The sequence below is a fragment of the Martes martes genome (assembly GCF_963455335.1).
Source record: "Martes martes genome assembly, chromosome: X".
Classification (NCBI taxonomy): domain Eukaryota; kingdom Metazoa; phylum Chordata; class Mammalia; order Carnivora; family Mustelidae; genus Martes; species Martes martes.
In genome coordinates this window covers 77,513,400-77,637,880 of record NC_137897.1, presented here as the reverse complement: position 1 = coordinate 77,637,880, position 124,481 = coordinate 77,513,400, and the positions used below count along the sequence as shown (strand labels likewise).

The 124,481-nt window shown below is 38.0% G+C and overlaps 1 protein-coding gene across 3 annotated transcripts; it reads left to right on the top strand.

Annotated features, from left to right (window-relative positions):
* The first annotated feature begins 72,400 nt into the window (after window positions 1-72,400).
* On the top strand, window positions 72,401-122,849 carry ZMAT1 (zinc finger matrin-type 1). 3 transcript variants are annotated; one of them, XM_080795825.1, is made up of 7 exons: window positions 72,401-72,527; window positions 88,559-88,665; window positions 108,728-108,829; window positions 108,907-109,081; window positions 110,782-110,850; window positions 118,965-119,064; window positions 120,319-122,849. In XM_080795825.1, the coding sequence occupies exons 2-7, from the start codon at window positions 88,561-88,563 to the stop codon at window positions 121,637-121,639; spliced, it is 1,872 nt and encodes a 623-aa protein (XP_080651951.1). In that variant the 5' UTR covers window positions 72,401-72,527; window positions 88,559-88,560; the 3' UTR covers window positions 121,640-122,849. The 3 variants fall into 3 exon arrangements, with proteins under 3 accessions (XP_080651951.1, XP_080651952.1, XP_080651953.1); XM_080795826.1 differs by lacking the exon at window positions 108,728-108,829; XM_080795827.1 differs by lacking the exons at window positions 72,401-72,527; window positions 88,559-88,665; window positions 108,728-108,829; window positions 108,907-109,081; window positions 110,782-110,850 and adding an exon at window positions 113,600-113,988.
* The last annotated feature ends 1,632 nt before the right edge of the window (window positions 122,850-124,481 follow it).

The following is a 124,481-nucleotide window of genomic DNA, read 5'->3' as shown; positions in this document are numbered from 1 at the left end:
ATAAAACACATAATGGCAAAATCACTGGAGGAATTGAAATACTCAGCTAGTGAAATATTTAAATATTGTAAGTATTGGAGGGGTGCCTGGGTGGCTCAGTGGGTTAACGCTGCTGCCTTCGGCTCAGGTCATGATCCCAGCGTCGTGGGATTGAGCCCTGCATCGGGCTCTCTGCTCAGCAGGAAGCCTGCTTCCTCCCTTCTCTCTCTGCCTGCCTCTCTGCCTACTTGTGATCTGTCTGTCAAATAAATAAATAAAATCTTTAAAAAAAATATTGTAAGTATTGGAATATCGAAAATATTCACTTAATGCAAAATAAAACAATAAAGGAGGAAAAGAAGAACAAAAAGACATGAAACATAAATCAAAAGTAAATTAGTAGACATGAATCCTACCATATTAATAATAACGTTAAATGTGAATGGATTAAGCAATCCATGTAATCCAATCAAAAGGAAAAGATTGTCAGAGTGGATAAAAAACACAATCGAATGATATGCTGCATATAGGAAACACAATTGAAATTTAAAAATACAAATGAATGAATATAAGTGGGTGGATAAAGATTTACTATGAAAATGACAACCTTAAGAAAGTTGAAGTTACTAGAGATAAAGTGGGGCATTTTATAATGACAAAAGGTCAATATAAGATGTAAAAATGATAAACATATGTGCACCAAACAGCAGAGTCCTACAATATGTTTTCATAAGTAGAATAACGGTTCCCCAAAGATGCCCTCATCCTAAAATCCAAAACCTGTGAATATGTTACCTGATGTGGCAAAATGGACATTTTAGATGTGATCAGTTAAGGATTCTGAGATGGGAAGATTATCCTGGATTATCCAGATGTGTCCAATGTAATCAAAAGTGTTCTTATGAAAGAAAGGAGGAAAGTCAGAAAAGGAAGTGTGACTACAGAAGCAGAGGCTGGAATAATGTGCCCACAAGCTAAGGAATGGGGACAGCCCCTAGAAGGTGGAAAAGGCAAGAAACAGATTTTTTCCTACAGTCTTCAGAAAGGAGAAAATCCCTATCAACCACCTTGATTTTAACCCACTGAAACTGATTTCAGTCATCTGACCTCCAAAACCATAAGATGGTAAACATGTGTTATGTAAGCCACTAAAAGTGTGGTAATTTTTTATAGCAGCAGGAGGAAATTAAACTCAAATGAAGTAAAAATTGGCAAAAATGGGAGAAGAAATAGATAATTATATGGTAATAGTTGGAGACTTCAATACTCCATTTTCCATAACAAATAGAAAACTAGGCTTAAGATCAACAAGGAAATGGAGAACTTGAACACAAGGATCCAAATATGTCAGAAGATATATATGTAAACCTGCTGGGTCCAAATAGCCCACAATTCAATAGAAAAAGTAGGCATTTTCCCCTCATCCCAACTCCATCAGACAACTCATTCTGTAATATTCTATATCACAAAAATCGGTCATAATGTACATTAGTGTGTTTGTTTCCCTTTTAACATTCTCAAATGCTAAGGCAAAGTAATATTGAGGTCAAAATAAAGATCTCTCTTAAAGAAGAGATGGAATGGGAAGAAAGCAAACATTTGTTACCAGTCTGTATGTTTCAGGTATTCTGTCAGGATATTCTTTTACAGATTATAACAGTGAGGCTCAGATAGATTACTTACATGTGCCAGGGTCACAAAAAAAAAGCTTGTTTCAAAGCCCTTCGTTTGGAACCAGGTATTCTACCTCTTCTTTAGACGGACTATGTAGAGCAAGAGGAACTCCCACACAACTGGTTGCATTGTGACCTAGTACTTCAATCTTACAGAGCAATGTGGTTATGTCTAGCAGATTGTACCTATCTGGTGATGCTTCAAATGGACCCATAAATACATATGCAATGGACCCATAAATATATATGCAGAACCCTTGGCAGATGTGTCCAGGGAGACCTGCAGAAGAAAGGCCTTTGCCCCACTCTTTCTTTTTTTTTTAATTTTTTAAAAAGATTTTATTTATTTATTTATTCATCAGAGAGAGAGAGAGAGAGAGAGAGAGAGAGCACACAAGCAGGCAGAGTCGGAGAGAGAAGCAGGCTCCCTGCTGAGCAAGGAGCCCGGATGCGGGACTTGATCCCAGGACTTCGGGGTCATGACCTGAGCCGAAGGCAGAGGCTTAACCGACTGAGCCACCCAGGTGTCCCTGCCCCAGTCTTTCAATAGCACAAATCCGAAAACAATCCAAATGTCTATGAACAGATTTTTCTGGATTAATAGAGCGGGGTACAATTTTACAGTGTATTACAATATACCAGTGAAAGTGACACAGAAATTAGAATGTAGACAAATCTCAACAACAGAATGTGTGGAGAAAACTTCAAGTTACACAATGACACCTAGGTAAACTTCTGGAAATATACTGGTAAAGTTCATTTGTTAACCTGACTATGGGGGATACAATTCATTTTTATATGTTTGGGATAGTTAATAAATTATAATGAAAACTTTTAGGATTTGTATTTATTATAATAAATTTAATCCACACATATCTTTACAAATGTTTAAAGCAGACTAAGGTACTGAGATAAAAACATAAATCAATGATCTATAATCATTAAAAAATATCTGCAGATGTTTTGCTGTAAGCCCTTCTGTTATTCTTATGTATGCTTATATGCAAATGAACTATATACACATTACATATGTACTTTATATGACTATTATTATATATATGTTGTTTTGTGTGTGTGTGTATATATATACACATAGTTTAGTATTTTTTTCTTCTGTAACATAAAATCACATAGTATGAGGGAAAAAATCTAATTTTACAGAGAACAGGTTACAGTTCATCTGGCCCTATTTTTCAACAATAAATCTGATGGAAAACGACATCATATACATGCACATATATGGGCAATACAGTAAATCAACGCATATTATGCTTCTTGTTGATTATTGGAAAGTCTAATAATAACAATATTGGTTAAATAAGTGAGTCTTTACTGATGATTTACAAAGTATCAGGTACCATACTGATTCTTTTCCAAGTATTATCTCATTTAATCTTCACTACAGGTATATGGGGGTGAGTACCATATTGATCCCCGTTTTAGAAATGCTGATATGGGAGCTTGGAACAAAAGGAGTTCTTGCAAAATATGCCTAATGATGCCTAGGTTCAAATTCCAGTTTATTAGCCTCAAAATCTATACCCTGATTATAGGGTTTTATTGAATATGACTCCGTGTGAGGGCAGAAGCCGGCACAGGAGGAGCAACTCATCCAAAGTCCTTTGGCCAGTGATGGGTACACTTGGGGCTTTGGGGACTATGGTATTCTGACTCCAATCTTCTTTCCAGCAGACACTCTATTAAGTGTTGTTCCCCCTGAATGTCTCTTCTATCTAGAGTTCAATGAAAATCTGCTTTTCTCACATTCAACCTACAAGGTACAGAGACCAGGTAAGACACTTAACATGAGATCCATTTTCTTAACGTGCCTAAAAGACTTTTTTAAAGAAAGAAACAAGGAAAGAATTGCACATGGGATGTAAAAAAGGGGAGGCATAATAATTTTACTCCATTATCTCAACTCAATCGGGGAATACATCTTAAAACACAGAAATGGCACCAAAGCTAATACGTTGTATGAAAGTGTGTGTGTTTGACTTTTAGTCAAACTACATTCTAGTTGCTACATTCTAGCACTACATTCTAGTTGCTATCTATGACATCTATGCTTTTTGTTTGGGGTCAAAGTCGTCTCTTTAATGAGAAGGAGGCTGGTTGGGGAAAGGACAGGCACTAAGTCCTATTATATAGTGCTCAGACTTTCTAGAATTTAATTTACTCTTTTTACAATATATCCATGAAGAAGATAACATCATCTCCATTTTACAGATGATGAGACTCAAACTCTGAAAGGTTCATACTCTCCAAGGTCAAACATCTGTGGGTGACTAGAATGAGTCTCAATCTCTTGCCTACTTCACAGAATACTCAAAAGCCACAGTTTTATGAATGGGAAGTCATCAGAGAAGAAGAAAAACCATGAGAGACTCTTAACTCTAGGAAACAAACTGAGGGTTGCTGGAGGGAAGATGGATGGGAGGATGGGGTAACTGGGTGATGGGCATTAAGGAGGGTGTGTGATGTGATGAGCACTGGGTGTTATAGGCAACTGATAAATTACTGAACACTACATCGGAACTAAGTATGTACTATATGTTGGCTGATTGAATTTAAATTTTAAAAAAGGAGCCACAGTTTTAGACAATGAGCATTCTGGCTTGAGGACTATTAACTTTAAATACCACCTTGGTAATGAAAATGACAGTGGAGAGGAATCTTGTCATTTGGAAACATATCTAGGGCCAAGGGATTGTCTGGTTCCCAAGAAATTTTAGGGTTCAGGCACAAACAGAGGTGATGTTCTTTCCTTAAATAAAACTAGAAGAGACAAAAAAGTCACAGGGCTTCTTTAAGCAAATGTATTTTACATTTCATCTGCCTTAATCTTAACTGTTAGCCACACTACCTATGATTATTCCCATTATTCAGATCCAATTATAGGAGTAAATTTAAGTGTGTTAATCCAGCAACTGCACTACTAGGTATTTACCCAAATAATGCAAAAATACTAATTAAAAGAATAAATGCATCTGAAGTTTATAGGAGCATTATCTACAATAACCAAATTATGGAAACAACCCATCAGTGTCCATAGACTGATAAATGGATAAAGAAGATGTGGTATCTATACAATGGAATAATATTCAGTCATAAAAAAAATGAAGTCTTGCCATTTGCATCGACATGGATGGAACTAGAGAGTGTTATGTTAAGTGAAATAAGTCAATCAGAGAAGGAAAAACACCATATGGGGCGTCTGGGTGGCTCAGTGGGTTAAGCCTCTGCCTTCAGCTCAGGTCATGATCTCAGCATCCTGGGATCAAGCCCCGTATTGGTCTTTCTGCTCAGCAGGGTGCCTGCTTCCCCCTCTCTCTCTGCCTGCCTCTCTGCCTGATTGTGATCTCTCTCTGTCTGTGTCAAATAAATAAATAAAATCTTTTAAAAAAAGAAAAACACCATATGATTTCACTCATATGTGGAATTTTTTAAAAAGATTTTGCTTATTTATTTGACAGAGAGAGAGAGTGAGACCACAAGAAAGGGAATACAAGCAGGGGGAGTGGGAGAGAGAAAAGCAGCCTCCCTTGATGTGGGGCTCAATCCTAGGACGCTGAGATCATGTCCTGAGTCAAAGGCAAATGCTTAATGACTGAACCACCCAGAGTCCCCCACTCATATGTGGAATTTAAGAAACTCAAATGAGCAAAGGGACAAAAGAAGAGAGAGAGAAGCAAATGAAGAAACAGACTCTTAACTATAGAGAACAAGATGATGGTTACCAGAGGGGAGGAAGGTGGGGACATGGGTGAAATAGTCGATGGGGATTAGGGAGTGTACTTGTGGTGACCACTGGGTATTGTATGGAAGTGTTGAATCACTATATTGTGCACCTGAAACTAATATTATGCTATATGTTAACTAACTGGAATTTTTTTTTAAGTAAATCAAGGAAACAGCCCCATAAATGCCAGTGCACTAGTTAAGCTTGGAATTGCTCTAAAGCTTTTCCATTGTGTTCTGAAGCTGTCAGAGCTCTGAATGCTCTAATCTCCCTGGGCAATTGATGATGGTTAGGGTATTGCTTAATTTCTATTACAATGATCTGTATTGCTTTAAAATCAACAACAACAACAAAAAATTAAAACACCTCTGTTTGGTAAAATAAGGAACAGTTGGCTGAGAGTCCAAGAGAAAATGTCTGTAAACAATGTAGAGCTAATATCCATAGTTTATGAAGCATGCTTACTATTAAGCAGAGAGAGGCAACTGGATGATATCAACAGATTATTTGTGCAAAGAATAATCAATAGTTATACCTAGCAAATAACTGCAAGTATTCCAAAACGCATTAGCTAATAAAATACAAATTAAAATCCTAAGAAAAATATGCATGAATACATATTCATGTATATGTAAATACAATATGTATAGGTAAATACAAATTACATTAACATTTACAGAGAAAGGAGAGTACATGTACAGAGACAAGGAGAGACACTGGAGAAAAACATACCAGTCTACAGACAACAGACAACTTTAGATCAGGAGTGGAGACCAGGCAGGTGGGGGATACAGGATAATTTTATTTTATAAATATACACTCCCATATGGTTTTAAATAGTGTAATTAGGAAAGTCATTGAAATAAAAATTCAAAATAAAAAATAAAATGCTTTAAAGAGATGTACTCATGAAGTTATTGCTTCAGAAATATATTGAAAATAAATTTTATGAAGAAGCAAATTTAACAAATTTATCTGAAAACAGGTATTTATGTGTGATTATTTATCTGAGTCTGTTTCTATGGTAGAAATTTATCAGTGAATGTGTGTGTGTGTGTGTGTGTACGTTTCTATGTCTTAAACTCTTTCATTTCAAATACTGTCATGCTCACACATGCCACTTTCTCATTAGAGCTACACTTCATGTCTGATTTCAAAACATTTGGGGTACCTGGGTGGCACAGTCAGTTAAGTGTCTGAATTTTGGTTTCTGCTCAAGTGGTGATTTTAGGATCATGGGATTCCTCAGCATGGATGGAGTCTGCTTAGGATTCTCTCTCCCTCTCCTCTACCCCTCCCCCTCTGCACTCACTCGCTCACTCTCTAAAATAAATAAACCTTGAAAAAATAAAACATCTTAGAAAGTCATGGATTTAAAAAGATTACTGCCAATGAGTGAAAAATTCCAGAAAGTTCTGCTAATTTCATCAAGAACAGACCGTTCTCTCACTTCCACACCCCTTGATAGACTGAGACTTTCAGAGCTGCAATTCTGGCTCTGACTGCCAGGCATATAGGCTCCATTTTCTACATGTTTTTCCCCCAGTGAAAAGGAATAATATTTAGAAAGAGAAAAAATGATTGCTCTGAACCCCAAAATTTCAAACAGTATTTGTAGTAGTTTCCAAATCTTTTTTTTTTTAAGTTTAAATATTTTTGAGCAAGTTTTGACATGTTACTTTCTCTGATAGGATCTTACTCCTAGATAGAGTTGGATATAGAGGGAAGGATGAGGCAACTTTTGGAATGCTTTGATTATTACTGACCTTCAAGAGCAGGAAGAAGTTTTAGACACATTGTCCTCTATACCTTTGCTTAGTCATATATCAAAGTGGGAGATTTCCTGACTTGTTTTGTGCCTGTCTTATCTCTAGAAGGCTGCCTTCTCCTGTTACTTTTCTCATTGTACACTGTGTCAGAACCGTCACCCTCAAAGTGACATAGAGTTTCTTTTTAATATACCACTTGTTCTAGTCTTGAAGCTCAGGGTACAGACAAACACATAGATGAGCGTAAGTGAGAATAGTAGGGCCTGGGTGTCTGGTTGAGGAGACATTAAGATAGTGACCATGGCCAAGCTCATTTCCAGCCACTCACAGACTCACTACATCACAATGTCCAGTGTTCATCTTTTATCAGGGAAGAGTTTCCTTTGCTAAGGGTAAGCAGCAGGGGAGGGATGTTCTGAAAATCATCCCACCATCCCAAGGTTTTAATACCTGTTCTATAGCCAATAAAAGTTAATCATGCCTTAGACGTGAGTGCATGTTTATAATTAGATTCCCATTGCATCCATCTGAAATCAATGATTTTCAATAAAAAGGGGCTTTCTTCAAGTTGGAGCTTCAAGCTTCAAGCTTGAAGCTTCAAGCTTCAAAGGACCATTGTAAACCATCTCTGTTGCCAGAATAAAATTCTCACCTATTAAGGTACTCACCTTATAACAAGATACCAGTGAGATCTCTATTTTCTGGGTATATTCATCAGACTCCTAAGAGCTGTTTCCTAAAATGTTGCAACACAGAGAGACCCCAGTTTAATGCCCAGGATAGAGAGCAGGGTTGTGTTTGGATGCCCCTAAGGGACCTGGCTCTGGGTTTACAGAGAAAAAGCACTTAGAACCCCTAAAGATGCTACCGTTTGACTCTGGAACAAATGTATTCAGTGACTATAAGTTAAGGATGCTCAAATCCTGCTTCCTTGCAGGCTGCTACGTGAAGATGTGGATGTTCACCTCCAGACTGAGCCCAGTAGTCATGTCCATTTATTCACGACCACATGTTGGGTAGCTGGTGTATGTCAGGCAGGAAGACAATTCTGGCAATAGGTCTGAGGATCAGCCAGCCCCTACTGCTGTGTCTCAACATTTAAGGAGCCACTGAAGTCCCACTACATGCTGTATTCTTTGGGCAGGTTTTCTCATTTACCCCTGGACACATGAATAGTTAAAATGTTAAAATATGCCAAAACCACAAGAAGTAATAAGATGCAAATATAAATCCTGAGAAGTCATATTAAGTGGAAAAGACAAGATACAAAAGGAGATGAGTAATGTGATTCCTTTTGTGGAAAAAACCCTGTGTGTGCGCAGGTACCTATGCCCTTGTACCCCTCACCTACAAAGACACATCTTGAAAGGAGGTACCATTCTATGACAATAGACCCCTTTGTGTCAGGGGGTAGGAAACCATTGGAAAAGACAAGAGAGACAGGATAATTTCGATTTATAAATATATTTTGTATATTGTTTGAAATGTATTTAGGAAGAAAGCATTTTCATAAAATTTGAACAGAAAATACTTGTTAAGAGACTGGCAAAGGTAATATGAACATATGTTCATTACTTTGGGAAAGCAGTCACTGTATACAATTTCATATGGAAACAAAATAGATTTAAAAATTGAATCAACAGCACATCTGTGTGTGTGTGTGTGTGTGTGTGTGTGTGTGTGTGTGTTTCTGGGTCTTCTCTAGTTCAATCACCTCAAACACACAATCACAAGTACAGTTTTCTCTTCAGTTCAGGCCAAAGCTGGACAGTCAATCTCAGGTTTAGACATCATAGAAAATAGCGGACACAGAGGGACTGCTCACAATAGGTGCAGAATTCCAGAAAGTTCTGGCTGAAACCACTAAGCCAAGATCACAACTTCCATCCTTCCTTCCTCATGAGCCCTTCCATTGATCTCAGCCTCTCAGAGCTGCAATCCTGGATTGGCCACAAGGTGGCATCATCCCCATTTTTCTTTTCTAGGGGAAAGGCTTCCAAATGTTATGAAACGGTTTATTTACTGTGATACTAATTCTGTTTGGAAAGTTCATATGTATGTTAAAGCAGTTCCGTTTGCTATCCACCCCAAGTCTACATCGCGTTCATTGATGTATATAGTCCCTCATCATTGTAGATTGACTTGTCCACCCTATCTTCCCAGATAACACAGCGTTCACCCTCCATTACCCTCACCCCTGTACAGGCTTCCCAGATCTTCTCCCCACCCCTGTCCAGGACACAAGACACAGCTGCCCAGACCCTGCTGCAACACCCCATTCTTTCTCAGTCACCTCCTGCCTGCCTTGTGCTACCTTTTCCCTTCCTTCTGCTGACTGCTAAGGCATGCTACTGCCGTTGGTGTTTCATCATCGACAGACTCCAGAATATATGGTTTTACAATCTTCTTTTACACCTATAGGTTTTTCAGGTAGAACTAGAATCATTCTGTACATAGTTTCAAAGGCTAGGTTTTAAAGGAGGGTATTGTAGGGTTTTGCTCCTTGAACGAACTTTGTAGAGAAGTGTGATGACGAAGATACATTGATGCCACCTCATAACAGAAGCCTGAACTGTAGCCTGAATATCACGGAAATATAAGATAGGAGGGGAGGGGCTGTGGCTAAAATTCAGTCAACAGTTTCCTGGAAGTCTGGGTGGAAGGGGTGGGGGGATCATTGACAGTGTACAGGGATATTGATAGCTTCCAGACAGAAAGTTCAACCTCTTACTCTGCTGAAGAGAAAGCGGTATGTGATAACCAAAAGATCATTTTTATTTTTATCTTTAGACCTATGGGTAAAAAGTTAGAGACCAGGACACGCCTGGGTGGCTCAGTTGGTTAAGTGTCCGACTCCTGATTTCAGCTCAGGTAATGATCTCAGGGGGTGTATGATCAAGCCTGGGCTTGTATGATCAAGCATGGGGCTCCTGCTCCATGTAGAGTCCTCTGGAGATTCTCTCTCCCTCTCCCTCTGACGCTCCCCCTACTTGGGCGCTCGCTCGCGCTCTCTCTCTCTCTCTGTCTCTCTCCAAAAATAAATAAATAAAAACTTTTAAAAATAGAGACCAATATAAGCAAAAATAGATACATACCACTTATGGTATTTGTTAAGCTACACTTGCACTTATTATGACCATATTTTCATGTAAACACATTGTTAAAGTACATTTTTATGATAAAGTTTTAAGTCACAACAAAATTTCAGGGGTTTTTTTTCCACCATCTACAAGAATTTATTAAGTACCCCTTCACATATGCCATTTTATAGAATGAACCCTTTGTATGTAATATCAAATATTTGGCAGGAGTGAGAGGAAGGAGATAGGCAAGATCCTCAGAACTAATCATTCAATTGAATACATTCAGTGTATATTTTCAATATGAAGTTTCCTAACAACATACCTTCTTTATATTCATAAAGATATATTTTTTGCTATTGAAAAATAACTGACAATTAATGGATGAAGAAGATGTGATAGACAGATAGATTACTCAACCATAAAGAAAGAATGAGATCTTGCCATTTGCAGCAATATGGATGGGCCTCCAGGGTACTCTACTAAGTAAAATGTCAGACAAAGAAAGATAAATACCATATGAATTCACTTATATGTGGAATTTAATAAACAAAACAAATGAACAAACAAAAATAAAAACCCATACAGACTCTCAAATACAGAGAACAAACCGGTGGTTGCCAGAGGAGAAGTGGATGAGGGGTGGATAGGTGAAATAGATAAAAGGGATCAAGTGGTACATACTTCCAGTTATAAAATAAATAGATCATGGAGAAGAAAAGTACAGCATAGGGAATATAGTCAGCAATACTGTAATAATATTGTGTGGTGATAGATGGTAACTATACTTATTGTGGTGAGCACTGAGTAAAATATAGAATTGTCAAATCAATGTTATATATCAGTTTCCTTTTTTTACATTGATGTAGTGGTTCATGATTATGAATGCTGCCAAATTTATTTCATTAGTACCACAGTGATGAAAATTTAGTTCCTTTACCATATTTTCTATTGCAGACAATAATACATCTTTCCTTACTATGTCTTCACATGGTGGTAGGGACAAGGGAGTTCTCTAGGGTCCCTTTTATAAGGGTACTAATTCCATTCAGAGGGCAACACCTTCATGACCTAATCACCTGCCAAATGTTCCACCTCTTAATATCATAACATTGGGTTTTTAATATGTGATTTGGGAGTGGGGATGGTGTACAGACATTCAGTCTATAGCTGAAGAATTAATATATTACCTTTGTTTTGACAACATAATTTCCCAAATTGCTCAGCTTCAAAGAACTTACAGAAAGCAAGGAAAACACAAGGTGAAATTGGAATATTTTGTTGTATTCTATATTTATGTATAATTTACGTTTAAATAAACTTCATGATTTGATTAGGGGTAGACTCAAATATTTGTGATATAAAAATGAAATGAACAGTTGTTTAACTGCACAAACTAGTAATCTTACACTTAAAAAAATCTAGAAGTAGGCAATCCAGGGATGTTCCATTGGTTCCATAAAGTGGTAAGTGATCCAGGCTTCCTGCATTCACTATTGGGAGACAATTTTTCATGACATTTCTACATGTCTGTGAGAGTTTTTATCTAGAAACAAATTTTTAAGGATGTTTCTAGAGAAAACAGCCTTGAGTGATAAAATAATGTCTCTCCTCAGATCAGAGGGCAGATTTGATTCCTGGACAAGGTAATAAAGATAATGCCTCTTCACTGGGCAACAATTGGTCACAATTCTTGGTCACAATTGCCACGGTCTTTGTATAAAATTGGGGTGTTGTTAAGCTCGGTATTCCTTAGCTGTGACACAGATCTATTGAATATGCAGTATCAACCTGGATGCTCTGCATTATCCCCATCGGACTTAGTGGACAGGAGAAAACAATGCAAACAGAAGGTCATGTTACATGCTGTGCCAGAAGTAATAAACTGTCTGAATTCATTTAGATGGTTGTCTTGTCTCTTTACCTAGTCTACTAAAGTGTGTCCAGCTAGTGTAGCAGATTCAATAGTCCCTGTTGTGTATGAATTGCTTGATGACTTGAAACTGACAACACTGTCACACATGATGTATGGTCCTCATTCTCATGGCTGAAGTGAACTCATCTAACCATAAAGATGGAGAAAAGGCAGAAGAAGCAATGGCATATGCTAGCAAGGGACTGTCCTGGAGTTGCTTAGAAAGAATGCTTCTGCTTACACCCAATAATCCTTACATACTAAGCTCCTAAAAGTAGTTATCTCTGGGAAGTGAGGATCTACATTTTATATTCTCTATATAAGTTTAGATTACTACAGCATACACGTTGAGTATTACCTTCATATCCTTCAAAATCATTGGAGTTATACCCTTTCAAATATTAAGAAAACTTGAGGGAAGGTAAATGGCATCATTGTAAATATGGCTTTCCAAAGCTCTTTTCAAATATACACTACTTTGCTGTGTGTGGCAACATGATTAAAAATGGAAATTCCACATTCATCTCAAGTTTTTCACTCCTAAACTAGAATTACATAAGGAAACACTAAAGAGGGCAAAAGTGGAAGTCCGCAGTAACCTCAGTCCTGGCCTTTGGGAGTTAAGATTGTGTGGAGAAGGAGGGAAAGTAGCAGAGTCCTTCCATTGGAGGAGAAGTTGCAGGAACTGATCAGGACCTAGGGACTGGAATCAAAGTTCCCACGCCATTCTGTTTCCTCCTATCCTTCTCTTCCTCCAATGAGAACTTTCTCTTTTGTTTCAGCTATTACGTCTTAATTTCCTTCAAGAAACAAGGATCACTTTCCTGGCAATTCTTAAATCTCCATATTAAGAAACACAAATACAAACAAGCAAGCAAACAAAAATAAGGTTTCTTCTCAGTCCCTGGGGTGGAAAATCTCATGAAAGACCTTACTGGTTCACTTGTTTCATATACCTATTCTTCTGAGGAATCACCGTGGCTGGCATTAGGAAAGGTCAAGTGTTTATTGGCTGAGCCTCTGGAGAACACACCACTCTAACTGGTCCACTACGGCATTCTTCCCCCATACTATAAATCGGGAAACATTTGCCAATCAGGAATAGCATTTTAAAATATTTTATTTATTTATTTGACACAGAGAGATCACAAGTAGGCAGAGAGGCAGGCAGAGAGAGAGGGGGAAAGCAGGCTCCCCGCAGAGCAGAGAGCCCGATGCGAGGCTGGATCCCAGGACCCTGAGATCATGACCTGAGTGGAAGGCAGAGGCTTAACCCACTGAGCGACCCAGGTGCCCCAGGAATAGCATTTTTAAAAAAGGAAACACAATAGGAGAGAAAAAAATAACAGAATACAAAGTAATAAATTAGAAGATTAATCTTGTTCATCGCTCAAAGTTCATGCTACTTCAGTATTTTGTTTAGCTATTTTGTGCATATGTGTTTCCCTGTGTTGCCTAGGTCTGTTTAAAATATATTTCTTAATGCTAGTAGTGGTAAATAAAATCTTTGAAAAACTCTGAAGCTGAAATCCGTAAAACTTAGGTGCTGTAGGCAGGGGTCCTTTCAAAGAACTCTTGCTGGAGGTCAGCTTCAACTACTTTGCTAATAGCCTTTTGCTCTCTCATTGGTTGCTGCCAGTAGGAGAACTATCCAATCAGAGTTGAGCTGGCAATGTCTCATTTAAACCAATCCCCTATGTTTTTAACCCAATCAGTCTTTGGGTTAACCCAATGCCTCTTTGAATATTGTCTTATTATTCCAGAGCCCATCCTCCTTTTTTCCAAGGCAGTCTCAGGCCCAGTTTATTGTGCCATAGGACTTCACAAAACACAAGACTAGGCCAAATCCAAAAGAAGAACCATAAGAAGCTTTTGATCTTGATGAAGTCCCAAAAGTTCATTTTTGCTTTTGTTTCCTTTGCCTTTGGAGACATGTCTTGAAAGAAGTTGCTGTGGCCGATATCAAAGAGCTTACTGCCTATGTTCTCCTTGAGGATTCTGATGGATTCCTGTCTCATGTTGTGGTCTTTTACCCATTTCGAGTTTATCTTTGTGTACGGTGTAAGAGAATGGTCGAGTTTCATTCTTCTACATACAGCTGTCCAGTTTTCCCAGCACCATTTATTGAAGAGACTGTCTTTTTTCCACTGGATATTTTTTCCTGTTTTGTCGAAGATTATTTGACCATAGAGTTGAGGGTCCATATCTGGGCTCTCTACTCTGTTCCACTGGTCTATGTGTCTGTTTTTATGCCAGTACCATGCTGTCTTGGTGATCACAGCTTTATAGTAAAGCTTGAAATCAGGTAACGTGATGCCGCCAGTTTTATTTTTGTTTTTCAACATTTCCTTAGCAATCCGGGGTCTCTTCTGATTCCATACAAATTTTAGGATTATTTGCTCCAGCTCTCAAGAAATTAAAAGTAGAGCTTCCCTATGACCTTGCAATTGAACTACTGAGTATTTACCCCAAAGATACAGATGGAGTGAAAAGAAGGGCCATCTGTACCCCAATGTTTATAGCAGCAATGGCCACGGTCGCCAAACTGTGGAAAGAACCAAGATGCCCTTCAACGGACGAATGGATAGGGAAGATGTGGTCCATATACACTATGGAGTATTATGCCTCCATCAGAAAGGATGAATATCCAACTTTTGTAGCAACATGGATGGGACTGGAAGAGATTATGCTGAGTGAAATAAGTCAAGCAGAGAGAGTCAATTATCATATGGTTTCACTTATTGTGGAGCATAACAAATAACACGGAGGACATCGGGAGATGGAGAGGAGAAGGGATTTGAGGGAAATTGGAAGGGGAGGTCAATCATGAAAGACTATGGACTCTGAAAAACAACCTGAGGTTTTTGAAGGGGCGGGAGGTGGGAGGTTGGGGGAACCAGGTCGTGGGTATTAGGGAGGACACATATTGCATGGAGCACTGGGTGTGGTGCAAAAACAATGAATACTGTTATGCTGAAAATAAAAAACGATTAAAAAAAAAGAAGAAGAACCATAAGAGAAAAAGATGTAGTGTAAGAGTTGTGGTAACTTTGTCTACAAGTTTCAAGGAGTGGTACCCCAACACAGAAAACTTTTCTAAGACTATGTGCTTGGAGAATGCTTTGAACACATTGAGCCTGTGACCATTAATAAGAAATGCTGAACAAATGTCCTCCTGGAAGGGCTGGACACACGTGAACCTGCTGTTGCCAGGGAACTGGCTCAAATCACCACTTCTGAGAGCACTGGGCCTACATCAAGATCCTAATAACCCTAAAGGTAGGATAAGGACCTGTTCGCAGAAACAGAAGGCGATTATCTTCATAGCCACTAAAAGTGAGGTGTGGTTAATTAATGTGCTTTAGTCCATTTTGAAATTCTGTCTGTTGTTCTTTTTGGGATTGCCTTGCTTGTGAATAATTCACTTGTTCCCTAGCTTGTCATTTTTTCCAATTTTTATTTAAATTGAGGGGAGCCTGGGTGGCTCAGTGGGTTAAAGCCTCTGCCTTCGGCTCAGGTCATGGTCTCAGGGTCCTGGGATCAAGCCCCACATTGGGGTCTCTGCTCAGCGGGGAGCCTACTTCCTCCTCTCTCTCTGCCTGCTTCTCTGCCTACTTGTGATCTCTGTCTGTCAAATAAGTAAATAAAATCTTTTTAAAAAATTCAAGTTAGGTGGGGCACCTAGGTGGCTCAGTGGTTTAAGCCTCTGCCTGCAGCTCAGGTCATGATCTCAGGGTCCTGGAATCAAGGGAGCCTGCTCCCACCCCGTGCCTGCCTCTCTGCCTACTTGTAATCTCTCTCTCTGTCAAATAAATAAATAAAATCTTAAAAGCAAAACAATAAAAAAGAAATAAATTCAAGTTAGGTGACATACAGTGGAATATTAGTTTTGGGGGTAGAATTCAGTGATTCAACCCTTCCATACAACAACCAGTGTTCATCAGCCCAAGTGCTATCCTTAATATCCATCATCTGTTTAACCTATTCCCCTGCCACCTCCCCTCCAACAGCCCTCGATTTGTTCTCTATTGTTAAGAGTCTGTTTCCTGGTCTACCTCTCCTTTTTACCTCTGTGTTCATCTGTTTTGTTTCTTAAATTCCACATATGAGTGAAATCATATGGTATTTTTCTTTCTCTGACTGAGTTATTTCACTTTACATAATACTCTCTATCTCCATCCACATCACTGAGCATGACAAGATTTCATTCTTTTTTATGGCTAAGTAATATTCCATTTTATATATATATCACTTCTTTTTCCATCTATCAGTTGATGGATATTTGGGTTCTTTCCATAATTTAGCCATTGTTAATAATGTTGCTATAAACTTCAGGGTGCATGTGCCCCTTCAAATCAGTATTTTTGTATCCTTTGAGTAAATACCTCATAGTATAATTGCTGGATCATAGGGTAGTTCTATTTTTAACTTTTTGAGGAACCTCCATACTGTTTTCCAGAGTGGTTCCACCAGTTTGCATTTCCACCAACAGTATAAGAGGGTTCCTCTTTCTCTGTATTCTCACCAAAATCTGTTGTTTCTTGTGTCGTTAATTTTAACTAATCTGGCTAGTGTGAGGTGATATCTTATTGTAGTTTTAATTTGCATTTCCTTGATGATCAGTGATATGGAGCATCTTTTCATGTGTCTGTTGGCCATGTGGATATCTTCTCTGTAACAAATTCTATGCATGTCTTCTGCCCATTTTTAACTGAATTATTCATTTCTTGGGGTGTTGAGTTTCATAAGCTCTTTATATATATTTGGATACCAACCCTTTATCAGATATGTCATTCCAAAAAGCTTCTCCCATTCCATAGGTTGTCTTTTAGTTTTGCAGATTTTTTCCTTCTCTGTGCAGAAGCTTGTCATTTTAACATAAAACATTTTATTCCTTGAATAATGCATATTTTCTGTATAAATTTGCCTAGTTTTTTCTTGTTTTTTTGTTGAAGTTTGCATATGCTTACATCATATGTATGTTTTACCACATCGTATGTATGTTTTAAAACTTTAGAAAAGTTTTAATTTTTCTAAACTATGAACCAACCAAGACTTGCTTCAGTAATGTAGAATTGAGAATCATTTTTTATGTCTGCAAGTATTTTTTATTCTTTACAGTAATGAAGATAATTTGCATTAAGATCTAAAACTGCCCCTTGCTCTGATTGATCATTGAAATTTCCTCTACTTGTACCCAAAATTTCCTTTATGCTTACTGTTACTTTTACTACACAGAGAGAGATAGACAAACAGACACACACACACACACACACACACACACAGAGTTAATGCTCCATGGAAATTTTTACATGAATTGAATTAAATTCATTAAATAATTCAGGGGCAATTTTATTTTTTTCAGTTCTGAGTTTTTCTCCCCCGAGAAACATGTCCATTTTTTCAAATCTTTTATATCCCTTTCTAGACTTTAATGTTTTCAAGATTACACATTTTGCTCCACAATTTTCATCTGAATTCTATGTAAAGTTTAAGTTGTTGAATTCTGTGAAGTAGTGCTTTATTGGCTTGCAGCTGTTACTTCTGCTTTTCTTTTTTCCAGGGTTTTCTAGGCATGCAATTGATCCAGCTTGAGAATGCTATTTTGTGTTATCATTTCTGTGGTTCCCTTTCTTGCCTTGATACATTGTCTAATATTTCAGGATAATCACAGTATTGTTGGGTACGAGGGCTTCCTTTGTTCCTAATGTCAGGGACACTATGTATAATCATTAATGCTGGTATTGTTCTTTCTTTTTAGAACTGTTAGATTGAGTTAGAGAATTATTGTAAAACTTTCAGCTACCTAAAGGTATTTAATTAACATAAAGTATTGAACATTAGCAAATATATTTTTCACATATGCTGAGATGAACATGTTTTTCTTTTGATTGATTAAATGTTGAGTTTTCTTGGGGCGCCTGGGTGACTCAGTGGCTTAGGTGACCAACTCTGGATTTCAGTTCAGGTCATGATTGCAGAGTCCTGGGATAGATCCCTACATTGGGCTCCAGCTTAGCATGAAGTCTGCTTGAGATTCTCTTTCTTTCTCCCCTCTCCCTCTGCTCCTCCCCCACAGTTCACTCTCTCTCTTTCTATCTCTAAAATAAATAAATAAATCTTTAAAAAAGAAAATAATAATAATAAATGTTGCGTTTTCTTTAAATTCTTAGAAAGAATCACACTAAAGCCATTGCTAAGTACCTCAACCATCAACAGAATCCAAAAAACATGTTAAAAACCAAAATAAGTTTCTTTTTTTTAAGGTCCAAAGGTCAAAATTTAATTGAGTTTTAAGAAATGGTTGCATAATAAATCTTCTGTAAGAATTTCCCTGAGGCTAATTTCTTCAGAGTTCCCCGTTATGTCCAGAGTGGAAAATTATTGCTCTGCAGAGAACACATCTAATCATCAGATTTCATGTGCAGTGATTCCACATTCTGATAAAATCTAAGCTCTTTTTTTAAAGTTTCTAAAATAAGTGCTGCAGTCAATAAGGATGTTTTCCTTTGTGATTTACTGCCTATGAATCGCCTAACCAAAAACCAATTTTGTATATAAAATCTTTTTTTTTTCAGTGTAACAGTATTCATTGTTTTTGCACCACACCCAGTCCTCCATGCAATCCGTGCCCTCCCTAATACCCACCTCCCCCCTGGTTCCCCCAACCTCCCACCTCCCCCCACCCCTTCAAAACCCTCAGGTTGTTTTTCAGAGTCCATAGTCTCTCATGGTTCACCTCCCCTTCCAATTTCCCTCAACTCCCTTCTTCTCTCCATCTACCCTTGTCCTCTATATTATTTGTTATGCTCCACAAATAAGTGAAACCATATGATAATTGACTCTCTCTGCTTGACTTATTTCACTCAGCATAATCTCTTCCAGTCCTGTCCATGTTGCTACAAAAGTTGGGTATTCGTCCTTTCTGATGGAGGCATAATACTCCATAGTGTATATGGACCACATCTTCCCTATCCATTCGTCCGTTGAAGGGCATCTTGGTTCTTTCCACAGTCTGGCGACCGTGGCCATTGCTGCTATAAACATTGGTTACCTGATTTCAAGCTTTACTACAAAGCTGTGATCACCAAGACAGCATGGTACTGGCATAAAAACAGACACATAGACCAGTGGAACAGAGTAGAGAGCCCAGATATGGACCCTCAACTCTATGGTCAAATAATCTTCGACAAAACAGGAAAAAATATCCAGTGGAAAAAAGACAGTCTCTTCAATAAATGGTGCTGGGAAAACTGGACAGCTATATGTAGAAGAATGAAACTCAAACATTCTCTTACACCGTACACAAAGATAAACTCGAAGTGGATAAAAGACCTCAACATGAGACAGGAATCCATCAGAATCCTCAAGGAGAACATAGGCAGTAAGCTCTTTGATATCAGCCACAGCAACTTCTTTCAAGATATGTCTCCAAAGGCGAAGGAAACAAAAGCGAAAATGTATATAGAATCTTTGTCATTTCTATTTCTTGTGCTTGTATCTTCACATTTGTAAGCATAAGCTTAACATCCTTATGAACTAGATTTAATTTTAATTATGTCTATGGTCTAGAAGTTTACCAAGATGGATTTTATACTTGCTTAGGGGCTAGAGTCAAACATGGACTTTTCCTCCAAGCTTTACTTCATCAACCTCTAAAGGAGCATCACCTGTGAAACTGCAGCATTGTTATAAAATCTCCTGGGGATTACCATATAGATACAAATTGCAAATGGCTGAAAGGAAGGATGACCTTCATAGGCAATCTTATAAGTACCCACAACTTACCCATGTAGGTGTGTCATTTGTGATATTCTTTAAAAAATAAGCTCAATGTCTTGGGGTGTATGGGTGGCTGAGTTGAGCGTCTGACTCTTGGTTTCAGCTCAGGTCATGATCTCAAGGGTCATGGGATCAAGACCTTCATCAGGCTCCATGCTCATCAGGGAGTCTGCTTAAGGATTCTTTCCCTCAGTCTCTCCCCCATTCTAAAATAAATAAATAAGTCTTAAAAAATAACCTCAGTGTCTTCAGGACTGAGTCTGCATTTTTGAGAGGAGAACTAGGCTGTCACACTACTGGAATATAAGAAAGCCTGAGAATGCAAACAGCTGAGGACTTTGGAAAGTAGAGCATGGGACCATTGGGAGCATGGGAGTTTTGGCTTTATCTACAGCCATCTGTAGACTGCAAAAAGAAATTCTTCCCATAGTCCAACCAACTTCACTCAGGACCAAATTGTAGGATTTGAGTCATAAATTTCAATAGTAATGAGGTGTTCCTTTGTGTGTCACAGATGAATGATTTATTGAGGACAGGGTAATATATGTGCAGTCTTGAGTTTCTGCCCTCTTTCTCTAAGAGATTCTTATGTTACATAAGAAATGAAAGTATGAGAGTCACATTTCTGGCTAGATCTCATTGGTGCTTCCCTAAAACTGGACAGATACCTGCCCCTACACCCAAATCCAACACACAGACAGGGTTGTAGCCACTGCATTCTTATTTGGGCTGTAACATTCCATATCTGGCCATGCCACTGCCCCCTTTATGCAAACACCCTCATCACCCTTCTGAACTCATTACCTCCTCAGACTTCAACATTCTGCCCTCAGTCATCTCTACTTGTTCCCATGACCCACATGGCCAACTAATCTACTCATTTTCTCTAATTTATAATTTAAAAAATTATTTTGAAATAGTGTATTCATAAGAAGTTGCAAAAATAGTACAGAGAAGTACTGTGTACACTTCCCCCAGTTTCTTCCAATGATAACATCTAACTAAATTAGTACAATATCAAAACTGAGAAACTAACATCAGTATAATCAATGGAATTTAATTAGATTATCACCACTTTTACATGCAATAATTTGTATTCGTGTAACAACCACTGCAATCAAGATACAGAACTATTCTATCACTGCAAAGTTCTCCTATGCTACCTCTTTATAGTCACACTTATTTCCCTATTCCCTTAGCAACCATTAACTTGTTCTCCATCACAATAACTTTTTCATTTCCAGAGTCTTATTCAAATTCAATCATACAGTATGGAACTTTTTTAAAAAACTGAGATAAAGTTTATAGAACATAAAACCAACCACTTTAAAGTAGCATTGAGAACATTCATAGTGTTGTGCAATCATCACCTATATCTTGTACCAAAATTATTTTCACATCTCAAAAAGAAACCACATAACCAATGAGAAGTCACTCCCTATGGTAAGTGCAGGGATTTCAGGGTTAATCAAGGAAGACAGGACCATGAGAGGCAATAATGCATAAGCTTTATTTGGGTAATACTTGGATATCGTTGCATGAAAGAGAAGTCCCTCCCAGCAAAATGCCATTCAGGGACAGAGACCTGCATGAGGCCACCACTGAGAAGGGGAATATGGAAAAGAAACTCTCATGAGAAAGGAGGAAATCAGAGAGGAGGCTTACAAGTCTAGGTATTATCACTCTGCAGCAAGATGGGAAGTTTGTGGGTCAGAGAACTCTGAAAGGCTGCAGCAATTTGAAGTCTTTTTATTCCTACAGGGTTTATGTTACCTGTGGTTATATGTTGGGTACAGTTTTGTGGAATATGTAAAATTAATATATCTAAATGACTGAAAATACATTTTGAATATATTTAAAATGATAAAATGTATGCAAATTTGAGTTTGGCTCCAGTGGGATTTGTAATAATGGCCCTAGTCTGCTGTGAAGAAGTAAACAAGATGGAGTCCATTTTAGGCTAATACACAGAGGCCATCTCTGGCCCATCTATATAATACTCCCCATGCCTCTCCCACCAACCTAGGACAATTACTAGTCTGTTTTCTCTTTATATGGATTTATCTATTCTGGATGTTTCACGTAAATGGAATCATATAATCTATGACCTTTGTGACTGGTTTCTTTCACTGAGCTTAATGTTTTTTCAGATTTTTTCACTTTGTAGTATGTATCAGTATTGCATTCCTTTTTATGTTCAAATAATATTCCATTTTGGGATATATTACATTCTATGTACCCATTCATCAGTTGATGGACTATAGGGTTATTTACATTTTGAGGCTATTATGAATACTGCTGCTATGAGCATTCACAGGCAAATATTTGTTTGAATACCTGTTTTCAATTTTGGGAGGGTAACATACTTACTTTTGGAATTTGGGGGTCAAAAGGTAGTTATGCATTTAACTATTTGAGAAACCATCACACTATTTTCTACAGTGGCTGCATCATTTTATATTCCCACCAGCAACTTTCTAGGGTTCCAACTTCTCCACAATCTGGCCAACATGTGTTATTGTCTGTATTTTTAATTTTTTAATTGTTTTTAAATTTTGAAATTTATTTATGCATTATTTGAGAGAGGGAGAGAGGCAGAGGGAGAAGAAGAGAGAATCTCCAGCAGACTCCTTGCTGAGCATGGAGTTTGTCCTGGGGCTCAATCCCATAACCCTGAGATCACAACCTGAGCAGAAATCAAGAGTCAGATGTTCAACAAACTAAGCCACACAGGTGCCCCGGTATTTTTTTATTATAAACATTCAACTAGGTGGGAAGTGTTATCTCACTGTGGCTTTGATTTGCATATTCACAATGACTAAAGATGTTGAGCATCTTTTCATGTGCCTGTTGGTCATTTGTGTATCTTCTTTGGACTAATGTCCACTCAAGTCCCTTGCCCATTTTTTAACTGGGTTGTTTGTCTTGTGTTGTTGAGTTTATATATTCTGACCCTTATCAGATATACAGTTTTCAAGTGTTTTCTTCCATTCTATATGATGTGTTTTCACTCTTTTGATAGTGACACTTATGCATAAAATATTTTAATTTTCATGAAGTCCAGTTTTTTCTTGTTGGTTTTTGTGCCTTTGCTATTATTTCTAATCTGGTATTCTATTTCTCATTATTTCAAAGATGTACAAATGGCCAACAGACACATGAAATGATGCTCAACATCTTTAGTCATTATGACTTGCTTCTTGAAGTAGGCCTGTATTGCTAGAGATTTCCCCTCTAAAACCACTTTTCCTGTATCCTAAATGTTTGAATCACTGTGTTTTCATTTTCATTTGTTTCCATTCAGATAATTTTTTTAACTTCTTCTTTGAGTTTGTGGTTGACCCATTCATTGTTTAGTAGCATGTTATTTAACTTCCATGTGTTTGTGGCCTTTCCAGATTTTTTATTGTGGTTGATTTCTAGTTTCATAGCATTGTGGTCAGAAAACATGCATGATATGACTTTGATCTTTTTTAATTTGTTGAGACTTGTTTTGTGACAAGTGATCTATCCTGGAGACTGTTCCATGTGGACTTGAAAATAATGTGTATTCTGCTGTTTTAGAATGGAATGTTCAGTATATGTCTGTTAAATCAATCTGCTCCAGTGTGTTATTCAAAGTCACCATGCTTCCCGAATTTCTATTTGGATGATCTGTCCCATGATGTAACTCAGATGGTAATGTCCCCCCTACTATTATTGTATTACTATCAATTACTTCCTTTACATTTGTTATTAGCTGCTTTATGTATTTGGATGCTCCCATGTCGGGTACATAAATATTTACTATTGTTAAAACTTCTTGTTGGATTTTTCCCTTTATGATTATATAGCGCTCTTCTTTATCTCTTGTTACATTTCCCTACTATTACTGTATTTCTACGAATTATTTCCATTATGTTTGTTATAAACTGTTTGGACTCCTTCAGCTCTTGTTTATCTGGTAATATCTTAATTTGTCCTGTATTTTTTAAGGGAAACTTTGCTGGGCATAGAATTCCTGGTTCACTTTTTTTTTTTTCTTTCAGCCCTTTAAAAATGTCCTCCCATTGACTTCTGGCAACATGATTTCTGATATGAAATTGGCTGTTAATCTTATTCAGTAGCCAATATCTATAAGAAGTCCCTTCCATCTTACTGCTTTCAAGATTCTTTGTCTTTTGACAGTTAGACTTTAATGTATCTCTGTGTGAATATCTTTGGATTTTTTTTCCTTAGGGTTTATTCAGGTTCTTAGCAATGTAAATTCGTATCATTCATCAAATTTGGAAAGGCTTCCAGCCACTATTCTTTCAATTATCCTCTCTTCCCCCATCTCTCATCTCCCTCAAATTCTCATGTGTGTGCTTAATGGTGTCCCATAGGCCTCTTCTGCTCTGCTCATTTTTTTCTTTCCTTTCTTCTCCTGCTCATAAACCTGGATAATTTCAAATGCCGTATCTTCAAGCTTGCTGATTCTCTCTTCTGCCTGAAGAACCAATGAGCCAATCTAGCATTTTTTTTTCATTTCAATCTTATTATTCAGCTCCAAATTCATACTTGACTCCTTGTTAAAGTTTCTGTCTTCTTCTTCTTCTTCTTCTTATTATTATTATTATTATTATTATTACTATTTTCTGTCTTATTGATATTCCCTTTTGGTGAGGTATTTGGTTCCTGACTTATTTGCGTGCGTACGTGTGTGTGTGTGTGTGTGTGTTTCAGTTTTTTTACTTAAATTTTAGTTAGTTAATATATAGTGTAATATTCCTTTCAGGAGCAAAATTCAGTGATTCCTCACTTACAGGTAACATCCAGTGCTTAACACAAGTGACTTCCTTAATACCCGTCACTCATTTAGTCAATACTGCCACCCACCTCCGCTCCAGCAGCCCTCAGTTTGTTCTGATAGTTAAGAGTTTCTTCTGATTTGCCTCCCTCTTTTTTTCCCTTTCCCTTATGTTCATGTTTTGTTTCTTAAATTCCACATATGAGTGACATCATATGGTATTTGCCTTTCACAGACTGACTTATTTCACTTATCATAATACACTGTAGCTCCATACATGTCATTGCAAATGCCAAGATTTCATTATTTTCCATGACTGTAATATTCCACTGTATATATTTACAACTTCTTTATACATTCATCTGTTGAAAGACATCTGGACTTTTTCCATATTGTCCTATTGTGGACATTGTTGCTATAAACATTGAGGTGCATGTGTCCCTTCAAATCACTGTTTGTATCCTTTGGGTAAATACCTAGTAGTGTAATTGCTGGGTCATAGGGTAGCTCTATTTTTAACTTTTTGACAAACCTCCATACTGCTTTCCAGAGTGTGTACACCAGTCTGCATTCCCAGCAACAATGTAAGAGGGTTTCCCTTTCTCTGCATCCTTGCCAACATCTGTTGTCTCCTGATATATTAATTTTAGCCATTATGACTGGTGTGAGGTGGTATCTCATTATGATTTTGATGTGTAGTCCCTTGATGCTAAGTGATGTTGAACATTTTGTCATATATCTGTTAACCATTTGTTTGTCTTCTTTGGAGAAATGTCTGTTCATGTCTTCTGCCCATTTCTTGACCGGAATTTTTTGGGTTGTGCTTTTTTGTTTTTGTTTTTGTTTCTTGGTGTTCAGTTTGATACATTCTTATAGATTTTGGAAACTAGCTCTTTATTGGATAAGACATTTGCAAATATCTTCTCCCGATATGGAGATTGCCTTTTAGTTTTGTTGACTGCTTCCTTTGCTCTGCAAAAGCTTTTTATCTTGGGGTGCCTGGGTGGCTCAGTGGGTTAAAACCTCTGCCTTCGGCTCAGGTCATGATCCCGGGATCCTGGGATCGAGCCCCACATTGGGCTCTCTGCTCAGCAGAGAACCTGCTTCCTCCTCTCTCTCTGCCTGCCTCTCTGCCTACTTGTGATCTCTGTCTGTCAAATAAATAAATAAAATCATTTTTTAAAAAAAGCTTTTTATCTTGATGAAATCTCTATAGTTCACTTTCCTTTCATTCTTCTGGCCTTTGGAGGCCTGTCTGGCAAGAACTTGCCATGGGCTAGGTCATAGAGGTTGATGCCTCTGTTTTCCTCTAGGGTTTTGATGGATTCTGTCTCACATTTAAGTCTTTCATCCATTTTGAGTTGATTTTTGTGTATAGTGTAAGAAAGTGGTCTAGTTTCATTTTTCTGCATGAGGGTGTCCAATTTTCCCATCATCATTTGTGGAAAAGACTTTTTTCCATTGAATATTCTTTCCTGCCTTGTTGAAGATTCATTGACCGTATAGTTAAGGATCCATTTCCAGGATCTCTATTCTGTTCCATTGTTCTATATGTCTGTTTTTGTGCCAGTACCATACTGTCTTGATGATTACAACTTTGTAATACAGCCTGAAGTCCGACATTGCAATGCCACCAGGTCTTTTTCAACATTACTTTGGATATTTGGGGTCTTTTGTGGCTCCATACAAATTGAAGAATAGTTTGCTCCAGCTCTGTGATAAATGTTGATGGTGTTTTTATACAGATTGCATTGAATTTGTAGATTGCTTTGGGTAACATAGACATTTTAACAATACTTGTTCTTCCAATCCATGAGCATGGAATATTTTTCCATTTCTTTGTGTCTTCCTCAATTTCTTTCATAAGTGTTCTATACTTTTCAGAGTACAAATCCTTTACCTCTTTGGTTACATTTGATACTAGGTATCTTATGATTTTTGGTGCAACTGTAAAGGGGATTGATTCCTTGATTTCTCTTTCTTCTGCCTCACTGTTAGTATATAGAAATGTAACTGACTCCTGTACATTGATTTTATATCCTGCAACTTTGCTGAATTCCTGTATGAGTTCTAGCAATTTTGAGATTGAGTCTTTTGGGTTTTCTACATAAAGTCTCATGTTGTTTGCAAAGACTGAAAGTTTGATTTCTTCCTTCCCCTTTTGGATTTTTTTATTTAATTTCTTTTCAGTGTTACAGAATTCATTGTTTATGCACCACACCCAGTGCTCCATGCAATACATGCCCTCCATAATACCCACCACCAGGCTCCCCCAACCTCCCACCGCCCACCCCTTCAAAAACTTCAGATTGTTTTTCAGAGTCCATAGTCTCTCATGGTTCATCTCCCCCTCCAATTTCCCTCAACTCCCTTCTCTCCATCTCCCCATGTCCTCAGTGTTATTTGTTATGCTCCACAAATAAGTGAAACGATATGATAATTGACTCTTCCTGCTTGACTTATTTCACTCAGCATAATCTCTTCCAGTCTCATCCATGTTGATACAAAAGTTGGGTACTCATCCTTTCTGATGCAGGCATAATACTCCATAGTGTATATGGACCACATCTTCTTTATCCATTCGTCCATTGAAGGGCATCTTGGTTCTTTCCACAGTCTGGCGACCGTGGCCATTGCTGCTATAAACATTGGGGTACAGATGGCCCTTCTTTTCACTCCATCTGTATCTTTGGGGTAAATACCCAGTAGTGCAATTGCAGGGTCATAGGGAAGCTCTATTTTTAATTTCTTGAGGAATCTCCACACTGTTCTCCAAAGTGGCTGCACCAACTTGCATTCCCACCAACAGTGTAAGAGGGTTCCCCTTTCTCCACATCCTCTCTAGCACACGTTGTTTCCTGTCTTGCTAATTTTGGCCATTCTAACTGGTGTAAGGTGGTATCTCAATATGGTTTTAATTTGAATCTCCCTGATGGCTAGTGATGATGAACACTTTTTCATGTGTCTGGTAGCCATTTGTATGTCTTCATTGGAGAAGTGTCTGTTCATGTCTTCTGTCCATTTTTTGACATGGTTATCTGTTTTGCGTGTGTTGAGTTTGAGGAGTTCTTTATAGATCCTGGATATCAGCCTTTTGTCTGTACTGTCATTTGCAAATATCTTCTCCCATTCTGTGGGTTGTCTCTTTGTTTTGTTGACTGTTTCCTTTGCTGTGCAGAAGCTTTTGATCTTGATGAAGTCCCAGAAGTTCATTTTCGCTTTTGTTTCCTTTGCCTTTGGAGACATACCTTGAAAGAAGTTGCTGTGGCCGATATTGAAGAGGTTACTGCCTATGTTCTCCTCTAGGATTCTGATGGATTCTTAGATAAAAGACCTAAACGTGAGGTCTTTTATCCATTTCGAGTTTATCTTTGGGTACGCTGTAAGAGAATGGTCTAGTTACATTCTTCTACATATAGCTGTCCAATTTTCCCAGCACCATTTATTGAAGAGACTGTCTTTTTTCCACTGGATTTTTTTTCCTGCTTTATCGAAGATTAGTTGACCATAGAGTTGAGGATCCATATCTGGGCTCTCTACTCTGTTCCACTGGTCTATGTGTCTGTTTTTATGCCAGTACCATGCTGTCTTGGTGATCAGAGCTTTGTAGTAAAGCTTGAAATCAGGTAACATGATGCCCCCAGTTTTGTTTTTCTTTTTCAACATTTCCTTAGCAATTCGGGGTCTTTTCTGATTCCATGCAAATTTTAGGATTATTTGCTCCAGGTCTTTGAAAAATACCGGTGGAATTTGATCAGAATGGCATTAAAAGTATAGATTGCTCTAGGCAGTATAGACATTTTAACAATGTTTATTCTTCTGATCCATGAGCATGGAATGGTCTTGCATCTTTTTGTGTCTTCTTCGATTTCTTTCATGAGTGTTCTGTATTTCCTCAAGTACAGATCCTTTACCTCTTTGGTTAGGTTTATTCCCAGGTATCTTATGGTTCTTGGTACTATAGTAAATGGAATCGATTCTCTAATTTCCCTTTCTGTATGTTCATTGTTAGGGCATAAGAAAGCAACTGATTTCTGTACATTGACTTTGTATCCTGCCACATTACTGAATTGCTGTATGAGTTCTAGTAGTTTGAGGGTGGAGTCTTTTGGGTTTTCCATATAAAGTATCATGTCATCTGTGAAGAGAGAGAGTTCGACTTCTTCATTGCCAATTTGGATACCTTTTATTTCTCTTTGTTGTCTGATTGCTGTTGCTAGGACTTCTAATACTATGTTGAACAAGAGTGGTGAGAGTGGGCATCCTTGTAGTGTTCCTGATCTCAACGGGAAGGCTGTCAGCTTTTTCCCATTGAGGATGATATTTGCTGTGGGTTTTTCGTAGATAGATTTTATGAAGTTGAGGAATGTTCCCTCTATCCCTATACTTTGAAGCGTTTTAATCAGAAACGGATGCTGGATTTTGTCCAATGCTTTTTCTGCATCAATTGAGAGGACCATGTGGTTCTCTCTTCTTTTATTGATTTGCTCTATCACAGTGGTTGATTTGCAAAGGTTGAACCATCCTTGCAACCTAGGGATGATTCCCACCTGGTCATGGTGGATAATCTTTTTAATGTGCTGTTGGATCTTATTTGCTAGGATCTTGTTGAGAATCTTAGCATCCATATTCATCAGGGATATTGGACTGAAATTCTCCTTTTTGGTGTGGTCTTTGCCTGGTTTGGGGATCAGGGTAATGCTGGCTTCATAAAAAGAGTCTGGAAGTTTTCCTTCTGCTTCAATTTTTTTGAAACAGCTTCAGGAGAATAGGTGTTATTTCTTCTTTGAAAGTGGTAGAATTCCGCAGGGAATCCATCAGGTCCTGAGCTCTTGTTCTTTGGGAGGTTTTTGATCACTGCTTCAATCTCGTTACTAGATATTGGTCTATTCAGGTTGTCAATTTCTTCCTGGTTCAATTTTGGGAGTTTATAGTTTTCCAGGAATGCATCCATTTCATCTAGGTTGCCTAACTTATTAGCATATAACTGTTGATAATAACTTCTGATGATTGTTTCTATTTCCTTGGTGTTAGTTGTGATCTCTCCCTTTTCATTCATAATTGTATTAATTCGGGCCTTCTCTCTTTTCTTTTGGATTAGTTTGGCCAATGGTTTATTGCTTTTATTGATTCTTTCAAAAAACCAGCTTCTAGTTTCATTGATGGATTCTACTGTATCTCTAGTTTCTATCTCATTGATCTCTGCTCTAATCTTGATTATTTCTCTTCTTGTGTGTGAAGTTGGCTTAATTTGTTTTTGATTCTCCAGTTCTTTAAGGTGTAGAGACAGCTGGTGTATTCTGGATTTTTCAATTTTTTTGAGGGAGGCTTGGATGACTATGTATTTCCCCCATAGGACCACCTTTGCTGTATCCCATAGGTTTTGGACCGAAGTGTCTTCATTCTCATTGGTTTCCACGAATTCTTTAGGTTCTTCTTTGATCTCCTGGTTTATCCAAGCATTCTTAAGCAAGGTGGTCTTTAGCTTCCAGGTGTTTGAGTTCCTTCCGAACTTTTCCTTGTGATTGAGCTCCAGTTTCAAAGCATTGTGATCTGAAAATATGCAGGGAATAATCTCAATCTTTTGGTATAAGTTGAGCCCTGATTTGTGACCCAGTATGTGGTCTATTTGGAGAAGGTTCCATGTGCACTTGAGAAGAATGAGTATTCTGTTGTTTTAGGGTGGAATGTTCCATATATATCTATGAGGTCCATCTGGTCCAATGTGTCATTCAATGCTCTTGTTTCTTTATTGATTTTCTGCTTGGATGACCTATTACTAAGAGTGGCATGTTAAGATCTCCTACTATTAATGTATTCATATCAATATGACTCTTTATCTTGATTAACAGTTTTCTTATGTAATTGGCTGCTCCCATATTGGGGGCATAAATATTTACAATTGTTAGATCTTCTTTGTAGATAGTCTCTTTAAGAATGATGTAGTGTCCTTCTTTGTCTCTGACTATAGTCTTTAGTTTAAAATCTAATTTATCTGATATGAGAATTACTACCCCAGCCTTCTTTTGAGGCCCATTGGCATGAAAGATGCTTCTCCATCCCTTCACTTTCAGTCTGGGTATATCTTTAGGTTCAAAATGGGTCTCTTGTAGACAACATATGGATGGGTCCTGTCGTTTTATCCAATCTGCAACCCTGTGTTGTTAAATGGGTGCATTTAGGCCATTCACATTGAGAGTGATTATTGAGAGATACATTTTTATTGACATCGTGTTACCTGTGAAGTCTTTGTTTCCATAGATTGTCTCCATATTTTTCTCTTCAATGATATTCTTATATCAATGTTATATCAATTCTTATATCAATTCTTGTATCAATGATTTTTCCTCTTTTATGAACCCCCCTTAATATTTCCTGCAGTGTCAGCTTGGTGGTCGCATACTATTTTAAGCCTTGCCAGTCTTGGAAGTTCTTTATCTCTCCATCCATTTTGAATGCCAGTCTTGCTGGATAAAGTATTCTTGGCTGCATCTTCTTCTTATTTAGTTCCCTGAATACATCTTGCCACCCCTTTCTGGCTTGCCAGGTTTCTGTGGACAGATCTGATGTTATTCTGACGGGCTTTCCTCTGTACGTAAGGAATTTTTTTATCCTAGCTGCTTTCAAGAGCTCCTGTCTGCAATTATGAATCATAATTGTCTACAATTATGTCTACAATTACTGTCTATCAGCTGTCTTGAGTCTTGAGGTCTTTCTAGATTCTATAATCTTGGGGGGAGACCGTTCTGTTTCTAGTACACAAATGCTGGTTCCATTCGCAAGATTGGGAAAATTTTCATGGAGAATTTGTTCAACTATATCTTCTAGCCTTCTTTCTTTCTCCTCCCACTCAGGGATTCCAATAATTCTGATGTTGGAATCTTTCATGGTGTCATTTATTTCCCTAATTCTGTTTTCGTGGCTTCTAAGCTGTTTGTTCCAGGCTTCCTCCTGATCCTTTTTCTCTATCTGTTTGTCCTCCAGATCACTAATTCTATCTTCTGTCTCAGTTACCCTAGCTTTTAGAGAATTTAGATTAGATTGGAACTCATTGAGAACATTGTGAACATCATCCCTGGCGGCTTTCACTTCTGCCCTAATCAATTCTATTTTGTCATCCGTAGCTTTCTACAACCTAGCTATTGCCTCAATAATTGTTAGCCTGAATTCCCTTTCTGACGTATTGTCTATGTCCATAGCCATTAGCTCTGTTGCAGAGGCCCAGCCTCTGAATTTTTCTTCTGTTGGGCATTCCTCCTCCTAGTCATTTTGGTGAGAGATGGCTGAACGGATGTAGCTGAATGTATCAACTGTGGTGCAGGCAAGGTTCACCCTGGAATGCTTCTGAGCAATCAAGAGTCCCCACCCAAAAGAAAGAAAAAAAGAAAGAAAAAAAAAGAGAGAGAGAGAGACAGGAAAAAAAAGATAAAATAGAAGAGAAGGCCTAGCCCAAATGGGCCCCAAGGTAAGATTTATGAAGTATACAAACAAAAACAGACAAACAAAAGGACTGATGAAAGTAGATGACAAGAGAAAAAAAATGAATACATAAGAACAGAACAAAACAAAAAGAACCTCGTCAAAAAGAATCCCAAGTATAAGATTTATATACTACCAGGACAAAAACAAATACACAGAAACACTGGCAGAAGAAAAAGATGGAAGAGTGGTTATAAATTCTCAGTGTGGGCAAAGAAATTTATTTTGATTCTTCCTGGATGTATCTTGATATCTTTGTTAAAGGACTCAACTTTCCTAAGATAAAGGGGGATTAAAAGCTGGTTTACCTATAGGAGTAGCATTGATTGGGGAAAGGGGATTACCTTGAAGTTTAACTCTATATGAATATTAAAAAATAAATATAAAAAAATGAATAAACTAAACTAAAATAAAATAAAATTTAAAAAATTAAAAAATAGAAAAGCAAAAGAAAAACACAGGTATATGTATCAAAAAGTTCAGGTTAAATGTTTATTATGGAATTTGATGTGCTGGACAGGTTAAAAATTATCTATAAAAAAATGAACCAAAATAGTGGGAATGAATTAAAAATAAAAGTTGTATCTATGAAGTAGTGGCGGTGGTTCTCTTGTCTTTTTTTTTTTTTTTTAGTTAGTTTTCTGGGGGAGGGGCCTGCTGCATGGTTTTTCAGGCACTGTTCCCTGAGTTAAGTCCTCCTGACCCCATCAAGGGGGTGGGCTCTGAGGAAACCGGTTTTTCAGGCTTTTGTTCTCTGGAGGTTTTTTTGTTTGTTCATTTGTTTTCTCTCACCTTGGCAGCTTTTGATGTTTTCTGGAGGTTTAGAGGAAAGCAAATTGCCCCCAGACCTCCCTCTCAGAGCAAAGCCTCAGTCTGTTACCCTCTGGGTGCTGCAGAGCACATAAATTCCCCCTCGGCCCCTGGCAGAGCACGTTCCCAGTCACAGTCTCTGGGGTCACAGGAACTCCCGCTTGTACCCAAAACCATGATAGCTGCGGCTGTCTAAGCAGCTCCAGACCACCAGAGAGGTTCCAAGCAGTGATAGCACACTGAGATTTTCCCGCTGGCCCAGGCTGGGAGTGCTCAGACTCTCCGGGTGCATGCTCCTCCCTCAGGGGAGGGTGTGGGGTGCGACTCAGACTCTGGTAGCATGGCGCACGCAGAGAGTAGAAAGGGCTGTGGTTCTGCCGGCTGGCGAGGCTCCCTGCCCCTCATGGGAGCTGCCACCCAGATGCTCTCAGGTGCACTGGCGGCTCAGGGACCAAGACCTGGCTTCTTCACTGCACTCCCTCTGGCTCAGCACCAGGGGTGGCTGTCCTGGGTCCGGGGACTTAAGCCCCTGTCCCTAACCACCCTGATACCCACAATTTCCCCCCCACGATCCTTTGCTCTTTTTGAGTGCTTTCAACCAGACTCCAAGTTAATGCTGGTCCCCAGACACAGGGCATTCTCGTACTGGGGTATTACTTTCCAATCGGTCGCCTCTGGTGGCTCCTTCCCCCTTTTGTTTCTCTTCCAATATCAGTCCGACGTTCCCACTCCACTTTACCTGCCCACTAGTGTCTTCTGCCCCCATAGAGATTCAGAAGTGTATAATTCTAATCTCAGGCTGATTTCATGGGTGATCAGAGTCCTTTGGTAGGTAATCAGCTCACTTTAGGGTACAGGTTGAAACGGCGCCTCCTCCTACTTCCCCGCCATCTTGTCGCCCTCCTGGATTTTTTTTTTTTTTTTAGTTCTTTTTGCTGTCTGGTTACTGAGGCTAGGACTTCTAGAACTATGTTGAAAACAGTGGTGAGAGTGGACATCCCTGTCATGTTCCTGACCTTAGGGGAAAAGCTCTCAGTTTTTCTCCATTGATCATGATATTCACTGTGGGCTTTTTATATATGGCTTTTATGATATTGAGGCATGTTCCCACTATCTCTACAAGGTGAAGAGTTTTGATCAAGAAGAATGCTGTATTTTGTCAAATTCTCTTTCTGTATCAATTGACAGAGAGAAAGAGCACAAGCAGACAGAGCAGTAGGTAGAGGGAAAGGAAGATGCAGGCTCCTCGCTGAGCAGACATCCCTGTGTGGGACTTGCAGGGATCCTGAGAACATGACCTGAGCGGAAGGCAGACACTTAACTTACTGAGCCACTCAGGAACCCCATTTCTGCATCAAATGAGAGGATCATATGGTTCTTATCCTTTCTTTTATTAATATGATGTATCATGTTGATTGATTTGGGGATGTTGAACTGCCCTTGTAGGCCAGGCATAAATCCCACTTCGTCATGGTGAATAATCCATTTAATGTACTGTTGGATCATAGCAGCTAGAAAGATTTACGTGACATTAAGGGCTTCTAAGCCTTGAGCTGTTTGATATATATGGTCTTCCAGAAGTCATTATACTGTATGGGTGTGCATACAACAAAGGTCAATTTGTATAGGGTAGGAGGAGTGGAATGGAGGAGTAGAGTATGTGGCCCTGCTGAATGAGAGTGGTACCACAGGAGAACAAGTAGCCCAAGGGGGCTTGGAGGGTAAAGTTTCTGGTAGGAAAATATTAATCAGTTCAGACATATGAGGGCCAAATAGTCTTAATGGAGGGACAAGGCCGTGTATAATATTGATTGATGGTGGGAGGCAGGAAGTGTGTGGGGTCCATGAAAGGAATGGTAATGAGGTAAGGAGAATGCTGGGAAGAGATGCAGGGATAAGAGTAGGAGAAGATGATGAGCAGTCATTTTGGATATCAAACATCTCCACGAGGACAGGAATTAGTTGCAAAAGTAGTTGTCCAGGCTGAGGCACTAGGTAGCAGACCCAGCATTTCTAGAGGTTTAGCTCTTAGGTGACATGCTATTATATAGATATTGTCCAGCAGACCTAAAAACACAGAAAGTGGAGATGATAACTGGGGAATAGTGGACAGTGAAGTGTGGGTTGTTGGACAAGGGAAAATCATAGTTACTGCAGTTGTGGCAGTCACAATGGGAAGTAATATGGGGACAGCTATAGGGATGGTTTCATGGCTAAGTCCCAACTGTTAAGCATAGTAGGGAGTAGAGTCTTAGGCTTTTGTGAAGGGTACATTTCCCCTCATGTACCCAAGAGAGGAAATTAAATGGTGTGGCATCAGTTGGAGTAAATTGGCTAACTGATAGGCTGCTAACTTGCACCAAGAGGGCATGCATGAAGATGGAAAGGAGTGGGTCAAGAATAAATCTAAACGATCTACCTGGAATTCCTTGATGCATCAGGGATCTATAATGGAGACTGCCAATAAGTTTTAGTTTCCTGCAAGTTGTCCTTATATTGTATAAGAGAGGATCTGAAATCACAGAGATGTAGATAAGCAAAATGGATGGGATCTTTGGTTAAGCAGTCAACAATAACCATGGTGGTATTGGCATTAGGTAGTTATGGAACAGAGGCTTGAATACATAGAAATTGAGGCATAAGGTAGTGGGACAGAGAAAAGAGGGAAGCTGGGAAAATTATAGAGCATCCAGGTAGGCATACAAGTGAGGTGGAAGAACCAAAGGTTGAGTTTGGGAACAGAGAAGAGGTTAGATCTTTATTTAGTGGGTTTTGGCATGGGATTGTAGGAGCAGGACATCTTAGGGCATCAGTGTCAAGGTTTGAACTGTCAAGTTGTGCTGATATAATTATTTGAACTCTGTTTATCTACTAGGTAAGTGTCACCAGTAACCAAACTGTGGAAGGAGCTGAGATGCCCTTTAACAGACAAATGGATGAAGAAGATATGGTCCATATATACAACAGAATATTACTCGGAAAGATGAATACTCAGCTTTTGCATCAACATGGATGGTACTGGAGGAGATTATGCTAAGTGAAATAAGTCAAGTAAAGAAAGCCAATTATCATATAGTTTCATTTATTTGTGGAACATAAGGAAGAGCATGGAGGCCATTAGGAGAAGGAAGGGGAAAATGAAGGGGGGAATTAGAGGGGGAGATGAACCATGAGAAACTATGGAAACCAAGAAACAAACCGAGGGCTTTAGAGAGGAGAGGGGTGGGGGGATGGATGAGCCTGGTGGTGGGTATTAAGGAGGGCACACATTGCATGGAGCAATGGGTGTTATATGCAAACAATAAATCACAGAACACTACATCAAAAACTAATGATGTACTTACTGTATGGTGACTAACATAACATTATAAAAAATTAAAGTGTTGGGATGCTGGGCTAAGGCTGGCACTCTTGAAGTGACAGTACTTGTCTATTTTATTGTCATATGTTATTGGTTTGTGGATGGTAACTGCAAGGATTCTGCTGTGGTAGGGGCTGGGAACTCCTCACATGAATTGGAGCTAGTTTCAAGACCTTGAGGCAAAGTTCTACACTTGAAAAACTGTTACAAAAGGGGCTGAGTATTTGCCTTTTGCTACCTTCCAGGAGTCATGGAGTAATTCTTTTATGGAGGAATTGTGAAGTACTTGAACATTCCAAACAAGTAGGATAAAAAGAGCCCATGTATTCTGGCCTTGAGTTGAAGCAGTAGAATCCCATATCCAAGCCAAGAGTCAAATAAGGCACAGCAAAGATGAGCAGAACCAGAATGCTCACATTTGGGGGTCTTTGGCATATAGTTTCTGGTGTGCTAGGGGTGCCTGTTTATTATTATGGGAGTCACATGCATTGTCGTCTTGGATCCTATAGTGTCTCCTCATTTGATATCACTGTAATGAGGTAGATCCAGAGATGGCATCCTATTTAATAATGCTGACTCTGAGAACTAATTTAAGATCTTCTTTTCTTCAGTGGAAGATTCATAAAGTCATTGGCATGGTATCAGGTGTGAAGACCTCTAATTCCTGCAAAGAGAAACTTCAGTTAACCAAACTTTAAAACTATGACATTGGGGGAAGGACAGCCGACTTTGTGGGTAGGAGTAGATTCCCAATTTTCAATGAACCTCATTCTATTATTTGCCTTTCACTGGACCCCTTTCTATTATTTGTTAGATACCAATCTAGCATGATTTATGCTAGATAGAAAAGTGAGAGTAGAATGGGGAGAAGTCATTAAGTTGAAGATGATGTTACATTTGAGTATTGTACATCTAGACCTATAAGTGAGAAATGTCTGTTTGTGACTAGAAAGGGGATGATGAAAGGTTAAGGAACAAAATACCAAGCACAAAAAGAGATCTAGTATATATAAATATTTAATAAAAACCTAACCCCAAACTTCTAGCCAATTCCATGATAATTGACCAGAGTTATGTATTTTCTATGAGCACTTTTCTCATCTGTGAAACAGAAATGGATGTACACACCATATAAGTGTAGTGATGAGTAAAAGAAAGAAAACACATAACTTGTGCAATGTTGTTAGTGGCATTTAACAAATTATCAGTATATATTAAATGAATACATTACTCATACTCCTCCCAGCCAGCCAAAGTAGAATAAAGATTAGTAGTTGGAAACTGAGGAATCTGAATGCATTCTGTCTAATCCAGTACCCTCTCTCTGGCACTGTTACATGAACAGACCCATGTAGATACTTGGCTGGGAAATGGGTGGTCTGGGAAGTTCCTTGGTGGCTTAAGGAAAACTGGTCAGTTCTGTTTGTAGGTGGTTGACATTCTGGTATCCACTGCTTCAGTCTGCATCCAGGCCACCGTCCTAGGGTCCCTAAATCCCTGCACACTGTAGTTTCTTTGCTCTGACTACAGGCCTTTGACATTGACCTACCAGCACCGTGTGATAATGTATCCACTTGGTAAATGTGAAATTGTATTATTTGCATTCATAATAATAATTTCAGAGGAAAAATGTTATCACTGAATATGGCTATTAATTATGTTTTCTCTATACCTTTTCACAATCTATATTTAAAATAGATTGCAACAGATATTGTTTTTAGTCATAGTTCAGTGTCATGTGGTGAAGAAATCCAAAATTGCAGCTTGGACATCACATAGCAGGTAGCAAGGAGTTGAGGGGACATGAGGGGATTTTATAGGGTATAGAATAATCAGGCAGAGCACTCAAACACCAAATCACATGACAAAAAGTATCATTTAGCCCCTTTCTCAACTAAGAAAGTTATGGGAGGTGTGAAAGAGAGATAGAGAAAATGAGAGAGAAAGAGAGAGAGATCAGATGTGTTCAGGAGCTAGAGACATACTAAGAAAATATATGGCATCATATATTATATTATTGAAAAATATGGATGTACTATATATAAACACCATAAATATACTATAAGATATGCTTGAACAAAAAAATGCAGTCCTTTTGTAAAAGGTGATTACAACCTCACTTTTTTCTCAATGATATATATTTAACATCTTTGAATGTAAAAGGAAATACATTTACACCAAATCATTTTTCCATTTTAATTAAAAACCCCACTTATCTTTTTTTTAAGAATTTATTTACAGACACTTCTCCAATGAAGACATACAAATGGCTTTCGGACACATGAAAAAACGTTCATCATCACTAGCCATCAGGGAGATTCAAATCAAAACCACACTGAGATACCACCTTACACCAGTTAGAATGGCCAAAATTAGCAAGACAGGAAACAACGTGTGCTGGAGAGGATGTGGAGAAAGGGGAACCCTCTTAACACTGTTGGTGGGAATGCAAGTTGGTGCAGCCACTTTGGAGAACAGTGTGGAGATTCCTCAAGAAATTAAAAATAGAGCTTCCCTATGACCCTGCAATTGCACTACTGGGTATTTACCCCAAAGATACAGATGGAGTGAAAAGAAGGGCCATCTGAACCCCAATGTTTATAGCAGCAATGGCCACGGTCGCCAGACTGGAAAGAACCAAGATGCCCTTCAACGGACGAATGGATAAAGAAGATGTGGTCCATATACACTATGGAGTATTATGCCTGCATCAGAAAGGATGAATACCCAACTTTTGTATCAACATGGATGAGACTGGAAGAGATTATGCTGAGTGAAATAAGTCAAGCAGGAAGAGTCAATTATCATATGGTTTCACTTATTTGTGGAGCATAACAAATAACATGGAGGACAAGGGGAGATGGAGAGGAGAAGGGAGTTGAGGGAAATTGGAAGGGGAGGTGAACCATGAGAGACTATGGACTCTGAAAAACAACCTGAGGGTTTTGAAGGGGCAGGGGGTGGGAGGTTGGGGGAACCGGTGGTGGGTATTAGGGAGGGCACGGATTGCATGGAGCACTGGGTGTGGTGCAAAAACAATGAATACTGTTACGCTGAAAAGGAATTAAAAATTTAAAAAGAAAAAAAAGAATTCATTTACTTAGTTGAGAGATAAAGTGCACAGGCAGAGGGGGAGAGGGGGAGGGAAAAGGACAAGCAGTCTCTGCACTGAGCTGGAGCCTGACTTAGGGCTCAATTTCATGACCCTGAGATCATGACGTGAGCTGAACCCGAGTCTGACAGTCATTCAAATAAGACACCCAGGTGCCCCTTAAAACATCATTTATCCTATGTTTTAAAATTTGTATCAGTTTCTTCTCCTGCTGAACAAATTAACAAATTTAGGGCACAAAATATATATTTAGGGCAGATATATTTCTCCATACAAGAGGATATTTTTATGTTGCTGCCTCTCTCTTTGCCATATTGCAAGATAAATCACTACCAATATTAAGATGCATAGTCTCACTCGAGGAACTACAGAACACTCCTAAAAGAAATTGAAGAAGACACAAAAAGATGGAAGACCATTCCATGCTCTTGGATGGGAAGAATAAACATCGTTAAAATGTCTCTACTGCCCAGAGCAATCTATACTTTTAATGCCATTCCGATAAAAATTCCACCAGTATTTTTCAAAGAGCTGGAGCAAATAATACTAAAATTTGTATGGAATCAGAAGAGACCCCGAATTGCTAAGGAAATGTTGAAAAACAAAAATAAAACTGGTGGCATCACGTTACCTGATTTCAAGCTTTACTACAAAGCTGTGATCACCAAGACAGCATGGTACTGGCATAAAAACAGACACATGGACCAGTGGAACAGAGTAGAGAGCCCAGATATGGACCCTCAACTCTATGGTCAAATAATCTTTGACAAAACAGGAAAAAATATCCAAAAAATATCCAGTGGAAAAAAGACAGTCTCTTCAATAAATGGTGCTGGGAAAACTGGACAGCTATATGTAGAAGAATGAAACTTGACCATTCTCTTACACCGTACACAAAGATAAACTCGAAATGGATAAAAGACCTCAACGTGAGACAGGAATCCATCAGAATCCTCGAGGAGAACATAGGGAGTAACCTCTTTGATATCAGCCACAGCAACTTCTTTCAAGATATGTCTCCAAAGGCGAAGGAAACAAAGGCAAAGATGAACTTCTGGGACTTCACCAAGATAAAAAGCTTCTGCACAGCAAAAGAAACAGTCATCAAAACAAAGAGGCAACCCACGGAATGGGAGAAGATATTTGCAAATGACAGTACAGATAAAAGGTTGATATCCAGGATCTATAAAGAACTCCTCAAACTCAACACACACAAAACAGATAATCATATTAAAAAATGGGCAGAAGATATGAACAGACACTTCTCCAAGGAAGACATACAAATGGCTACCAGACACATGAAAAAATGTTCATCATCACTAGCCATCAGGGAGATTCAAATCAAAACCACATTGAGATACCACCTTACACCAGTTAGAATGGCCAAAATTAGCAAGACAGGAAACAACGTGTGTTGGAGAGGATGTGGAGAAAGGGGAACCCTCTTACACTGTTGGTGGGAATGCAAACTGGTGCAGCCACTTTGGAGAACAGTGTGGAGATTCCTCAGGAAATTAAAAATAGATCTTCCCTATGACCCTGCAATTGCACTGCTGGGTATTTACCCCAAAGATACAGATGGAGTGAAAAGAAGGGCCATCTGTACCCCAATGTTTATAGCAGCAATGGCCACGGTCGCCAAACTGTGGAAAGAACCAAGATGCCCTTCAACGGATGAATGGATAAGGAAGATGTGGTCCATATACACTATGGAGTATTATGCCTCCATCAGAAAGGACGAATACCCAACTTTTGTAGCAACATGGACAGGACTGGAAGAGATTATGCTGAGTGAAATAAGTCAAACAGAGAAAGTCAAGTATCATATGGTTTCACTTATTGGTGGAGCATAACAAATAATATAGAGGACAAGGGTAGATGGAGAGGAGAAGGGAGTTGAGGGAAATTGGAAGGGGAGGTGAACCATGAGAGACTATGGACTCTGAAAAACAACCTGAGGGTTTTGAAGGGGCGGGGTGGGAGGGTGGGGGAACCAGGTGGTGGGTATTAGGGAGGGCACAGATTGCATGGAGCACTGGGTGTGGTGAAAAAACAATGAATACTGTTACGCGGAAAATAAATAAAAAATTAAAAAAAAATAAAGTTAAAAAAAAAAAAAGATGCATAGTCTCCAGATGGGTGTGTGTGTGTGTGTGTGTGTGTGTGTGTGCGTGTCCATCCCAGGAAGTGTAAGTTACCTCCTGTGACTCAGGGATTGCCCATCTTCAAAACAGGAGCAAAGAAAACTTCCTTATATGATCTCTGGGAGGAGAAAATGAGAAAACCTAAGAAGGCTTTTCACATTGGGCACTGCCTTCTCCCTCAACATAAAAAGTTACTTTGATACTTACCATTCCAGATCTATTGTTGTGTAACAAACCATCCCAGAATTTAGTGGCAATAAACAGTTGTTCTCACCAACACTGTGGGTCGGGAATTTGGACAGGGAAGAGCAGAGACAGATTTTCTTTTTTCCATAATCTCTAAGGCCTCAGCTGGAAAAAAAGCAGAGGCTCAGGGTGACTTCATGGCTAGGGCTGATATCATATGAAGTTATCTAGTTGATGCTAGTTGTGGGCTGGGGCCTCAGCAGAAACTGCTAACCAGACATCTGTATGTGATATCTCCATTGATCTGGGCTTCCTCATGACATGGTGATAAGGTTCCAAGAGCAAGTAACCCAAAAGAAAGGAAATAGAAGCTGCAGATTCTCAATGCTTGTACCCAGAAACTGCCAAAGCGTTGCTTTGACATATTCTAATGGTTAAAGGTAGGTCATAAGCATGCCCAGGTTCAATGGGAAGGACCACATACACTACCTTTTGATGGGAATGTCAAAAAATTTGTGGACATGGTTTAAAATCACCATGCTTCCTTTTGGTTTCTTTTTTCCTACTGATTTTTCACAGTAAGTACCAATAAGCCATATTATTTTTAAATTGTTGTTTATCTTTTAGTGTCCACTGGGGTTTTCAAGGATTGAAGAAAGTTTATATGGTCCTCGTACTCTGAAAAACCCACGGAATTCTGCATGTCTTCTGTGTACCAGGCACTGTGCTTGCTCCTCAACATAAATTACCCCAGTTACTCCTACAGCATACCTATGATGTAAAATACTAGCAACTGCATTCACTAAATGAGGTCTTAGGTAACAGAGTCACTGAATGAAAAGATTGATATTGTAACCCTGATCCTAAAGACCTTATATTCAATATTATTTCTTTTAACATTGGAACTGTTTTTGAAAAGAACCCCTGAAGTAAGATCAATAAAAATGTGCAAATTGACTCCATAAGTTGTATGTCCTATAAGCTCAAATGTCTAATATGGCAATATATTAACAGAGAAAGAGCTATGGAGACACAGTGTTTTATAAATTATATGGGTTCCACAAATGAGAACTATAGTTCAAATATGTGTTGAAGGGGTGCCTGGGTGGCTCAGTGGGTTAAGCCACTGCCTTTGGCTCAGGTCATGATCTCAGGGTCCTGGGATCGAGTCCCGCATCGGGCTCTCTGCTCAGCAGGGAGCCTGCTTCCCTCTCTCTCTCTCTCTCTCTGCCTGCCTCTGTCTACTGTGATCTCTCGCTCTGTCAAATAAATAAATAAATAAATCTTTAAAAAAATATGTGTTGAAAAAACAGTTGAAAAAAAAAGTTGAGTGTATTGGCTGTTTTTATGATCCTGGTGCTCTTAGGCGGGTCACACACTGGTTGTCTTGGGATCACAGTCTTGATCAATGACAAATTCATTGCATAAGTGTATGATCTCATGGGAATGGAGCCTATATGGAAGAGCAGTCCTGGTTTACATTTTAAATTCTAGTGTTGGTGAGGAAGGACAGAAATGTATCTCATTACTTCATTGTTACTGTAATGGAGAAATAGGACTCAGTTGAGAAAAGGAAGACATTGTATACAATCTAGGAGGGAAGCTGGCTGCTCTTAAGGCAAGGGACACATATTGTTCATGGGGAATTTTGCGGACTCTCATTGGATAAAATGCTAAACTAGATTCCATTTTTGTAGCAAAATGATAAATAATAACTTTAATTCAGGGTGCTTTAAAGCACTTCCACATCTTTTTCATAAAGCTGAAACCTCCAACCCAGGGTTACTGAACTCAAGGCCTTTTCTCTTGCTAATAATTGGCCTCCATCTGCCTGTTGATGCCCCCATGCTTTAATATCATGAGCCGGGAGGGAAGTAATTAAAATAATTCATCTAATCTTCATATTCTTCTGCATTTTCCTGGATGTTTTAGAAGGATAGCAGGTGAAATTCAAGCTGATAGGTGAGGTAAAGAAGCGAGGTAAATGGATTTATTCAAGGTTCTTATAGAACTACTGAGTTAATTCTGGTACCAGGACCCAGAGAGGTCTCCTGAATTTACTACAGTGGCTTCTCCAGGAGCCAAACTACTGGCTTTATTGCTTACTGGCTTTTTTCCTTGATAAATGGTATCTCATTTTTCAAGGAATCTGTGTATGTATAGATATAGATATAGACATAGACATAGACATAGACATAGATATAGATATATCTTTGTCTCTCCCTCTCTCTATCTCTCACTGTATGTGTGTGTGGACAGAGAGACAGACAGATGGACAGACTTATCACATTGTTTTCAAGATTCAATGATTATAGGAAGAAGAAGAAAATAATAATTTTATCATTTTTCTCTTGTTCATGTATTTTCTTAACCCCTGATTTTATTGTATAGTATGATTTAAGAGAAAATTTCCCAATGAGCCCCAAAATGAAAAGATGGTACAGAGGACAGAGCATAATAGTGGTACAGCTAGACAGAGAAATAAATTTAGGAGAGCCATCCTGTTGGGCCCATGCATAACTTACACCCTTTCCATTAATAGTTACTCCCTTCAAGTGACCATTTTGCTGGCACTATACTAATGGGAACTGATTGAGGTCAATTGGCTAGATTATTCTGTCTACTCTATTGTTTAGTACCTTTTTCCATGCTCCCTAGTGGATGTTAACATATACAATACAAAGGTGTTCACTTTTTTCCTACTCCCAAGAGTCCATCCACATCCCTCCCCACAGACATTTTTGTACTGGATTTTCTCATCTCCCACCTTCCAGGACCAACAACTTGACAGGTCATTTCCCACTGCCTGTGTATTCATATATATCCTCACCTTGGGCCAGTTTTCTTTGAACTAAGGTGAATGACCAGATGTTAAGCACATTGGGAAGCTTTACCCTTAAAACGGTTTCTTTCAGCCATGGACAGACATTTCTCCAAACAAAATATACAGGTAGCCAACAGACACACAAAATGATGCTCACCATCACTTATCATCAGGGAAATGCAAATCAAAACTACAATGAGATATTACCTTACACCTGTTGGAATGGTTGAAATTAACAACAGAAAAATCAACAGGTGTTGGTGAGAGTGTGGAGCAAAAGGAACAGTCATGCACTGTTGATGGAAATATGAATTGGTACAGCCACTCTGGAAAACAGTATGGAGGTTCCTCGAAAAGTTAAAAATAGAAATATCTTATGATCTAGCAATTGCACTCCTGAGTACTTACCCAAAGAGTACAAGAATACTAATCCAAAGGGACACATGCACCCTAATGTTTATAGCACCATTACTTACAATAGCCAATATATGGGAACAGCCCAAGTGTCCTTTGACTGATGAATGGATAAAGATGTGGTTTATATATACAATGGAATATTATTCAGCCATAAAAAGAAGGAAATCTTGCCATTTGCAACATGGATGGAGCTAGAGAGCATAATGCTAAGTGAAATAAGTCAGAGAAAGACAAATACCATAGAATTTCACTCACATGTGGAATTTAGGAAACAAAACAAACAAGAAAAGGGAAAAAATGAGAGAGAGAGACAAACCAAGAAACAGACTCTTAATTATAGAGAACAACCTGATGGTTACCAGAAGAGAGGAGAGAGGGGGATGGGTTAAGTAGGTGATGAGGATTAAGGAGTGTACCAGTCCAGATGAGCACTGGGTGTTGTATGGAAGTGTTGAATCACTATATTGTACACCCAAAACTAACATACCACTGTATGTTAACTAACAAATTAAAATAAAAACTTTTAAAAAAAGCATCATCTGGCTCTTTGTTGAGAAAAAAAAGCATCATCTGGCTCTTTGTTGAGACTAGACTGAAAGATGACAAGTATAAAAGATGGGAAGTTATAAAGCTATCAGAATAATATAGACAAAAGACTCAGGTCTCTAATGTCAGCATGGTAGCATTAGAGGCTATGATAAATGAATGAATGCTGAGCAACCTAGCAAGTCTCACTCAATTCATTTAAACAGATTTAAGTCATACCAAGAGCATTCTCTGACCACAATGTAATGAAATTAGAAATCAGTAACAAAAAGATATCTGAAAACTCTCTAAATATTTGGAAACTCAGTGACAAATTTAAAAATAACCCATAGATTGAAGAAGAAATTTTAAAAAGTGAAACTATAAAGCTTTTAGAATATAATTAGAATAAAAACAAAATATACCAAACATGTGGCATGCAGCTAAAGCTAAAGGGGGGGGGGGAGAAGGAAAACAGAAACGAACTCATAAATACAGGCAAGAAACTGATGGTAGTTGGAGGGGAAAGGAATAGACGGATGAGAAAACTAGAAGAATAGGATTAAGAGGAAACAACTTCCAGTTATAAAATAAGTAAGTGTCAAGGATGAAAATTACAGCACAGGGAATACAGTTAATGATATTATAATATTGCTTATCATGACAGATGTTAACTACATTTATCATGGTTAACACTGAGTAATGAACTGTCTAATCACTAATCTTCTACACCTAAAGCTAACACTGTACATCAACTATAATTCAATAATAAAACTTTAAAAATATATAGCAATAGGTGCTTATGTTAAAGAAAAAGAATGACCTCAGGGGATGGGTGAATAAGTGGAGATTAAGAAAAAAAATGGGTATCTTTCAGGGTTACCTCTGAAAGAGACTTATTGAAGCAGCATTACATTTTCAACTTACACATACCATCCATGAATCCTTGAATCAGGGTCAGGCCATTTCTTTCTCAATCAGCTACTCATAAGGGATCTCTCATGGCCATAAATGTGAGTTGAGACCTGAGTCTGTAATGTAAAAGTTTTCTTTTTTCTTTCTTAAGGATTTTATTTATTTATTTGTCAGAGAGAAAGGGAGGGAGAGAGAAAGAGAGTGCATGTGGGTGCACAAGCTGGAGGAGCTGCAGGCAAAAGGAGAAGCAGGCTCCCCGCTGAGCAAGGAGCCTGATGTGGGACTCCATCCCAGGACCCTGGGATCATGACATGAGCCCAAGGCAGATGCTTAACCACCTGAGCCACCCAGGCTCCCTTAAAATTTAATAATTGAGCACCTTGGCTACCCAATCCAGTAGTTTAATTATTCTCTAGATGTGCCCATGCCAAAACTCAGCCATGTTGTTTCTTATTTATTTATTTATATATATATTTATTTATTATGTTCTTCTTTTTTTATTTTTTTATTTTTTTTTATTTTTTTTTCAGCATAACAGTATTCATTGTTTTTTCACCACACCCAGTGCTCCATGCAATCTGTGCCCTCCCTAATACTCTAATTTACAGTGGATTGTTGCTAGGTCCAATCAAACTCATGATTTTGTGGGTCTGACAGTATCCAGCTCATGATGGGAAACTCTGGCTATATGTTCACTTGGTGTTGCAGGATCAGGTGTTCTGTCTCCATCACGGCCCAATAACATGCCACAGGCTGTTTTTTGAATGGTGTCTAATTTCCATTGTGAATGGTATGGTCTTCATCCAGAACACCATAGAGTATGTTGTAAATCTCCTATTGATGCTTGCTATTAATTCTACCTGTAATCTATTCTTCTACATGTACCTCTGATACCATAAGATCTGTTCAGTCATATGGCCCAAGCAGAGGGTTGCTTACACCCCAACTGGACCTGCTGCAGGGCATTTTCCTACTAGACTCCTAAAAATTTCACTGGTATGAATTTGTGATGGTTTTATCTCCCACTCTCTGGTCCATAAATGTTTTACTAAAGACTCAAATGTACCTTTGAGTTCTTTCTCACTAATCCAATTAACATGATGTCATCTATATAGCAAACCAAAAGGATGTTCTGCAGAATGTTCACGTTTCCCACATCTCTTGAGACTATATCATAACAGAATTTTAGTATTAACATATCCTTGAGACAAAGCCATAAATTAGTAAGTTGTTTAAATCATGTGAATGTAAACTGCTCTTGGACATTCTTCATGGTTAGGATGAAAAATAACATATTTGTTAGATTAGTGGCTACATAGCATGTACTTGAAGCCATGTTAATATGCTCTAGCAAAGATACCACATTCAACACAGCAGATGGAACTGGAGCTAATACTTGTTTGAGTTTGCGATAGTTTACTCTCTTCTCTCATAATCCTCTGGCCCAGACTGATGAATTAAATGAGAAAATGATGGCATCATTATTTAAGTCCTGCATCCTTTTAGTATTTAAGGGTCTCAACAAATTTCTGCGACTCCACATAGGATTGTGTATTTTTTTTTTTTTTTGTCTTGACTAAAGTGCAGAGCTTCGGAGGATTCCACTTGGATTTCCCCAGAATGATAACTTTTTCCTCACAGGCTAAGGAAACAGTGTGGAGGTTCTGTCGCCTATCATGTATATCCATTCTAATCATATTATTTGTGGATCAGGGAGATGACAAGTAGATTATTTCATGGACTCATTAGAACAGCAATGAACCAGACATTGACAGACTCATTAGAATCACAGTGAGTCAGCCTGGGCTAATTCATATGCTCCCTCTCCAACAGAAGACCACAAATATGCTTCAGGTCTTCAGACATCAATATCAACTAGAGTCCTACATCCAAAAGCTAAAAATGCCCTCAGTGTACAATTAGCTAGGGTTATGGCCATAGGTCCCTTTGGAAAAAGACTAAGAACCATTAATATATACATTAATATATAAACTTGGTATACAATTGCAACATTCTTCTTTCTGTGTACCTGATATCTGTGTTATCTCTTTAGGCTGACAAGACAATATACTCTGGGGAATAGGTCTGTTGGATTAAGTGCTAAAGTGTCAGTCAGCAAATACGTGTCCCATAATCTGACCCGTCAGTCTTTATAGCATATGAGGTAGAGCCCATCCTCTCACCATGTTCAGTGACCAATAAACGCCAACTCTTATTTAATAATGAACTAATTGTCCTGTGGTGCTTTTGAGTAATTTTAGAATATTAAGGTCCTACAAAAACATTCAGACCCTCATCCAAACTTTCTAGAATGGATTTTTTTATTTTATTTTTTACAAAAATGTTTCTTTTAATGTTAGTGCCAGTATAGTTTACATAGAGTATATTAGTTTCAGATGTACAGTACAATGATTCAACAATTCCATACATGACCCAGTGCTGATCACAAGGTAATCCCCATCACCTATCTCACCCATCCCTCCATGCACTTCCCCTCTGGTAAACATCAGTTTATTCTCCATAGTCAAGAGTACATTTCTTGATTTGTCTTTTTTTTTCCTTTGCTCATTTGTTTTGTGTCTTAAATTCCACATACTACCAAAATTATGTGGTGTTTGTCTTTCTCTGACTGAGTTATTTCACTTAGCATTCATTATACTCTATAGTTCCATGTATGTTGATGCAAATGGCTAGATTTCATTCTTTTTATGGCTTGAAAATTTTCCATTATATAGATATAGATGATATGGAGATATAGATATATATGAGATATAGATAGATACAGATATATCTATCACCTTTTCTTTACCCATTCATCTATCAATAGACACATGGGCTGTTTCTGTAATTTAGCTATTATACGTAATGCTGCTATGAACATCTGGATTCATATATCCCCTTGAATTACTATTTTTGTATTCTTTGCGTAAATATCTACTAGTGCAATTGATGGATCATAGGGTAGTTCTATTTTTAAACTTTGAGGAACCCCTATACCGTTTTCCACAGTGGCTGCACAAGCTTGCATTCCCACCAACAGTGCATGAGGCTTTCTTTTCCTCCATATCCTTGACAACACTTATTGTTTCTTGTGTTTTTGATTTTAGACATTCTCAGGTGTAAGGTAGTATCTCATTGTAGCTTTGGTTTGTGTTTTCCTGATGCTGAGGGATGTTGAGCACCTTTAATGTGTCTGTTGAACATCTGGATGTCTCCTTTCGAGAAATGTCCATTCAAGCCTTCTGCCCACTTTTAACTGGATTATTTGTTTTTTGGGTGTTGAGTTGTATACTTTTTTTAAATATTTTGAATACTAACCCTTTATTGGATATGTCATTTGCAAATATCCTCACCCATTCTGTAGGTTGCCTTTTAGTTTTGTTGATTGTTTCCTTTGCTCTGCAGAAGCTTTTTATTTTGATGTAGTCCAATAGTTTATTATTACTTTTTATTCCGCTTGCCTCAAGAGACATATGTAGAAAAATGATGCTACAGCCAATATAAGAGACATTACTGCCTGTGCTCTCTTCTAGGATTTTTATGGTTTCAGGTCTCACACTTAGGTCTTTCTTCCATTTTTTTTTTCCAATTTTTTATTTATTTTCCGCGTAACAGTATTCATTGTTTTTTCACCACACCCAGTGCTCCATGCAATCTGTGCCCTCCCTAATACCCACCACCTGGTTCCCCCACCCTCCCACCCCGCCCCTTCAAAACCCTCAGGTTGTTTTTCAGAGTCCATAGTCTCTCATGGTTCACCTCCCCTTCCAATTTCCCTCAACTCCCTTCTCCTCTCCATCTACCCTTGTCCTCTATATTATTTGTTATGCTCCACCAATAAGTGAAACCATATGATACTTGACTTTCTCTGTTTGACTTATTTCACTCAGCATAATCTCTTCCAGTCCTGTCCATGTTGCTACAAAAGTTGGGTATTCGTCCTTTCTGATGGAGGCATAATACTCCATAGTGTATATGGACCACATCTTCCTTATCCATTCATCCGTTGAAGGGCATCTTGGTTCTTTCCACAGTTTGGCGACCGTGGCCATTGCTGCTATAAACATTGGGGTACAGATGGCCCTTCTTTTCACTCCATCTGTATCTTTGGGGTAAATACCCAGCAGTGCAATTGCAGGGTCATAGGGAAGATCTATTTTTAATTTCCTGAGGAATCTCCACACTGTTCTCCAAAGTGGCTGCACCAGTTTGCATTCCCACCAACAGTGTAAGAGGGTTCCCCTTTCTCCACATCCTCTCCAACACACGTTGTTTCCTGTCTTGCTAATTTTGGCCATTCTAACTGGTGTAAGGTGGTATCTCAATGTGGTTTTGATTTGAATCTCCCTGATGGCTAGTGATGATGAACATTTTTTCATGTGTCTGGTAGCCATTTGTATGTCTTCCTTGGAGAAGTGTCTGTTCATATCTTCTGCCCATTTTTTAATATGATTATCTGTTTTGTGTGTGTTGAGTTTGAGGAGTTCTTTATAGATCCTGGATATCAACCTTTTATCTGTACTGTCATTTGCAAATATCTTCTCCCATTCCGTGGGTTGCCTCTTTGTTTTGATGACTGTTTCTTTTGCTGTGCAGAAGCTTTTTATCTTGGTGAAGTCCCAGAAGTTCATCTTTGCCTTTGTTTCCTTCGCCTTTGGAGACATATCTTGAAAGAAGTTGCTGTGGCTGATATCAAAGAGGTTACTCCCTATGTTCTCCTCGAGGATTCTGATGGATTCCTGTCTCACGTTGAGGTCTTTTATCCACTTCGAGTTTATCTTTGTGTACGGTGTAAGAGAATGGTCAAGTTTCATTCTTCTACATATAGCTGTCCAGTTTTCCCAGCACCATTTATTGAAGAGACTGTCTTTTTTCCACTGGATATTTTTTCCTGTTTTGTCAAAGATTATTTGACCATAGAGTTGAGGGTCCATATCTGGGCTCTCTACTCTGTTCCACTGGTCCATGTGTCTGTTTTTATGCCAGTACCATGCTGTCTTGGTGATCACAGCTTTGTAGTAAAGCTTGAAATCAGGTAACGTGATGCCACCAGTTTTATTTTTGTTTTTCAACATTTCCTTAGCAATTCGGGGTCTCTTCTGATTCCATACAAATTTTAGTATTATTTGCTCCAGCTCTTTGAAAAATACTGGTGGAATTTTTATCGGAATGGCATTAAAAGTATAGATTGCTCTGGGCAGTATAGACATTTTAACAATGTTTATTCTTCCCATCCAAGAGCATGGAATGGTCTTCCATCTTTTTGTGTCTTCTTCAATTTCTTTTAGGAGTGTTCTGTAGTTCCTCGAGTACAGATCTTTAACCTCTTTGGTTAGGTTTATTCCGAGGTATCTTATGGTTTTTGGTGCTATAGTAAATGGAATCAATTCTCTAATTTGTCTTTCTATATTTTCATTGTTAGTGTATAAGAAAGCCACTGATTTCTGGACTTTGACTTTGTATCCTGCTACATTACTGAATTGCTGTATGAGTTCTAGTAGTTTGGAGGTGGAGTCTTTCGGGTTTTCCATATAAAGAATCATGTCATCTGCGAAGAGAGAGAGTTTGACTTCTTCCTTGCCAATTTGGATACCTTTTATTTCTCTTTGTTGTCTGATTGCTGTTGCTAGGACTTCTAATACTATGTTGAACAAGAGTGGTGAGAGTGGGCATCCTTGTCGTGTTCCTGATCTCAATGGGAAGGCTGCAAGCTTTTTCCCATTGAGGATGATATTTGCTGTGGGTTTTTCATAGATAGATTTGATGAAGTTCAGGAATGTTCCCTCTATCCCTATACTTTGAAGCGTTTTAATCAGGAACGGATGCTGGATTTTGTCAAAAGCTTTTTCTGCATCAATGGAGAGGATCATGTGGTTCTTCTCTCTTCTCTTATTGATTTGTTCTATCACATTGATTGATTTGCGAATGTTGAACCATCCTTGTAACCCAGGGATGAATCCCACCTGGTCATGGTGGATAATCTTTTTAATGTGCTGTTGGATCCTGTTTGCTAGGATCTTGTTGAGAATCTTAGCATCCATATTCATCAGTGATATCGGTCTGAAATTCTCCTTTTTGGTAGGGTCTTTGCCTGGTTTGGGGATCAGGGTGATGCTGGCTTCATAAAAAGAGTCTGGAAGTTTTCCTTCTGCTTCAATTTTTTGAAACAGCTTCAGGAGAATAGGTATTATTTCTTCTTTGAAAGTTTGATAGAATTCCCCAGGGAATCCGTCAGGTCCTGGGCTCTTGTTTTTTGGGAGGTTTTTGATCACTGCTTCAATCTCGTTACTAGATATCGGTCTATTCAGGTTGTCAATTTCTTCCTGGTTCAATTTTGGGAGTTTATAGTTTTCCAGGAATGCATCCATTTCATCTAGGTTGCTTAGCTTATTGGCATATAACTGTTGATAATAGCTTCTGATGATTGTTTCTACTTCCTTGGTGTTAGTTGTGATCTCTCCCTTTTCATTCATAATTTTATTAATTTGGGCTTTCTCTCTTTTCTTTTGGATTAGTGTGGCCAATGGTTTATCGATCTTATTGATTCTTTCAAAAAACCAGCTTCTAGTTTCGTTGATACGTTCTACTGTATCTCTGGTTTCTACCTCGTTGATCTCTGCTCTAATCTTGATTATTTCCCTTCTTACGTGTGGAGTTGGTTTGATTTGTTGTTGATTCTCCAGTTCTTTAAGGTGTAGAGACAGCTGGTGTATTCTGGATTTTTCAATTTTTTTGAGGGAGGCTTGGATGGCTATGAATTTCCCCCTTAGGACCGCCTTTGCTGTATCCCATAGGTTTTGGAGTGAAGTGTCTTCGTTCTCATTGGTTTCCATAAATTGTTTAAGTTCTTCTTTGATCTCCTGGTTGATCCAAGCATTCTTAAGCAAGGTGGTCTTTAGCTTCCAGGTATTTGAGTTCCTTCTGAACTTTTCCTTGTGATTGAGCTCCAGTTTCAAAGCATTGTGATCTGAGAATATGCAGGGAATCATCTCAGTCTTTTGGTATCGGTTGAGCCCTGATTTGTGACCCAGTATGTGGTCTATTCTGGAGAAGGTTCCATGTGCACTTGAGAAGAATGAGTATTCTGTTGTTTTAGGGTGGAATGTTCTGTATATATCTATGAGGTCCATCTGGTCCAATGTGTCATTCAATGCTCTTATTTCTTTATTGATTTTCTGCTTCAATGATCTGTCTATTTCTGAGAGAGGCGTGTTAAGATCTCCTACTATTAATGTATTCATATCAATATGACTCTTTATCTTGATTAATAGTTTTTTTATGTAATTGGCTGCTCCCATATTGGGGGCATAGATATTTACAATTGTTAGATCATCTTGGTGGATAGTCCCTTTAAGAATGATGTAGTGTCCTTCTGTATCCCTGACTACCGTCTTTAGTTTAAAATCTAATTTATCTGATATGAGAATCGCTACCCCGGCCTTCTTTTGAGGCCCATTGGCGTGAAAGATGCTTCTCCATCCCTTCACTTTCAGTCTGGGTGTATCTTTAGGTTCAAAATGGGTCTCTTGTAGACAACATATGGATGGGTCCTGTCGTTTTATCCAATCTGCAACCCTGTGTCGTTTTATGGGTGCATTTAGGCCATTCACATTGAGAGAGATTATTGAGAGATACGTTTTTATTGACATTGTGTTATCTTTGAAGTCTTTCTTTCTGTCGATTGTCTCTATATTTCTGTTCAATGCTATTCTTAGGATTTTTCCTCTTTTATAGAACCCCCCTTAATATTTCCTGCAGTGTCGGCTTGGTGGTTGCATAGACTTTCAAGCCTTGCCGGTCTTGGAAACTCTTTATCTCTCCATCCATTTTGAATGTCAGTCTTGCTGGATAAAGTATTCTTGGCTGCATGTTCTTCTCATTTAGTGCCCTGAATATATCTTGCCAGCCCTTTCTGGCTTGCCAGGTCTCTGTGGACAGGTCTGACGTTATTCTGATGGGCTTTCCTCTGTATGTAAGGAGGTTCTTTGTCCTAGCAGCTTTCAAGAGATTGTATCTACAATTATGATTCCTCAATTTTACTATGAGGTGCCTGGATGTTTTTTTGGAATTTATAATCTTGGGGGGGGGACCTTTCTACTTCTAGTACATGAACACTTGTTCCATTCGCAAGATTGGGAAAATTTTCATGAAAAACTAGTTCCACTATATCTTCTAGACTTCTTTCTTTCTCCTCCCCTTCAGGGATTCCAATAATTCTGACGTTGGAACGTTTCATGGCATCATTTATTTCCCTGATTCTGTTTTCGTGGCTTCTAAGCTGTTTGTTCCAGGCTTCCTCCTGATCCTTTCTCTCTATTTGTTTGTCCTCCAGATCACTAATTCTATCTTCTGTCTCAGTTACCCTAGCTTTTAGAGAATTTAGATTAGATTGGAACTCATTGAGAGCGTTGTGAACCTCATCCCTGGTGGCCTTCAGCTCTGCCCTAACATTATGAACCTCCTCTCTGGTCGCTTTCAATTCTGCCCGAATCAATTCTGTTTGGTCATCCATGGCTTTCTCCAACCTAGCTATTGCCTGGATAATTGTTAGCCTGAATTCTCTTTCTGACATATTGTCTATGTTGATAGCCGTTAGCTCTGTTGCAGAAGGCCCATCCTCTGTATTTTTCTTCTGTTGGGGATTCCTCCTCCTAGTCATTTTGGTGAGAGATGACTGGACAGATGTAGCTGGATGTATTGACCGTGGTGCAGTCAAGGTGCACCCTGGAACGCTTCTGAGCACTCAGGATTCCCCACCCAAATGAGAGAAAAAAGAAAAGAAAAAGAAAAAAGAGGGAGAGAGAGAGACAGGAAAAAAAGGGAAGATAAAAGTGAAGGTTCAGCCCAAATGGGCCCCAGGGTAAGGTTTATGACGTATACAAACAAAAACAGACAAACAAAAAGACTGATAAAAGTATATGACGAGAGAAAAAAAATATATATATAAGCAAAAAAAAGGAGGAGCCTCGTCAAGAAGAACCCCAAGTATAAGATTTATATACTATCCAGACAAACATAAATACACAGAGACACTGGCAGAAGAAAAAGATGGGAGCATGGTTATAGATTCTCGGTGTGGGCGAGGAAGGTTATTTTGATTCTTCCTGGATGTATCTTGATATCTTTGTTAAAGGACTCAACTTTCCTAAGAAAAAGGGGGATTAAAAATTGGTTCACCTATAGGGGTAGCATTGCTTGGAGAAAGGGGGTTACCTTGAAGTTTAACTCTATATGAATATTAGAAAATAAAAATAAAAAAGGAATAAACTGGACTAAACTAAATTAAAAAATTTTTTTTAAAAATTAAGAAAATAGAAAAGCAAAAGAAAAACACATGTGTATGTATGAAAAAATTCAGGTTAGAAGTTTATCATGGAATTTGATGTACTGGACATCTCACTGTGATGGTAAATAGGTTAAAAAATTATCTATATAAAAAAAGAAAAAAAATGAACCAGAATAGTGGGAAAGAATTAAAAATAAAAGTTGTATCTATGAAGTAGTGGTGGTTGTTCTCTTGTAGTCTTTTTTTTTTTTCTTTCCTGATTTGTTTTCTGGGGGAGGGGGCTGCCACGTGGGTTTTCAGTCAATGATGTTCCCTGAGTTAAGTCCTCCCGACCCCCTCAAGGGGGTGGGCTCTGAGAAAAACGTTTTTTTTCAGGTTTTTGTTCTCTGGAGGTTTTTATGTTTGTTCACTTCTTTTCTCTCGCCTTGACAGCTTTTGATGGTTTTTGGAGGTTTAGAGGAAAGAAAACTGCACCCCAACCTCCCTCTCAGAGAGAAGCCTCAGTCTGCTCCCCTGCAGGTGCTGCAGCCGCTGGGCCGCTGGCAGAGCAGGTTCTGAGTCACGGTCCCTGGGGACGCAGGATCTCCTGCTTGTACGCAAAACCAAGGCAGCTGTGGCTGTCTGGGCAGCTCCAGACCGCCAGAGAGGTTCCAAGCAGCAATCGCACACTGAGATTTTCCCGCTGGCTGGGGCTGAGAGCTCAGTGCTTGCGCGCACCTCTCCCAGGGGATGGTTTGGGGCGCGGCGCCTCCAGCTCTATCGGCTCTATCGCCGCGTGGGTGTATCGCCGCGTGGGTCCCAGAACACCAGGCTGGGCGTTCGTGCACCTCTCTCAGGGGAGGTTGAGGCACGCGCGCATCTCCAGTAAGGTGCGCGTTCTGCCGTCTGGTGTGGCTCCCAGCCCCTCACGGGAGCCGGACTCCACCCGTTCTCGGGCGCACTGGCGGCTCCGGGACAAAGACCAGTTTCTCCGCGGCACTCTCTGGCTCAGCGCCAGGGGAAGCTGCCCTGGGTCTGGGGACTTAAGCCCCTATCCCTATCCGCCCCGATTCCCACAATTTCCCCGCTCGAGTCTTTGCTCTTTTGAGTGCTTTCAACCAGACTCCAAGTTAATGCTGGTCCCCAGATGCCGGGCACTCTCGTATTGGGGTATTATTTTCCAGTCGGTCGCCTCTGGTGGCTCCCTCCCCCTTTTGTTTATCTTCCGATATCAGTCCGACGTTCCCACTCCACTTTACCTGCCCACTGGCGTCTTCTGGCCCCCGTAGAGATCCAGACGTGTATAATTCTGATCTCAGGCTGATTTCATGGGTGATCGGAGTTCTTTGGTAGGTAATCAGCTCACTTTAGGGTGCAGGTTGAAAAGGCGCCTCCTCCTACTTCCCCGCCATCTTGTCTCCCCCTTTCTTCCATTTTTAATTTATTTTTATGTATGGTGTAAGAAACTGATCTGGTTTCATTCTTTTGCATGTAGCTGACCAGTTTCCCTAATGCCATTTTTTTTTAATTTTATTTATTTATTTGACAGACAGAGATCACAAGTAGGCAGAGAGTCAGGCAGAGAGAGAAGAGGAAGCAGGCTCCCCGCAGAGCAGAGAGCCCGATGCGGGGCTCGATCCCAGGACCCTGGGATCATGACCTGAGCCGAAAGCAGAGGCTTTAACCCACTGAGCCACCCAGGCGCCCCCCTAATGCCATTTTTTAAAGAGACTGGCTTTTACCTATTGGATATTCTTTCCTGCTTTGTCAAAGATTAGTTGACCATGTAATTGTGAGTTTATTTTCCAGTTTTATATTTTGTTCCATTGATCTGTGTGTCTATTTTAATGCCAGTACCATACTGTTTTGATTACTATAACTTTGAAATGTAACTTGAAGTCTGGAATTGTAATAACTCCAACTTTGTTTTTCTTTTTCAACATTGCCTTGTGTATTCAGGGTCTTTTGTGTTTTCATGCAAATTTGAGATTGTTTGCTTTATATGTGTGAAAAATCCTGTTGTTATTTTGATAGAATTGCATTGAATGTGTAGATTGCTTTGGGTGATACAGGCATTTTAATATTTGTTCTTCCAATCCATGAGCATGGAGTGCCTTTTCATTTCTTTGTATCATTTTCAATGCTTTCATAAGCATTCTATATTTTCACTGTACAGATCATTCACCTCTTCGGTTAAGTTAGTTCTTAGGTACCCTATTATTTTTGATGCAATTACAAATGGGATTGTTTTCTTAATTTCTCTTTCTACTGTTTCACTTTTGGTGTATAGGAATGCAACAGATTTCTGAACATTTATTTTGTATCCTATGACTTTACTGAATTCATTTATCAGTTCCAGTAGTCTTTTGGTGGAATAGCTCAGGTTTTCTGTATATAGTATCATGTCATCTGCAAATAGTGAGAGTTTGACTCCTACCTTATCATTTGGAATGCCTTTTCTTCCTTTTTGGGTTTTTTTTTTGAACTGTATATTATGTTTTATTATTCATTTTCCAAGTTTATCAAGATGCAATTGCCAAATAACATGGTATAAGTCTAAGGTGTACTATGTATTGATTTGATACACTTATATATTATGAAATGATGACTGCCTTAGCATTAGCTGACACCTCTATCACCTCATGTAAATACTCTATTTTTTTTGTGGTGAGAACATTTAAGATCTACTCTCCTAGCAACTTTCAAGTATATAATACAGTATTGGGGGTTTTTGTGTTTTTTTTTAATTTAATTTTTTTCAGTGTTCCAAAAATTATTCTTTTTCGTTGTCTGATTGCTGTAGGTAGGACTTCTGGTACCATGTTGAATAAAAGTGGTGAGAGTGGACATCCTTGTGTTTTTCTGACCTTAGAAGTAAAGCTCTCAATTTTCCCCATTGAATATGACATTCACTGTGGATTTTTCATATATGGCCTTTATTATGTTGAGGCATGTTCCCTCTAAACCTACATCCTTAAGGATTTTTTATCATGAATGGATGTTGTACTTTTTCAAATACATTTTCTGCATCTATTGAAATGATCATATCTTTTTGTCCTTTCTTTTATTGATGTGATGTATCATGTTGATTGATTTGTGAATATTGAACCACCCTTGCATAGTGGAAGTAAATGCTGCTTGAGCACGGTGAATGCTTTTTTTAAAGTAATGTTTGATTCAGTTCCCTAGTATTCTGTTGAGACTTTTTGCATCTACGTTCATCAGAGATAGTGACCTATAGTTCTCTTTTCTTGTGGCATCTTTAACTGCTTTTGGTATCAAGTTAATTAATACCAGCCTCATAGAATGAATCTGAAAGTTTCCTTATTCTTCTATTTTTTGGAATAGTTTGAGAAGATTAGCTATTAACTCTCCTTGAAGTGTTTGGTAGAATTCCCCTGTGCAGCCTACTGGTCCTGGGCCTTTGCTTATTGGAATTTTTTTTATATTACTGATTCAATCTCCTTGCAATAATCAATCTGTTCAAATTTTCTATTTCTTCCTGTTTCAGTTTTGGTAGGATTTATGTTTCTAGAAATTTATTCACTTCTTCTAGGTTGTCTAATTTGTTGGCATAGTTTTTCATATTCTCTTACAATTGTTTGTATTCCTGTGGTGTTGATTACTATTTCTCCTTTTTCATTTGTGATTTTACTATTTGACTCTTCTCTCTCTCTCTCTCTCTGTCTTTGATGATTCTGATTAGAGTTTTATCAATTTTGTTGATCTTTTAGAAGAAACTGCTCCTGGTTTCATTGATCTGTTCTACTGCCTTTTAATTTCCTATACCATTTATTTCTGCTCTAATCTTTATTATTTCTTTCCTTCTGCTTGTTTTAGGTTTTTGCTCTTTTCCTAGCTCCTTTAGGTGTACATTTAGGTTATTTATTTGGAATTTTTTTTCTTCTTGAAGTAGGCCTGTATTGCTATAAATATCTCTCTTAGAACCACTTTTGTCTCCTCCCAAAGGTTTTGGACTGTTGTGTTTTCATATTTGTTTTTGTGTACCTTTTGACTTATTTGATTTCTTGGCTGACCAATTCATTGTTTAGTAGCATATTATTTAAACTCCATGTATTTGTGGCCTTTCCAGATTTTTTTCTTGTGGTTGATTTCTAGTTTCATGGTATTGTAGCCACAAATGATGCATGGTATGACTTTGTTCTTTTTTAATTTGTTGAGATTTGTTTTGTGGTCTCATACGTGAGCTATTCTGGAGAATGTTCCATGTGCACCTGAAAAGAATGTGCTGTCTGCTGTTTTAGAATAGAATGTTCTGAATATATCAGTTAAGTCCATCTTATTCAGTGTGCTGTATAAAGCAACTATTTCCTCATTGATTTTCTGTGTGCACAATCTGTCCATTAACATAAGTGGGGTGTTAATGTCCCCTACTAGTCTTGTTTTACTATTGATTAATTTCTTTTTCTTTGTTATTAATGGTTTTACATATTTGGGTGCTCCTGTTTTAGATGCATAAATATTTACAGTTGTTATATCTTCTTGTTGGATGTCCCCTTAATTACCATACAGTGTCTTTCTTTGTGTCTTTTAAAGTCTATTTTGGCTCATATAAACATTACTACTCTGGCTTTATTTTGACATACATTTGCATGATTAATATTTCTCCATCCCCTCACTTTCAATCTGCAGGTGTCTTTAGGACCATAATGCATCTATTGTGGGCTGCATATAGGTGGGTCTTTTTTTTAAGATTTATTTATTTGAGAGAGAGAGCATGAGTGAGGGAAGGAGCAGAGGGAGAGAATCTTCAAGCAGACTCCCCACTGAGTGTAGAGCCCAAGAGTCAGACCCTTAACTCACTGAGCTATGTAGGCACCCCTGGGTCTTGCTTTTTTTATCCACTCTGTCACCTTATGTGTTTTGATTGGAGCATTTAATATATTTACATTCAAAGTAATTACTGATAGATATGTATCTATTGCCATTTTATTACTTGTTTTGTGGAGTTTTTTTTAGTTGTTCTCTGATTCTTTCTTCTCTTTCTCCCGTGATTTGTTGGTTTTCTTTAGTGATACACTTTTGTTCCTTTTTCGTTATTCTTTGCATATCTATTAATGGTTTTTGTTTTATAGTTACCATTAAGTCTGTGTATAGCACCTTCTGCTTATATCAGTCTATATTAAGTTGATGATTGCTTAAGTTCAAATCCATCCTTTACTCCTCTCCACCACCCACATTTTAGTTATATGGTTTCATATTTCACAACCTTTTATTTTATGAATCTCTTGAGTTGTTTTTACAGGAATACTTATTTTTACTACTTTTGACTTTCCTACTGTTCATACTCTCACTTATGGCCTTTCCTTCCTCCTCAAAGTGTCCCCTTTAATATTTCTTGTAGGGGTGGTTTAGTGGTTATGATCTCTATTTGTTGCTTGTCTGAGAAATTCTTATCACCCTTTCCATTCTGGATGATAGCCTTGTTGAATATAGTATTCTTGGCTGCCCTTTTTTTTTTTCCTTTCAGCACTTCAAATATACTATTCCACTCCCTTCTTGCCTGCAAAGTTTCTGCTGTATTATCAGCAGAAAGACTTATGGGGTTTTCCTTGTATGTAGCTATCATCTTTTCTCTTGCTGCTTTTAAAATTGTCTCTTTATCACTAATTTTTAACAACTTTATTATTATGTGTCTTTGTATGGACCTCCTGGGGTTGGTTTTCTTGGGGATTTCTGTGCCTCCGGGATCTGGATATCTGCTTCCTTCTCCAGATTAGGTAAGTTTTCCCCTAATATTTCTTCAAATAGTTTTTCTGCCCTCTTTTCTCTCTTCTTCTGGGATCCCTAAATGGTAATGTTATTATGCTTAATGGAGTCAATGAATTCCCTAAGTCTATTGTCATTTTGCATAATTTTTATCTCTCATCTGCTCAGTTTGATTAATTTCCATTATTCTGTTCTCCAGGCCTCTAATTCATTCCTCTACTTCTGCTATTCATTCCATCCAGTGTATTTTTAATTTCATTTATTGTGCTCTTCCTCTCTAACTGGTTTATTTTTATCTCTTTGCTAAGGATCTCACTAATGTCCTCCACATTTATCTCAAGTCCAGTGAGTATCTTTATATTATTTTAAATTCTCTACCAGGCATGTTACTTATTATATAAATTTCACATACATCTCTTGCTGTGGTTTTGTCCTATTCTTTCATTTGTGATGTATTATTCTGTTTCCTCAGGTTGCCTAACTCTCTGTATCTTTTTCTCTGTGTTAGGAAAGGCAGCTACGTCTCTTGCTTTTGAAAGAGAGGGCAGGACCTGCACTTTTAACTAGGTGGCACTGGTCCTCCTCCACAGGAAACACATAGCCATCAGGGAGACCTGGGCCAGCTGGGGACACTCCACAAAGCAAGCACAGGTGAGCAGGTGGGAGCACAGTACCACAAGCTGTGTGCATCTATCCTTCTCCACTAGGGAATGCACAGCTGCTGTGGAGACAAGGATCATACAGTGGAGCCATTTTAGAGAATATCTTTCCTGAAGAAAAGATTTTTGATGAGTGACTCTACTGAAAGGGATTTTAAAAACCTGGATCTAGGGGCACCAGGGTGGTTCAGTCAGCTAAGCATCCAACTCTTGGTTTCAGCTTGAGTCATGATCTCAGGGTCATGAGATCAAGGCCCACGTCAGGCTCTGTGCTCAGCAGGGACTCTGCTTGTGATTCTTTCTCTCCCTCTCTCCCTGCCCCTCCCCATGCTCTCTTTCTCTCTCTCTTTCTCTCTCAAATAAATAACTTAATTAAAAATTCACTTTTGCTTTTGTTTCCTTTGTCTTTGGAGACATATCTTGAAAGAAGTTGCTGTGGCCGATATCGAAGAGGTTACTGCCTATGTTCTCCTCTAGGAATCTGATGGATTCCTGTCTCGTGTTGAGGTCTTTTAACCATTTCGAGTTTATCTTTGTGTATGGTATAAGAGAATGGTCGAGTTCCATTCTTCTACACATAGCTATCCAATTTTCCAAGCACCATTTATTGAAGAGACTGTCTTTTTTCCACTGTATATTTTTTCCTGCTTTATCTAAGATTAGTTGACCATAGAGTTGAGGGTCCATATCTGGGCTCTCTACTCTGTTCCACTGGTCTATGTGTCTGTTTTTATGCCAGTACCATGCTGTCTTGGTGATCACAGCTTTGTGGCAAAGCTTGAAATCAGGTAACATGATGCCCCCAGTTTTGTTTTTCTTTTTCAACATTTCCTTAGCAATTTGGGGTCTCTTCTGATTCCATGCAAATTTTAGGATTATTTGCTCCAGGTCTTTGAAAAATACTGGTGGAATTTGATCAGAATGGCAATAAAAGTATAGATCGCTCTAGGCAGTATAGACATTTTAACAATGTTTATTCTTCCAATCCAAGAGCATGGGATGGTCTTGCATCTTTTTGTGTCTTCTTCGATTTCTTTCATGAGTGTTCTGTAGTTCCTTGAGTACAGATCCTTTACCTCTTTGGTTAGGTTTATTCCCAGGTATCTTATGGTTCTTGGTACTATAGTAAATGGAATTGATTCTCTAATTTCCCTTTCTGTATTTTCATTGTTAAGGTATAAGAAAGCAACTGATTTCTGTACATTGACTTTGTATCCTGCCACATTACTGAATTGCTGTATGAGTTCTAGTAGTTTGGGGGTGGAGTTTTTTGGGTTTTCCATATAAAGTATCATGTCATCTGTGAAGAGAGAGAGTTTGACTTCTTCATTGCCAATTTGGATACCTTTTATTTCTCTTTGTTGTCTGAATGCTGTTGCTAGGACTTCTAATACTATGTTGAACAAGAGCGGTGAGAGTGGGCATCCTTGTCGTGTCCTTGATCTCAAAGGGAAGGCTGTCAGCTTTTCCACATTGAGGATGATATTTGCTGGGTTTTTCATAGATAGATTTTATGAAGTTGAGAAATGTTCCCTCTATCCCTATACTTTGAAGCATTTTAGTCAGGAACGGATGCTGGATTTTGTCCAATGCTTTTTCTGCATCAATTGAGAGGACCATGTGGTTCTTCTCTCTTTCTTATTGATTTGTTCTATCACATTGATTGATTTGCAAATGTTGAATCATCCTTGAAACCCAGGGATGAATCCCACCTGGTCATGGCGGATAATCTTTTTAATGTACTGTTGGATCCTATTAGCTAGGATCTTGTTCAGAATCTTAGCATCCATGTTCATTGGGGATATTGGTCTGAAATTCTCCTTTTTGGTGGGGTCTTTGCCTGGTTTGGGGATCAGGGTAATGCTGGCTTCATAAAAAGAGTCTGGAAGCTTTCCTTCTGATTCAGTTTTTTGAAACAGCTTCAGTAAAAGATGTTTCTTCTTTGAAAGTTTGGTAGAATTCCCCAAGAAATCCGTCAGGTCCTGGGCTCTTGTTGTTTGGGAGGTTTTTGATCACTGCTTCAATCTCGTTACTAGATATCAGTCTATTCAGGTTGTCAATTGCTTCCTGGTTCAGTTTTGGAAGTTTATAGTTTTCCAGGAATGCATCCATTTCATCTAGGTTGCTTAACTTATTGGCATATAACTGTTGATAATAATTTCTGATGATTGTTTCTATTTCCTTGGTGTTAATCATGATCTCTCCCTTTTCATCCATAATTTTATTAATTTGGGCCTTCTCTCTTTTCTTTTGGATTAGTTTAGCCAATGGTTTATCAACCTTATTGATTCTTTCAAAAACCCAGCTTCTAGTTTCATTGATGCGTTCTACTGTATCTCTAGTTTCTATCTCATTGATCTCTGCTCTAAACTTGATTATTTCCCTTCTTGTGTGTGGAGTTGGCTTAATTTTGGGACTTCATCAAGATCAAAAGCTTCTGCACAGCAAAGGAAACAGTCAACAAAACAAAGAGGCAACCCACGGAATGGGAGAAGATATTTGCAAATGACAGTACAGACAAAAGGCTGATATCCAGGATCTATAAAGAACCCCTCAAACTCAACACACACATAACAGATAATCATGTCAAAAAATGGACAGAAGACATGAACAGACACTTCTCCAATGAAGACATACAAATGGCTAACAGACACATAAAAAAATGTTCATCATCACTAGCCATCAGGGAGATTCAAATCAAAACCACACTGAGATACCACCTTACACCAGTTAGAATGGCCAAAATTAGCAAGACAGTAAACAACGTGTGTTGGAGAGGATGTGGAGAAAGGGGAACCCTCTTACACTGTTGGTGGGAATGCAAGTTGGTACAGCCACTTTGGAAAACAGTGTGGAGATTCCTTAAGAAATTAAAAATGGAGCTTCCCTATGACCCTGCAATTGCACTACTGGGTATAACTGTTGATATACTGCAAATGCACTACAGATGTAGTGAAAAGAAGGGCCATCTGTACCCCAATGTTCATAGCAGCAATGGCCACAGTCACCAAACTGTTGAAAGAACAAATATGCCCTTCAACAGATGAATGGATAAAGAAGATGTGGTCCATATACACTATGGAGTAGTATGCCTCCATCGGAAAGAATGAATACCCAACATTTGTATCAACATGGACGGGACTGGAAGAGAGTATGCTGAGTGAAATAAGTCAAGCATAGAGAGTCAATTATCATATGGTTTCACTTATTTGTGGAGCATAAGAAATAACCCAGAGGACATGGGGAGATGGAGGGAGAAGGGAGTTGGGGGAAACTGGTAGCAGGGGATGAAGCATGAGAGACTTTGGACTCTGAAAAACAATCTGAGGGTTTTGGAGGGGTGGGGGGTGGAAGGTTGGGTGAGTCTGGTGGTGGGTATTATGGAGAGCATGTATTGCATGGAGCACTGGGTGTGGTGCATAAACAATGAATTCTGGAACACTGAAAAGAAACTTAAAAAATAAATAAAAATTTTAAAAAACTTAATTAAGTTTCTTACAAAAACACACACATTCAGTACACACACACATACACACACATCCATGCACACATACACCCCAGATATTGAAATAAATTCTCAGACCCTTCTTGTAGCAAAAAAATCTTGTGTTCTGTGATCATGCTAAGTTTTTTTTAAATGTTCATGTGAAGTAATACTCTAGCAGTAAAAAAAAAAAAAAAAAAAAGGCTAAAGTGCCATTTACTCTCACATTCCTTACATCCAGAAAATAATTATTAGCTGGGTGGTAAAATTAGTTCTAAAACTTAAAAATCTTCTAATGGACACTGTTACTTGTGCAATACATGTATTTAACTTCATTGTCACTTAAATGCACAGAACAGTCTCTAGCTGAAAGAACAACTCTAGACAAGACCTAAGCTGGTGTTTCTTAAAGCAAGTGCTGCATGGTGGTGTAAAGAGAATGGACAGCACAACATATAAAAATCAGGGTCCGCAGAGCAGATGAAACAAGACAGAATGAGGGGCTGAAACTGTTGCATGACTCCAAACTCCATTGAGTGTTTAAATAACAAATACCTAAACATATTCTTCCCTTAACCAATCATAGAAAATAAACATATTATGGAAAACACTTCCATATAGTTCTCAAGCAAAAAGAACTTTCTGGAACTTTCTAGTATTTATGTAGCATAGGAATCATTAAAGTGATTTTGGTAGAAGTCTGGATGCTAAATCACATCTAGGATGTTCCCTTCAGACTTTCTCTAGACTAACAAGAAAGTTATTTGTGTGTTTGCAATGGAGGTGGGGAGCAGAGAATGAGAAAGAGAATATATGAAGATGTATACAGAGATAAATACATTAGGCATACACAGATATATTTTCTGTAAAAGCTCTACATACTCTCCTTTTCACATATATATATATATAGTCAATAAATATATTTTTATTGACAACTTCTCATGTCAATAAAATATACTTCCATAACATCAATTACCAATCAGATACACCCTACACTATCATAGTTTCATCTATAACTATTTCTACTTAAATAATGGAGAAATATATAAATTACTTTGTATTTTCCTCATAACCCTGATTTGCCATATCTTCTCTACTCTTAGTATTTTTATATATTCTCCAGATATATTTTATGTATATTTGTATATAACTCAAATGCTATATATTCATTCATAAATATGTTTATTTAAAACCAGGTAACATTAGGGGGACCCGGGTGGCTCAGTTGGTTAAGCATGCAACTCTTCGTTTTTTTTTTGGCTCAGGTCATGATCTCAGGGTCATGAGCTTGAGCCCTGTGTCAGGCTCCAGTCTCAGTGAGGAATCTGCTTCTGTTTCTCTTTCTCTCCCTCTCCCTCTGCCCTGCCCACCACTTGTGCTTCCTCTCTAAATCTTTTTTAAAAAATAAATAAAACTAAGTAACATTATATATACGATTTTATGCATTTATTTGTGTGTCTCAATCTGTCTATTTGCTTTTCTTTAATTTCATTGTTGTTGAACAACTGTGGATGTTTGCCATTGTTTTTCACCTTTGATTTGTTTGTTAATAAAATTGTTAATAAAACATCACTGTTTCAGTTAGATTTTTTTATGTCAGTTATATTATTTATGTGCCACTAAATTATGTTTTAATTATTTCTTTCATTTTATTTTTTTTAAGATTTTATTTATTTATTTGACAGACAGAGATTACAAGTAGACAGAGAGGCAGGCAGAGAGGAAGGGAAGCAGGCTCCCTGCTGAGCAGAGAGCCTGATCCCAGGACCCTGGGATCATGACCCAAGTATTTTTTTACTGGTTTCTCAAATATGCATATATATTCCTTCATTTATTTTGGTACCTCTGACTTCCACCTTAAACCTTTTACACATGCCTCTACCTGCCTTTTCTTTCTATGATATGGGGAGTTGGTAGTTAAAGCTTAGTTGAGGCAATACAGTGCCCTCCCTGTAGCCCTGTGATGTAAACAAGCCATTTCAATCACTAAATTAAAAACCACAGAATAGTTAATTACATTAACAAGGTTCAGTTCACATTCCTTAAATGTGATTAATGAGCCCAATATAACATCACTGTTGTAAGAAGACAAAATTATGGAAAACGTCTAGCCCATGGCAGGGTTTTGTCAATTTTTACATTCTGCAACATCCCACTTCCTCTCTCTCCTGTGAAATAAATTAATTTGGCATTCACTTAGTAGCATTACTGTCAGAGAGAGCAGTGATAAGTGTAAAAGGAAGAAAGGAAAGTAAATGCTCATTGTCATAATGTATGATTGATATTTGGCGGCATTTTTTGTATTATGACACATCACCAAATGGAACTAGGGAATGCGGATAAAATTAACTAACTACTTTGTTTTATTTCATGCATTATACTCTCCCCCCTTTTTACTGTTTGATTGAACAGCAGGCACATAATTTTCTATGGAGCTTAAGAGGGCAGAATTAATTCCATAATTTAATAAATATTTGTTGGTGCACTGTTGTGGAGGGGAATGCAAACTGGTGCAGACACTGTGGAAAACAGTATGTAGTTTTCCCAGAAAGTTAAAAATGGAGCTACCTTATGATCCAGCAATCGCACTACTGGGTATTTACCCAAAGAATATAAGACTACTAATTTAAAGGGATACATGCACCCCTATGTTTATAGCAGCATTATTCACAATAACCAAATATTGAAGGACCCCCAAGTTTCCATTGATGGAATGGATAGAGAACATGTAATATATATACAGTATATTTTTTACCATAAAAATAATGAAATCTTGCCATTTGCAATGACATGGATAGAGCTAGAGAGTATAATGCTAAGCAAAATAAGTCCTTCAGAGAAAGACAAATACCATATGAATTCACGCATATGTAGAATTTAAGACACAAAACAAAACAAACGAAGAGAAAAAATAAGAGAGAGAGACAGAGAGAGGAAAATCAAGAAAAAGACTCTTAACTATAGAGAAGAAACTGATGATTACCAAAGGGGAGGTGGGGGGGAGATGGATTAAATAGGTGATGGGGATTAAGGAGTACACTTGTGATGAACACAGGAAGTGTTGAATCACCATATTGCACACCTAAAACTAATATAACACTATATGATAACTACCTAGGATAACAATAGAAACTTAATAAATATTTATTGAAAGCTATAGTCCAAAGATAGGAAATTATAACTACCACACAGAGGTCAGGGGACTGCAGAAAACTATTGTTAATTTTACATGTCCTCCAGAGACTTTGGGTGCAAGAGTTGTGTAAGAATGCTAAAGCCACCACAAAAATTCATGTTTTATATCTTTTATATCTTTGGAATCCACGACTTTCATCCCCATTCCATTTTAAAATGTCATACAAATGTGTATCATCAGTAAGACCTAAACCATATTCAGAATCCTGCTGGCCAAGAAATCTGAGAAATATAATTCATAGCCTTCTAATTTTTGCAACACATGGGAGTGCATAGAAAGGAGTAGAAAGGCTTCCCAGTGTTAGCTGACAATATCAAAAAGGTCCTCTGAGTTTTATTCCTCTAACACTTCTGATGATTTTTTAACATACCAGATTTCCTATATTAAATCTTTTCTGTTTAAAAAACCTAGTGCAGGGCTCCTGGGTGGCTCAGTGGGTTAAACCTCTACCTTCAGCTCAGGTTGTGATCTCAAGGTCCTGGGATGAAGCCCCGCGTCAGGCTCTCTGCTCAGCGGGGAGCCTGCTTCCTCCTCTCTCTCTGCAATCCTCTCTGCCTACTTGTGATCTCTGTCTGTCAAACAAATAAATAAAAATATTATTTAAAAAACCTTATAAAATACCTAGTGCGGGTTCTCTTTTGCTGACTAAGTCCTGAGTGATGTATACTCCTCAAAGATTTTGATTGACTAGTTTTTATACAAGTGGATGGCGATTCATATTTTGAGAAGCAATATTTTTAAGGGCCCAATCAATGTTTTATTTAATATAAAACACATACATAATGTATGTATACGTATATTATGCATATCATATATAACTTGGAATATTATCTAATGAACATGAACCTTGAATAAATCAGATTCCCATCTCCTTCTCTCTTTAGCCTTGTCCTCCTCTTCTTCTTTAATGAAAAAGATGAAAATCATCATGGATTTTTAAAAATTCCAGGCTAAAGTCTAAAGTGGTAGTTTTGGGGCCCCACATAGTGGGTTCAAGGAAAGTGCTGATGGGGGTGAGGGCAGGACAGCCAGCAAGGACATGGATGGAATTAAAGGGTATTATGCTAAGCAAAATAAGTCAATCAGAGAAAGACAATTATCATATGATCTCTCCGATATGAGGAATTTGAGAGACGTGGGGGGAAGGGAGGGAAAAAAATGAAACAAGATGAACAAGATGGGACCCAAGAGGGAGACAAACTATGAAAGACACTTAATCTCCAGAAACAAACTGTGGGTTGCTGGGGGGGTGGGGCAGGAGGGATAGGGTGGCTAGGTTATGGACATTGGGGAAGGTATGTGCTATGGTGAGTGCTATGAATTGTGTAAGACTGATGATTCACAGACCTGTATCCGAGAAGCAATGTTTTTGAGGGATTTCCTCCCCCTGCACACAATATTGGAAGGGATAAAATTGCATTCCCTCTCTAGGCTTTCCTTGTCCTATTGGCTATTTCAGTGGTATATTTCTTGTGTGTGATCTATTCAGTAATTGCTTTGATGAGTGAACATTGCACTAACTTCCAGAAAGACAGGATAGAAAATTAGAGAAACCATTCAATACCTCAGATAATCTTGGGTAAATTACTGAACCACAAAACAGCAAAGACATGTTCCTGAGAGCCCAGTATTCCAAGTCTTCAGATTTGCTAATCAGAAATGCACGGTCAATACTGCCAAATTTTCAAATGCTTTTAGGAAACTTTTTCTTGGCATAAAATGACCCTTTCAAATATTGACAAGGAAGTAATAAACAACTTTACAGTTAAACAAAACATTTCTGTGGGACAGACCTAGGGATTTAGGGACATAGCCTTAGGAACCACTGGTTCAAGACCTTGACTCTAGGACTCTACTGTGCTGGAGCACAAGTATTCAAAAATACAACTGTCTTTTGTATCAGAATGTTCCCAGGCTATGGAGAAAAAAGGAGCACAATACAAATATGCACAGGATATAGGGGCAGCACAGAGGAGGGTGGAATTAAGTCTAAGTAGGACAGAACAGATTACTGGAGGAATGTATTATCTCGGTTTCAAGGGGTGTATAAGGGCTCATGAGACATGTGCTTAATGTGGGGAAAGTGCATTTCAGGAAAAAGGAACAATATATACAACATTGCATAATGAAATGACAGTCTTCATAGGAATCTGTAATTAATATTGCAGAATCATAAAGTAAGAGTGATGAGATGGGAGCCATGGAAGGGATTGAAATCAGAGGAAAGGAGACCAGTAAGACAGAAGCCATAGTTCTGACAAGAGATGGTGACTTGAAATAGGGTAATGGAAATAAGAATGGAAGGGAGAATACCCAAGAGAAACTTTTGCACACAAGCACCAGGACACATATCCATCAATAGGAAAATGAATGGGATATTATACAGCATTAAAAGTGAATGAGCTACAGCTACATGAGTGAATCTTAGAAACAAAATGTTTAGCAAAAGAAAAACGTCCCAAAATGCAACTTAGAAAAAGATACAAAATGTTCTGAATTTGAAAAGTAAAAAACATTGTTTAGGCATACATGTATGTAATAAGAATATACATAACAAGAGCATGGAAATAGTAAATGTAAATCAAGATACTGGTTTCTTTAGGATGGCAGTTGGCGGAAAATGTTGAGAAGTTTTAAATTATCAGTAATATTCCAGCTTTTTGGTTGGGTACCAGATTCACAGGTTTTTACCATAATTTAAAAGGGTAGATGGATCGATAATAGTCATTTACGACCCCAAGACGAAAATGTCATGACCAAATATTCTGTTTATTTCTGTTCTCTGTACTGAGGGCTACAAGAAAGACATATTTTGGAGGTGAAATCAGTTGGTTTCCAGACGTTTTTTAAACCTTAAATTGGTTTTAGATCAGCTCCTCCAAAGGAAGAGGCCTCACTGTGTGAGGCCCACGTGCTTTTACATCCCGCGCTTTTTGCCCTTTGCCCTTGGCCATCAACGCTTCCCCTCCAAAGGGAAACGGGTGACGCCAAGCGGTGGGGAAGGGGGAGGAGCAGCCCGCGGGTCTAAAGCGTTCCTATTGGTGGGGAGAAGGAGCGAGAACGAGGCTCGAGCTGAAGCGTGGAAAAGAGGGGTGAAGGGGGAGGGGCTAAACGGAAGGCGGGGCTAAAAGAGCTTAACGGGAGTGAGGCGCAAGTGCAATTGTCGGCGCGTCGCTGCGATGGCGGCGGCGCCGAGCACAGTCACACCGCTGGCGGCAGAGTCTTCCCCTCAGGAAGCTACCGTCTCTGCCGCCTCCTCCTCCTCCTACACCGCCTGCGCGGCGGCGGCGGTGGCGGCGGCAGTGATTGTGCCTGCCTCCTCCGCCACCTCCACCCCTGCCAGCCCGCCTGCCGGTGGCTGTGGCGACGGCGGCAGCGGCTTTGGCGGCTCCACTATGGCGGCGGCGGGGAGGGGGGGCAGTAGTTTTAAAGTAGACACCCGCCCTTGCCTCAGAGAAGGTGAGTTCCCGTCCTGGGCTGTGGGAGCGGCCCCATCTCCTTCGCTGCCTCTCTTCAGCCTGTCCGAGATCGGACTGGGCGCGGTTAGCCACCGCCCCACCCCCCACCTGCTGTGGCGCAGTAAAGGCCAAGCTCGCCCCGCCCCGCCCTGCCGTAGTAGCCCCGAGTGTGCAAGACGGACCGAAGCAGAGAGGGGCTTCCCTACTTCGCCCCCACAAAGGATGGAGGGGATCCCCAGGAAAAGGAGCTGCAGGTATTCACAAGGCAGGAGTTTGAAGGGAAGAGAAATACCACATAGTTTTTCTCCCAGCGAGGGTGCCTCAGTATGGTCTACGAAGCTGAGGTGCGATTTGGTAAAAAAAGAGAGGAGGCAAGGTACAAGTGCTGTGGAACTGGACGGTCAGGAAAAGGGAAGGAGGACTGATGGAGAAAGGGGGCAGAGATTTTTTTAAAAGACCGAAGAAATAAGTAAGAGGGAGGAAACCCCGTTTGGTGAAATTCATCCTGCAGTGTAGAAACTTGGAGTAGGGTATTTAAAGAGAAAGGAGGTTAGGAATCTGGGAAGGTTAGAGTGTATACTTGAGCTTTAAAGTAGGAGCTGTTAGATTTTAGGATCATAGGGTCTGGTGGAGGGCGTTGTACTAAGAAAAGAATAAAGGAATAGTGTGGTAGAAGCACAGGTTTCAGAAATCACTTTGGAGAGTTTTCTTTGGCTATTTGAGAGTGTGACCTTGTAGAGCAAGGTTTAGGGGCCCATCTTGGAGATGATTTTGATTTTAATAAGTGCTGTTGTACGTACCAACACATACTACTCCTAACATAAAAAGATATTTCTTGGCGATTTCAGTAATAAGTGGTTTCTAGTTCACACAAAATACTATATACTAGTAAACAGCCTACTTATAGCAAACTGTAAATTTTGCCATTGAAATGTGTTTTAAAGCAGTGCTTGAAAATGCTTCTTAGATTATTGAGACCAATTCCACTACAGAAGAGCTCAGTAAAGCATTTAGCCATCGTCAATTTCGTAATTAATTTCCAGTATTTGTGTGTTACCTTATGTTGCTAACTGGCCTCCAAAGTGAAAGATGTGGACAACAAAATGAAGTAGAATAATTAAGTTCCTTTTTCTTTGGAGGACACCCCATTAAAATCACCCCATAAAAATGATTTTCTCTTCACATTTTTAAATGGTACATCCCTCTGTGCTATTTCATAACCTTTCACACCTTTCACTTTGGAGGAATGGCAAAGCAGTAAAAAAAAATCCTTTACAATATTGGTCATAGGCACATTACATAAATGCCACTTACTTAATATGGAAGTCAGAAATACACTGTGATAATGGTGATGTCTTTTTATTTATTAACTCTCTTATTGAAGGCAACTGTTGAAAGACTGTAGTGTCTTTAGTCAGCCTGGATTTGTACAGTTGTTTCAGGACGAAAATATGAAATCTGGATTTTTTTGTTTTTATACCAAACTATGTATAACTAGAAAGAAGGAAAGAACAATTTTTAGAGGTGGTTGAGATCACAATTCAATCTGGCTGTCATGGCCTTCCCACAGTATCTCCAGTATTCCAGTATCTCATGGATATCTCGTGGAGCAAATGGCTTTTTGCCTGCCTCTGTGACTGGCTTGATTATAGTATCTTTGTATTTATGTAGGTATTGATGACTTTAAGAGATAGAAATTCATAAAGTAGCAGCAATACCCTGTAAATACTATTACTAGCTGGCAAAATGAAGAGAGCTCTAGCATAGGCGTCTGGTGCAGTGAATTTAGATTCTGTTGTTCATATATTAGATTTTGTGACCCTGAACAGATCACAAACTTCCTGAATTTGGGTTTTGACATTTCTGAAATAGAGGTTTTAGACCAGCCAGACTCCAGGGTTGATTTCAGATCTGAAAATATGAACCATGATTTTGCAGTTCTGCATTGATACTCTCGATGGCATTTCCATGGCTGTGCAGTGGGACAGTAATTCATAAGCCCTGAGAAACTTTGGCCATAGTTCCCATTTGACATTCAGTGAGTAATGAAATCTGTGTTGTTAGTGTTGAGACCATTTACTAGGATGTGAAAAACCAAATAGAATTGCTACCTAAAAATTATCTCTTACCATTTCATTTTAGGTAAATATCCTTCATTAATGTTTTACTCCAAACCAAAACTCTCTTACCTTTCCACTTAACAAAAGATAAATATGTGATATAGTACACTATCGAAGACATTGTTAGGTCTCAAAAATATTTTTGTTTAGGTATTTATAGAGACTATAAATGGTTGCTAGTAGTACAATAATAGGTAAAGGAGAAGAAAGAAAAATGTTGCTTAATGGTGTATCTTTTGCTTGTTTGTTTTTTGAGCCCTAGTTAGGAAATTGGTCTAAACAGTGACAAAGAATTGTCAAGATTCCAGTTATTATAGGTCCACTCCAGATAGAACCATTAAAAGTGGTTTGATCAGGAGTTTGCTAAACTATTTTCAACTATAGCCAACATCTTTCTTGGGGTTGATAATGAGCAAATGTCAGTGGAGATTAGAAATTGCCAAGCAGAGGAGATGAAAAGCTTTCAGTGTTACAAATGGGAAATTGGGTAATTAAAAACAAAACAAAAGAAATGCCAAGTAAATGGACATATGACAAAACACATACCTACCCAGAATTCGTGGTAAGAGGAGTCATGATATTTTATAGGACACTTCATATTTCATTCAATTCATTCAATTTTATTCAATTTTGAAAATGTTAAAAAACATTTTCAAAAACGTTTAATGGCTCAAAAATGAACTTTCACCCAGTGTTGATGTCCCAATGTAATCATAGTGAAAATCAAAACTAAAACAAATCCCTTTTATTTATCTCTTCCTTTTAAGAAAAATAATTTTTAAGTGGATTGTGTTTTAGATTGGAGGACATGCTGGCTTTTTATTTAGTTAATAATCCGTTTGCATAACAATTACCCAACAATTACCTTTGTCTCCATATTATTCAGTAAAGTTTCAAGTCCACCATAAGAAAACCTAGTTAATGGCCTTTCCTTCATTTATTCAGGAATCATTTATTTAACACCTGTATGTGTATATGTGCCAGGCACTATGCTAAGTGATGAGGATATAGATGGACTAGACACGGCTATATTAAAGAACTCAATAGTAGTGCTTGATAGTAAAATTATAAAATGAATACATAAATAACTGGGAAAAATACAATTTTAAATAACACTTGTCAAACTCTTAAATTATCAGGACTGCCCCATTGTTTATTATAAATCTGTATTCTACCTGTGGTGTCTTACATACTACAGGCACACTAAAACACATTATATTATAAATGTAGTATCTAGAAAGGAATAATTAGCAAACTGTTAGAATTAAGTTTTAATTCTTTACATTTGGCAGGGTGGGGCTGTCTGGAGCAAGGTTAATGACCACTTATTCGTTTATGACCCCCTGTCTTTAATTAGGTGTCAATATGTGATAATACTGACTAAGCGTGTCCCCTCCTATATTCATCACATATCTGTTAGGGTGTGAACTTTGATTCTTTTCCACCTGAAACTAGTCTTGGAGATCATTCACATTTACTAACCTGTTGGAATGAATGGCATGGTACCTTTCTTTTCTTTTTTTTTTTTAAAGATTGTATTTATTTATTTGACAGACAGATCACAAGCAGGCAGAGAGGCAGGCAGAGAGAGAAGGGAGGAAGCAGGCTCCCTGCTGAGCAGAGAGCCTGATGCGGGGCTCAATCCCAGGATGCTGGGATCATCACCTGAGCCGAAGGCAGCGGCTTTAACCCACTGAGCCACCCAGGCGCCCCGCATGGTACCTTTCTGACACCAAGTAGGTGTCATAGGATCAAGTAAATTACTGGATATACACAGGACTTGAATTCACTTTATAACTTCACAAACAGGCAGGATTCCAGAGCTAATGAGCCACAGAGTGCTTATAATTATGAAGGTCAGGGACTTAGTTTAAATAAAGACAGAGTTAATAATGAACATGTAACTAGTACTCCCAGTTATTTCATTAAATACGTTGTATTTTGTAATTCTTAATATGCTATAGGAAAGCCTTCGTTATGTTTTTTTTTGTAACAATCTGTGTAAAATAGCTAAACTTGACAAACTTACAGGTCAAGTACTAATCTTATAAACTGAGAAAGTAAGGATACTAGATAACATTATAACTGAGTGTTCATAATGCTCCCAGGTACAAATCTGCATTTCTGGCACAAATAATCTTTCTGAAGACTCCTTAAATGGGTTGTGACATTTAGGGGGAAAGAGTTAAAACACCTTGGCAAGGTTAACATGTTCCATTTTCCACTTTAACTTAGTGTTGAGCCCTGTTTATCTTTCCTTTATATGATGGCATTAAAAAATTGCAAAGGTCAAATCAGCTATTAAAAAATCATTTTAAATCAAAATGTTTAAGGGAGGCTATCTTAAAAGGTGTAATCATGGAGAAAAAGCACATAAGCTCTTTGCAGAATTAAAATGATGATTTCTCTGGTTTATTAATACCTGACTACATCTGAGACTAAGAGTAAAATTTATGTTTATATGATTGCAGACAACTCTCCTGAGCTTTGCTCCATTCTTGTCACTTTATTAAAATAGGATGCAAAGACATTTTTTACAATGCTACTTTTTTTTGCGAGATCAGTTGGACTGTGAAATTCCCACTTCAACAAAGCATTAAAGCAGTTAATAGCTAGTTATTGCCAAAAACATCTGATGGGTTGTCTTGAGGAAGAAATTTAGTGTTTTGTACAACTAAATCTAATTGTCATGCAACAAATGCAAGTAAGATTCCTTTTTTAATTGTAGCCATTTATATATAGAATCATCTAATTTGAATAAGCTTAAACTTATCAAGATAACCAAAGAACATTTCATTGGAGTGAACAGAGAAAGTTCTTGTACTTAAAACTGAAGGATGTTAAAATCTTCCTTTCCTCGAAGATCCTGTATGGTTTTTTTGTTTGTTTGTTTTTGGTTTTTGGTTTTTGGTTTTTGGTTTTGTTTGTTTTTGAGAGCGAGCCTGCAGGCATGGTGCCTGGCACAGCGAGGTGGGGGGGTGTAAAAGGGAGAGAAAATCTTAAGGAGGCTCCCCGCCCAGTGCAGAGCCCAACACAGGGTTTGATCTCAGGACTGTCAGATCACGATCTGAGCCAAAATCAAGAGTCAGACACTTAACTGAGCCACACAGGCACCCCAGATCCTGTATGGTTTTTAATTTCATTAGTGAGAGTAGACCAAATTGTAGGCATAGATTCATTATATTTTTTCTGACTCATGGCCATAAATATTTTTCTTTTATCACAAAAATCTATTACATCCTAAATTATCTGGTGTTGTCTAATAGTATTATAAGAAAGTTTCAAATAAGATAATTTGGATTTCATACTTAATTGCATTTTTGGATACAGAAGTTAAGGGTATTTTACTTTACATAATAATGCAACTATTCGGAGTAGATACAATCCAACAAAGTTCTCTAAAAATGAGTTTCTGGGAAGTGAATCCTCTGCTTTTTGTATCATCAAAGGCAGATACTCAAACAAGCTGAACTGAATATTTTTGTATCAACATAAGGGATTCTAATCCACAGGATGTTAATTACTGGTACTCACATTTGTATTTCACTCACTTAAAAACATCCCTCAGCTGTTACTAATGCCTCTCCTCAGACTTCTGGAACTTTTTCATAGTCCAAATCCACCTGAATCTGGAATCATAATTTAACTTCCCCAATCCTTTGTTTCCTATGATCTCTTTGGACTTTAGCTTCCGTACTTTGAAATGAGAACAGTAGACTAAATCAGTTATAAACTAGAACCAATTTTGCTGCACAAGGGACATGTGTCAATGTCTGGAGATATTTTTGTTTGTCACAGCTGGGGAGTGCTACCAACTTCTACTTGGTAGAGGCTGGGGACGGATGCTGTTAAATGTCTTACCATGCATAGAATAGCCCCTCACAACAATGAATTATGTGGTCCTAAGTGACAATAGTGCTAAGATTCAGAAACGTTGGACTAGATGATCTCTAAAATTACTCTGATCTGAAATAAAGTTATTATAAAGATGTTCTTTATTTCACAGAGAGAGAGACAGCGAGAGCAGGAACACAAGCAGGGGGAGTGGGAGAGTGAAAGCAGGCTTCCAGCCAAGCAGGGAGCCTGATGTGGGGCTGGATCCCAAACCCTGAGATCAGGACCTGAGCTAAGGGCAGACACTTAAGGACTGAGCCACCCAGGCACCCCTGAAATTAAGTTATTATATATAATGTTAAGTAAAACTTTGAGCTACTGAATTAGTAAACAAGCATACTTTATCAAATAATTATGTGTGTTAAACATTTTTTAAAATTTTGTTTCATTTAATAGTCACCATGTCCTGGGAGAGACATTGTGTTTCTGTACTTTTTAGATTAAAAAAAAAAACTGGCTCAAAGTGGTTAAACAATTTGCTCAAGGATATCTAGTTAGAAGTAGAGATAGGATTTGAATCTGTTTGACCAACTCAAAAGCTTATTTTTCTTCCTACTACCCACTGCTGTAGGTCATAGTTTTTTTGCCCATTCCAAATTATTATGAAAATTTTGCTTTCTCAAATCATGTAAACATTCCTGTAGGAAAGAAATAAGGAGACTAAACACTTGGGATACCTGGGTGGCTCAGTCAGTTAAGTGTCTGCCTTCAGCTCAGGTCATGATCCCAGGATCCTCCGATTGAGTCCCACGTTGGGTTTCTTGCTCAGTGGAGAGCCTGCTTCTTCCTCTGCCTGCTGCTCCCCCTGCTTGTGCTCTCTCTCTCTCTGAAAAGTAAGTAAAATTTTAAAAAAGACTAAGCACTTTCATTAATAGAAAATTAGTTGATTCTTTCTCTCACCAAAGACTAACACCATACAAAAATATAATCAAATTGTAGGAGTGCCAAATACTTGAACTTTCTTATCAGATCCCATTTATGGTTTGTCACAAAACCACTCTTTCATTTAAAATAACCCTTATGAAAATTAATTAATTAATTAATTAACCTTTATAATTGTTATTCAAGAGAGGATCACCTAGGTGATAACAGAAAAACAAAGGTTTATTACTTGCTCATGCATTTCCTCTGAGTGATAGGTTGACTACAGGGGAACTGCCTGCCCTTCATGCTGTGGTTGAGGGACAAGAAGGTGCTTTTGTCTTTTATTTTAACTTTTTTCAGTATTTTATTACATTTCTTATTGTGGCCAGATATACATAATGTAAAACTGCCATTTTAAGCATTTTTAAGTGTGCAACTCAGTGGCATTAAATACATCCATGTTGTTAGGCAACCTTCACCACTATTCATCTCCAGAAATTTTTCATTGTCCCAAACTGGAACTCTGTGCCAGTAGGTCAGGGTTTTGCTATATGACCATATTTCTCCAACCTAAAGAATTTTCTGATGTATCTAATTTCTGGAAAATAAAATATTTAAAAGATATTCTTAGTATGTTAACAGTTGACAGCCTGAGGAACTGTACTGTTTATTGTGACCACAGAGGACAGCATTGCAAAGCTCTTTTACTCTCTTAATATTCTGAATTTAAACAGGAGTATACACTAAACATTGGTTTTATTTCATCTGTTCCATATCCTTTAAGCTGTAACTCCATTATGAGCCTTAGGTCTCTTTCCATTTTGAACCTAGTTTTTGATAGTGCTTTCCTATTTCCTATTGCTTTTTTTTAATGGTAAAATGCAAAGAAGTGCTATCAGCATGAGAAACTCCTATGTTTCAAAGACTCTATATCCCAGTCTTCATTTGAGAGCACACCATTATATCAATAAGATCTTGCGATCAAACTACACTAAGATGGGCTTTGATTCTGAGTGTAAAATCTTTCTCCCCCATCCATATCTCTTTTCCAAATTTATTTTTTTTCTTTTCCAAATTTATGAGGACATATAAAATTCATATATGTCAGAGAATAAATAACATTTGAGAAGTACTGTTCTAGTAATATTAAAGCAACATTGGGAGATATTTATCTTCCCATGTTCAAAGAACTTTACTTGCAGATGAGGAATGAAGTCACACTTCACAGCATTTATTGTTTTGTCTTTTGATATTCTAAAGTGTAATCTACTTACATTTTAACCCTAGCTCTCCTAACTTCTAACTAAATTAGATTGGAAGATACAGGCCCCTCTGCCATGAATTTGGTGTATTCATTGTCAGAAAAGGAAACTGATCCACTTATACCTAAATTATAACCAAAATAATACCCTAATTTGCTAAAAAAAATTATTGACACTAACTATAATGACCAAAACATTATATTTAGTAATAGAAGTGCTGTGTATGTTTTTGAAAAGACATGCCTTGGAGAGAATCAATTTTAGGGATAGGGCATAGATAAGAAAATGCAGATAATAGAGGAATAGGGGAAGAAATATTGGGACCTTTTGAATTTTTAGGCCCTAAAGTCTGTACGACTATCGCTGCTTAAAACTTCAAATCATCTTTTGCGTTTCCTGATAAACTTATTATCTGGAAGGAGCTAAGATTAAATTAAAAGATTAAATTTTTTTAAAAAAAGCCAAAGTCTTGAATGAGAAACTTTAGCACGAGGTATCATGCTGCAAAACTTCAGCACCTTCTGTAAGTGCCCCACCAAAATTTTGCTTCTCTATGTATTTCTATCTAAAATACAACATTTTCTTATTGATAACTATCAACCTGTATATGGTCAAGTACAAAGAAACTTTACAAATGGGTATCTGGAAGATTGTGTTATGTTCTTAGTCATATAGCTAGTTAATGGTGTAAAGGCTAATGCAGTCTCTCATTCTAGTGCTTTTTACAACTCTTACTGCTTTGGGAATTAAGAATCTCTATAAGCCATATTTAACAAGCAACCACTAAAACTACATTTGTTTCAAATTCTGACCAGTATATAAAGAGAAAAGATGTAAAGAGAGTGTAAAGAAGAAAAGGAAAAAGAGGAAGAAACAAATTGTCAAGTTTCTTCAGCTATTCATTCCTGCCAGAACCGGTTCCAAAGCCCCAGTGAGAACACTTACTTTGTGAGAACACTTATTTTAGTTTGTGGCATATAGTGAGTCCACAATAAACATTAGTTTCTGTTCCAGCCATCTTCCTCACAGCCAACATCATTTATTCACATGACCTCTCATTTAACATCTATTCCCTGAATTTGGCCTGTCCTCTAGGTCTTCCCCTTAAGACAGGCTGGGAATATCACGAATTTCCTCTCCCACTTTCAGAATTGGCTATATAGGTCATTCATTTCTGGGAGTCTAAAAATCATGTCTCAAATGGTGGGGATGGGTGTATAGTGGGGTCTAAAGGAACATTTTTTAGCATCTCTTGTGAATTGGACATGTATTTCTTATATATGCCAAACCTAGAGAGGAAGTTTCTTATTCAAGACTTTGGCTTTTTTTTTTTAAATTAAATTTAATTTTTTTTCAGTGTTCCAAAATTCATTAAGAACTAGCTCTCAGGGAGGCACCTGGGTGACTCAGTGGGTTAATAAGCCTCTGCCTTCAGCTCAGGTCATGATCTCATGGTCCTGGGATCCAGCCACACGTCAGGCTCTCTGCTCAACAGGGAGTCTGCTTCCCCCTCTCTCTGTGCCTGTCCCTCTGCCTACTTGTGATCTCTCTCTCTGTCAAATAAGTAAATAAAATCTTTATTTAAAAAAACAACTAGCTTTCAGGGAAATCTTGGGCAGAATTAAGCACTTACTAACTATGTAACTTTGGAGAAATTGCTTGACATTCCCGATCTTAAGGTATAACCTTAGAAAGTAGCAATCATTACATTCATGTCAAATTTAGGGGAAATGCAGTTTGAAGAAAATTTGGCAGTGTGGGGTGCCCTCTGAAAAAACAATACCTCATCATGTATGATTGTTCTCAGCAAAAAGCCAGCTTCTACAAGCCTCCTGTCTACAAATTCAGGATCTAAAAAGATCTCGAAAGGCCAGAATTATTGGTAGAATCTAACAAAGGAGAACTTAAATGAGACAAATATAAGTGTATATTGGGTCTTCTAGGGAGCCATAAAAATTTCTTTTCATATAACTATGTCCTGAAGTGCAGACTTTAACTAGCTCAAGGTGAATTAGAAGGTTTTATTTTAGTCAAAAGTTAGCCTAGCATGAGCCAATAGTATGATATGCCCACCAAAAAGAAAATGGCGAAGCTATCTTAGGCTATATTAATAGAAGAGAAATATTCAAAACAAAGGTGAATACACTTAACACTAAGGAACTGTACATTTAAAAATGGTTAAGGTAGTAAATTTTATATTATGCATTCTCATTACAATTAAAAAAATGAGGTGATGATCTCATTTTACTAGTTTGTAGTTATTTTGACCCCATTAGTGTGATTGTGCTTAAGTTACACTTTATGAATGGCTGGGATTTGGGTAAACTAGTAAGAGGACTAGAAATCATGCTGCATGACAGAACTGGGATCAATTCACAAAAAGCTAGGGTGGGCGGGAATAAAGATGTAATGATTCTCTTAAAATATTTGAGGATTGCAATTTTAGGAGAGCGATTATACTTAAAATGACTTTAAAGAATAGAACTAGGACCAGTGGAAGCTCTGAGACAGTATGAGGCTCAACAGTGATGCATGAGCATCACCAGGGAACTTGTTAAAAACAAACAAACAAACAACTGTATGTTCTTGGTCCCCCACCCCAGAACTACTGAATAAGAAGTTCCGGGAATGGGACCCAAAAAAAAAGATTAATTAATTAATCTTTTAACAAGTTTCCAGGTGATTCTGATGAACGCTAAAGTTTGAGACCTGCCCCCCCCCGCCAGGAAAACAGATTTTTCAGTTCAACAGATTCAGCAACAGAATCACCTGGAAAGCTTTAAGAAATGGGGAAAAAAAAAAAAAAGGCCAAGAAACTATAATGGGGAACCACTCTCAGAGATTCTGGTTAATTGGTCTGGATGGAGTCTGGGTATTGGTATGTTTTAAAAATAACCTGGAGACTTCAATGTGCAGCCAGGGTTGGAACTACCTTTGTGAAAAGTTGAACTGGCATCACTAGGTAGGCTGTTTAAGAAATTACTTGGGGGACCGTATTTAACAACACAAATTCTTGGGCTTCAACTCCAGAGATTTATATAGATTTGAGGTCGTGCCAAGGAATACTTTTTTTCTTTCCTTTTTGTTCTTTCTTTTTTTCAAAAATCATTTCAGGTTAGACTAAAGCAGTTAGCTTGATAAGTATCGTAGATGACAAAACCTGTATATCAATCAGCTTAGTCACCAAATCGATATTGGACAGCCGTTATTTGTAAGGATCTGAGCCTGTCCTGTAGGGCAGTGATTCCCAACATGGCTGATTATCAGAATCACTTGTGGTTGGATTGAACCACCCACAGAGATTTTTAGTTCAACATGTATGATTTTGGAAAAACTGCATGTGAATTTGATGTGATACCCTGATTGAGAATAATTTTTACATGAAGATTTGTACCTGAAAATTTGAACGTAGATTTAATCATATTTGAATTGATTAGGAAAGCATACTATTTAAAGAAAATTAGGGTCAGTCCTCCTAAGTACATTTTAATCTGCATCATCACTCCAGTATCTTCTTGTTAAATTACAGATTTTTGTATATTTTAGTTTTTGATTCACTGAAGTCAGAACATCAGCACATTATATTACAGTCACAAAGAACATCCATTGACAAGTAATTGTAGGTGAATTTATCTGATTTAAGGTCAAAGTTCCGCTTCTTGCATCAGGAACAACATTTTGTAAGCTTAAATGTGATCTAAAAGCTTATCATATTCATAGCAAGTTCTAAGCTCAGGATTTAATGCCCCTTGGTTTTGATAGTTACATCTCTTATGTCCATTTCTTCCTTTCTGTGCCTGCTGCCCCTCCTCTGGTTCAAGCCTCTATGACCTCTTGCCTGCAACTGATTCCTAACTCCTATCCGCATTTTGAGCTACTTCTTTTCCCTTTTTGAATGCAGAATTCAATCCAAGTGCCCTAGTGAAGACAACTATGATTTGACCTCATTCCAACCTTCCAATGATTGTCCTTCATATACTTGCCTCTCCCCAAATCTGTTTATTCCACTTTTTTATCTGAATTTTACACATGTTTTAAATCTTAGTTCAAAATTCGTTCTCTAGAAAGCTTTTCTCAAACTCCTCAGCAGGAACACACTGTACCTTGTGTCCTTTATCACACATGACATTTGATCTTGGGATCATAGTTTTTTCTATATGCTAACTATACACTTACTAAATTTACTAAATTGTAAATTCCTTGAGATTAGGAATTCGTCATTTCTAACGTGGGATAGTTATGTAAAAATGGGGAAAGTAGAGGTAAAACAACGTTTAGGTTTTAGCTTCACCAAATAACACAACGTGACAAGTAATTTTGATTGTACTGAATCCCTATTTTCTAATCTTCAGAATATATGAAATGCCACTTATTTTGCAGATTTGCTTTAAGGACTAAAGGGATAGGCTGTTTTTTTGTTTGACACATAGAATGCCTTCAATAGATGCTCATTCTTTTTTAATCTCTTTCCAAAATGTCTACCATAGTACTTTGAGACTAACTTCAGATCATAAAGGTAAATGATCATGAAACTAAATGATATATAAAGGCACTGATAGCCCGAACTAGAGTAGCGTTATGGGAAGTGAAAAGGAAGAGATTAATATGAGATGACATTATAAGCTAGAACAGACATGAAATAGTGATTTGCTGGGGACAAGAATGGCTGAGATTTTGAGCCTGAAAGATTGTGCCATTTAATAAAGAAAAACATACCAAGTACTTGATTGAGGAAATGAGTCAAAGGCAATAAGTCTAGGCAATACCATTCTAAAGAAAAAGTTATAGGGGTGCCAGTAATTTCATGGGCTTCATGGAAATGATGTGGGGTACCAGTAATGAAAGGCTGGGTTAAAATATTTGGCCTTGATATTTCCCAACTTGAGTTGGGAAACACTGAGTTTCAAACGTTGAGTATTTAACCTGGGGAAATCTGGAATTTTAAATATTGATCTAAGAGAGAAATGAATGTTGTATTTTAGGAATTATTGAATCTCTAAATTAGTAGTTTCCTTTTGTCTTCTTAAAGGAAATTGTCCTTTGATAATAAGTTATATTGCCAACAAATTATAATATTTACTAATTAAAGGTTTTAAAGGGAAATTCAAAATCTTACCAGTATGCTCCATTGCATATAATAGTTAATTCTGAAATAAGGGAAGTCCTGAAATATATTGTAACCTCTTTACCTTGCTGATTTTAGAGTCAAAGATAAGTCATATATTCTAAAACAATCTAAAAAAGTAATTCATGGGCACCTGTGGGGCCCAGTGGGTTAAGCCTCTGCCTTCGGCTTAGGTCATGGTGGTCCTGGGATCGAACCCCATGTCCAGCTCTCTGCTCAGCAGGGAACCTGCTTCCCCCTCTCCCTCTGCCTGCCTTTCTGCCTACTTGTGATCTCTGTCTATCAAATAAATAAAATCTTTAAAAAAAAGTAATTCAGAGGGGATTCTATCAATATATTATAGGGATACATTTTTAAATGTTTGTCAAGGCATTTCTGACATGTTCCTAACTAAAGTTATTCTTTCTTTTTATTAAACTATAATTAACCATAATTAACATACAGCATTATATTAGTTCAATTCTGTTTGTTTTTCAGTGTTCATCAGGATAAGTGTACCCTTAATGCTTTTATCTATTTCACCACTTCACCCACCCATCTCCTCTCTGGAAACCACCAGGTTTTGATCTGTATTTAAGAATCTGCTTTTTGGGTTTGCCTCTTTTTTACTTTGTTCATTTGTTTTGTTTATGAAATTCCATGTATGAGTGAAATGGTATGGTATTTGTCATTTTTCTGACTGATTTAAGTTAGCATTCTGCTCTCTAGATCCATCCATGTTGTAGCAAATGTCAAAATTTCATTTGGCTGAGTAATATTCCATTTGTATATATACATCGCATCTTCTTTATCCGCTCATCTATGGATAGATACTTGGATTGCTTCTACATCTTGGCTATTGTAAATAAGGCTGCAATAAACGTAAGGGTGTGTGTATCTTTTCAAATTAGTGTTTTTGTTTTTTGAGGGTAAATACCCACTAGTGGAATTACTAGGTCATATGATAATTCTATTTTTAATTTTTTTTAAGATTTTTTCCATTTTATTTAATTTTATTTCTTTTCAGTGTTTCAGCATTCATTGTTTATGCTCCACACACAGTGCTCCATGCAATACGTGCCCTCCATAATACCCACCCACCAGACTCACCCAACCCCCACCCTCCTCGCCTCCAAAACCCTCAGTTTGTTTTCCAGAGTCCACAGTCTCTCATGGTTTGTCACCCCTTCCAATTTCCCCCAAATCACTTCTCCACTCCATCTCCCAATGTCCTCCATATTTTAATTTTTGAGGAAGCTCATACTGGTTTCCACAGTGGCTGTACCAATGTTGCATTCCTAACAGTGTATGAGGGTTCCTTTTTCTCCACATCTTTACCAACTCTTGTTAATTTTTGTGTTTTTTATTTTAGCCATTCTCACAGGTGTAAAGAGATACCTCATTGTGGTTTTAATTTGCATTGCCCTGATAATTAGTGATGTTAATTATAGTTATTCTTATCTTAGACAAGCAATTTTTAAGAAAGCCTTTTTAGTGCATATAGTGATACTGCAAATTAAGCTTAATTGAAGATATCTGACATAACTTTTAAAATAAAAATCTTTACATGTGCCTGGGTGGCTCAGTCAGTTAAGTGGCTGGCTCTTGATTTTGGCACAGGTCATGATCTCAGGGTCCTGGGATTGAGCCCCTAGATTGGGCTCTGCACTCAGTGGAGAGTCTGCTTGAGGATTCTTTCTCTCCCCCTCTCCCAGTGCCCCTCCCCCTGCTCATACACTCACTCCCTCTAAAATAAATAAATCTTAAAAATAAAATTAATATATTTAAAAGTTTTTAAATAGAAAGTTTTACATGTGTTTTGCAAAAATTAAAATAAGATAACTATAAAGAATAAAATGTTTAAGTTTCTCCCTTTGTTCCTTTCTAGCCCCATTTCCCAGAGTTAACCACTTTTAAATTTAATTTATGTCTTTGCATATTTTTTCTATGTGGTGTATAATTAATTTTTGTTAGTGTTGGGAACTAGATGTGTTATATATTTTTCTTCTACAATGGAAAATTTCCTTTGGTAATAAGTTATATTTGTAGTTAAGTTATATTTATAATATGTTATATTTATATTTATAGTTATATAAATTAAGTTATATTTATAATATAAGTTATATTTATATTTATAGTTATATAAATATAGTTATACTTATATTTATAGTTTGCCAACAAACTGTAATATTTACTAGTTAAAGATTTTAAAGAGAAATTCAAAATCTTACCAGTATGCTTGGTTTATCAATTTAATGTATCTTTGGCATCTCTCTATGAATATGTGGTATCAACTTATTCATTTAAATAGCCAAATGGCGAGCAAAATTTTTATGTTTTGTGATTTATACCTTATAGATAAATAATAAACTTTGGCAGAATACATTGCAGCTATTAAGAAACTTAGAACTGTAGACCTCAAGTGTAAATGCAGAAAGTTTCAGTATGTGTTATTACTACAGTGAGAAACACTATAGCATAATTTCTAGATGTTATTACATGAACCTAACTTTGAGGGGCTTATGTGAGACATGTTTTGCCAGATGGGTATGCAGTCTTTTTACAACAATGGAGGATGTCTGCCCACCATGACCAAATTTTCTTTGTGGTTCCAACCACAGAGAAGATAACATTGGAGCCATAGCTGTCACATAGCCATAGTGACAGTCTTAATGCTTTATTAGGATTATCTCTTGTAAAACAAAATTCCAAGACTGGGTTTTTTAATCCTGCCTTTCATTATTGGTACTCTAGATCATCCCATGAAGCTCATGAAGTTACTAATAACCCCATAAATTTTCCTTTGGAATGATATTGCCTAGACTTATCATACCAACTAACTCTTCCTGTATCAGAGATTAGAAATTTACTTAACATACCCATATTGAATTGTATCCTCAATAAGCAAAAAGCTATTACTGTAGTCTCATAGGCACTCAGATTTGAGGTGACATAAGAAATAAGATAGTTGAATGAAAATGATACTTCCAAATATTCATTAATGTAATCTACAGTCTTACTTCCCTTTATTTTACTCATAGATATGATTTGGAATGAACAGGAAAAGACTGAACTTTATACAGATAACTTTTGTAATATATGTGGAGTGGTGCTACAGTTTGAATCACAAAGGATTTCACATTATGAGGTAGGTTAAAAATAATGGGAATAGAGTCTAAAGGAGGTTTTTATTTTATTTTTTATGGTTTAACGTATACATGTATTTATATGTTTGTTTATCCTCTAGACTCATTTAAAGGAGGTTTTTAAATGTAGCCAATAGGGGCGCCTGGGTGGCTCAGTGGGTTAAAGCCTCTGCCTTCAGCTCACAGGGAGCCTGCTTCCCCTCTCTCTCTGCCTACTTGTGATCGCTGTCTGTCAAATAAATAAATAAAATCTTTTAAAAAAATAAAATAAATGTAGCCAATAAACTTCCTATTTTATTGTTTTTTATTCTTATGAAAATCCTGCAAAGTAGGTGATATTATTTCCCTTTGATGGATGAGGAGACTGGCTCAGAGAGGGTCAGTAACTTACTAGCTTAAGTTTGGGGAATTTGGGTTTAAAATCAGTCTTTTTTATTCCAAAGCTTCTTTCCTTTTCTTCACACCATTCTGCTTCCCTTTGTAGTCATCAAGCCACTATATCCTTCATGTCCTTGTAGTAAATATAAGGGAGGCATTATAAAGCTTGAGTAGAAGAGATATTATAGAGCTCGAGTCTTCCTTTATAGCAAATAAGGGCTATAAAAACAAAATGAATCAGTCTTGCACTTAGCCAACATCTTTTTAAGCAGAACCATAGAATTCTAAAGCTAGGAGAGGGAATATTTAAGGTTCTTACTCCTTTGGTTTATTGATTTAAAAACTGAGACTCAGAGGGGTCATGATTCTTCATAGCATCATTGGCGTGACGAAGCTTAAAAATTATTTCTTCTGATTTCAAGTCCAGTGTTCTTTTCTTTCATTTGGTGTTGCCCTCCCCCACCCCATTTCTATATCATAGGATGAGCTATTGGATTTCTTTCATATCTAGTGTCTGGGTTACCAAAAGTACTAGATAAATTTACTTTAAAAAATATAAAGCCAGCTTTACTTTTTAAAACGCACTTCGTCTTGTCCATTGCAAATGTTATTGGCAGCTATATTTCAGTTCTTATGTTGACTGGGATTCAATTACTATAATTACAGATAGGGAAATTTTGTTGGCTATGGATTGAGAGGACCTACATTCAGGCTTTAACCCCATCATTGTTGTGTAACCCTGGGCAAATCACTTTGCTTCTCTGAGCGTGTTTCTTGAACCTGCACAGTTAGGGTGGTAAAAATCTCACTTACTAGGCTCATGAGAATTAAGTAAAATCAAATATGTGACAGTGCCAAGTACATCCTCAGACCCCATAGTTCAAAGATTTGGAGTTAGTAAAGAGATACACAAAATCAAGGGGCTCTGTGATAACTGTGATTCAAACCATTTGAATTTAAATTTGAGAAAATAGCTTTTTGTGAGCTTATGAAGTAATAGTGTAGAAAATACACAAAAATATGAGAAAATCGCATTCAGTTATAATTCTGTCACTTGTAGGTAACTATCATTTAACTTGTCTTTTGCTGATATGATTCCACTATACTTTCTGCACGCACATGGGCACAGACACACACTTTAACAAAATATAATTTTTTTTAAAGATTTTATTTATTTATTTGAGAGAGAGACAGTGAGAGAGAGCATGAGCGAGGAGAAGTCAGAGGGAGAAGCAGACTCCCCGTGGAGCTGGGAGCCCGATGCGGGACTCGATCCCGAGACTGCGGGATCATGACCTGAGCCGAAGGCAGTCGTCCAACCAACTGAGCCACCCAGGCGTCCCCAAAATATAATTTTTATATGTTGTTTTTTACTTCTTTTTTCATGTAGGAGCATGTTCTGGACACCTGTCCTATTGCTACATCTTTTTATTTTTCTGTAATGTTTTAATGGCAATAAAGCATTATGTAATGTTATAGCATTTTTTATTAATAAATATTTATTAAAAACTACCAATACTTTAGAACTTGGATGGTTATAAGGATTAAATTGTAAATAATACAATGTTCTTATCTTCAGAGAACTCTGCAAATAATGCAGGCAATAAAAATATATTGCAAAATAAAATTTATGATATTAAAAAGCAAACAAAAATAAGTTTACACATTGTATAATTACAAAATATTTGCTACTAGCCTATAGTTAAAAAGTTGGCACTTTATAAAATTAAATTGATATTTAAAGTATTGCCAATTCTAGTACTTTGAAAGGTTATATATTTTCAGAAAGGCTGGGTTTTTAAAAATATTTTATAGAATTCTGAACCTTTGAAAAGCTATTCTGCTCTGGGAAAATTTGGAGAGAGCAAAGCTAGACTTCCTGAAAGCCAAGTTTCTTGTATTATGAAATAAGTACTTTTAAACTGAATTGTTTAGATTCCAAAGTATACTTTTGAAAAGCAATATGTTTTTTTTTCTGTTTAACTACAGTGAAATCCTCTTTTATTTGACTGTACAATGCCAAAGCAGGCGAAATGGTAGACTACTTAAGTTGACATACACAAAAGCAGTAAAGATGACAGAATCTACATTCCCCATTGGAATTTCTCATCTGAATTTTAAAAAGCTAGAATGAGAATATTTTAAAATACAGTTTCTCTTGGCCCTAGGAGTTAGGTATTGATTTATTTTCCTGAGATTTATAGCCCTCATACTTGAAAAGCAATATGGTTTTATTAAGAATAGAAAATGAGCTGTACATGTTTCTTAAAATTCCATTTGTTAAGGATTTTATTATAGATTTTATAGGTTACCATTTTTTTCTTTTTTTCAAATTTTTATATAATTCCAGTTAGTTAACATACAGTGCAATACTACTTTTAAGTGAACAACACATACCTACAACAGCTGGTGCTCATCATAAGTGCATTCCTCAGTCCCCATTACCAATTTAACCCACCCACCTACCTCTCCTCTGGTAACCATCACTTTGTTTTCTGTAGTTGAGTTTATTTCTTGGTTCATCTCTCTCTCTCTCTCTCTTTCTTTTTTCCCACTTTGTTCGTTTGTTTTGTTTCTTAAATTCCACATGCGAGTAAAATTGTATGGTATTTGTCTTTCTCTGACTTATTTCATTAGCATTATACTCTCTAGCTCTAGCCATGTCATTTGCAGATGGCAATATTTAATTCTTTCCTATGGCTGAGTAACATTCCATTGTGTGTGTGTGTGTGTGTGTGTGTGTGTATACACACACAAACTACATCTTTATCCATTCATCAGTTGATGGACATTTGGGCTCATTCCATAATTTGGCTATTGTTGATAATGTAGCATATTTTTAAATTTAAATTTCAGTGCCATCTGTTAGTTTGGTGCTTATGATTATTAAATCATCAAATCAAAATTATACATCACTTCCATATATTTGAAAGCATTTCCATACACATACTCTACTTGAAAAGATGAATTTTTTCCTCTTTATTTTTTTTTTTAATTTTTTATTTATTTTCAGCGTAACAGTATTCATTGTTTTTTCACCACACCCAGTGCTCCATGCAATCTGTGCCCTCCCTAATACCCACCACCTGGTTCCCCCACCCTCCCACCCCGCCCCTTCAAAACCCTCAGGTTGTTTTTCAGAGTCCATAGTCTCTCATGGTTCACCTCCCCTTCCAATTTCCCTCAACTCCCTTCTCCTCTCCATCTACCCTTGTCCTCTATATTATTTGTCATGCTCCACCAATAAGTGAAACCATATGATACTTGACTTTCTCTGCTTGACTTATTTCACTCAACATAATCTCTTCCAGTCCTGTCCATGTTGCTACAAAAGTTGGGTATTCGTCCTTTCTGATGGAGGCATAATACTCCATAGTGTATATGGACCACATCTTCCTTATCCATTCATCCGTTGAAGGGCATCTTGGTTCTTTCCACAGTTTGGCGACCGTGGCCATTGCTGCTATAAACATTGGGGTACAGATGGCCCTTCTTTTCACTACATCTGTATCTTTGGGGTAAATACCCAGCAGTGCAACTGCAGGGTCATAGGGAAGATCTATTTTTAATTTCCTGAGGAATCTCCACACTGTTCTCCAAAGTGGCTGCACCAGTTTGCACTCCCACCAACAGTGTAAGAGGGTTCCCCTTTCTCCACATCCTCTCCAACACACGTTGTTTCCTGTCTTGCTAATTTTGGCCATTCTAACTGGTGTAAGGTGGTATCTCAATGTGGTTTTGATTTGAATCTCCCTGATGGCTAGTGATGATGAACATTTTTTCATGTGTCTGGTAGCCATTTGTATGTCTTCATTGGAGAAGTGTCTGTTCATATCTTCTGCCCATTTTTTGATATGATTATCTGTTTTGTGTGTGTTGAGTTTGAGGAGTTCTTTATAGATCCTGGATATCAACCTTTTATCTGTACTGTCATTTGCAAATATCTTCTCCCATTCCGTGGGTTGCCTCTTTGTTTTGATGACTGTTTCTTTTGCTGTGCAGAAGCTTTTTATCTTGATGAAGTCCCAGAAGTTCATCTTTGCCTTTATTTCCTTCGCCTTTGGAGACATATCTTGAAAGAAGTTGCTATGGCTGATATCAAAGAGGTTACTCCCTATGTTCTCCTCGAGGATTCTGATGGATTCCTGTCTCACGTTGAGGTCTTTTATCCATTTCGAGTTTATCTTTGTGTACGGTGTAAGAGAATGGTCAAGTTTCATTCTTCTACATATAGCTGTCCAGTTTTCCCAGCACCATTTATTGAAGAGACTGTCTTTTTTCCACTGGATATTTTTTCCTGTTTTGTCAAAGATTATTTGACCATAGAGTTGAGGGTCCATATCTGGGCTCTCTACTCTGTTCCACTGGTCCATGTGTCTGTTTTTATGCCAGTACCATGCTGTCTTGGTGATCACAGCTTTGTAGTAAAGCTTGAAATCAGGTAACGTGATGCCACCAGTTTTATTTTTGTTTTTCAACATTTCCTTAGCAATTCGGGGTCTCTTCTGATTCCATACAAATTTTAGTATTATTTGCTCCAGCTCTTTGAAAAATACTGGTGGAATTTTGATTGGAATGGCATTAAAAGTATAGATTGCTCTGGGCAGTATAGACATTTTAACGATGTTTATTCTTCCCATCCAAGAGCATGGAATGGTCTTCCATCTTTTTGTGTCTTCTTCAATTTCTTTTAGGAGTGTTCTGTAGTTCCTCGAGTACAGATCTTTAACCTCTTTGGTTAGGTTTATTCCGAGGTATCTTATGGTTTTTGGTGCTATAGTAAATGGAATCGATTCTCTAATTTGCCTTTCTGTATTTTCATTGTTAGTGTATAAGAAAGCCACTGATTTCTGGACATTGACTTTGTATCCTGCTACATTACTGAATTGCTGTATGAGTTCTAGTAGTTTGGAGGTGGAGTCTTTCGGGTTTTCCATATAAAGAATCATGTCATCTGCGAAGAGAGAGAGTTTGACTTCTTCCTTGCCAATTTGGATACCTTTTATTTCTCTTTGTTGTCTGATTGCTGTTGCTAGGACTTCTAATACTATGTTGAACAAGAGTGGTGAGAGTGGTCATCCTTGTCATGTTCCTGATCTCAACGGGAAGGCTGCAAGCTTTTTCCCATTGAGGATGATATTTGCTGTGGGTTTTTCAAAGATAGATTTGATGAAGTTCAGGAATGTTCCCTCTATCCCTATACTTTGAAGCGTTTTAATCAGGAACGGATGCTGGATTTTGTCAAAAGCTTTTTCTGCATCAATGGAGAGGATCATGTGGTTCTTCTCTCTTCTCTTATTGATTTGTTCTATCACATTGATTGATTTGCGAATGTTGAACCATCCTTGTAACCCAGGGATGAATCCCACCTGGTCATGGTGGATAATCTTTTTAATGTGCTGTTGGATCCTGTTTGCTAGGATCTTGTTGAGAATCTTAGCATCCATATTCATCAGTGATATCGGTCTGAAATTCTCCTTTTTGGTAGGGTCTTTGCCTGGTTTGGGGATCAGGGTGATGCTGGCTTCATAAAAAGAGTCTGGAAGTTTTCCTTCTGCTTCAATTTTTTGAAACAGCTTCAGGAGAATAGGTATTATTTCTTCTTTGAAAGTTTGATAGAATTCCCCAGGGAATCCGTCAGGTCCTGGGCTCTTGTTTTTTGGGAGGTTTTTGATCACTGCTTCAATCTCGTTACTAGATATCGGTCTATTCAGGTTGTCAATTTCTTCCTGGTTCAATTTTGGGAGTTTATAGTTTTCCAGGAATGCATCCATTTCATCTAGGTTGCTTAGCTTATTGGCATATAACTGTTGATAATAGCTTCTGATGATTGTTTCTACTTCCTTGGTGTTAGTTGTGATCTCTCCCTTTTCATTCATAATTTTATTAATTTGGGCTTTCTCTCTTTTCTTTTGGATTAGTGTGGCCAATGGTTTATCGATCTTATTGATTCTTTCAGAAAACCAGCTTCTAGTTTCGTTGATACGTTCTACTGTATCTCTGGTTTCTACCTCGTTGATCTCTGCTCTAATCTTGATTATTTCCCTTCTTACGTGTGGAGTTGGTTTGATTTGTTGTTGATTCTCCAGTTCTTTAAGGTGTAGAGACAGCTGGTGTATTCTGGATTTTAGAATTTTTTTGAGGGAGGCTTGGATGGCTATGAATTTCCCCCTTAGGACCGCCTTTGCTGTATCCCATAGGTTTTGGAGTGAAGTGTCTTCGTTCTCATTGGTTTCCATAAATTGTTTAAGTTCTTCTTTGATCTCCTGGTTGATCCAAGCATTCTTAAGCAAGGTGGTCTTTAGCTTCCAGGTATTTGAGTTCCTTCTGAACTTTTCCTTGTGATTGAGCTCCAGTTTCAAAGCATTGTGATCTGAGAATATGCAGGGAATCATCTCAGTCTTTTGGTATCGGTTGAGCCCTGATTTGTGACCCAGTATGTGGTCTATTCTGGAGAAGGTTCCATGTGCACTTGAGAAGAATGAGTATTCTGTTGTTTTAGGGTGGAATGTTCTGTATATATCTATGAGGTCCATCTGGTCCAATGTGTCATTCAATGCTCTTATTTCTTTATTGATTTTCTGCTTCGATGATCTGTCTATTTCTGAGAGAGGCGTGTTAAGATCTCCTACTATTAATGTATTCATATCAATATGACTCTTTATCTTGATTAATAGTTTTCTTATGTAATTGGCTGCTCCCATATTGGGGGCATAGATATTTACAATTGTTAGATCATCTTGGTGGATAGTCCCTTTAAGAATGATGTAGTGTCCTTCTGTATCCCTGACTACTGTCTTTAGTTTAAAATCTAATTTATCTGATATGAGAATCGCTACCCCGGCCTTCTTTTGAGGCCCATTGGTGTGAAAGATGCTTCTCCATCCCTTCACTTTCAGTCTGGGTGTATCTTTAGGTTCAAAATGGGTCTCTTGTAGACAACATATGGATGGGTCCTGTCGTTTTATCCAATCTGCAACCCTGTGTCGTTTTATGGGTGCATTTAGGCCATTCACATTGAGAGAGATTATTGAGAGATACGTTTTTATTGACATTGTGTTATCTTTGAAGTCTTTCTTTCTGTCGATTGTCTCTATATTTCTGTTCAATGCTATTCTTAGGATTTTTCCTCTTTTATAGAACCCCCCCTTAATATTTCCTGCAGTGTCGGCTTGGTGGTTGCATAGTCTTTCAAGCCTTGCCGGTCTTGGAAACTCTTTATCTCTCCATCCATTTTGAATGTCAGTCTTGCTGGATAAAGTATTCTTGGCTGCATGTTCTTCTCATTTAGTGCCCTGAATATATCTTGCCAGCCCTTTCTGGCTTGCCAGGTCTCTGTGGACAGGTCTGACGTTATTCTGATGGGCTTTCCTCTGTATGTAAGGAGGTTCTTTGTCCTAGCAGCTTTCAAGAGATTGTATCTACAATTATGATTCCTCAATTTTACTATGAGGTGCCTGGATGTTTTTTTGGAATTTATAATCTTGGGGGGGGACCTTTCTACTTCTAGTACATGAACACTTGTTCCATTCGCAAGATTGGGAAAATTTTCATGAAAAATTTGTTCCACTATATCTTCTAGACTTCTTTCTTTCTCCTCCCCTTCAGGGATTCCAATAATTCTGACGTTGGAACGTTTCATGGCATCATTTATTTCCCTGATTCTGTTTTCGTGGCTTCTAAGCTGTTTGTTCCAGGCTTCCTCCTGATCCTTTCTCTCTATTTGTTTGTCCTCCAGATCACTAATTCTATCTTCTGTCTCAGTTACCCTAGCTTTTAGAGAATTTAGATTAGATTGGAACTCATTGAGAGCGTTGTGAACCTCATCCCTGGTGGCCTTCAGCTCTGCCCTAACATTATGAACCTCCTCTCTGGTCGCTTTCAATTCTGCCCTAATCAATTCTGTTTGGTCATCCATGGCTTTCTCCAACCTAGCTATTGCCTGGATAATTGTTAGCCTGAATTCTCTTTCTGACATATTGTCTATGTTGATAGCCGTTAGCTCTGTTGCAGAAGGCCCATCCTCTGTATTTTTCTTCTGTTGGGGATTCCTCCTCCTAGTCATTTTGGTGAGAGATGACTGGACAGATGTAGCTGGATGTATTGACCGTGGTGCAGTCAAGGTGCACCCTGGAACGCTTCTGAGCACTCAGGATTCCCCACCCAAATGAGAGAAAAAAGAAAAGAAAAAGAAAAAAGAGGGAGAGAGAGAGACAGGAAAAAAAGGGAAGATAAAAGTGAAGGTTCAGCCCAAATGGGCCCCAGGGTAAGGTTTATGACGTATACAAACAAAAACAGACAAACAAAAAGACTGATAAAAGTATATGACGAGAGAAAAAAAATATATATATAAGCAAAAAAAAGGAGGAGCCTCGTCAAGAAGAACCCCAAGTATAAGATTTATATACTATCCAGACAAACATAAATACACAGAGACACTGGCAGAAGAAAAAGATGGGAGCATGGTTATAGATTCTCGGTGTGGGCGAGGAAGGTTATTTTGATTCTTCCTGGATGTATCTTGATATCTTTGTTAAAGGACTCAACTTTCCTAAGAAAAAGGGGGATTAAAAATTGGTTCACCTATAGGGGTAGCATTGCTTGGAGAAAGGGGGTTACCTTGAAGTTTAACTCTATATGAATATTAGAAAATAAAAATAAAAAAGGAATAAACTGGACTAAACTAAATTAAAAATTTTTTTAAAAATTAAGAAAATAGAAAAGCAAAAGAAAAACACATGTGTATGTATCAAAAAATTCAGGTTAGAAGTTTATTATGGAATTTGATGTACTGGACATCTCACTGTGATGGTAAATAGGTTAAAAAATTATCTATATAAAAAAAGAAAAAAAATGAACCAGAATAGTGGGAAAGAATTAAAAATAAAAGTTGTATCTATGAAGTAGTGGTGGTTGTTCTCTTGTAGTCTTTTTTTTTTTTTTTCCTGATTTGTTTTCTGGGGGAGGGGGCTGCCACGTGGGTTTTCAGTCAATGATGTTCCCTGAGTTAAGTCCTCCCAACCCCCTCAAGGGGGTGGGCTCTGAGAAAAACGTTTTTTTTTTCAGGTTTTTGTTCTCTGGAGGTTTTTATGTTTGTTCACTTCTTTTCTCTCGCCTTGACAGCTTTTGATGGTTTTTGGAGGTTTAGAGGAAAGAAAACTGCACCCCAACCTCCCTCTCAGAGAGAAGCCTCAGTCTGCTCCCCTGCAGGTGCTGCAGCCGCTGGGCCGCTGGCAGAGCAGGTTCTGAGTCACGGTCCCTGGGGACGCAGGATCTCCTGCTTGTACGCAAAACCAAGGCAGCTGTGGCTGTCTGGGCAGCTCCAGACCGCCAGAGACGTTCCAAGCAGGGATCGCACACTGAGATTTTCCCGCTGGCTGGGGCTGAGAGCTCAGGTCTTGCGCGCACCTCTCCCAGGGGATGGTTTGGGGCGCGGCGCCTCCAGCTCTATTGGCTCTATCGCCGCGTGGGTCTATCACCGCGTGGGTCCCAGAACACCAGGCTGGGCGTTCGTGCACCTCTCTCAGGGGAGGTTGAGGCACGCGCGCATCTCCAGGAAGGTGCGCGTTCTGCCGTCTGGCGTGGCCCCAGCCCCTCACGGGAGCCGGACTCCACCCGTTCTCGGGCGCACTGGCGGCTCCGGGACAAAGACCAGGTTTCTCCGCCGCACTCTCCGGCTCAGCGCCAGGGGATGCTGTCCTGGGTCTGGGGATTTAAGCCCCTATCCCTATCCGCCCCGATTCCCACAATTTCCCCGCGCGAGTCTTTGCTCTTTTGAGTGCTTTCAACCAGACTCCAAGTTAATGCTGGTCCCCAGATGCCGGGCACTCTCGTATTGGGGTATTATTTTCCAGTCGGTCGCCTCTGGTGGCTCCCTCCCCCTTTTGTTTATCTTCCGATATCAGTCCGACGTTCCCACTCCACTTTACCTGCCCACTGGCGTCTTCTGGCCCCCGTAGAGATCCAGACGTGTATAATTCTGATCTCAGGCTGATTTCATGGGTGATCGGAGTTCTTTGGTAGGTAATCAGCTCACTTTAGGGTGCAGGTTGAAAAGGCGCCTCCTCCTACTTCCCCGCCATCTTGTCTCCCCCGATTTTTTTCCTCTTTAATATACAGCTTGGTTAATACTATCAGACTATCTCAGTGTATAGTATTTATTGCACATGTAAAATAGAACAGTACTGTTGAAGTTTTGAATGTTTCTTAAGTTATTTAAATTCCAGTTAGTTAACATAGAGCATAATATTTCAGGTGTACAAAAAGTGATTCAGCACTTCCATACAACACCTGGTGCTCATCACAAGTCCACTTCTTAATCCCCATCACCTATTTAACCATTTCCCCACTAACCTCCCCTCTGGTAAACATCAGTTGTTTTTCTCTATAGTTAAGAATCTGTTTCTTGGTTTGCTTCTGTCTCTCTTTTTTTCCCTTTGTTAGTTTCTTTTATTTCTTAAATTCCACATATGAGTAAAATCATATGGTATTTGTCTTTCTCTGACTTATCTTCCTTAGCATTATACTCTCCCTCTCCTGCTCCATACATGTCATTGCAACTGGCAAGATTTCACTCTTTTTTTTTAAGATTTTGTTTATTTGTCAGAGAGAGAAAAAGAGAGAGAGAGGGAAGGAGGGAGAGGACAAGCACAAGCAGGGGGAGTGACAGGCAGAGCAGGCAGAAGGAGAAGCAGACTCCCCGCTGAGCAAGAAGCCTTATTTAGGACTGGATTCCAGAACCCTGGGATCATGACCTGAGTTGAAAGCAGACCTTTAACCAACTGAGCCACCCAGGCATCCCAGATTTCATTCTTTTTGATGGCTAAGCAATATTTCATTGTATATATATATACCACTTCTTTTTCCATTCATCAGTCAATGGACACTTGGGCTGTTTCCGTAATTTGGCTATTGTAGATAATCCTGCTATAAACTTAAGTGTTCATGTATCCCTTTGAATCAGTATTTTTGTATTCTTTGGGTAAATAGCTACTAGTGCTATTGCTGGATCATAAGGTAGTTTTACTTTTAACTTTCTGAAAAATCTCCATACTGTTTTCCAGAGTGGCTGTACCAGTTTGTATTCCCGCCAACAGTGCAAGAGTGTTCCCCTTTCTCCACACTCTTGCCAATACCTATTGTTTCTTGTCTTGTTGATTTTAGCCATTCTGACAGATATAAGGTGATACCACATTGTAGTTTCGATTTGTATTTCCCTGATGATGAGTGATGTTTAGCATCTTTTCATGTGTCTGTTGGCCATCTGGATGTCATCTTTGGAACAATGTCTATTCATGTCTTCTGCCCATTTTTAACTGAATTATTCATTTTTTGAGTGTTGGATTTGGTCAGTTCTTTATATATTTTGGATACTAACCCTTTATCAGGTATGTCATTTGCAGATATCTTCTCCCATTCCGTAGGTTGCCTTTTTATTGTGTTGATTGTTTCCTTCACTATGCAGAAGCTTTTTTTTTTTAATAAACATATAATGTATTTTTATCCCCAGGGGTACAGGTCTGTGAATCGCCAGGTTTACACATTTCACAGCACTCATCATAGCACATACCGTCCCCAATGTCCATTTCCCCACCACCCTCTCCCGTCCCCCCTCCCCCCAGCAACCCTCAGTCTGTTTTTTGAGATTGAGTCTTTTATGGTTTGTCTCCCTCCCAATCCCATCTTTTCATATTTTCTTTTCCTACCTCCCCCCAACCCCCCTGCATTGCATCTCCACTTCCTCATATCAAAGAGATCATATGATAGTTGTCTTTCTCTGATTGACTTATTTCGCTAAGCATGATACCCTCTAGTTCCATCCACGTCGTCGCAAATGGCAAGATTTCATGTCTTTTGATGGCTGCATAGTATTCCATTGTGTATCTATACCACTTCTTCTTTATCCATTCATCTGTTGATGGACATCTAGGTTCTTTCCACAGTTTGGCTATTGTGGACATTGCTGCTATAAACATTCGGGTGCACGTGCCCCTTCGGAGCACCACGTTTGTATCTTTAGGGTATATACCCAGTAGTGCAATTGCTGGGTCATAGGGTAGCTCTATTTTCAGATTTTGAGGAACCTCCACACTGTTTTCCAGAGTGGTTGCACCAGCTTGCATTCCCACCAGCAGTGTAGGAGGGTTCCTCTCTCTCCGCATCCTCGCCAGCATCTGTCATTTCTTGACTTGTTAATTTTAGCCATTCTGACTGGTGTGAGGTGATATCTCATTGTGGTTTTGATTTGTATTTCCCTGATGCCGAGTGATGTGGAGCATTTTTTCATGTGTCTGTTGGCCATCTGGATGTCTTCTTTGCAGAAATGTCTGTTCATGTCCTCTGCCCATTTCTTGACTGGATTATTTGTTCTTTGGGTATTGAGTTTGATAAGCTCTTTATAGATTTTGGATACTAGCCCTTTATCTGATATGTCGTTTGCAAATATCTTCTCCCATTCTGTCAGTTGTCTTTTGGTTTTGTTAACTGTTTCCTTTGCTGTGCAAAAGCTTTTGATCTTGATGAAATCCCAATAGTTCATTTTTACCCTTGCTTCTGTTGCCTTTGGCGATGTTCCTAGGAAGAAGTTGCTGCGGTTGAGGTCAAAGAGGTTGCTGCCTGCATTCTCCTCAAGGATTTTGATAGATTCCTTTCTCACATTGAGGTCCTTCATCCATTTTGAGTCTATTTTCATGTGTGGTGTAAGGAAATAGTCCAATTTCATTTTTCTGCATGTGGCTGTCCAATTTTCCCAGCACCATTTGTTGAAGAGGCTGTCTTTTTTCCATTGGACATTCTTTCCTGCTTTGTCGAAGATTAGTTGACCGCAGAGTTGAGGGTCTATTTCTGGGCTCTCTATTCTGTTCCATTGATCTATATGTCTGTGTTTGTGCCAGTACCATACTGTCTTGATGATGACAGCTTTGTAATAGAGCTTGAAGTCTGGAATTGTGATGCCACCGACTTTGGCTTTCTTTTTCAATATTCCTTTGGCTATTCGAGGTCTTTTCTGGTTCCATATGAATTTTAGGATTATTTGTTCTATTTCTTTTAAAAAAAAATGGATGGGATTTTGATAGGGATTTCATTAAATGTGTAGATTGCTTTAGGTAGAATAGACATTTTCACAATATTTGTTCTTCCAATCCGTGAGCATGGAATATTTTTCCATTTCTTTGTGTCTTCCTCAATTTCTTTCATGAGGACTTTATAGTTTTCTGAGTATAGATTCTTTGCCTCTTTGGTTAGATTTATTCCTAGGTATCTTATGGTTTTGGGTGCGATTGTAAATGGGACTGACTCCTCAATTTCTCTTTCTTCTGTCTTGTTGTTAGTGTAAAGAAATGCGACTGATTTCTGTGCATTGACTTTATATCCTGACACTTTACTGAATTCCTGTACAAGTTCTAGCAGTTTTGGAGTGGAGGCTTTTGGGTTTTCCACATATAGTATCATATCATCTGCAAAGAGTGATAGTTTGACTTCTTCTTTGCCAATTTGGATGCCTTTAATTTCTTTTTGTTGTCTGATTGCCGAGGCTAGGACTTCTAGTACTATGTTGAACAGCAGTGGTGATAATGGACATCCCTGCCGTGTTCCTGACCTTAGCGGAAAAGCTTTCAGTTTTTTTCCATTGAGAATGATATTTGCGGTGGGTTTTTCATAGATGGCTTTGATAATATTCAGGTATGTGCCTTTTATCCCTACACTTTGAAGAATTTTAATCAGGAAGGGATGCTGCACTTTGTCAAATGCTTTTTCGGCATCTATTGAGAGTATCATATGGTTCTTACTCTTTCTTTTATTAATGTATTGTATCACATTGATGGATTTGCGGATGTTGAACCAACCTTGCAGCCCTGGAATAAATCCCACTTGGTCATGGTGAATAATCCTTTTAATGTACTGTTGGATCCTATTGGCCAGTATTTTGGTGAGAATTTTCGCATCTGTGTTCATCAAGGATATTGGTCTGTAATTCTCTTTTTTGATGGGATCCTTGTCTTGTTTTGGGATCAAGGTGATGCTGGTCTCATAGAATGATTTTGGAAGTTTTCCTTCCATTTCTATTTTTCGGAACAGTTTCAGGAGAATAGGAATTAAGTCTTCTTTAAATGTTTGGTAGAATTCCCCTGGGAAGCAGTCTGGTCCTGGACTTTCGTTTGTTTGGAGATTTTTGATGACTGTTTCAATCTCCTTACCGGTTATGGGTCTGTTCAGGTTATCTATTTCTTCCTGGTTCAGTTGTGGTAGTTTATATGTCTCTAGAAATGTATCCATTTCTTCCAGATTGGCAAATTTGCTGGCGTAGAGTTGCTCGTAGTATGTTCTTATAATTGTTTGTATTTCTTTGGTGTTGGTTGTGATCTCTCCTCTTTCATTCATGATTTTATTTATTTGGGTCCTTTCTCTTTTCTTTTTGATAAGTCTTGCCAGGGGTTTGTCAATCTTATTAATTCTTTCAAAGAACCAGCTCCTAGTTTTGTTGATTTGTTCTATTGTTTTTTTAGTTTCTATTTCGTTGATTTCTGCTCTAATCTTTATGACTTCTCTTCTCCTGCTGGGTTTAGGCTTTCTTTGTTGTTCTCTCTCCAGATCCTTTAGGTGTAGGGTTAGGTTGTGTATTTGAGACCTTTCTTGTTTCTTGAGAAAGGCTTGCACCGCTATATATTTTCCTCTCAGGACTGCCTTTGTTGTGTCCCACAGATTTTGAACTGTTGTGTTTTCATTATCATTTGTTTCCATGAATTTTTTCAATTCTTCTTTAATTTCCTGGTTGACCCATTCATTTTTTAGAAGGATGCTGTTTAGTCTCCATGTATTTGCGTTCTTTCCAAATTTCCTCTTTTGATTGAGTTCTAGCTTCAGAGCATTGTGGTCTGAAAATATACAGGGAATGATCTCAGTCTTTTGGTACCGATTGAGACCTGATTTATGACCCAGGATGTGGTCTATTCTGGAGAATGTTCCATGTGCACTAGAGAAGAATGTATATTCAGTTGCTTTGGGATGGAATGTTCTGAATATATCTGTGATGTCCATCTGGTCCAGTGTGTCATTTAAGGCCTTTATTTCCTTGTTGATCTTTTGCTTAGATGATCTGTCCATTTCAGTGAGGGGAATGTTAAAGTCCCCTGCTATTATTGTATTACTGCCGATGTATTTCTTTGATTTTGTTATTAATTGGTTTATATAGTTGGCTGCTCCCATGTTAGGGGCATAGATATTTAAGATTGTTAGGTCTTCTTGTTGGACAGACCCTTTGAGGATGATATAGTGTCCTTCCTCATCTCTTAATATAGTCTTTGGCTTAAAATCTAATTGATCTGATATAAGGATTGCCACCCCAGCTTTCTTCTGATGTCCATTAGCATGGTACATTGTTTTCCATCCCCTCACTTTAAATCTGGAGGTGTCTTTGGGTCTAAAATGAGTTTCTTGTAGGCAGCATATTGATGGGTTTTGTTTTTTTATCCATTCTGATACCCTGTGTCTTTTGATTGGGCATTTAGCCCATTTACATTCAGGGTAACTATTGAGAGATATGAATTTAGTGCCATTGTATTGCCTGCAAGGTGACTGTTCCTGTATATTGTCTCTGTTTCTTTCTGATCTACTACTTTTAGGGTCTCTCTTTGCTAAGAGGACCCCTCTCAATATTTCCTGTCGAGCTGGTTTGGTGTTTGCAAATTCTTTCAGCTTTTGTTTGTCCTAGAAGCTCTTTATCTCTCCTTCTATTTTCAATGATAGCCTAGCCGGATATAGTATTCTTGGCTGCATGTTTTTCTCGTTTAGTGCTCTGAATATATCATGCCAGTTCTTTCTGGCCTGCCAGGTCTCTGTGGATAGGTCCGCTGCCAATCTAATGTTTTTACCCTTGTATGTTACAGACTTCTTTTCCCGGGCTGCTTTCAGGATTTTCTCTTTGTCGCTAAGACTTGTAAATTTTACTATCAGGTGACGAGGTGTGGACCTATTTTTATTGATTTTGAGGGGCGTTCTTAGCATCTCCTGGAATTTGATGTTTGTTCCCTTTGCCATATTACGGAAATTCTCTCCAATAATTGTCTCCAATATACCTTCTGCTCCCCTCTCTCTTTCTTCTTCTTCTGGAATCCCAATTATTCTAATGTTGTGTCGTCTTATGGTGTCGCTTATCTCTCGAATTCTCTCCTCGTGGTCCAGTATTTGTTTGTCTCTCTTTTGCTCAGCTTCTTTATTCTCTGTCATTTGGTCTTCTATGTCACTAATTCTTTCTTCTGCCTCATTTATCCTAGCAGTGAGAGCTTCCATTTTTGATTGGACCTCATTAATAGCTTTTTTTATTTCAACTTGGTTAGATTTTAGTTCTCTCATTTCTCCAGAAAGGGCTTTTATCTCTCCGGAGAGGGTTTCTCTAATATCTTCTATGCCTTTTTCGAGCCTGGCTAGAACCTTGAGAATTGTCATTCTGAACTCTAGATCTGTCATGTTACCCATGTCTGTATTGATTAGGTCTCCAGCCTTCGGTATGGCCTCTTGTTCTTTTTTTTGAGGTGAGTTTTTCCGCCTTGTCATTTTGTCCAGATAAGATTTGCTTTCTCCTGCTGTGGAATTCCGCTGTTCTTGGTGAGTGAAGTTGGTCTTGGCTGGGTTTTCTTGTTGATCTTCTGGGGGAGGGGCCTGTTGTAGTGATTCTCAAGTGTCTTTGCCGCAGGCGGAATTGCACCGCCCTTGCCAGGGGCCGGGCTAAGTAATCTGCTCAGGTTTGCTTTCGGGAGCTTTTGTTCCCTGAGCACTTTCCGTAGAGTTCCCAAGGGCGGGAGTGAAGATGGCGGCCTCCCAATCTCTCTGCCTGGAGTAGCCGAGAGCTTGGGGTTCTGCTCCTCAGTGTGCCCTCAGAGTAAAGCACCCAACCACCCCGCCTCCCTGGCCTGCGGTCACGCCGGTAGGAAAGCAGTCAATTGCTGGAACCTGGAGAAAAGCGCCCGGACGCTTCTGTCTCCGTGGCCTCCGGCCGCGCTCTGAGCCCACCCAGCCTGCGACCGGCACAAGGTAACCCGGGCTTAGAGCTCGCTCCTGGGCTCTGTCGCTGTAGCCGGCTTCCCCGCTCCAATACCTGCGAGCTCCGTGGCCCTCAGACACCCCCGATCCTTCCGTGACCCCGCGGGACCTGGGGTTATGCTGACCCCGCCTGGGTTTCCCCCTAGTTTAACCTCTGGAGCGATGTCTCCCAGTGGAGCTGACTTTTAAAAGTCCCGATTTTGTGCTCCGTTGCTCCGCCGCTTCCCGGGAGCCGGCCTCTCCCCCCGGGGTCTATCTTCCCGTAGCTTCGGATTCACTTCTCCGCAGGTCCTACCTTTCAGAAAGTGGTCGATTTTCTGTTTCTAGAATTGTTGCTCTTCTTCTCTTTGATTTCCTGTTGGATTTGTAGGTATTCACAATGGTTAGATAAGCTATCTAGCTGATCTCCTGCTACCCGATGTCGTCTCAGCCTGCTACTTCTCCGCCATCTTGACTCCTCCTATGCAGAAGCTTTTTATTTTGATGAAGTCCCAATAGTGTATTTTTGCTTTTGTTTCCCTTGTCTCAGGAGACATATCTAGAAAGAAGTTGCTTCGGCCGATGTCAAAGAGAAGGTTACTGCCTGTGTTCTCCTCTGGAATTTTTATGGTTTCAGTTCTCACATTTAGGTCTTTAATCCATTTTGAACTTATTTTTGTGGATTGTGTAAGAAAGTAGTCCAGTTTCATTCTTTTCCATGTTGCTGTCCAGTGTTCCCAAATGACTCCAACAAAAAATGCTAGAGCTGATAAACGAATTCAGTAAAGTCTCAGGACACATAATCAACATACAGAAATCTGTTACATTTCTATACACCAATAACAGAGCAGCAGGGAGAAGTTAAGGAATCAATCCCATTTACAATTGCACCAAAACCAGTAAGATAGCTAGGAATAAACCTAACCAAAGCAGGGAAAGACCTGTAGTCTGAAAACTATAAAACACTGATGAAAGGAACTAAAGAGGACACAAAGAAATGGAAATGAACCCACAGCTGTAGGGGCAATTAATCTTTGACAAAGAAGTTTTGAGTTTTAAGGATGTTGTGCTTATTAAAATTTCCCTTTGTATTTATATTTAGATGTTTAAACAACCATTTTTTGCACTTATATCATATAGATATGTCCCTTCATTTTCTTCGGATACCTTTAAAAGTTCTGTTTCTCATGTTAAAGTATTTACTCATCTAGTATTGAATTTTGCATATGGAGGAGGGTGTTTATGACAATTTTTCATACAGATAGCCAGATGTCCCAGCACTGTTTATTTCACAGTCCATTCTTTCTACATTGATTTGTGTGGCACTTCTGTCATATACTAAATTTCATATATATATTCTTGAGGCTATTATTCTGTAGCATTGTATTGCTTTGTTTGCCTTTCTATACAGTAGTTTCACCTCATTACTATAGCTTTAAAATAAAGATATGTGGTGGCGAAATTTTATGTGAAAAAAATCATCATAAAGTTAAAAGACAAACCGCATATTGAGTGGTATTTATAACAAGAGATAGGACTATATATAAAAAATGTTATCTCTTTTAAAAAAGAGATCTGAGGGGCGCCTGGGTGGCTCAGTGGGTTAAAGCCTCTGCTTTCGGCTCAGGTCATGATCCCAGGGTCCTGGGATCGAGCCCCGCATCGGGCTCTCTGCTCAGCAGGGAGCCTGCTTCCTCCTCTCTCTCTGCCGCCTGCCTCTCTGCCTACTTGTGATCTCTGTCTGTCAAATAAATAAATAAAATCTGTAAAAAAAAAAAGAGAGATCTGAAAGAAAGATAGCAAAATGTTAACATCTGTTAAAACAGAGTGGTGGGTATGGGCTTCAGCTGTATTATTTCCTGACTTCTCTGCAAGATGGATATATTTCATAATTTTAAATTCTATAGATAGTGATTATATCACAGCATGTGCTCAGGAATACTAGTTTCCCTTCTACCTACATCAACATTTTTGTTATTCTTATTTATTTTGTTACACATTTTTTAGAAATTTTTCTAATATGCTTAACTTAGAAGGTTTAAAATTTTCACACAAAAGAATTTTGAGAGGTAAGCAACACAGAGCTGGTATGACAGTTCCATGACAACAGTTCCATGATATCATCAGGAATGTAGGCATTTTCTGTCTTTCTGTTCTGCTGGACTAGCTTTTGTCCTCAAGATCCCCTATAGTCCCAGATGACTGCTGGAACCGTGATCTTAATTCCAGAAACAGAAGGGAAGAAGGTTGGAAGGGCTCATCCCTCAGCCTGTTAAAGAGATTTCTCAGAACTTCCACCCAATGGTTCAGATTATATCTTATTGGCCATAATCTAGTCACGTGGTTACATTTTGTGGAAAAGGAGGCTGAAACATGTAGTCTTTTAGCTGGGTATATTGCCCAAGACATGTAACTAAGAAGAAGAAATTTGATATTGGAAAGCAACCAGGAGTCTCTGTCAACAACATAAAAGTTATTGATCTTTAAATTGTAGCATTTTCATTATGAGATTCAGAGATTTGAAAAAAGCATGTGAAGATCCTTCATAAACATGGTACAACACCACATATATTACAACTCACAAGTGCTGTCCTCAAATCCAAAGAGGTATAAACTCAGGGTGCTTCTGTTATTGCATAAACAAAGTCATATTATATCTTTTTTCAGAGTGAAAAACATGCTCAAAATGTTAGGTTTTATTTTCAAATGCATGGGGAACAAAATGAAGTGCCTGGTAAGAAAATGAAGATGGATGTTAGGAATTTTCAGGTAAGTGGCCTATATTGATGTCGTAATTCTAAACTTTGAGTTATTAAATCATTTTAACAAGATTGTGCTTATTTCAGGTCCATAGAAGTGAAGTAGCAGACAGAAATAAATTTTGTGATCTCTGCAACATGATATTTAGCTCCCCAATTGTTGCTCAGTCTCACTATGTGGGAAAAGTCCATGCTAAAAAACTGAAGCAATTAATGGAGGAGCATGATCAGGCATCTCCATCAGGATTTCAGCTAGAGATGGGTAAGATTACATTCACCTCTTTAGCTTCAGTACAGGGTCTCCTGATCATTTTTTTCCAACTTCGCTATCCATTTTTTTATTGGAGAGACTTTCATTCTGGAGTAATAACTTGATTCTTCTTCTTCTGCCCAGCTCTTTCTGTGTCTTTGTCATTTAATATGTAGATTATAATTGCTAGCTGAATTTTAAGAAATGTTGTGACCTTTCCCTTTTAGTTTATTAAATACAAATGAAAGCAGGTGATTTGCTATGCTGCTATGAAGAAACAACAGAAAGCAGCGTGGGCTATCCATTTTCTAATCAGATCATAAAATCTTACTTAGCTCCTTCTTCTTTTCCTTGCCATCAATCTCATTTTTTCTTCTTTAGTTCTTCCTAGAACGTTATCTCACATATGTGTTCACACCAGTATTTTCACTATAATATAGTTATGGTGTAGTGTTTTCTGACTATAACTATAAGCAAAAAAAAATTAATAAGTTACAGAATCTCCTTCTACCCTGATAGTTCACTTCATTCCTCTTACAAAGTGCCACCAACATCATCAATCAGTAATGGGTACTTATTTTATACTAGATCGCAAAGACACACAGAACTATAAAACATTGCCTCTTTCCTCCTTCCAGTGATGTTGAGTCACCAGTACATGAGATATCTAACCTAAAGATCTCACTTCTGGCCTAAGGTGGCAGAGTACACCCTGGAAAACTGAACTTGTATTTTGAAAAATTTGTGTGCTAGAATAAAAAATGAGTAGTTTTCTGTAAAAAATAATATACTACATTCTCACTAGTTTCAACACATTAGGAATAAGGCATGCCTAGTATGGAAAATTTACCAACATTAATTTCCAACTCATATGGGAGGCCTCACCCTACCTTAAAACATACTATTTTCTTAATAATGATGAGCACTGGGTGTTATACACATCTAATGAGTCATGGAACACTACATCAAAAACTAATGATGTACTATGCAGTGGCTAACTGAACATAATAAAAAAATAAATAAAAGAATACTGTGAATAATAATATAAAAAATTAAACCAGAATTATTTTTAAACTTATTCTAGTCTCTCTAATTTTTGTTTGTTTGTTTGTCTTCCTATCTTCTAAAGAGGGTTGGAATCAGTATGCCCTACAATAGAAAGCATCTTGTAAAGTCTTGTTTTCAGTCCCCCAAATTCATCAATTTAAGCTCATGTGGGATACTAAATGTAAGAACTCTGAAGTAACTACAATTGTAGAAACATAATTTTATAGACTTAAACAACTGCATAAGTTTTATTTTGATACAAATACCACAAATCTGGACTGAATAGACTTACTGGGGTACTCAAGAAAGACACCAGCTTAGAAGTTGGTACCATCTGTTTTACCCTCACTAATTTTAAGAACCATCCTAAGTTCTCATGATTTCTTTGATTATTCCAATAATTATAATTAGCCAATACCTGATGTTGAATATTCCTTCTTGTACTTATGTTGAAGAAACCTGGTGACAGACTTGTATTCAAATTTCTATTCCCACAGAAAAGTAAATTCTTTTTAACCTTGAGTGCCTTTATCCAACAGCCCTGTGTGGAAAAAAGCCCAAAGATAGCAATTTTCAAAGAATTCTGAATTCCCCTAATACTTTGTAATGAATGCATCTCTAATAACTGAATATATGTTGATTACTTCTCATTACAACTATTTCAGCAGGTGTGCCTCTTACCACTTCTGCAGAATCAACTTTTCTGAAGCCCCTTGCTGTCAAGCCTCCTCCAGGTGGGATTAAAGACAAGACTATGCCTTCCTCTTCCAGCAGTGCTTTGGATTTGAATAATCCAAACAAGTATTGCAAGCTCTGTCCTGCTTCCTTTAATAGTCCATTAATGGCCCAACAGCATTATGTTGGGAAAAAACACAAAAGAAATGAAGCTAGAAAGAAGTTTGTAGACAACATAAGAGAGAAACCTCTTCCAGCAAAATCAGATGCAAATGGTAAACAGTAAAAATATCCCAAAACTCTTTCATAGGAAGTTTATATTTTATAAAACATACTGACTTATGTATATATCAATTTGATGTAGGTTGATAGTACTGATGGTATTATACAATTATAGATGAGTAAGGACTTCAGAGTCCATCTAGTTCTGTCTGTTGGTTTTCTAGAAAATGAGACTCAGAAAAGTTTAGATGACCTTCATTAATTATAGGATCAAATATAGGTATCCCCATGGTTCCATGCTATGTCATAGGTACATAAGGAAGTATTTTTAATTAGTGTTGTGTGCTTATATTATTCAGTCACTAAGTATGGCTTAAGTGTCTCTAGGGTGCTAGGCTAGTCATTGTTGGGAATACAAATGAGGATATACGATTTTCCCTGAAGGAGCAAGGGTATAAACTTGGGTTTATAACACTTCATTGCAAGAGGCTACAGACGTGAATTTTTGTGTACATATTTTTGGTAACTAGAGGAGTGAAACAGCATGGTTCAGAAAACATTCATTGAGGAAGTATATGATTTAGGGTGGTAGAAGTGGGAAGGAGAATTAACAGAAGAGCTAGAAAGAGTGGCAAGAATTCAGGCACAATAAAGATTCTGATCCTGACTGGAATAATCCACTTGCTCTTCTAACCATATTTTTTTTTCATTTTTCCCCCCACAGGCACCTTCTCACTACTAGTGTATTTTATTCCTTTTTCAAATTCTCTCTTCCATCCACTTCTTTTCCTCTACTTGCTGTTATTTTTCAATTCTTTTCTTACTAGAACTTTCTGCTTCATGTGAAAATGTTCATTTCTCCCACCTTGAAGCCCTATTCTTTGTCATATGTAATTCCTTATGTTCTGGTTCTTCTTCTGTGTTTCTGTTTCTTTTCTGTTTTCTTTGGGGGATCTTTCTTTAATGCATTACCTAAATGTAGGTGTTCCTGTGGCTCCATTCTTGACCTTACTCTACAAACATGATCTAAGCTGTTCCCCTGATTTCATCTCTTATCTGTATGCTTATGACCTTTCTGTCAAGCTTTGGATTCATTTCTCCAACTGGCAGCTACTGCTTTACCTGGATACCTCATATCCATTTCAATTCCACTCAGTCACTCAGAATAGAAACCTGTAGTTAACTGTGAATTCCCCAACACTACCTTCTTTACTTTTTATATCTAATGAAACACCAAGCCGTGACTGTTTTATCTGTTCCCTTATCTCCAGCCCTACTCTTCCCATACTAGCTCAGGCCCTCAACATCTTTCCTAGAGCTTTGCTACTCAAAGTGCGGTTTGTGGCCAGCATCATCAGCATCACTTGGGAGCTTGTTAGAAAAAAGAATTTCAGGCCTCACTGCGGACCTACTAAATCAAAAAGTGCATTTTGACAAGATCACTAGGTGATTTGTTCTCACAATAAATTTTGAGAAGCATTGTTCTAGAATATTGCCACAGCCTCCTAACCACTCTCCCTACCATCAGTTTTGTCTCTCCAAATCTACCCTCAATTTAACCATGAGAGTGTTTCACCTAAAGTGCACATCTTTCCATGTCACTCCCTACTTTAAAATCCTCACTTGATTCTCCTTTTTCTGGGGATAAAAATCTAAGCTTCACAGCTCTTTTTCATCTTTCCCTGTATACGTTCTCCAGGCTTATCCCCTGCTACTTCCTGCCATATCTGTATAGGTCAGAACCAACAAACTGCTTATGGTTTCCAGAAACCATTACCCTATTTCTTGTTTCTGTGCCCTTTTTCCTGCTGCCATTTTACCTGAAACATCTCCATGTTCCTCTTCTTTATCTAATTCCTACTCATTCTTTAACATACTACTTCCTGGGAAGCCTTTTCTGTTCCTTCAAGACTTATCTTCTGTGCTTCCTTAACCTGCATGTATAATTTTCTCTCCATGTGTCTTTATCTCCTACTAGAATGTGTAAGGTCTTTGAGGGAAGGGATTTCACCTAACTCTAATGTATTTCCAGTGCTAGCGATAGAAACTGGCACAGAGTAGGCCTCCCTCAATAGCAATTAGTTTAATATAGAATCAATGAACTACTAATCATGATATATTGAGTGCTAACCCTGTGTTTATACTATTTAAGTTTCCTAATTAACGTGATTCAACATATCCCAAAAAGTTACATAGAGATCCATGTTTTTATCTAGGAATTTGAAGAATGTTGATTTAGGCAAAAGTAGAAATAAAAGTGGTAGAGTTTCGGAACACTGAAAAGAAATAAAATGAAAAAAAAAAGTGGTAGAGCTTCTAAAAGTAGTAGATGTTTGGAGAAATGACAAGCTTTAACTTGTTAGGGTATTTTTCCTATTGCTAGGGTGAGGATATCTGAAATAAGTACCTTCTAGTTTAAAGGCCAGCATTAGGTAAAATTGGAACTGAGTCAGCTATGAGAAGTGTGTATAGCCTGGTCACTTCTAAAGGGAGAGTCATGTTAGCATTCTGAAGTTTCAAGGTTATTAGAATAAGGGAAGGATTTTGGTGAAATTTTCATCTGGCCAGGGAGGAAGGCTGACCATTAACATAAAAGAGCTCAAAGAACAAATTTCTAGCCCTGCTTTTGACTGTTCCATTTTAAGAACAGTAAACATTTGAGGATTAAAAAATAGCTGGAGAATTTAAATTAGCTAATGAGAATTTCAAAGAACAGAACAGCAGAAGCCCATATTATAAGCAAGCAAGTGGTAAGACAGAAACAATTTGATATATGACACTTTGACTATTTCATTCATCAACCCATCTTCTCCCTTCTTTCTGTCTCTGCCTTTTTTTCCATCTGTTTTTTATATATGTTCCTACTATACCTAATCTCTGTCTGTCTTCATCATTCTCACTGCTTTCTTCATGTCCCTCATCCAGCCCAGATCTTATTAGCACAGGAATGGCTACCATAACGATATGGAACTAAAGTATGTATGTATTTTTTATTTATTGTATTTGTTTTGTTTATCTTACTAATTTCTAGCTTCATTATTGCACTTAGATGTCTCACCTTCACCTGTAACTCAACATACCTAAAATTGAATTAATAATCTTCTCTAAAACCAACTTAAATTTCCCAAGATCCCTGTCTTTGCCTGTTGTACCACTTCTTAGTTACCTACATTTGAATCTTTGAGGGCATTTACAACTACTTTATTTTCCTCTATCTTGTCCATCAACAAGTCTTATCAAGTCTTATTAGAACTATTTTTCCTTTCCATTACATTTCCACTATCATCATTTCATACTTCAATCCTGTAACAACCTCCTGGAGGGCCTTACATATACCTCATTGTTACTCTCTTATTCTTCAGTAGCAAGATTTCAACCCTGGATCAGTTCCACAGTCCCCATTTTCTACTTTTACATTCAGGATACTGAGTGATGCTGTGGGAAATTATGTAAAGCTAGAGATTGGGTACCTTGATGGAGTCTTGGAATCCAGTCTCTGTGGACTTATCGTCCTGTTTAATCCTTTACCTTTTCCTTCACTTTCCTCTCAGCAATGGTTTTAAAACCCACACCACTGTCCAGGACTCTCTTCCACTCTTCTACGCTTCCCCCTCTCACACCTTTCAGATAAAATTATCTCCCACATTCAATCAGTCACCAAGTTTTGCCAGTTTTTACTTTTTTAGTTTTTCCAGTTTTGATGGTATATTTCACCAATCTCCCTGCTCCTGTCTATCCCTACTGTGTTCTACCTCATGCCCTCCTTATCTCTTGCCTTGTCTAGTTATTTACATACATGTGGTCTCCTTACTTTGAGGCTTGTTCCTCTCAAATTTATCCTCCATATTGCAGCTACAGGAGAGACTTTTCTAAAACACACAGCTGACCATGTCACTTACTGCTTAAAGCATTTCAAGGTTTCCCAATACACAGGATAAAAAGTCTAGGCTCCTTAACATAACACTTACATCTCTCTGACCTGACACCCTTTTGCCTCTCCCATATTGTCCTGTTATATTTTATTCTACAACAATTCCAAATTTTAAGAAGTTCTTATAAACACTTCTATGTTTCTATCATGCTAGTCCATCTCCATACAATACTATTCTCAACTCTTTTCAACGAGATAACTATTGTTCATCCTTCCAACTTAACTAAGGCATCATCTCTTCCAGTAGCCTTCTTCAGACCCCCATACTGTGCTAAGTGCCTCTGCTTCTTTGAGCTCCCATACCCCTTAAGCATACCTCTTACTTTTACCAAACGAGATTGAAATCTTTTATTTATATGTTTCTCACTTGCATTTGTGAGCAACCTGCCCATTTTATTCATCTTGTACCCGTAGAATCTAGCGTGATGCTTGGTGCCACATAGGTGCTTAATGTTTTCTGAACAGATTATTTGAAGTCAACACATCATGCTCAATTCTGTCCCTCCCATATCTGATACTGTTTTCATCCCCTAGAATGCCCTTATCTGCCTTCCTTACAATTCAAATCCTTTTTATCCTCCAAGATCCATCATAACTTCCCTCACTTGTCTGGCTGCTGATATTCTCCCCCTCATAGACTTCACTGTTCATTGAGAGTTGTGCTAATTATAGCCCCTTAAATGAATTAGCCTCCTTGAGACAAAAGATTATATTTTATTCTGCAGTGTCCATCTTAGCACTTTATATGGTAATAAGTACATAGTTTTTTTCATTATTTGCTAATTGTTTATTGAAAGGCAGTGTCATATAGAAGGATAAACATAGATTGAAAGATATGTTTGAAGTCACTTACCCAGTTGTACCTCAGATTCCTCAGGTGTAAAGTGAAAATGAGGCTACTTCACAGGATTTTCAAAGGATGAAATGAAACAGCACAGTACCCATCACAGAATAGGTGCTTAACAAATGTTACCTTTTTTTGAAATGTTTGTTCTCCTGTTGTAATTTTAAAACAGATAAATTAGACTTTTTCTACTTTTCTTCATAAAGTAAATTCACATTAAGCTGCACTTTTCTTTATATGAGGCTCTCAATTGGTTATTTTCCATTTAAGCTATTAGACCAATGGTTCTCACCTTGACTACATGTTAGAATTTATGCAAGGAACTTTTAGAAATCTCAGTGCTCAGGCCATCCCACAAATCAATTAAATTAGAATCCCTAGGACTAGGACCTACACAATCGTGTTTTGTTTTCTGTTTTTTAACTCCCTAACTGATTAGGATATAGAGCTAAGATTGAGAACCACAACAGTAGACTATAAAGATACATACTTCCCCAATCTGTGCTTTGAAAACAAAGATCTCAGTCTGGGGAGTTATAAGATAGAGCTGTGATTAGGAGAAAAATGGCCACCACAGGTGTTTGGTTATGGAAAATTCTAAAAGGTATGAGATTCGAAGAAGCTTGAGTTTCTGAATGAAGTCAGAAATAAGGAATCCTAGCAGAGCTGAGGGCAGCAGAGCTGAACAGGGACAAGGAGCAGACCAAGATGGAAGAATAGAAAGTATAAGAAACAGAATAGATTAAAGAGATTTAGAGTATGCTTACCTTGGTGAGCATTAAGTAATGTGTAAAATTGTTGAATCATTATATTGTTTACCTGGAACTAATGTAACACTATATATTAATTATATTTCAATTAAAAAAGGAAAAGATAAACATAATGGAGGCAGGTTACAGAAGGATTAGACCAGGAATTTTTATCTTGGAGCCAATAAATAGGCTTCATATCTTCACAGAAAGTGTTTATACCATTTTTATATATTATTTTCTGAGATGTCTATTTCTAGAAAAAGATAAAGAATATCAGTGTATGAAAAAGACAAGAGCTAAGGTTATAGTAATCAGACCACAGAGTTCCAGAACTGCCTCTGGACCTTTTATATGTGACCTGCAGCTTCTCTAAACCCATATATTACCTATATTATAATCTTCTGATATAATTTGTAAAAAAACAAAAGAGGAACTGAGGAGAATATTATGTATACTGTATACTTTATAAGCACAAAACAAATATGTAAAACCCCTGAAATCTAATCTGAGTTTATAATCATAATGAAGATCATTGGCTCAATATTAGGTCAGTGGTGCTCAATGGCTGTATAAAAAAATCATCTAAGAATGCTTTCAAAAAGTAAGAAAGCCTGGTTCCACTCCTAGAGATTCTGATTTAAATGGTCTGATGTGGTACTGTAACATGAATATTTTTAGTTTTCCACATGGTTCTAATATGTAGCTAGCATTGAGAACCACTAACCTAGAGGAAATCAGGATTCCTGCTTATCTTGCATAATTTCGGTGCTCTCAAAATGTATGGTGTTGGCCAAGCAAATCTGAATGTTAATTTTTGCACTTGTTAAATAAGGATATTAATAATTTTTTGAAAAGTTTGTTGTGAGCATGCATAGTCCTAGCTTTAGACCTTGACTTTGCAAGAAGTCCAGCATCTTCATGGTAGACAGACCTCAAATCAGAAACTGGCTGGACCACAAACAAACTTGGCAAACACTGATAAATAATCAAAGAACAAGAAAGGCATTCCCTTAGTGTATTTCCCACACATTCTCTAAGAATAATTACCTGAGCTATTGTTAAAATACAAATTCCCTCTCATAGAGACAGTGGATCATGTTCTCCCGGAGAGGGAACTGGGGGTCTATATTTAAGTAATACTCCAAGTAATTCTTAGCAGAGAAGTCTGGGAAACACTGTCATTTAAATTAATACACTGTCATTCTGGTATTGATTTATGGTAGGAAGGGATAAATATTTTTTCAGTCCTCAAGGTTTTTAAAACTTGGATCTGTCACCCAGGTATCCCTTTTTTAGGATCAAATAATATGGGAAACCAAATTAAATCTACAAGTGACTTGGTGAACATGAAATCAGAGCACTGGCAGAGAGGATAGTTATGAGGAATCATTCATTCAGTCTTTGGCATAACCTGCTGAGTTCTCCTGGGCCCACTAGAGTATCTGTCAATTGTAAGCAGACTACTCGTGTTCTTCCAAATTATTCTATTTCTTTCCCCTTGACAATATTCTCAGGTTTCTATGAATGATCTTTGCTTGGACAAAGCCAGTACACTTGATAATGATTAATTTAGCATCCTTTGGATGATTAAATTGCTGTTTGATTTAAAAGATGACCTCTCTTGACCCTAAAATTACTGCAGCCACCAATTTATTGCCTCTTCTTTAGGGTGGGATTATTTCATATTTGGCTTATGAAATTTATTAATTTGCTACTTCTGACCAAAGAGGAAGTGGAAGAATAATGAAGTTAAGAAAATAAAGATTAATTTATTCCCTGCTTTCAATTCTACCTAAGAAGCAGAATAGAAAGGTAGCTGGTATATCTATAGTTCTTTGACTCTTTTGAAGTGGTAACTAGTAGTTTTGTTTTAGAATCTTGCTTTCAGCTTTTATCCTGAGAGTGGGGCTCACTGAACCTCTCTCCTTTCTAAAATCTGTCTGTGGAAATTACTTTTGGTAAACTAATGCACTACAGTGATTTCAGGTAAGAGAGTAAAAATTTGCTTTTTTTTAATCTTTTGGGACTTTTCAGGTTTTTGTTGGGTGGAAAAAGAATTAGGAGCAAGCAGAAAGGTTGGTTAAGGGATTAAGAGGTTGGGCGTACTAAATTTGAAGTACCTGCTGAACTTTGATTAGAAACAATAGGCAGGCAGACAGCAGTTTCTTAAGAAAGAGTCCAAGCCTAGAGAAGCAATGTGATGTAGTGTAAAGAATTCTGGGCTCTAAATTAAGAAGTATGGGCGCCGAGAGGTTATCTCTATTACTAACTGGCTCTGTGACTTTGACCAGGTCGTTTGACCTCTCTGGACCTTATCTTCAAATTGGGAAAGTTCAGTAGATAATCTCAGTAAATTCCTGTCCAGTTCTGTGATTCTAAATGTGTCCACATTGACCTGCTTAACTTGGACTCTCTATTTTTCAGCATTTAGTATGAGAACCTACGTTTGTCATATTTGTAATATCACCTTTACATCTTTAGAAAGGTTCCGGTCCCATATGCAAGGAAGCGAACACCTAATTAAGTAAGTATTTTTTTTACCAAAATGCTCCTGTGACACCAAAGAGCAGGGCTTCTGTCAAGTACCCTTGCATGTATTTTACAAACTTTCCAGGCATTCATTTCCCTATGAGTTGATACTGCTGTAGGTGATGGCATTTGTAGGTGATAGTATTTGATACTGCTAAAAGTGATGGTATTTGAATCCCCTAGGGACTTTCCTAGCCATGATAATATACTGGCAGAACTGGATAATTGGCACCCCTGCTGACCAGACAGCATTGTCCTTTTCTGGAGAAATGCTAAAGGATCATTCTCATTGAGCCATACAAACTCAAATAAGTCTTGGAAGGTTGCTTAATTTCAGGAGATACAGTGATCTGGTCATCATCCTTCTAGCAAGGTACAGTGGTTAAGAACAAAGGTCTTGCTGTTGGACAGATCTGGATTGGAATATCAGATCTGTGTTTCTAACAAGTATATAACTTTGGACAGCTCCAATATGAAGTGGTTATAATGAAATGTTAAAAATATTTGTAAGGTGCCTGGCCTGACATATAATAGGAGCTCAATAAATATTTATTCCATTCTAGTTGATTGTTTTAAGGAGAGGATTAAGTGGACAATTAGGGATTGGATAAGTCAGGTAGCAAGACAGAGGGGCACTTAACTATTGTATTTTTGGTTTGTTGCTTTAAAAATCAGACCATAGTGTTTCTGTTACATTATTTTATTCTGGTAGAAAATATTTCTACTTTGAGTCTGAATTCTTAGGAGGTAAATTGTCTGATTAATCTTCATTTAGACTCTTTTTTAAAAATCTCAGAGTTCCAGAATAAATAGCCACTACATTTATAAATCTATACAAGAAGCTAATTAAAACTTCTAAAACAATGTGACATTCAGATCAGACCATTTGGGGGCATTAAATATTATTGATCCTTTCCCACATATCCCAACATGCCTTACATTTTAAGTACTAAGACAGTAGCAGCTATGTCTACATCTTTGTACCCATCTTCCCTTTTATCTCAGCCCTGAAAATTGTTTTGTGTGTAAAAAATCGTGAGGTACATGGGAAGTATCTGACTGTCCCTGCTTGCTGCTTCTTTTTGGTGTAAAAAATGATGATTTGTTGCTTTTATATTGCAGTAGGTTTTTTAAAATTTGCCTGGGCTTTTGTTGTTTTTGTTTTTCCAAACTAATCTTTTTGAAAGCAAAGAAAATATTCAGAATGAAATAACCTAGTAACAAGAACTTTCTGCTATCTTCTTTGCAGAGAATCCATTGTTACCAATCTAGTGAAGAATTCGAAGACACAAGACTCTTCCCAAGATGAATGTGCAGATTACATCCAAGTGCAGAAAGCCAGAGGACTGGAATCCAAGACTTGTTTCAGAAAGATGGAAGAGGGTTCTTTGGAAACCCGTGGGTACAGGGAAGTAGTTGATTCCAGATCCAGACATAGAATGTTTGAACAAAGACTTCCATGTGAGTCTTTCCACACATACCCAGGATCATACAATATTTCACAAACAGGAGAAAAACAGTTACCTCATTGTTCACCAGCTCATTCAAAGAAGACCTATGACTCTTTCCAAGATGAACTGGAAGATTACATCAAAGTGCAGAAAGCCAGAGGACTAGATCCAAAGATTTGTTTCAGAAAGATAAGAGAGAACTCTGTGGAAACCCATAGGTACAGAGAAGTTGATTCTGGACCCAGACAAAGAATGTTTGAGCAAAGATTTTCACTTGAGACTTCCCAGACCTACCAACAACCGTATAATATTTCACCAGTAGAAAGCCAATTACATCACCGGTTACCAGCTCATTCAAAAAGGACTTATGATTCTTTCCAAGATGAACTTGAAGATTACATCAAAGTGCAGAAAGCCAGAGGATTAGAGCCAAAGACTTGTTTTAGAAAGATTAGTGATAGCTCTACAGAAACCCATAAGTACAAAGAAATGGTTGATTCCAGACCCAAACATAGAATGTTTGAGCAAAAACTCCCATTTGAGGCTTCCCAGACCTATACAGGATCATACAGTATTTCACAAGCAGTAGAAAACCAGTTACCTCATTGCTTACCAACTAATGACAGCAAACAGAGACTAGACTCCATGACCTCTTGTCAACCCATCAGAGACTATTTCTCAGAAAAACCAGTACCCCTTAGCCTTAGTCAGCAAGAAAATAACTCTGGCCCATACAGTGTAGAATCTGAAGTTTACAAGCACCTCTCTTCAGAAAACAGTACCAGTGACCATCAATCAGGTCATAAACGGAGACATCAGAAGAGAAGGAGGCACCTGGAGGAAGGTGAAGAAAGGCCAGAGAAAGAGCAGTCCAAGCATAAGAGGAAAAAGAGTTGTGGGGATACTGATCTAGACAAGGACAAGAGCATCCGACAAAGGAAAAGAGAGGGAGATAAAGTCAGTGTCAGTTCAGGAAAGCTTAAACATCGAAAAAAGAAAAAAAGCCATGGTGTACCTACTGAGAAAGAAGAACGTAAGCGCAAGAAAGAGAAAAAGAAATCTGTTGAAGAAAAGACAGAAGAGGAAATGCTTTGGGATGAATCTATTCTTGGATTTTGAGCTTTTAGTTTTGTTTACCCAAAGATGAATTGAAGAAATATTTAAGAATATGGATTTAGACAAACAGGAACATCTAGTAAAGAAAAGAAGCAGTGGATACAGTCAGTGTGAGTTTAGGAAAGCTTAGTTTTTGTGTGTGTAATTTGAAATTGAATTGAAAGAAGAAACAAGCTTAAACCTACCCTCTGAGAAAGAACGTAAGAAAAACATAAAAACACAACAAGAACAAGAGAAAAGGAAACCTGTTAAAGAAAAGACCAGAGTCAGTGTTTTGGGAGGAGTCTGTTTTAGGAGTTTGAACATTTCATTTTATTTGCCTAAGGATGAATTGAAGAAATCAGTTTAGAAAATGGATTTAGACAAAAAACAAAAACATCCAATGAAGAAGAGAAGAGGTGAATATGGTTATTGTCAATTCAGGAAAGCTTAGTTTGGGGGCAGGGTGTAAAATCTGAAAATGAATTGAAAGAAGAAACAAGCATAAACCTAGCCTCTGAGAAAGAAGAACATACCAACAGAAGAATAGAAAAGAAAAGGAAACCTGTTGAAGAAAGATAGTGCTTTGGGATGAGTCTCCTCTTGGATTTTGAACTGTTTTTAGTTTTGTTCCCTTAAGGTTGAATTGAAGAAATAAGTTGAAGAGCTTGGTTTCATGAAATTGTTATTTGAATTTTCCTAAGTGAACAGTTAACTTTAACCTCTAACAAAAGCCAAGTGAAGTAAAAGTATTCAATATGACTTTTCCTCAAGTTACTTTTCCTCATTTTCTTAAAAGAAAAATTACGTTTCTTACATATAATGTAATTTTGTTTAATGAGGTTGTCCCTACTTCTGTTCATCAAATTACTGTGGAGGTGAATTATTTACCCATGGGAGGTAATTTATTTTAAATGAGAGAACTACCAGACATTACAGAATCCATTCCTTGTTTAGGTTTGTGTTAGTGTTGTTGATATTTTATTGTTGTTGTTGTGTGTTTATTTGTTTCTTGGTTTTCTTCAAGAAAAATATATGAAGCGATTTAGACCGATTTTTTTTGTTAAATCTAATTTGCAGTGTATTTTTGTATTTTCTAAATCTGAAAGTGAAAATGGAAGTCTATAGTTAGTTTAGATGATATATAGTTTTAAAAAGCTCTCAAAAAGTACTGATACAAAATCAGTCTATATTCTGCAAATGTTTATATTATATTAAAGTGTTTTAATTTCTACATATTGTTTTGTGTAACCAATCATTTGCCAGCCAAAGATGATTTTATTTGGGGAATGAGAGGAGAAACAATTATGCATTTTGCACCTCTTAGGAGATCAAAATGTGAGATTGTAATAATTTCACTTATTTCACATCTTGCTTAGTAGAAGCAGGCTTGAGTTCAGTTTTAAGTTAAAAAATTCGACCAACTAAATAACTTGAAACTGAAGAAGGAATAATTTCCTAAGTGGGAGAGGGCTGTGAGAGTATATTATCTTTAAATTGTTTCATCTTGATTATTTTTTTTTACAGTGGTGCTCCCTTTTTTTATGATTAGCACCTCCTGTAAATATTGAACATCACCATGGTACAATAGAAAGAGTAATACTGGGAGTCCAAATCCCAGGATTCTGGTCTCGGTTGTACCATCAAGTTGCCATGTGACTTTGTGGGAATATTATCAGAATCCAACATGGAGTCATCAGGAATAGGAAAAATAGGCTATAGTATTCCCTTGATGTGTTAATCTTATCAAAAAGGTAAATAAATTTAGATGGTAATGTATCTGCATGTAGGCAACACATTTAATAGTCCTTTTTCCTTGAGATTTTGTTGAAATGGTAAATGTGAGCCAAAGCATAATATGATTGATTGAGTTTATACCATGTTGGTATAGTCTGAAAGGGAGTTAGATAGTTCTCAAATTAACTTTTCTTCCACAAGACTTTGGTTGGTATAAGATTATTTGGTGCTACAGTACTACTTCTCTTTTTAACACATCTGGTATAGTGGTGAAAGGAGAGGGGAAAGAACCAGAGCAGAGCAAATAGACTGTGAATTAGCTACACAAATGGCAAGATCTTTTTCTGAATTTGGCAAAAAATGCAGCTCTTTTCCACAGAAAACGCAAGACAAGATTATTGAATTGTAAGCATTTTTAGAATTGGTGGATTATTTTGCAGAAGTCCATTTTTTATGGAAGGGTGGAGGGTAGAAATTCAAAACTATACATCATCAGAATATTCACTAAGACACCAAATTGCTATGATCTTTTCCAAATAACTTAAATAGGTCAGTGATTTATTAAAATTAGCAGCACACAATTTCATCAATATTGTGTAAATCATACAAAATTTTAACATTAAAATCATATAAATTAGGTGGGGTGGCAAGTTGGGAGAGGGAAAAGTGTGTGCTGTTGACTACATTCTTGGGAAAGTTACCAGGGACTTGCTCTAGAAATTGGTTTCAAAAATTTCTAGGACAAAAACCGTTTTGACAAAAATAAAGTTTAGGGGCACCTGGGTGGCTCAGTCGTTGGACCTCTGCCTTTGGCTCAGGTCATGATCTCAGGGTTCTTGGATTGGGCTCCCCGCTCAGTGGAGAGCCTGCTTCTTCCTCTCCCTCTGCCTGCTGCTTCCCCTACCTGTGCGCTCGCTCATGCTCCCTCTCTGTCAAATAAAATAAAATCTTTAAAAAAAAAACTTTATGTTAACTCTATCATAAAATTAGTTTTCTATTAACCAAAAAGTATTTTCTGGTTGAAGCTGGGGACAAAGACCTGGAGTCTGACTTTGGCAAATTTGTTCTGCTCTTCACTTCTGCCTCTGAGCACTGGGAGGTGACAATATAAATCAAGATATTTAAATAT

Coding starts and splice junctions, on each gene's coding strand:
- ZMAT1 (XM_080795825.1), top strand. CDS start 88,561: ATGATTTGGAATGAACAGGAAAAGACTGAACTTTATACAGATAACTTT. Junction 109,082..110,781: donor AGGATTTCAGCTAGAGATGG/GTAAGATTACAT, acceptor CAACTATTTCAG/CAGGTGTGCCTCTTACCACT. Junction 119,065..120,318: donor GGAAGCGAACACCTAATTAA/GTAAGTATTTTT, acceptor TCTTCTTTGCAG/AGAATCCATTGTTACCAATC.